This window comes from Stenella coeruleoalba (assembly GCF_951394435.1).
Source record: "Stenella coeruleoalba genome assembly, chromosome: 20".
In the NCBI taxonomy this organism is placed as follows: domain Eukaryota; kingdom Metazoa; phylum Chordata; class Mammalia; order Artiodactyla; family Delphinidae; genus Stenella; species Stenella coeruleoalba.
In genome coordinates, this window is record NC_137166.1 from 57,363,635 (window position 1) to 57,498,176 (window position 134,542).

General features: G+C 43.8%; 5 protein-coding genes, 1 long non-coding RNA gene and 2 pseudogenes across 12 annotated transcripts in view; 4 read left to right on the plus strand and 4 right to left on the minus strand.

The window, feature by feature from the left end:
* Positions 1–7,900: 7,900 nt before the first annotated feature.
* Positions 7,901–16,191, minus strand: LOC307178306 (zinc finger protein 772-like). The gene is made up of 3 exons (XM_079906368.1): positions 15,934–16,191; positions 13,439–13,565; positions 7,901–12,185 (listed from the first exon to the last, which is right to left on the minus strand). The coding sequence occupies exons 1-3, from the start codon at positions 15,964–15,966 to the stop codon at positions 11,038–11,040; spliced, it is 1,308 nt and encodes a 435-aa protein (XP_079762494.1). The 5' UTR covers positions 15,967–16,191; the 3' UTR covers positions 7,901–11,037.
* A 2,325-nt stretch (positions 16,192–18,516) lies between these two features.
* On the plus strand, positions 18,517–20,808 carry LOC307178502 (ferritin light chain-like; annotated as a pseudogene). The gene is made up of 2 exons: positions 18,517–18,537; positions 20,208–20,808. The product of its transcript is annotated as a ferritin light chain-like (transcript).
* Positions 20,809–25,825: 5,017 nt separating this feature from the next.
* On the plus strand, positions 25,826–37,604 carry LOC307178304 (uncharacterized protein). 3 transcript variants are annotated; one of them, XM_079906361.1, is made up of 6 exons: positions 25,826–26,063; positions 27,817–27,855; positions 28,308–28,368; positions 30,367–30,493; positions 30,990–31,088; positions 35,343–37,604. In XM_079906361.1, exons 2-6 carry the CDS (start codon positions 27,848–27,850, stop codon positions 36,440–36,442), a joined length of 1,395 nt encoding a protein of 464 aa, XP_079762487.1. In that variant the 5' UTR covers positions 25,826–26,063; positions 27,817–27,847; the 3' UTR covers positions 36,443–37,604. The 3 variants fall into 3 exon arrangements, with proteins under 3 accessions (XP_079762487.1, XP_079762486.1, XP_079762488.1); XM_079906360.1 differs by lacking the exon at positions 28,308–28,368; XM_079906362.1 differs by lacking the exons at positions 28,308–28,368; positions 30,990–31,088.
* A 15,349-nt stretch (positions 37,605–52,953) lies between these two features.
* LOC307178503 (uncharacterized protein) lies at positions 52,954–67,244 on the minus strand (the record flags this gene model as incomplete). Its single annotated transcript, XM_079906694.1, has 5 exons — positions 52,954–56,037; positions 57,314–57,440; positions 58,680–58,718; positions 61,578–62,003; positions 67,182–67,244. 5 exons carry the CDS (start codon positions 67,242–67,244, stop codon positions 54,707–54,709), a joined length of 1,986 nt encoding a protein of 661 aa, XP_079762820.1. The 3' UTR covers positions 52,954–54,706.
* Positions 67,245–71,312: 4,068 nt separating this feature from the next.
* On the minus strand, positions 71,313–88,020 carry LOC307178307 (zinc finger protein 550-like). The gene is made up of 4 exons (XM_079906369.1): positions 87,801–88,020; positions 81,242–81,368; positions 80,075–80,170; positions 71,313–73,542 (listed from the first exon to the last, which is right to left on the minus strand). Exons 1-4 carry the CDS (start codon positions 87,825–87,827, stop codon positions 72,551–72,553), a joined length of 1,242 nt encoding a protein of 413 aa, XP_079762495.1. The 5' UTR covers positions 87,828–88,020; the 3' UTR covers positions 71,313–72,550.
* LOC307179097 (atlastin-2-like) lies at positions 83,578–84,356 on the plus strand (annotated as a pseudogene). Its single transcript has one exon. The product of its transcript is annotated as an atlastin-2-like (transcript).
* Positions 88,021–97,927: 9,907 nt separating the features above from the next.
* Positions 97,928–107,857, plus strand: LOC307178299 (uncharacterized protein). Of its 3 annotated transcripts, XM_079906354.1 has the most exons (5): positions 97,928–98,191; positions 98,836–98,872; positions 101,309–101,347; positions 103,262–103,388; positions 104,688–107,857. In XM_079906354.1, the coding sequence occupies exons 3-5, from the start codon at positions 101,315–101,317 to the stop codon at positions 106,202–106,204; spliced, it is 1,677 nt and encodes a 558-aa protein (XP_079762480.1). In that variant the 5' UTR covers positions 97,928–98,191; positions 98,836–98,872; positions 101,309–101,314; the 3' UTR covers positions 106,205–107,857. The 3 variants fall into 3 exon arrangements, with proteins under 3 accessions (XP_079762480.1, XP_079762479.1, XP_079762481.1); XM_079906353.1 differs by lacking the exon at positions 98,836–98,872; XM_079906355.1 differs by lacking the exons at positions 97,928–98,191; positions 98,836–98,872; positions 101,309–101,347 and having other exon boundaries at positions 103,279–103,388; positions 104,671–107,857.
* A 13,002-nt stretch (positions 107,858–120,859) lies between these two features.
* LOC307178313 overlaps positions 120,860–134,542 on the minus strand; it is a 22,622-nt gene continuing 8,939 nt past the window's right edge. Inside the window, exon 3 of the long non-coding RNA XR_013825171.1 lies at positions 120,860–121,986. This is a non-coding gene — a long non-coding RNA (uncharacterized lncRNA). The remainder of the gene's footprint in view (positions 121,987–134,542) is intronic.

Consider the following 134,542-nt stretch of genomic DNA (forward strand, 5'->3'; position numbering starts at 1 on the left):
GGGTGTGGACATCACCCAGCTTGGACAGAGGACTGGATCTGGCTTCGGTTGGCAGTTTTCAGAGGTTTCCCATGTTCAGGGTCGTTATTGATTGTCTCCTGATATTCTTGACAGATTTTTTCCAGCCTCCATTTTACTTACCCTAGGAACTCCGGGCTCACCTTGCTGGGTTTTTGTTTTGTTTGAATTTTATTTTATTTTTTTATACAGCAGGTTCTTATTAGTTATCCATTTTATACCTTGCTGGTTTTTGCAGCAAAGGTCTTATTGAGTTTTTTTTAAATTGAAGTATAGTTGATTTACAATGTTGCGTTAATTACTGCTGTACAGCAAAGTGATTCAGTTATACGTATATATACATTTTTTTAAATATTCTTTTCCATTATGGTTTATCATAGGATATATATATATATATATATATATATATATATTTTTTTTTTTTTTTTTTTTTTTTTTTTTTTTTGCGGTATGCAGGCCTCTCACTGTTGTGGCCTCTCCGGTTGCGGAGCACAGACCCCAGACGCGCAGGCTCAGCGGCCATGGATCACGGGCCTGGCTGCTCCGCAGCATGTGAGATTTCCCCGCACCAGGGCACGAACTTGTGTCCCCTGCATCAACAGGCGGACTCTCAACCACTGCGCCACCAGGGAAGCTCTATCATAGGATATTGAATATAGTTCTCTGTGCTATACAGAGGGTCTTGTTGTTTATCCATTCTGTATATAAAAGCTTTTACATCTGCTAATCCCAACCTCCTACTCCATCCCTCCCCTAAGGCTTATTGTTTAAGCTACTTTTATTCTTGGGATTCTATTTACTGTATGTTGTGAGGGAGAATAGAATTTGGTTCTACCAGAATAATAAGTACAGAGTTCTGGGGCTCTCAACTTTGTGTGCTTCAAAGGAAATAGAAGGAGGACAAACAACAGTTCTCAGGGTAGATTTTGCCTAATTGCATTGTTGCCTGAGGCCTCCTAGGAAATTCTGAAGGACCCCTGCACCACGATCTCAAGCCCAGGATGTGAGGATTATTTGTAGTTCCACAGTCACTTGGGGCAGGTGGTTTGGAAACAACTATAAGGCCAACTGGCCCGAGGCAGGGGAACACAATCAGACTCACAGGTTGAAACTGACCTGGAGACTTTCCGGACCACCCAGTTCCAGGAACTGACCTGGGGACTTTCCACCCTGCCCAGCGTTCCCGCCTTTCGAGGGGCGGGACTAACGGTCCCCCACGATACCCGAAAAGACCACCAAATAAGGAATACCCTGCACCCTCCCGGATTCACCACATCCCTTTCCCTTCTTCCCCTATAAATTCTGCCCAAACCCTCGCCCAGGCGCCACTTCTCTGGCCCCTTTCTCTCCGACCAGTGAACCTCGCCCGAGAGCGTACCCAAATAAAGCTTGTTTAAGTTCTCCTCCGTTTTTGGTGCCGTTCCTTACAACAACAGTATTTGGCAGTACCATGAAATGAGGCCCTTGAATTTAGTGGATGTCCCATGGCATAATTGACAGATATTTGTCTCCTGAGACCCACCTAGGAGCTGTGTGTCCTGAGGAGAAAAATCATGCAGGTATATGCATGTAAGACTTAACAAGGCCCAGGGTGGGTAACATATTCTGTACAAAAACAGTGATTGGATTAACTGGAACCGGGGGGGGGGGGGAGACTTCAGCAAAGTAGAGTGGATAAGCCCCTTTCAAAGGGGTATCTGTAAATGTTCCAGAAACTGGCTAAGTGGTAAGAAAGTGTACATAACTTGGGACCTACAGTACAGTCCACAGTCCATTTAACAGCTTCTGTGAGTTCTTCTATAGAATCTGAGGGTGGTCTTGGGCATGCCAGAACGTAATTGCGTTTTTAAAAGGCTTTGTTAAGTAAAATTGGCTTGAGCTTCCCTGGTGGCACAGTGGTTAAGCATCTGCCTGCCAATGCAGGGGACGCGGGTTCGACCCCTGGCCTGGGAAGATCCCACATGCTGCAGAGCAACTAAGCCCATGTGTCACAACTACTGAGCCTGTGTGCCACAACTACTGAATCACGTGTGCCTAGAGCCTGTGCTCTGCAACAAGCCACGACAATAAGTAGCCCACGCATAGCAACGAAGAGTAGCCCCCGCTTGCCGCAACTAGAGAACGTCCACACACAGCAACGAAAACCCAGCACAGCCAAAATAAATTTATTTTTTAAAAAAAGTATAATTGGCTTAAAACATTTTAAAAGCACATGGTTTGATAAAGTTTTTGCACATACTTACATTTCTGAAGCCAAAAGTTTTCTCCTGCCATTTATAACTCATCCCCCCTTTAACCTATAGAACTGATACTAGAAAACACTCTTCCTTCTTGCAATAGGTGTTTTAGGATTTGCCCTGTTTCTCAATTTCACCTATACTGGATCTCATACTATTTGACATGGTGACCAATGTTGGAGAGATAATAAAACAAAATCTGCCCAGCCAGAAAATCTCCATAAAGTAGAGAAAGAACATACTTTTACTGTTCCACGAGCACGAAACTAAATTGTGGTGCATGTCACACACAACCCACTAAAGAGATTGTAAAGACAGAAACCACACCCCTTTTTGATACACCAAGCAGACAGAGCCCATTCCATGCAAGCGCTCAAGATGAATGCTCACTTGCCTTCAAGTAAGAGGACTTGACAGCCCCATTTGTTACTGTTTATCTCAATGTGCCTGGGAATTCGGGTGATGCTCTGCAGGAGCTATTCGTCTTTATCCAAAGAAAGCCTAGAGCTTCTCATCTATGTCTGTATGACTGGAAAGGTGGGAAGCCCGACGCCTCTGTTGCACGCGGAGACCGAGAGACAGAGGCACCATATTCCATGATGTTTTCTTTCCAAAGAGGTGGCGCCAGACATTAAAAGAAACACTCCTTGGTTGTGGTGGAAAAAATGTCCACCTATTGAGAAGTGGGAAGCCCTAAAGGGCTGGAGGCGGGGGCTGAACCAATAAAACGACGGCGCCTGCTTTGGGGCCGACCCGTGGCTGACGGGGTCCTCCTGCTCCCGCAGCCCCGACCTCCCCAGCCGTCCTTCTCCCCGACCCCGGGGCCGTGGGGGAAGAGGCGGCCGGACTCTCCCTCCTGGTTCGCTCGCGGGCAAAGCCAGTCCGTCTGGCCTCCGAATCGGAACCCCGCAAAATCCCACGGAGACGCCTCCGCAGACCCGGCCCCGGGGGAGCCCGCGGCTGAACCTCTCGCGCCCTCCTCGGGCCTCCCCGCCCAACCCGGTTCCCACCCCCGGACGCGAAGACCCCCTCCAGCTGCCCTCGGCGGCCGGAGGGGCCCCGGCGGAGGCTGATCCAACTAACCGAGCGGCCCCACACCTGGGCCATGAGCGCGGCTCCAGCCTCTTCCCCATGGATCTGCAGCTACAACCTCCAGAGAAAGCACGAGGCGCGCCCGCGCGGCACGACCGGGACGATCCCGCCAGTCCCGCGGGCCCCGCGGACCTCTGCCTTGGGCACCGCGGCCGAATCCCTTCCCCCGCAGGTCTCCCGAGCTCGGCAAGGAAGGAACCATACAAGAGGGCGGCCATCTGCAAACCAAGGCCTCCGAAGAACCAGACCTGACAGCATCTTGATCTTGGACTTCTGGTCTCCAGAACTGTGAGAGGATATGTTATCTGCTGTTCAGGCCACCAAGTCTGTGGCATTTTATGATGACAATCCTAGCAAACTAATACAATTACCAATTCACTTATGCATGAACATTTGCAGAATTATTTTTTTCCCTAGCTATTGGCTTTTATCAGTAAAGCTGGTGTTGCTGTGAACATTAGAGTACAAGCATTTCTGTGGACACAATTTTATTCCTCTTGGAGATAAACCTACAAGTTAGATGGCTGTGTCACATGATAAGTTCATCTGTAGTTTTACAGATGTCAACAGTTTTCTAAAGTGGGTTTTAACATTTTGCATTCCAACAGTAATGTATGGGAGTTCTGTTTCACAACTTCACTGACTTGGCATTGTTGGTTTGACCATTCAAGTGAGTATGTACTTGTGTCTCATTGTGGTCTTGATTTGTACTTCCCTAGTGATTAATTATGTTGACCATATTTTCACATGCTTATTATTCAAGTGTCTTCTGTGGTGAAATAGGTATTCAAAACTTTTACTTTTTAAAAAATGTTTTCTTATTGTTGTAAATGTTATTTAAAAATTCTGGACACCAGTTATTAATCAGATGTACTTTGGCTTGTACTTTTTTTAAAAATTAATTTATCTATTTTTGGCTGTGTTGGGTCTTTGTTGCGGCAAGCGGGGGCTACTCTTCGTTGAGGTGTGCGGGCTCCGCATTGCGGCTGCTTCTCTTTTTGCAGAGCATGGGCTCCCGGCACACGGGGTTCAGTAGTTGTGGCTCACGGGCTCTAGAGCGCAGGCTCAGTAGTTTTGGTGCATGGGCTTAGTTGTTCCGCGGCATGTGGGATCTTCCCGGACCAGGGTTCGAACCTGTGTCCCCTGCATTGGCAGACAGATTCTTAACCACTGCATCACCAGGGAAGTCCCCTATAGTAATTCTTAAAATTACATTAAAACCTTTCAAATGTGTTGTCCTTTCCAAAATTTGTTTTGGGTATTTTAGGTCTTTTGAATTTCCATATGAATTTTAGAATCATTTTGTCAATTTCTACCAAAATCACTGGGAATTTGATAATTGTGTGAACCTACAGAACAATTATGGGAGAATAAATTAAAATATTAAGTCCTTAGATCCAGAAATGTGGTGTGTCTCAGTAATGTTTTGTAAATTTGCTTAATAGTTTTTGAATATATTTTGTTAAATATATTCCTAAATATTTCATATTTTGATGCTAGAGTAAGGGGTATAGTTTTCCAATTTCCAAACATTTATTGTATACTGACCTTGTATGCTGGCACCTTGACTGATCTATTAGATCTCTTAACTTTTTAAATATATAATTAAGGATGTTCTAAATAGATAAGCATGTCATCTGTGAATAATGACCATTTTGGTTCTTCCTTTACAATTTGTACATTGCTTATTTCCTTTAATTTTCTTATGTCACTGGCACAGATTTCAGTGCAACATTACATAGAAGTTGTGAGAGTGGACATTCCTGCTTATTCCTAATATTAGGGGGAAAGCATTCAGTCTTTCCCCATTAAGCGTAATGTTAGCTTTAGGTTTCTAATGCTGCCGTATATCAGTTTAAAGAAATTGATTCTGACGCCAGTTCTCTGACACCAACTACCCAGAGTTTGTGTCATTCTAGACATCTGTAAGGGTTCAGTCCTCCACCAGAAAGCCCTCACTTCAGACATGTGCTTCAAGTCGTTGGGTCCAACTGCACTTCTGAACAGCTGGCTATAATTTCAGGGGTTCCCATGATCCCCTCAAGTTCGGTAATTTGCTAGAATGACTCACAGAACTCACTAAAAGTGCTATACCTACGATTCCAGTTTTGTTATAAAGAATACAGCTCAGGAATAGCCCATGGAAAGAATGCAGAGAGCAAGGTATGGGAGGGTCCCAGGTGTGAGACTTCCATAACCTCTCTCTCTGGGGAGTCAAGGCATATCACTGTCCTGCACATCAATGTGTTCACCAACCAGGAAACCCCACCAAGCCTTGGTGTCCAGTGTTTCGATTGGAATCTCATTACATAGACACAACTGGTTAGATCATGGCCACATGCCTGAACATCTAGCCCCTCTTCTCTCCCCACAGGTCTTTCTGGCTCAGTTTCAAACGTCTAATCATATGATTGGTTTTTCTGGTAACCAGTCCCCATCCGGAAACGTTCGAGGGGCTTACCAAGAATCACTTCATTAGAACAAGAAAGACTCCTATCACTCCAGGAATTTCAAGATATTTCACGCTCTGTGCCAGGAACCTGGGACACCTTCTAGTTAATATAGATTAAATTAATATATTTTCAATTGTTAAACCAACCTTATATACATGATGTCTCACTAGATTATAATTATTATCAGGAATGTAAAGTTGGCTTTAACAATTGAAAATATACTACACACAGACACACAGACACACACAGACACACACACTTCTCTAAAATTTTGTGAAAGATTTTTTGCATCTATGCTCACACATTGGTCTATAATTTTAATTTCATTACCTAGTTTTGCTCTTAGGGTTAATATTGGCTTCTAAAAATTAGTTGGGAAGTGCCCCCATATGTTATTACTTATTTTTTGGAAGAGTCTGATGGAATCTTAATTATTCATTAAATATTTGGTAGGATTTGTTAGTGAAACCACCTTGGCTTTAAATTTTAAGTGAGAGGGCTTCTTACATTTAAACGTAGATTATCATTACTAGTAATTTGGAAATACTAATTAAATGTCTTTAATGAACAAAGGATTTTTAAGATTATCTATTTCTTCTTGAGGGAACGTGGTCAGTTGGTATCTTTCAATGAATTTTTGTCCCCCACATTTCCATTTATTGGGAAAGAGTCATTTAAAATAGTTACACAGGGGGCTTCCCTGGTGGCGCAGTGGTTGGGAGTCTGCCTGCCGATGCAGGGGACGTGGGTTCGTGCCCCGGTCCAGGAGGATCCCACATGCCACAGAGCGGCTGGGTCCGTGGGCCGTGGCCGCTGGGCCTGTGCGTCCAGGGCCTGTGCTCCACGGTGGGAGAGGCCACAACAGTAAAGGGTCCACGTGCCACAAAAATAATAATAAAAATAAAATAAAATAAAATAATATAAAATAAAATAATCACACAGGGACTTTCCTGGTGGTCCAAGGGTTAAGACTCCACACTTCCAATGCAGGGGGCACGGGTTCAATTCCCGGTCAGGGAACTGAGATTCTGTATGCTGCATGGCGCAGCCAAAAAATAAAATGAAATAAAATAATCACATATTACCCATTATGTTTCAAAGACATCTAGTGCTATTCCTTCTTTCCTTGCTCATATTTGTAAATGTGTGATTTCTCTTTTTTTTTCTGATGTGGTTTGGAGGCATTATCAATTCTACTAATTTATTCAAACTGTCTGCTTTAGGGGGAATTCATAGATTTTCTTGAAAAAAATTTATAACATACATGAAACTGATTCTTAATACACTGGACATCAAGCAAATAACAGTGACCTATGAAAGAGGACAAACGATGTGAGCCACGTGGCTGTCCCAGCTTACTATGAAAAGAAATTCCCAGGCCCTAATACAAAAATGCTGTGTCCAGTCAGACCCCAAAAGTCACCCTGAGTTCAGACAAAATTTAGAATCTGGGCCTGCGAAGGTGTCTGGAATCCAATAGAGCACAGTACAGGAGAGAGAAAACTTCAGAAACATAGAGAGGGTCATCCTCAAGTATGACCTCATGTACATTAGTACATCCTCATGTACTAATCTGTACATGCAGGCAGGAAATAACCAGAGCTGGGTAAAGAAATACCCAAAAGGATTCAATGAAACAATTTCCAAGGCTAATGCAGAGAATGGAATAACACCTGTTCTAACCAGTTTAAATGGGAATCCTTATGAAGCATGAGGTAGAGAATACAGAATGACTGTGTCTCAGTAGGAGGAGAGAAATTAGCCTTAAAATGAATGCTGCAGTAATTCAACCTAAAAATATTTGGAATCAAGATCCCAAAAGATCATATTGCTTCCAAGGAACTTAAACAATACCAAGAATATCTACTGAAATGCAAGTATTTTCAGTACCCAAAAAGGCAAAATTGAGTGTTCAATCAAAACTACACAACGTTAACAGTATCTGACAAGATAGATTTTACAGCAAAGAATATTCCTATAGATAAAGAGCACCCTTTCTTAATGATAAAAGAGGTCTACTCATTAAGTGGACATAACAGTAGGAAATGTTTATTCACCTAATAAAAAGACTTCAAAATATACAAAGCAAAACCTGATAGAACTAAACCTGATAGAGAAATAGGCAAATCCATTTTTATATTCAGAGATGTCAACAACCTTATTCAAATAATTGACAGAATACCACCCCCCACCCACCACCAGTAAGGATATAGAAAACTTAGACATTGTCAACTGTCTTAACCGAGTTGACATTTGTAGAACTCTCCATCAAACAAGAACACAATATACATTTATTTTAAGCTAACATGAAATACAAGATAACCCATATTCTGGGTCATAAAGAAAATATCAATAAATGTAAATAATTCAAGTCATAAAGTATATACTCTGACTGCAATGAATTAGAAATCAATTACCAAAAAGATAAGGAAAATCCCAAATAACACACTTCTAAAAAGAACAATGTGTCAAAGAAGAAATTTAAAAGGAAACCAGAAAAGATTTTAAATGTAATTAAAATGAAAATACAACATATAAAGTTTTGTGGGAGGCAACTAAAGCAGTTGTTACACAGTGACTTTTAGAATTTAGCACCTATGTTAGGAAAAAACCCAAAAGTTTCAAATGAAGGATCTCAGGATCTATGTTAAAAAGTAGGAGAAGAACAGAAATGAAATACAATAAAAGCAAAAGGCAATGGTAAAAGTCAAAATGGGGGGGAAAAAAAGGAACAGGAAAAAACAGAAAAATCAGTGAAATCAAGTGCATTCAGAAGATCAATAAAGCTGATAAACTACTGATGAAGAAAAAAAGAGAAATATAGACATTACCAGTGTCGGGAATAAGAGAGGTGGCATCACTACAGATTCTACACGTACTAAAATAATGAAAGGATAGCTTGAAAAATTTGACTACTTAAATAAACAAACTCTTGGAGAAAGATACAAATCACCAAAGCTCACTGTAGGGGGAAAAAAAAAGATAAATTCTATAAACCTATGTTCACTATGGAAATTAAATTTATAGTTAGAAACCTTCCCACAAAATAGACTCCAGGCCCAAATACTTCACCAGTGAATTTCACCAAACAATTAAGAAAGAAATAATGTCAATTCTTCACAAACTCTTCCAGAAAATTGAAGAGCAGGGGACACTTAACCAACTTATTATGTAAAGCCAGCATTACACTGACAGCAACCAAACTCATGCATTAAAAAGATTAGAGACTAACATCCCTCATGAGCATAGATGCAAAAATCTTAAAAAAAAAAAAAAGAAAACCAGCATATAAAATTCAACAATGCATAAAAGAGTAGTACATTATGACCAAATAGGGTTTACCTCAGAAATGCAAGGTTGGTTTAACTTTTGAAATCAGTCAACATGATTCCTCATTAAAAGACTAAAAAGGTAAAAGAAAGAAAAACAACTATGATTGTGGTCACCAGTATTCAAGAAATGCTCCCACAAATCCCTACCTCTTTGTATTTTCACTGTTGTGAAGTGAGTCCCCTTCCACCCTGAACCAGGATTAGTCTGTGTTACCCACAGAGTAAGTCAGAAACGATGGCACATCACTTCCAGGTGAAGGTTATGAGCCACAGATACTGTGGCTTCATTCCTGTGAGTTCTCTCCTGGGTCACTTGCTTTGGAACTGTTTCTCTAAAGTGGAATACTTTAAGCAAAAGTATGGATGAAAAAGAATGAATTACTGATACACAGAACACTGATAAATCACAACATAATTATGCATAGTTTGAAAAGCCATATATATACTAGTACCTTTTAAATTATTCTATACACACACACATTTAAAATTCTAGGAAATCCAAACAGATCTATAATGACAGAAAGCAAGATGAGTGGTTGCCTGGGAATGGGTGAGGGCGAGAGATATTATAAAAGGAATCAGGAAACTTTGTTTCAAAGGTGAAAACATGTATCGAAATGTATCAAATTATACACTATAAATATGTGCAATTAATTGCAGAAAATGTTTAGATTGCTCAGACTGTAACTGTAGCCGTAAGATTATGAGACACAAATATGAGTCCTGAGAAGTTCCATAAACCCTCATACCAAAGTCACAGTGATAGAAACATTTGTGGGTATGCCTTTAGAAGAGTTATATTCCCTATAGTTGGCTATAGTCTCCCAACTTCCTATTTATCAGATGTCCTTTTAGGGGACAGTGACATCTGCCTACCAAATAATAGATTTCAGGGATGCTGGTAGGTCCCAGGGAATCAAACTCTCCTAAAGAGGGCTGGGGAATATGAAGCATTCCCTGGGAACAAGGGACCCAATTCATGCTGCTCCCAGGCACATCAGAAGTTGTCATGACGAATGCCCATTGCTCAAGAAGACCCTGGTCACACAAATCATCTTGGCATACAGGACACACGATTAGGCCTGCAAAGATTGGTATTCTTTCCTAGGAGGCCTTGAGTAGCAATGCAAATTAGGCTGAAACTAGAATAAGAGCTGTTCTTTCTTCACCATTCTGCAAATACCACTGAGACACAACAGTTGGACCTCTCACACAAGCTGTTCATTCTTTCAGGCTGGCAGAGCCCAATTCTGTTCTCAACTCAACCCACAAAGTGAACAGAATCCCCAGGATTCAACGTAGTTAAAAACTAAGGTATTTGTTGCAAACCCAGAAGAATATGAGTCAGAAAATTCCCAAGTTAGGTGACTTGGGGGCTGGACAAATCCATCACGAGTGCCACATGAGACCAATAAAGTCTGAAAAATGGAAATCTCTGCAAGCAGCCAGCAGAACAAAGCTTACGTTCTTCTGGCCAAAATTGGGTCACATCCACGCTTAACCAGTAGGGGGGCAGGAAGGAGTGAGGATCTTCAATGGGCTCAGGCTACCAATGATTCCCTCCAAGGAAGGGAGGAAGAGCAGAGATCTTGCCCATCAAAGCACTCTGGGGTGACTTACACACAATGTGGCACCCTGCTGTTGCACAGACATATGGATTCTTTCAGAGACACTGGCAGTGATATACTTCTGGCAAGTGTGCAGAGGCCTCTCACAGTGAACAAAGGCATGTTACGAAGTGCAATATTTCTCCAGAAACCTTCCCATATAGCTGGCACACAGAAGCATCTCCTCAGGGTGGGAGTTCAAATGTATGAGACTCATCTTCCAGCTGATGGCTACTCACATAGGCTACTCTCAGAGCTTCTCTCTGGTGTCACCCACTATGGCATATTCCTTGCTATCCTAAGGCCTTTCTCCAGCATGAACTTTCCAATGTCTGATGAGGGAAGCTCTTTGCCTGAAGGCCTTCCCACACTCACTGCACTTATACGGTCTTTCTCCAGTGTGGATTCTATGGTGCTGAACAAGCACATGTTTGTGGCTAAAGGCTTTTCCACACTCACTGCACACATATGGCTTTTCGCCATTGTGAACTCTCTGGTGTGCAATAAGGTCGGAACTTTGGCTGAAGAACTTCCCACATGCAATGCACTCATAAGGCCTTGTCCCAGTATGAACACTCCAGTGCTTAATGAGTCTGTATTTGTGACCAAAGTATTTCCCACATTCGCTGCACTCATAAGGCCTTTCTCCAGTATGGATACTCTCATGCTGAACAAGTGTGGATTTGTGACTGTAGGCTTTCCCACATTCACTGCATTTGTAAGGCCTTGCTCCAGTATGGACTCTCTGGTGTACAATAAGGTTAGAGCTATGGTTAAAAACTTTCCCACATATGCCACACTCGTAAGGCATTTCTCCAGTGTGGATCCTCTGGTGCTGCGCAAGTATGGGTTTGCGGCTGAAGGTTTTCCCACACTCACTGCACTCATAAGGCCTTTCTCCAGTGTGGACTCTCTGGTGCTGAACAAGTGAGTCTTTGCGGCTGAAGGCTTTCCCACATTCATTGCACTTGTAATGCCTTTGTCCACTGTGAAAGGCCTCTGCACACTTGGTGTTACTTTGTGGCTTCCACTTACTAAGAGGAGCATGGTGCTGGAATATGCTTGAGCTAGTTGGGAAGTCCTTACAACCCTCCCCTGTGGTAAAGGGCATGTCCAATGGTTGGACAGAGCAGCTGTTCACAAGAAAGGCCCTACCCTCATCCCTTCTGCAGTGTTTCTCTCCACTGTGCTGCTTCTGGTGGTGAAGGTTTGCACTGAAACAGAGTTGTTTCCCACATGCCACACACATGTATGGTTTTTGCCCAGGGTGTGTTTCCTGGTGCTCAGCCAAGTACAAAACATCTTTCAAGATCGGGCCACATGTCTCACAGGGGTGGGCCTTCTGGGAAGACGGAATCGTCTTAGGAATCGTGACCTGTGACACTCCTTTTACAGAAACGCTCTGCTCAAAAGGTATCTCCTCCTCCTCCATTCCATGCGAACAACCTGAAAGCAGACAAATGCTGGTGAAGGACACATTGACACTGGTGGGAAGGGGCAGTCTCATTACAAATGTGTATCTATCAGAACTAACATGAAGGTCTGCTATCAGACAAGAGGCCAGAGCTCAAGTTGAGTAAAGGGCTGCTATGAAGTAGTTGGCATCTAAAGGTCACAGGATGGAAGTGGCCTTGATGGGAAGAGGACACAAATGTGGGGAACAGCCTAGGAAGAACAGGGTGTCTAATGAAGTCATCCACAAATGGATTTTAGCAAGGCCTTGGCTGCTAGGGTGATGTACAGAAGGGTGTGTTCCCTGAATAGCTACAATCAAATAGACTAGGTGGTATTTAAGAATTATTTGAGGTATGTGCACATTTCATGACACATTAAGCATATAAGCCAGTTTTGGAAAGCAGTGGAGAGGAACAGCTGAGATGTGGGCAGAGGTGGGGAACAGTCAAAGGCTAAAAGTCAGAACATAAAAGATAAGTATGTAAATGGGAAAGTAAAGATAAGAATGAAGTGTGGCCATTGGTCTTGGCACTCAAACAACTGTGGGCACAGAGAGGTTGGGGAATGATTAGAACCCAGCCCGACATCACACCTTTCCCCAGCTCTGACCCACCAGGGCCACCCCCACCCTGAGCCTCTCTGGTCATGGCTGGAGTCATGTTGGCCCACTCAGATAGCCAGGGCTCACTGTCCAGCTCCAGTGGGGCAATCCCATGGAACATGGAAGATGCATATCCTAAGGAAAAGACAGGTAAATGGCCAGCACTGGTCTGGGTGACCCACCCCTCAGAGAAGACAACTAAATACTATAAAAATAACTCTGAAGAAGTGTCTTGCAGGAATAGCCTAGCGGTCCCAACAAGTAGTGACCATACTGGTCCTTGCAATTCCTGACACAGGCAGGCTACTAGAAATGTCAGCAAGAGGAAGGGGGTAGAACCTGGGGCACAGGGATGGCATGGATCTGGACAGATGCACCCAGTAAGGGAGAGAACAAACTGGAGATGATCCACTGGGTGACAGCAGGACGCTTCATGCCTGCATCCATCCATGTAAGCCTTCAAGGCAGCAGGTACTGGGACTGCTCAGAAGTCAGAGGTGCTAGTGCACAAAGCTCACACCTGGCATCCACAGCACCTACCCTAGGGAAAGGGGGAGGGAGGTAATGCCTACGGCTCTGATAGAAGAAACAGGGAAGGGGGAGAGCCCAGTCCAGGACACTGCAGGGGATGTGAGGGCCTTACCCAGTGAGGCCATAAGGGCAAAGTTCTCCAGCATCACTTCGCGGTACAGGAGCCTCTGAGCCTCATCAAGGAGCCCCCACTCCTCCTGGGAGAAGTACACGAACACGTCCTCAAAGTTCACTTTCCCCTGCCACAATGGGGAGAGCCGAGTCTGTGAGTAGTCTCTCTCCTAAGGACCCCCATCTTGCCCCCACAGAGCTCCCTTCAGCATTCCTTCCGACCTAGGTCATCAACTCATTGGAAATACCAGGGCCAGGTGCCACATATGTCTGCTCTCTCCTTAAGGTCCCTTTGATCACGGTGTCCACCCACACCAACAACAGGCAGGTGGGCAGAAAGGTGCCATCTAAGCTCTGGGGCTGGCATGTGGGGCCGCACCGCATCCCCACCCACGTCCTTCCAGCCAGTTCTCCTGGAGTTGGTAAGACCATGCTTACCAGACAACCAAAGTTGGGCTCATCTTTCTCCCATAAGTCCCCAACACCAGGGACCAAGGGCCATCAGTTCATACTCCTTTGCCACATGCACACCAGTCTTTTGGATCACTCTCAATCTCACAACTCTTGGCTCCCCACCCAGTTGTTGGCCTCCACCATCACCTTCCTGGCTCATTAACTGCAATGCCGTTGTGATGTGTAGATTCTCCCTTGTAGACCTAGGTACACACCATCTTCTGCTTTTTGGATGTTCTCCATCCTGAGCCCCTCCACAGGACTTCAGCCCTGTGTCCAGCAGCTCACTTGACACCTCCACTCAGTGTTTTCTGGAACATCTCAGACTCTTCACATGGCCACAAATAAACTCCTGATACCCATGCAGAGTTACTTCTACCGCTAATTTGCCCATCTCAGCTGATGGAGCTTCTACCCTTCTGACTGATAAGGCCTAACATCTTGGGGCTGTCTCTTTCACACATCAGAAAATATGACCCAGTCACTTTTCCCATCTACAGAGCCAGCCCTCTGGGCCATCCTTTACCACTCACCTGGAATACTGAAGCAGTCTCCTCCCCGGTCTCCTTGTCTCTATCCTAATTCCCTCTTCCGTCACCACACACAGTCTGTTCTCCACTTGGCATCCAGAAAGAGGCTGTTAAAACCTGGATCAGATTACCTCCCTCCTCTGCTCCACACCCGCCATGGCTACACCACCCTCAGAACAGAGTTCTCGCTTGTCAGCTGTCCATTTCAGGCCTGACTCCTGCCCACCTGCTCTTGATTGCTACCAGATATGGTGGAGACCTGTAGTTTCTTGAAAACTCCCATCTCAATCTCTCCTTCAAGTATTTGCACACGCTGGTTCCTGTTCCTGGAACAAACTTCCACACCTTATTCCAGTGGTCACCAGAAAACAGGAACCCTTGCATGTAACCCCTGGTCTAGACCCAGAACCCTGGGCTTGGGGTTTCTCCAGGGTCCTCAGACACAAGAGCTGGGAGAGTACAAGTAAAGTGTTCGGGACTTCCCTGGTGGTGCAGTGGTTAAGAATCCGCCTACCAATGCAGGGGACATGGGTCTGAGCCCTGGTCCGGGAAGATCCCACATGCCGCAGAGCAACTAAGCCCACGCACCACAACTACTGAGCCTGGGCTCTAGAGCCCGTGAGCCACAACTACTGAGCCCGTGCGCCACAACTACTGAAGCCCGCATGCCTAGAGCCTGTGCTCTGCAACGAGAAGCCACTGCAGTGAGAAGCCTGCACACCACAACCAAGAGTAGCCCCAGCTCACCGCAACTAGAGAAAGCCCGCGCACAGTAACGAAGACCCAACGCAGCCAAAAATAAATAAATTTATTTTTAAAAAAGTAAAGTGTTCTATGACACCACAATCCTGAAGCCCTCATGGGTGGGGGTGGAATCGATGAGAGCCTGGACATCCTTCCCTCACCTGTATAAAGCCCATAATTACTACTGAGATCAGGGGAACCTGTGGTAAGAGGGAGACTATGAGAGACAAGCAACCATGAAAGAGGCCCAAGGGCTCAGGCCTATCTTCTACTCCTGCCCTGCCACAGACCTCGGGCCGTCTGTCCTCTGAGCCTCAGTCCAGCTGTGTTGCCTTGGACTATGTCTCAACCTTTCTGGGGCCCACTGTCCGCACCCTCACCTCAAGTCTGTACACACCTGGGCAGTCTACGGAATACTTTTGAAACCATCAGATATTGCCTCTCTGTTCAGAATCTTCCGTAGCTCCCATCACCCTGAGAATTGAGGCACAGCTGCTCGGACTCTTGATCTTTTCAGACACCAAAAGCCCTAGATTTCCCAAATGCTCCGGCTGTGTCGCACCTCCAAGCCTCTGCACATGCTGGCCCCTCGCCTGTAACATCTTTCCACATCCCATCATGTTGGCTGTCAGAAATGGGACCCGACCAAGAGAGCCCCCACTGTCTGGACACATGATCCTGAGCTGCAGGGACCTGAGGCGTCCCTCATTCGAGGCTTCAGGATTCAGAGATGGAGGTCGGGGGAACAATCCAGGGGTGCAGCACCCACCTGCGCCGGGTCCGTCAGCAGGGCGGCCGCCATCGGCACCTGAGGATCGGGGAGGGCGAGGGGGAGGGGAGTAACTGGAGAGCGACAGGTGCGAGGTCCCAGGCTCCGGCGGCCGGGTCACCTGAACCGTGCCACTGCCGATCCTCAGGTCCGTCTCTGTTTAGCGCAGACAACGCCTCTCGCGTTTTCCCTGTCCTGTCACCTCGGGTGTGACGCCGCGTTCCGGAGATTGACTCGGTGGACTAATCCGAAAGCAAAGAAAATGTCCGCCCAACAACGGAAAAGGAAGTCCCGCCCCGGCGTCCTCCGTACGAACGGAAACGCCCCTTTACTGGGCCTTCATTGGCCCAGAGTGGCCAGGACTCCTAGGTAATGTAGTTCCCACAGCACCAACGATGGAGTGGGACTTCCGCGCCACCTCCAGGTCAAAGGCGGAGCCACCTAGCTAGCGGAGCCTAGAAATTGCATCGTTTAGTTTGAGGATTAGGCGGAGCGTTGTTTCCTCTTAAAGGAGACGCACCCATATTTCCGGTGAGTGTAGTCTGTAACACATCACAAAAATGTTCAGAAACATATTATTTGGGGCTTCTTTACATAGGGAATGCTCACCAGAAAAATCAAATGCACACACCATATACTAATGTCGCTCAGACCTCCATAGCTGGAAGCTAATAAATAGTATTTGTTATCAAATATACACAGCGTAGCGCGAAGCACTTGGGTTTGTTGTGTGGGCCTCAGCATTTAGAATCAGGAACAAGAGCAGAGCCTACAGACACGGGCACCACGTTAAGTGCAATAGGGATGTGGGACACTGATGAACAGGTGGACAATGCTGGTGTCTCTGGTTACCTCAGAAAATATTTCTCCTGCCTTTATAATCAGTGATTGTGTCTAACCCAGTGAGTAATACTTTTTACAAGAAATGTCACCGAGCCCACGCTCGTTCTGCTCGCCTCACGACAGGCCAATCAATTGGGAGACGAACTTTTGGAGCAAGGGATAACTTTAATCGGAAAGCCAGCAGACCCAGAATAAGGCAGACTGGTATCTCAAAAAAATCCATCATCCCTCAGTCCGGATTCCGGCTCCTTTTATAAAAGAGGGGAAGGGGCCCACTGCGGTGCTGACCAACGGCTGAGGGAGGCTGCTATAGCTAGTGCCTACCCCGCCCCTATTACAGAAATATTTCACTCTGTATACACAGATGTATTCAATTCCTTTTAGGTATTTTACAAAGACCTGAAAAGAAAAGTGACGGAAGAAATGTTCACTTCTTAAGGTATGGGGAAGTCATTCTGGCTTATATATAATTTAACTTGAACTTCAGGCTAACCAAAACAGCCTGTTTGTGGCCAAATATGCATTGTACATCTGCTTTAATTATTAAAGAAAAAGGCACATTGACCAGAAGTAAGGAATGTCCATTTTAAAGATAAAGATTAAAGGCCTCCCTTCCAGGGATGCCAATGCTAGTACTCCTTTGATCATAAGACTTTCTTCCCAGGTGACAAGGCCATACTGAGTTGTGTATGTGCTGATCTGTTTTTGTTTCTTTGAAACGTTGAAGGAGTGTATTCCTGACTTGTTTGATGTTCCTTGTTATAACAAGATATAAAACTGTGCTCAAAACCATGCTTCTCTAGAGCAGTTCCTCAGAGTAATCTGAGAAGCTGTCTCCTGGGCTATAGTCCTCAGTTTGGATCAAAAAAACCTCTTTTCTATTCCCATTGTAGGTTGTTTATTGATTATTTTCCATGGACAAAGGTAATTTACCAAATGCCACTTGTCAATTAGAAGGACAATAAGAATTGTTTCTGTGCAGAAGAAATAACTACCATACGAAATTTCTATACACAGTAAAAATGCCTTTTAAGAAAGTGTGATGTAAGACTATTTGAGGATAAACATGATGACTGTAATGGAAAACAAACCCACAGAAAATAAAATTCTAAACATAATTTTCTGAACTGAAAATAATATTCAAGTACAAAGAAGGCTGATCCAGACGAAAAGTCTGCAAAGAGAGTTGGAATGAGGATTGAGAGAAGTGTGCATCTTTTGATTAAAATAACTGCTCGTTATCTGTGTAAAACATGAATATGTCTCCTTATAGAGTTAAAGTGATGGAATTCCATGTATAACCTCAGAACATATACATTGAGAGGAGGCTAGTTGCTTAATGTTCTGAATCCCTTATATTTCCAATCAGGAATAAATTTATTTCTAAACCTATACTCTAATGTATTAAATAAGCTTTTGCAATTTTTAGCTTAAATATAATAAATGCAACCAGAATATACTTTTCAAACTAGAAAAGGAAAAATTTGGAATATAAATGATCAATAGAATGGTAAAAACAGTAGTAAAAGAAACAGGACTAGTCCTATGAGGTGGATTTGTCACCTAGGTTAATATGAGGAAACTGAGGCAGCAAAGGGTCTATGACTTACTCTCAGTTATGGCTGTTAAGTAGCACATCTGGGAATGGAGTCCACAGAGCCACAGCTTTAACCACTGCCCAACAAAGCCTCCAATCCAATGTCATCTATCTGGCCCCTTCTGTGTTGGAGAAATGAGGTCATGGAAAATTCAACAGCCCAGGTAACTGACATGAGGACAGGGATAAGTCTTGCCTTTTTTCTTGTCCCAGAAATATTAGCCTTCAGCTTATTTATTCCCTAAACATGTTTTTCCTGGGCACTGACCAAGAAACCAGAACAGGAAAAGCCCTGCTGGCCCACAGATACAGAGTGTTTGAGGGGGATAACTCTCATTGCCTGAGCCTTGCTCTGTCATCACAACCATCCACATGTCCTGTCACATCTGCTTCTCAACACCTTCAACTCCACCCCCTTGGGCCGGTCTACCAACAGTACATTTCTGGACTACAAAACAGCCTCCACCCTGTATCAGCATCAGTTCTTGCTCTACCTCAGCTCATGCTCCACACATCAGACAGAAGGTGATTTCAAAACAAATCAGGTTATATTTGGCAAATTTGAGTGGACAAATGGGACTTCCAGTATGGAACTTCCCCGGTAGTCTAGTTGTTAAGACTCTGCACTTACAGTGCAGGGGGCGTGGGTTCCACCCTGGGCTGGGGTTATAAGATCCCACATGCTGCGCAGTGCGTCCAAAAAAATTTTTTTTTTTTTTTTTGCGGTACGTGGTCCTCTCACTGTTGTGGCCTCTCCCGTTGTGGGGCACAGGCTCCGGACGCGCAGGCTCAGCGGCCATGGCTCACGGGCCCAGCCGCTCTGCGGCATGTGGGATCCTCCCGGACCTGGGCACGAACCCGTGTCCCCTGCATCGGCAGGCGGACCCCCAACCACTGCGCCACCAAGGAAGCCCCACAAAAAATTTTTTAAAAAGCACATCGGTGGCCAAAGGGGCAAAGATCTCAGTCTTCCCTGTTACCTACCCTCCAAAATTTAGCTTTGGGGTTAGTAACACACTTCCCATCAACAGTTACCATTGATCATGCACAACCTTGCCCTGTCTGTGGTCAGCCTCATTGTAAATATATGTGGTGACAAAATCCAGGAGAGGCATAGCAGCTTCCTGAAGTCCCACACAGCCAATCTGAGGTAGACTCAGAAACATAGCCCATGCTGTCTGCTCTAGTGCTCTCCTGCAGGTGAATGGAGGCCTCTTTCTTCTTTATGGAGTAAACAAAATATCGACAGCTTTCAGGAATGGAGTTGTGGATTTCATACAGAAGGAGTAACAGCTGTGGAGTCCTACTGATTACTCCTTTAGCCCAGAGTCTGGCGACAGTATTCAAAGTATCCAATCCTAGCCTTACTCGGTGTACCTACTCAGCCTCACCCATTCCTTTTCATGACAACTCCAATAAAGGCTCTGGGACATGCTTTCCCCCTCCCCCTTCTGCCTCATGATCCACCTTGTTGCTTCCCCATGTGGCCCTGCATGGCATGCCCTGCCTTCTGTTTCTAGGGATCTGTGTGTAGTTTTCTTCCTTCAAGAAAATTATTTGTGTCTGTCTGTGTTACCATACCTGATTAAAACAAATCTGAGGTACATTTTCAGACAGTAGATAATCATTTTACCTAAACTAAATGATTAAATAGTCTGTTCTTTTCTCATTAATCAAGTTATTTCAAATTCCACACCCATTTGAAGCTGTTTTAGTCTGTTGAGATCATCAATTTATCAATTCCTGTGACAAAATAAAACTGTTGCAGCTTCACACCACACTTTGTGGAGAGAGTCCTCCTCACCGCTGACTAACCATGAGCACCCAGATCTAGCAGAATTCTTATGTCGAGGTGGAGGCCACCGTCAGCCGCCTGATCAAACCGCACCTGCAGGCCTCATCCACCTACCTCTCCCTGACCTTCTACTCTGAAGCTGACGAGGTGGCTCTGGAGGGTGTGGGCTTCTTCTTTCGGGAGTTGGCTGAGGAGAAGCACAAAGGTGCCCAGCTTCTCTTGAAGATGTGGAAGCAGTGGGGCAGCTGCACCCTGGTCCAGGACGGGCAAAAGCTGTCCCCGAACGAGCGGAGTGCCAGCGTGGACCCATGGAGGCCGCCATAACCCTGGAGAAGAGCCTGAACCAGGCCTTCTTGGATCTGCATGCCCTGGGTTCTGTAAGCCGCAGACGCCCAGCTCTGTGAGTTCCTGGAGAGCCGCTTCCTGGAAGAGGAGACGAAGCTCCTCAAGAAGATGGGCCACCATCTGACCAACCTGCGCAGGATGGCTGGCCCCCAGGCCGGGCTGGGCAAGTGTCTTCCAAAGGTTGTCCTGCAAGCATGACTAGGGGCCTCCGGAGCCCAGCGGCCTCTTCGGGACCCCTCTGCCTCTGCCCTCCTCGAGATCTCTGCCCGAGCCTCTTCCTTCAGCCAGGAAGCAAGTTTTTAACCACCCTGAAACCTTCACCTGAGCCGTGGTGCCAAATAGAAACAAAGAATGTTCTTTTGCAGAGGGGAAAAAAAGCTAGGCTGTGATTAAAAAAAAAAGTATCTGAATAGTATTAATGATTTGTAGTTTGTTTAATTCTCAAGATTGTCTAAAGAAATGGGTCCTAACTTTTGGGTACCAACTGGGTACATAGAGTATCTGATAAACTATGTTTTCTGTCAAGAAGAATAAATACACCTATTCTGAAGAGGTTGTATAGGGGATTCCCTGGTGGTCCAGTGGTTAGGAGTCTGTGCTTTCACTGCCCTGTGCCCAGGTTCAATCCCTGGTTGGAGAGCTAAGATCCCACAAGTCGCGGTGTAGCCAAAAAGAAAAAAAATGTTACACAGAATTTTAGGGTTTTCATGACTTCTCTGGAGTCATTCTGGGTACTGGATTCAACTCTGGTTTTCTAAAATTTAAGTGTGGTTTTGCTGAGCAGAGAGCTGAGTACCTTGACCGGATCATATTGTGTTCATCTCTCAACCCTCAAACTCATGACAAAATTGCTTTTCCTGATTTTCAAGTTGGTGTGATGCCATCTGCATGTATTGAAGAAAGAGCCCTGAGAAGTTCATCTCTGAGTCTCCCATTAGGTTGCTACTGAGAACACTGATTATTACATCATACACTGATCTCTTTATGAAGCCTCTTGAGAAATTTCTTTCTGGTCTTAATATTAGGAATAACAGTGCTTTGCTTGGGTAATTGGGTGTTTTTGTTTTATGGACACTGTAAATGATGTAACTAATTAAGTTTCATCTTCTAACTGCCTGCTAAAAAGCTTAGAGCCAAATTTGTGGTCCACCCAGAGTAAATGAGTAGAATCGTATAAGCATTTTGTACATGTTTTATTCCTGGTTCTTCTGTTACTAATTCCTTGGTTTATTTTGTGGATTTTAAGCCACCTTAAACAATTTCTGGAACAAGGTTGTGTATAAACAGAAAAAGTAAACTTTAAAAATACAAAAAAATAGGGACTTCCCTGGTGGTGCAGTGGTTAAGAATACGCCTGCCAATGCAGGGGACACAGTTTGAGCCCTGGTCCAGGAAGATCCCACATGCTGCAGAGCAACTAAACCCGTGTGCCACAACTACTGAGCCTGCGCTCTGGAGCCTGCGAACCACAACTACTGAGCCCATGCACCACAACTACTGAAGCCCTCGTGCCTACAGCCCGTGCTCCACAACAACAGAAGCCACTGCAATGAGAAGCCCGCGCACCACAAAGAAGAGTAGTCCCCACTTGCCGCAACTAGAGAAAGCCCACGCACAGCAATGAAGACCCAAATGCAGCCAAAAATAAATTTTAAAAAATAAGTTTTTTTAAATGCAAAAAAATAAAAATAAACTGTCTACCTAGCTTTTTTAATTTTAAAAACTGTCGTACATTCAGTGGGATGTTCATATGAGATGTATAAATTGTTTTTTTCTTTTACAAAGACCACACCTATAAAACTCACCTCGTGTAATTTTTTTTAGGCATCCCCTGTCCCTTGTTACATTTACATGTTCCTCTGGGCCCCTAGAACTCACCTGACATTTTCTTTTTTTAAATTTTTTGGCCACAACACATGGCATGTGGGATCTTAGTTCCCCAACCAGGGATCTAACCTGCGACCCCTGCAGTGGAAGTATGGAGTCTTCACCACTGGACCGCCAAGGAAGTCCCCACACCTGACATTTTGATAATCATTCTTTTGATGTCTTTATAGTTTTACTGCTTATCTATTCTATACTTCCCTAAACGATAGACTGTCTTTTATTGTCAAATTCTGAATTTTCCATAGATTGTATCATAGTGTATGCTTTTTTTTTTTTTTTTTTTTTTTTTTTTTGGCGATGCGCGGGCCTCTCACAGCTGTGGCCTCTCCCGCTGCGGAGCAGAGGCTCTGGACGCGCAGGCCCAACGGCCATGGCTCACGGGCCCAGCTGCTCCGTGGCATATGGGATCCTCCCGGACCAGGGCATGAACCCGTGTCCCCTGCATTGGCAGGCGGACTCTCAACAACTGCGCCACCAGAGAAGCCCATGTATGCATTTTTCTGACTAGATTCTGTAACATGTTTGTTAGATTTATCCACAGAGATTCATGATATGGTGGTCAGCTCATTTCCACAGCTCATCAGTAATTGATAGGGTGAATAATCCAGAATCTACTCTTCTAAGATGTGATTTCAAGAAAATGACACATATCTTCTGTGCTTGGCTTAATGGGGGAGTTTATCTGCACCTCATCTCACACTTGTCAGTGGGACTATCTCTCCTGAATCTCCTCCCTCCCATTTACATGCCACATTGTGGTCTGATCTAAATAACTAATGTAACTTGGGTTTCTATCATCCTATGTTCTTAACTCCAATATTGACTCCTTTTGTGATGTGTGTGATTTCTGATGTGATGTGTGTATAAATTATACAATTGGAAGGAGCCTTTTGAGGTATGTGTGTCAGTTCCATCAAGCATGAAATAAAGCCTTGTCTGGAGGCTGACTCCATGTCTTAGGAGCCTTCACTTTTTTTTTTTTTCCTGAGGCTTCACTTTCAGTCATTGCTGTAACTAAGCCAAGACTGATCCATGCATGCTGATAAGAAGAGGCAGACATTTTGGGGATCTCCTGCCAAGCTGACCTGAGGTGACACAGTTGGCATTAGAAACTCTCCCCCTCCCAAAATTAATATCTGGTCTTGGAGATAATGTGCTATAAATATGGGTGAGCTGGGACTGTCAGTTTGACACACCATCTCTTTGTGAGGATCCACTCGCCAAGGCATTGGCCACAGGAGGCTTTGCCTGAGTGGACAATTTTCACCTCATCATTGGCGACCCAGGGATAATCTGAATGCCTCCTTGAGGAGACTGGTCTTGAAACTGAACAGACCTATATAGAGCCCTTCCCAGTGATAGAACCCCTGAGTCCCTGCTTACTGGTGATTAAGAAAAAGATGGTGGCCCATGCACTTATGGTCAATTAATCTATGACAAAGGAGGCAAGAATATATACAATGGAATCAGCTAGTACTGAACAACCCCTTCCAGAAAGTTCCAGGAAGGAGTGAAGTCTTCATCATCTTTTGCCCTCATGAGTCATTCCAAAGCTGTGAGGAGGTTAGTCACTGATCAGTCCACAGACGAAACTTACAGGAGAAAACTCAGGGAAATGAAGATTGACACAAAAGAAGGAGTCAGTGGTAAAGTAGGTGGTAGGAGAACACATAATAAAGTGTTGGCATCTCTTTTATCAACAGCTGCCTGGTGTCAACAAAGGTCCAAAATCCTTCCCACCTGCAGGGAGTTAGCTTTGTATCTCGAAATGGAAGGGTAGTGGAACAAAAAGAGTAATAAGGGTTGAAGGGGAGAAATCTGGTGGGAGAGGAGTGTTGGCTTATGGGTTTGAGGTTTATTGTCCTGCTTGGACACCAATGCTGAGCCCTTAAGAAGGGAAAGGGCACAGATGAGTTTGGGGTGAAGAAGGAAGATGAACACTTGGGATCCTCGACTATCTCATCACCTACATCCAGAACTCAGAGTCTTCACTTTACCACCATTGTTTTTTATATTGGGCGTCCCATTGTCAAAGGAAATTGGTAATGTATAACTGGCTCATTCCAAGGAAACTGCTTTATTGGCCCTCAAGATCCTCTTTAAATCCTTAAGGGAAGGAAAGCCTGGAGCACCAGCTGCGCAGGAACATTAAAATACAGGCCAATCTACAATAAGGATAGTCTCTAGATGAGAGTCTGGCAGAGTTCTTGACCCTGATTTCCCCTCCGCCTCCATCTCTGCAGCTCTGTCTGTTACTGAACTCAAGTCCTTGTGCCTGACACAGAGTGAGGCCAAACAATATCAAAACATCGGAGTTTGGAGCAGAAAAAGGCGTATTGCAGGGCGATGAAAGGAGACGGGTGACTAATGTCTTAAAAACCCCGAACTCTCTGAAAGCTGTCAGCAAAGATCTTTTGTAGGAAAGGTGAGGGAGGGGCGCGGTTAGTTGTTGCAAACTTCTTGGTAACAGATCCTTTGTTCTTGAGGTCAGGTAACGGTGTTACTGTAAAACTCCACCAAAGAAGACTGGCCTGTATTTCTTATCCTCTGTTCTGACAAGAAAGGGCAAGGTCCCAAGGCACAAGTTTCACCCTCTGAGGTCCAGGTGCTGGCTAAAAGAAGGGGGTCCCTGCTCTGGCCAGTTACCCTGTCAGGTGAAGAGGTAGATCTTAGCTGGCGGTGCCCTCAGGGCCAAGTCCACAGACCCTGCCCAGTCGTCATCACTGGGGGAGCAAGGCACCAAGGACCCAACTGGCCCTCGATCTCCTCAGGCTGCCCAAACGGGGTGGTGAGACGTGTGTGTGCATGTCTGCAGGGTTCTGCAAACCGTGATCCATGCAGACTGCCGCCACCACTAGGTCACGGAGGTGGGGGTGAGAGGAGACGTTTGCCGTCGCCTCAAGGCCTGGGCCCCGCCAGTGAGCGGCGTTGGCAACGGCTCTGGAGCTCTGCAGGACACAGCCCCCAGCCTTCCCCGCCAGGGTCCCCCAGCTCACCCACCCGCCTAAGGCCAGAGGGCCTGGGGTGGGGGGGGAGTCCGAGATCCGTCTCTTACCACACTCTCCGCTGGAGGACCACCACCAGTCATACCGTTAGCTCAAAGAGACCTCTAACCTGGGCGCCCCGCTCAGGTCTGGCACTAACAGCGTGCCGTTACCTAGCGTTCTGGCGGTAACGGTTGCCCGGTAACGGTCGCGCTGTAACGGCGCGTGCAAACAGCTGCGTGCCCGCCCCGCCCCTATTACGTGTCCAATTCCTCAAGGTTTGGCGGTGTGTGAACTACATTACCCAGCAGGCGCTGCTGTCCCCGGTGGCTGTGCTCGGCCAAGAAAACAGACATTTCCGCGCGCGTGAGGAACACGCTGGGCGGGACTTTTGGCGTCCGCTTAGGGGCGGTCGTTTTGGGGTCTGTTGGGTCTCTCCGCCTTGTCTGAGTCTCCGGAAAGCTGCTTTGAACTGGGGTGACGAGAGCGGGAAGGCACGAGAGGAGGCAGGCGCTGCACTGCACTGAGGCGGGTCTGACGTTCGGGCAGCAGCGCCCGGAGGTGACCCGATTCTGGGTAGGGGACAGGGATGCCTGGGGCCCGACCTGGTCCGCCGCTCCCGGCCTGGCTCCGCCCACAGACTCCGATGGCTGCGGCAGCGCTTAGAGTCCCGGCTCAGGTAAACACTCGTCCTCCGGTCTCTCACCGCCCTCACCCCACCGGACACCAAAGGCCCCACTGATCGTCCCCTGCTCGAGCCCCTGGGTCCAAGTCAGTAGGGAGCTCGTTGGGGGAGGGGTCCCCCATTTCTGTCAGCCAGTATGATGGGGTGTGGGAGAGGGTTACAGGCAGAGGGACCGGCACAATCAAAGACTTGGAACAATAACCGAACTGAGAGGCTTAAATTTGAAGTTTCTCTAGAGTCTGCACGGAACAGCTTAAGGGGATGAGTCCCACGTGAAAAGGCAGCCGGAGCAGCTGGGCCTTCATTCTGCGGCGCTGGTGGCCACGGAGGGTTGTGAAGTAGAGAGACTCTATGTGTCAAAGTTTTCCAAAGGCTTCTCAGGGAAAAACAGACGGGGGTGGGGGTGATAAGAGTGGAGACTAGGAGACCTGTGAGCAAGTAAGCACAATAGACTAATAGAGAGTGCTGGTGCGGACTGGACCATTGCTGGTGGCAACAGCGGGGAGGATTGATCAGATTTCTTATGGGCTTTAAGCACTGAACAGACAGGATTTCCTGCTGCCCCAGATGTGGCTGTGAAAAAGTAGGGAAGGAAGGACGATGCTGTTTCTTGGTTTGCAGGGAGCAGGCTTCAGGGATAAGACTGGGAGTTGGATTTTGGACATCTGAGATGTCCCAGAGTGGAGGTGTCATGTGGGTAGCTTGCTTACTCACTCATGGGTTTCTGCGGAGGGATCTGGGCTGGAGATATCCAAGGGATGATGGGTGGTGGCCTGGACCAGGGCAAGCACTGTGGGTCCTATTTAGGAAGGAGAATCAAAGTTTTTATTTCAGTTAAGCCTGGAGGGTTGGGCTGCCCCCAAAGGGGTGGAGTCCTGTGCTCCAAAGTGGTTCTGGCTGGTGTGTGCAGGAATGGAGGGTTATAGGATATAAGGACCCAGGTCTGGGGTGGAGACTGAGATGTTCAGTGGTGTAGATTTGCCACTCCAGGCTCAGCAGGCCCTCATTTCCGCTCCTTGTGGAGAAAAAGAATACTCAGCGAGGCTAGTAGAGCATCTCCTTTGGTGCCTAAGTTCCCCCAGCTTTTAGGGCAGGAGGGATGAGAGCTGCTCCAGTGCAAATGCCCCTAGCAGGATTCCCTTCAGGAGAGTGTACAGCAGGCAGTTAGGTTGCCAGTAGGACTAATATCTACTCAATATTCTCAGGCCCAAGTCCCCAGTTTATTAAATCGTGAGTTTATGAAATAAATACTCATTTAACACTAACTGGTAAAAATACATATATACATGTGTACATAAATTAAAATAACATGGCTTTAACAAGTTAATGATTATAAACACTTAATAATTGGTTGAAATTTCAATATACTGCTAAGCATTCAATTAAATCAAACATCTTCAATATTGTATTTTCTTAGTTAAAAGGCATGTTAAAAAACTGCATTTTTAATACCTACCAGGAAATCTTGACAGAAGCATCACTTATGAGGACAGTAAGAGTTGATATTTAGAACTTGTTGCATATGAATGCATTTGACGCAGACAGCAGCCCCACTGAGTGGACACCATTGTTATCCCCATTTGACAGACCACAACACTGAGGCACAGGGAGGTCGAGTATTTGTCCAAGGTCGCACAGCTGGTAAGAGGCATCACTGAGGACTGAGGCCCAGATGGTGTAAGGCACCTTGATTGAGCCTTTGGGCCCAACATTATTGCCTGCTTCTCACAGCCTTGCTTTTCCATAGGTTGTTGTGGCTGCAGAATCACTTGCAGACCATGAAGAGGTAAGTGAAAGGTATACTCGGTCTTCACTCTTTTCACCTCCCACCTGCATGGGCTCCAGGATTGTAGTGTCTTGGGACTTTACCTGCTACTCTCCCTACCCTGCCATCTGAGATCCCTGGAAGGTGGTCATCCAAGGTCAGGTCCCTGAGTCCAGACCACGAATTATACAGATTGGTTTCCATTTCTGGCAACCGGTGGCATGACGCTTAGAAGAAATTCCATTCACAGTGGTCAACATTAGAAGATGCTAGAGGTGAGGTTGAGCTGGGAATGACCAGGCAACCTTAGGTCTCCATTATGTCTGGTGGAAATAGCAGGAAGCAGGCGTTAGACCTGGAATGGTGGGCTGAAGAGGTGGGCCTCTATCCGGAGGGTGGTGGGAGCCATAGAAGGTTTGGAGCAGAGGAGGGAACTGATCTGACCCAGGCTTAACAAGCATTTTCTGCTGCAGAGTAGAGAGAAGACTGTTGGGTTACAGGGAGACCAGGGAGGAGGCTACTGCAATAGTCCAGGTGAGTGTTGGTAGCTGGACCAGAGTAGTGGCAGTGGAGGTGGGAGACATGTTGGAGTCTGTGTCTGTTTTTTTTAAGTAGGTCTGAGCAGACTTTCTGATGTGGAGGGTGGGAGAGAGAAGAGGAAGAGTCGGGTGACTCTGAGATGTTTGGCCTTAGTAGCTAGAAGCAGGGTTAGTACTACCATGTCGAAGTCAGCGGCAAGAGTAATTTTCAGTGGGAATATTAGGAGCTAGGTTCTGGCTGTTGAACTGAGATGCTCCAGAAAACCCTTGAGTGGATTCATCCAGTGGATACCTGGACACACACATCTTGAGTTCAGATTGGATTCACCCACAATATGGATGGTGTGTGGACCAGGATGGAACTGTGATCAGATTTGGCAGGGGGCACCTTCAGGTCCTGTGGCAGTGTGTTAGGTGACAAGGGAGGAGTGTGTGGGGCCGAGGACTGGGTCTCTTGCTAGATGGGGTGGTGGGCTTCACAGAAACACGTAAGGGAACATAGTGGCCATGGGGAGGCGTTGTAGGAGTGAGGAGGATCTGGCTGGTGACCAGGGTTTCCATGGGGAGTGGATATGAGACAAGGCAGGGAGATGACAGCAAACCTGGTGCTATTGCTTATTCATCAAGCTATGGGCTCCCCAGACTTGTTCTTATCCCCACTGTGACCTGGAGGTTAGCACAAGATCACACAGTGTCCTCTGGGACAGCTATTAGGCCTGATGTGAGAGACAGGTGGATCTGGGCTTTTGTTCTTTTTTTTTTTTTTTTAATTTTTTGGCCACACTGCGCACATGTGGGATCTTAGTTCCCCGACAAGGGATGGAACCCGAGCCTCCTGCATTGGAAGCACAGAATCTTAACCACTGGACCACCAGGGGAGTCCCTGGACCTGGGCTTTGAATAAGTATCAGAGGAAGCTGAGACTGATGAGGGGACAGCTTTGCAACACAGAAATGGAAGAGGGCCGAGTGTACCTGAGATCTGTGCATCGTTTTGGGTGGCTGACGATGAAGCAAGGATAAGGGCCAAGTAAGGAGGCCTTCAAAGCAGGCCTGGGGGTTGCCCCTGGCAGTTAGTGCCTTTGGAACACTGGGACAGTAGGATTCTGATTGCACTTGCCAAGCACCCTCAGGATGCCACGTGCACACTGGCACGTGGTGAGGCCAGGGAGATGCAGGATGTGGTGTAGTGGGTGGTGGTGGCCGTGAGGGGTTGGGGCTGTGAAGGGAGGTGTGGTGTAAAGAACAATGTATAGGGTTTCCCTGGTGGTACAGTGGTTAAAAATCCACCTGCCAATACAGGGGACATGGGTTTGAGCCCTGGTCTGGGAAGATCCCACATGCCGTGGAGCAACTAAGCCCGTGTGCTACAATTACTGAGCCTGCGCTCTAGAGCCCTCAAGCCACAAATACTGAGCCTGTGTTCCACAACTACTGAAGCCCTCTTGCCTAGAGCCTGTGCTCCACAACAGGAGAAGCCAGTGCAATAAGAAGCCCGTGCACCGCAATGAAGAGTAGCCCCCACTCGCCACAAATAGAGAAAGCCTGCGTGCAGTAAAGAAGACCCAACGCAGCCAAAAATAAATAAATAAATTTATATTTAAAAAAAATAAAAGAACGATGTACATGTTGGGAGGGAGTGTCAACTGATGGCCCCAGGCCCTTGGACTGGGGCCTGAGGGGAGGACAGTGACTCAGTTTTGGTTGTGTTTGGGAAGCACAATCTAGAGGATCCCAGGTAAGCTGTCGGGCAGAAGAGTGAGGCTCTGCAGGCCAGCACCAGGGCTCAGATGACACATACCCCCCTGCCTGTTGTCGATGAGGGCCGAACACAGTGATTGATGGGATGGCCAGCAAAGGGTGGGCATCAATGGCACCAGGGCCTGGGATCTCCTCTGAGGTTGGTGGCTTGGGAGGAGGGTGGATATTTGGGGAGATGCTTAGAGTCCTGGGAAGGAGGCTGCACATAAACTGAACCATCCCCATCTTGGCAGGGCCGAGTGACATTTGAGGATGTGGCTGTCTACTTCTCACAGGAGGAGTGGGGACTCCTTGATAAAGCCCAGAGACTCCTGTACCGCAGTGTGATGCTGGAGAACTTCTCACTGATGGCCTCTCTGGGTAAGTTCCTTGCACCCCACAGCTTAGGCGGGGCTCTGCTCTTCCCCTTCTCCAAGGGCAGGTCTGTCCTTCCCAAAGCTGGTCCATGGGTACTGCGTCCTTCCCTGTGTGCTGTAGTAGGTGTTGTGAGTGAAAGCCTGGGCTGGGTACACTACCCCTTCTGTCCCCAAACTGCTGCTGCCCCAAAGTTGTGCAGGAAAGGGTTTGGGGATCAGGAGTGTTGTAGTCCAACCGATGGATCACACGCTACTGGCCTTTCCCTGGCCTGATGCTGTGGAGATCCATGGCAGTCCTGTGCCCCCAGTTCTGCCCTCTCCCTTTGGCTGACATGGGATCGGCCTGTGCCAGGAATCGAGGTACCAACACGGCCACTGCTTGACTGGGTTGTTCCTGCAAGATCCTTCTCCAAGCTTCTTGTTTGTAATATTCAGTCTTCATCCCTGTGGGCTGCCGTGGAGCGGGTTGTTTTGACCTGCCTGCCTTGTCCCTCCCTTAGGACTCACATTTTCCAGGACCCAGGAAATTACTCAGCTGGAGCAGTGGGGAGAGCCCTTTGTGCCTGCCTGTGAAGTCGTGATCACAGCCACGCCAAGAGGTGCTTGGAGGGAGGAAGTGGGGAAGAGGGAACTCAGGGATGGGTTCAAATCATACCAGGAGTCTCTCCATGGTGCCCTGATGTTTTGGTGTCAAACAAGGGGCCAAGGGTGATTTTCTCCTTTTCTTCCTCAGCTCTGCCCGCTGCTCAGGGCAGCTCTGGTTTCTGACCCAGGGCTGACCCCACCCATCCTCCACTGCTCCCTCTCCAGTGCTCACCAACAGTAGACTCATTTTGTGCTCTTTTATGACATGGCCAGGCAGATGCAGCCACGAGAGGAAACACAGGACAGCCTAAGGAAAAAAACAAAGTTTATTATGCTCACAGGTCCAGAGAGAGAGTCACTGCACGCCAAGAGGGGGGTCACGTGGGAGGAGCGCAAGGGAGCAGGCTAAATGGAGCAGGGGGGAAGCAGAGGGTGAGGATCTGTTGGCAAGTGTCTCTGTTGGTGGTTGGGGGGAGAATGCAAGAAAAGGCACAAGGGGATTTATTTATTTATTTATTTGGGGCTGCGTTGGGTCTTTGTTGCTGCGCGCGGGCTTTCTTTAGTTGCGGCGAGTGGGGGCTGCTCTTTGTTGCGGTGCATGGGTTTCTCATTGTGGTGACTTCTCTTGTTGTAGAGCGCGGCCTCTAGGCACACGGGCTTCAGTAGTTGTGGCATACGGGCTCCGTAGTTGTGGCTCGCAGGCTCTAGAGCGCAGGCCCAGTAGCTCTGGTGTATGGGATTAGCTGCTCCGTGGCATGTGGGATCTTCCCAGACAAGGGCTCGAACCCACGTCCCCTGAATTGGCAGACAGATTCTTAACCCCTACACCATCAGGGAAGTCCCAACACGAGGGGATTTTATTGGTGCATTTAAACGTACTAGGTCACACTCAGGGGAGGACCAGAAGGGCAACTTGTGGCAGGGACCAGCCTCCTCACACTGGTGCCACTGGGGGGAGGCTCACAGCCTCTTTGTGGGGATGCCGAGGGAGCAGGAAAACAGGGAGCTTCAAAGGTTGCAATATAGTTGGCCCTGTGGTGTCTCAACATCGTTATAAACTCTCATTGGGATGGGTGACACTTGCCACCTGGGTTGTGGCGATGTTACAGGTGACAGGAATAGTTTGTTCTTGCCACCAAAGGCAATCTTTGACAAAGGTGACAACTAAGAAGGGTCCTACCAGATATATAATGAGGGTTTGAAGCCCAGGCCGCAGCCAGCACGGCAGGTAGTAGGGGAAAGGCAAGAGAACAGATCAGTCACCTCCGGGTTTAAGGGAGTCTTTTGGAAGCTTTTGGTTCTGTTACAAAAGATTTTTACCACTTGTCCTAATCCTCATAGCTTGGCCTGTAGCTGTCCTGAGCCACCTTTCCTGGCTAGTAAGCAATCAGGAGCCAGTCTGTTATCCATGACCATTTGGGCTCAGAGACTTGTAGGTTTGTTGAATAAGGGCAAAGGTTTCCTGCACCCTTTGTACGTGATCTGAGAGGGCCGCTGAAAGGCGCTGGTTGGCAGACGTGATCTGATCTTGTTGGACAAAAGCTGCTGTACTGGTGCCAAACCTGGTGTCTCCTGCGGCTACCACAAGTCTGATTAAGATGGGAATAAATAGGGACTTCCCTGGTGGTCCAGTGTTTAAGACTCCACACTTCTGCTGCTGGGGGCATGGGCCCAATCCCTGGTTGGGGAATTAAGATCCCGCATGCCACACGACATAGCCAAAAAAATAAAAAAATAAGATGGGAATAGATAATTGCCTGTTTTGTCCAGCGTCCTTGGGTTGATGGAAAAAGGGAGGTACCTGGTGGATAAAGAACTGGAGTGAGGATGGGACCTGGTCCACGTCCTGGCAGTAATTGTGGGCTGGGCTGTTTAAATAACTCACGGGCAACTTTGTAAATGTATATTGGGTTTCTTCAAAAGTACAGGCGAACTGGGGCTGTGATTAAGGGGTCATAGGCCCAGAATAAAATATACTGGGTCAGATCCACTCTGGCCAAGTAGTCACTGGTGCCCTCTTGATGTCTTCAGTTAATTGGATTATGTTAGGTGTTGGACCCCTGACGGGGGGAACTTGAGCTTTAAGGTTTCGATAATCAACAGTTAAGTGCCACTCCTATTAAGGAGAAATAGCAGGAATCATCTCCCCTTCTTTTAATAGATCTTGAACAACGAGTCAAAGGCCAGTACCTTGTTTCAGGTGATACTATGGCATGTTTACTACCTTCACCAGCAGGGGCAACTCCACAGGTTCTCACTTTGTGAGAGGGACTTGAGCTTGTTCAGGTGTCATACACATCTGTCTCTCACAGGAAAACTCAAAGCATCAGGGGTCACCATCACGGGCAGCTGTTTGATAAAGATTGTTGACACCTGGTGCAGTGTGTTTGCCATGACTAGTTCTACCACTATCACCCTGGAGGCAGTAGGGGGTGTCAGCCACTCGGGAAAGAATGCTAGGCGTGGGAGGTGGTTATCCGCACACCAGGCGGCGGATGTGAGTCGGTGCACAGAGCTCTTGTGACACGTCTGGAGATAGTTCCATCCGTGGCCTCCCATTTGGTGTGAGATATACCAATAAGGTTAAGCAACAAAGCTCTGTATCGGGATGGGCGCCTGCAAGAACAACTCCTGGACTCTGTGACAAAGAGGGCCTCCTGGTTTAGAAACGGGCTCAGGGTTCTCCTTGTCTGAATGCCCAAAGAACTGATAGATCCATTGAACCATTCCAGTTTTTGCAGAGGAGCACATGGGCTTCCTTTACTGTTTCCCATTGGGCATCTCCAGGCCATGAAAATCCAATTCAGTTAACGGCAGGGCTTCTGAGGCCCAAGTGGTGGTAGAGGCTTCAGATTCCTCATCTGAGGCCTATATAATCTCATCAAAAGTTTTGGTCTCTGTCACACCTACCCTGCATTTGGGATGCCCTCTGTCCTCCCTGAGGTCCTTCAGCCCCAAAATATCAGGTAAGAATTGAACTTGGAGGGCCAAAATATCTTTAATTATGCATCTTAGCCTCTTTCCAAATGCTGGCAGCTGCCTCATCTCTGGGGCTGAATGTGCACCCATGTTAAATGCTCTCAGTAACCAATCAGCTCCCTTTCCCCACCTCTTTGAATGAAATCTTTAAGAATCATTGGTATTTCTAGTCTTGTGAAATTGCAAGTTTCACCTTATAATTCCTTATGATCTCCTGTGCTCTTGAGCCGCTGGGTCTGAGAAGACCTTGGATGCTTCCTTTCTGTAGCCCCTCTCGTAGGCAGCAGCTTCCCTTTCTAAGGTGACTTCAGCTGGGTTGGGATCCATTCAGGACAGCTCTGGTGGCCAGATCTTTTCCGATCGTTCTTAGACCTCAGGAGCTGAGCAGTAGTTGGCAGGTTGATAGGCAGTGGCACTAAGTAGAGCCCAGCTATTTTGCAAAGATATTTTACTTTGAAATAATTGGCTCACCTCCTCTGGTTATTGGGAGTTGCTGGAATTAAATGTTCCTGCTAAGATCCTGGCCTGTAAGATCTTGAGCCACTGATCTCCAGGAATGGTGCCCCCAATACCCATGGGATCAGGAGACAAAGAGCGACAGCAGTGAAGAAGTGGTTGCCAGCACCATCGACCTTCACAGAGTGCCACGGTGGACTTCTCTGAAGGGGATGCAGCATCACTGGTTAGGACTGAGGAGAGGAACAGGGGGAAGGTGCAAGGGGATTTCACTGGTGAGTTTAAATGGCCCTGGGTCTCAGTCAGGAAGGTAGGTAAGAGAACTTGTGGCAGGGGCCCACCTTCTCACACTGGTGCACATGGTGGCATAGTTTACAGCTTTTTTGTGGGGCTGTTGAGGCAACAGGAGAATGGGAAGTTTTCCAGGTCACAATACAAGCTTTCACTCCATGTGTCATGAGGTGTACACATATACTTAATAGTCCTTGAACACCAGCTACTCAATTGCCTTCAATTTTTCTGGGCCTGGACACACCCTTCTGCACTGTGTTCCTGTGTCACCAGCAGCTGAAACCCTGCTGAAAGCCATTTGAGGAGGAGTGTGTTGGAGACCCTGCCTTTCCTCCCTGGGATGCAACCCATCTTGTATCCTTGCTACTCATGAGTCCCCATGATCTATGAGGTTGTCAGGTCTGGCACTGCACAGTGAGCTCTCCCTCACCCTGCCAGTAATCCCAGGAACTCCATACTGGCTGTGTCAGACACATTTGTGAGGGTGCTGCCCCGTCCCGCCAAAGTCTACATACTATTCATCAGCATTTCTCTGCTTTCAGGTTGTTGGTGTGGAGCGGAGGCTGAGGACGTGGCACCTGAGCAGGGTGTTTATGTAGAGGGAGTGCTCAGAGCAAACCTTCACCAACACCAGAAGCTGAGCTCTGGAGAGAAACCCTCAAGAAGAGAAGAGGGTGAGGAGGGTGGGAAGGTCTCCCCAACTAGCTCTGGTCTTCCCAAGCATCAGGTGGCTCACAGCAGAGGGGAGCCACATAGGAGCACTGAAAGTGGGGAGGGCTTTCACCCTGGAAAAAGGCATTACAGATGCAGCGAGTGTGGGAAAGCCTTTGGTCAGAAATACTTACTTGTTCAGCACCAGAGACTACACACTGGAGAAAAACCTTATGAATGCAGCGAATGTGGCAAATTATTTAGCCATAAATCCAACCTTTTTATACACCAAATAGTTCACACTGGTGAAAGGCCTTACCAGTGTAGTGAATGCGGAAAATCTTTTAGTCGCAATGCTGACCTCATTCAACACCGGAGAGTTCACACTGGAGAAAAGCCTTTTAAATGTAGTGAATGTGGAAAAGCCTTCAGGCATAATTCCACACTTGTTCAGCATCACAGAATCCACACTGGAGTGAGGCCTTATGAGTGCAGCGAATGTGGGAAGTTCTTTAGCTTTAACTCAAGCCTCATGAAACATCAGAGAGTTCACACTGGAGAAAGGCCTTATAAGTGCAGCGAGTGTGGGAAATTCTATAGCCACAAATCAAGCCTTATTAATCACTGGCGAGTTCACACTGGAGAAAGGCCTTATGAGTGCAGCGAATGTGGGAAATTCTTTAGCCAAAGCTCTAGCCTCATGCAACACCGAAAAGTTCACACTGGAGAAAAGCCTTTTAAGTGCAATGAATGTGGAAGATTATTTAGTGAGAATTCTAGCCTCGTTAAACACCAGAGGGTTCACACTGGAGCAAGGCCTTATGAGTGCAGGGAATGTGGGAAATTGTTCCGCCACAGCTCCAGCCTTGTTAAACATCGGAGGATTCACACTGGAGAAATGCCCTATGAGTGCAGCAGTTGTGGGAAATCATTTAGCCAGCGTTTCAACCTCATTCAACACCATAAAGTTCACAGTGGAGAAAAGTCTTGAATGCAGCTAATGTAGAAAAGTCTTTAAGCAAAGGTCCACTCTGATTCAGCAACAGAAACTGCACAGCTCAAACAGGCCTTATGAATACGGGGACCTGAAGAAAGTTTGCAGCCAAAGTCTTAATCCTGTTTGGCACCAGAAAGTTCAGACTGGGGAAAGGCCTTAAGAGTGCAGGGCATGTGCTGTCTCCTGGTCAACCTAACTTAAACATAGAAGCTCTGAGAGCAGCCTTTATGAGTGAGCCAACAATTGAATATCATTCATCCAAACATGCACACTGGAGCAGGATGAGAATTGCTGACATCCTGCTCCTCTTGAGAGGCTAGTCCTCTGCCAGGCAGCTCTAATGAGAGGGAGCCCTGTGTTCTTGGCTGCCTCAGTCTGGAGTTTTCATCTCTGAGTTCGAAGCAGGGAGAGAGGGTGTGGCCTTGGTTCAGATGTGACTGGCTCTTGCTGTTCGTCCTGAGTATTAGATTTCCTTAAATGTTTCCTCATTTACTGTGTAGACTTAGGATCATTTCTAGAGGCTTTAGATGGTGTTTTTATAATTTTTCACCAGTTTCATTGGGAATCAGGGCTTGCAGAGCTCCTTACACTGCCATGCTGGAAGTTGATGCAAATATTTAACTTTTTAAGAACTTGCCACCTTGTGTTGTAAATGGTTATGCCATCTCACATTTCCTGGAGTGTATTCGTTTTCCAGTTTCTTCACATCCTTCCTGACCTTTGTATGTAAGACACTGGCCATTCATTTTAGCCATTCTAGTAGGTATGTAGTAGTATTTCACTGTGGTTTTAATTTGCATTTCCCTAATGACTCCCTGTGTATTTGCCATCCATATATCTTTAGTGAATTATCTGTTCAAAGTTTTTTGCCTACTATTAAGGAACTGTCTTGTAATTTCTTAATATATTCGGGGTGCAAGTTACTCATTTGATATATGCTTTACCAATATTTCCTCACAGTCTGTGGCTTTGCTTTTCATTTCTTAATGTTATCTTTCCTAGAGTAGAATTTCTTAATTTTCATGAAATCCAATTTACCCATTCGTTTTTTATTGATTGTACTTTTGGTATTGTACTCTTTCTCTTATCTTTGACTGTAAAAAAAAGCCTTATCTGAGTATGCTATTGGAGTCTTAAGACCCTTTTAAATATCCAGTCTTGGGACTTCCCTGGCAGCACAGTGGTTAAGAATCCACCTGCCGATGCAGGGAACACAGGTTCGAGCCCTGGTCCGGGTAGATCCCACATGCTGTGAAGCAACTAAGCCCGTGCACCACAATTATTGAGCCTGCGATCTAGAGCCCATGCTCTAGAGCCCACAAGCCACAATTACTGAAGCCTGCATGCCTAGAGCCCATGCTCTGCAACAAGAGAAGCCACCGCAATACACAATGAAGAGTAGCCCCTGCTTGCCACAACCAGAGAAAGACTGTGCACAGCAACAAAGACCAAACACAGCCAAAAATAAATAGATAAATCAATAAATTTTAAAAATAAATATCCAATTTTGTGAAATTTCTGTAAATTTAAATACACATAAAAAACAACGTATGTAGAAATGTTTATATATGAACACATTCCCTATCTCTTCTGAGACAGCCTAGAAAGAAGTGGCATTCCAGCAGCTGTGAGCATATTTATTGTCCAGTTATTGGCTTATGAATATGATATTTCAATAAAAAGAACCAGAACTCCTTAGATAAGAGGCTATTTCCAGGTTGGAGCTGGAAAAGTATAACACGAGCATAGGAAATATTCTTGCATTAGAAAGTAAAGAAGTACTTGAAGGGAATTTCCTGGTGATCCAATGGTGAGGACTCAGTGCTCTCACTGCCGTAGCCTGTGTTCAGTCTCTGGTCGGGGAACTAAGATCCCACAAGCTGCGTAGCATGGCCAAAAAAAAAAAAAGTACTTGATGAATAATGTTGATGTATTAGCTTTCTATTGCTGTCCTAAAAAATTACCACAAACTTATGGCTTAAACAACATAAATTTATATTATAGTTCTATATGTCATATGCCCACTGAGACCTGGGATTGGTTCACTGTGCTAAACTCAAGTTGTTGGCAGGGTTGTGTATTTTTTCATGGAGTGGAGGAAATTCTGTTTCCTGCTCATTTTTCTTTTTTTTGAGATACGCGGGCCTCTCACCACTGTGGCCTCTCCCATCACGGAGCTCAGGCTCAGCGGCCATGGCTCACGGGCCTAGCCGCTCCACGGCATGTGGGATCCTCCCGGACCGGGGCATGAACCTGCGTCCCCTGCATCAGCAGGTGGACTCTCAACCACTGCGCCACCAGGGAAGCCCCTGTTTCCTGTTCATTTGAGTCATTAGGCAATTTCAGTTCCTTGTGGTTGTAGGGCTGATATTCCTGTTTTCTTGGTGGCTGTCAGCTACCAGGTCATCCCTGGAACATGTAAAAACTCTTAAAGAATATTTAAAGATGAAACAGTACCAATTACACAGAAATTCTTCTAAAACAAGATTCAAACACTTCCCAACTAGTTAAGTGAATGATGCTATTAAAACACTATGGACCAATACCCACATGATCACAGATACAATAAAAACCTTAACAAAATTTTAGCACACTGAATCCAGCCATATACATATGTAAACACATAAATCATAACCTAGTGATGTTTATCAGGAAAGCAAAGATTTAACAACTGAATCTATAATCTATATTAATAGACTAAAATAAAAACAATCATCTCAAAGATGTAGTGGAAGAATTTCACAGAATTCAAAACCAGTGAATGATACAAATTCTCAGCAAATTAGGATTAGATGGGAACTTCCTCAGCCTGATATAGTGTATCTATGAAAAAAACAACAGCTAATATATTTGATGGTGAAAGCCTAATGCTTTTGCCCTGATATTGGGAATAATGCAAGTATGTCTATGCTCATCACTTAACATTATACTAGTGGTCTGTGTTAGTAACATAAAAAAAAAAAAATTCTAAAGATTGTAAAGGTAGAACCAAAACTGTCTATTCATGTAAGACATGATTATGTTGAAAATTACAACTCATTCACCAAAAAGCTATTAGGTCTAATGATTGAGTTTAGCAAGTTCCCAGGATAAAAAAGCCAATATACAAAAATTACTTGTGTTTACATATACTAGCAATGAAAGTTTGGAAATTGAAAAAAAGAAATCCGTTACAATACCATCAAAATATGAAGCATTTAGAAATAAATTGAATAAAATATGTTCAAAAACAATAAAATTATCAAACACTGCTGGCAAATTCTATAAAACATTTACAGGGTAAATAATACTACAATAACTTGTCCTTTCAGAAAATAAGAGAAGGATCAAATGCTTTCCAGCTCATTTTAAGAGAAAAACCTAATTGATATAAAAATGTAATGACTACAAAAAATTAGTATTACAGAACTATAGTCCTAATTAATACAGGTGAAAAAAATCCTTAACAAAATATAGAGCAAATTAAATCTAGAAAAAAGTAAAAATAATAAAATATGGGGCTTCCCTGGTGGTGCAGTGGTTGAGAGTCCGCCTGCCGATGTGGGGGACGTGGGTTCGTACTCCGGTCCGGGAAGATCCCACTTGCCACGGAGCGGCTGGGCCTGTGGACCATGACCACTGGGCCTGCGCGTCCGGAGCCTGTGCTCCACAGCAGGAGAAACCACAGCAGTGAGAGGCCCACATACGGAAAAAAAAAATGATAATAATAAAAAAATATGTATCATTAGATCTTGTCAGAGGAAAATACAGCTGACTGAATACTAGGGAAACAATCACCCCCACAGTGTGTTCTGTAGCCAGAGAGAGCTTGTTATGACCTGAATCAGGGCACCTCCATCAGCTCTAAACCGTCTATGGCTCCCACCACCCTCAGAAGGCCCAGCTCCTCATTTGCCATTTCACAGCTGATTCCTGCCCACCTGCTCTCTCGTCCCAAAAGACATAGTGTAGACTTGTGGTTTCTAGAACATTCCCAGGTCAGTGCCACAACGAAGCATATGCACATGCTAGTTCTTGTGCCTGGCAACCCTTACCTCATCCTATTGGGTTTCAGAAATTGGAAGTGCGTCACACAATCCCCGTTTTCGATTAAGGACCATAGGCCAAGAATAACTCACCTCTGAGTACCTCTAAAGCCCATGCACCGCAATGAAGAGTAGCCCCTGCTCGCCACAGCTAGAGAAAGCCCACGCGCAGCAACAAATACCCAGCACAGCCAAAAATAAATAATAAAGAGCTAAATAAATAAATAACAACAAAAAAAAAAAAACCAAAGAGAGACCCCGTTCCTCAGCCTGCCATTCCAGACCTGAATTCTCTCTCGCCACTCTGTCCCCAACAGGCAAAATGGAGATTCGCAATTCCACCCAGCTCAGCCTCACCTCCCTGCATTTTCACCTAGTGGTTCAAGTGCCTGGGATACCCCTGCACAGATCATCAATTAACTGAGTTGGGAACTCTTCCATATAAATCCTGGCCTGGATTCAGGGTACTAGGCTGGGACTGACTGACCGGCCTCCACGGCCCCCAGACTCAAAGGCAGAGTAAGGGGAAGTGAAGAGACCCAGGAAAATTTCGCTCTATATGGGGGCGCCGGGATGATGTGTCTGGAGGTCCAAAGGGCCTGAGGGGCCATCCACTCACCAGTGTCGGGTCCGTCTGTGCCTCTGCCGCGGCCATGAGACCCTTTCCAGGGACCTGGGCCTTGCAACACAGGAGACCAGGGAGGGTCCCAACGGTTCAGCTGACGTCCCTAACCTGCCCCGCCCACCCTCAGCCCTGCCTCCGTGCAGGGAGGGGAAGAAGCTTCTTCCCGAGACTTTCTGCTCCCGGCCCTCGAGCCCGCTTATGGCTCGGGAGCTGCGTGCGATCCCGAGGACAGACGCAGGCGCAGTCAATACGACCGTCACGAGAATTCCGCCGGAAGTCTCGCCCAACGTGGGATCCCAGTCCTGCACAGTCATTGGCCCGGAGCTACCGCCTCTTGCCGCAGAGCCTCCTGGGTAATATTGCTTCCGCAGCACCACCTGGTACCTCGAAGGGCGCCCTTCCGGGAATCTCTGCGAAGGATCACAGGTGCCCGCGTGAGGGCTTCTGGGAAACGAAGTCGTCGGGCTCTGGAGGCGGAGCGAGGCGTCTTTGCTTCTTAAATAGCCACCACCCCATTTACGGGTCGTGTCTTCTGCAGCTAAGGAAAATGATTAGACGTGTTATTTCATACATGCCCAAGAGCTAAAATCCCCAAGGGACACACCAGACCATGATATCATGCAGATAGAAAGTGACTCCATTCAAAGATTCGACCTATGGCTTCCCTGGTGGCGCAGTTGTTGAGAGTCCGCCTGCCGATGCAGGGGATACGGGTTCGTGCCCCGGTCTGGGAAGATCCCACATGCCGCGAAGCAACTAGGCCCGTGAGCTATGGCCGCTGAGCCTGCGCGTCCGGAGCCTGTGCTCTGTAACGGGAGAGGCCACAGCAGTGAAAGGCCCGCGTACCGCAAAAAAAAAAAAAAAAAAAAGAGATTCGACCTAATATTATCTTGCTGCTCTTCAATTTCAGGGAGACTGAAGCTTGGGAGTCATTCTGTGAGCTCCAATACTGGTGAGGGACGAGAGGGAAAAGACTCCATAGAAGAGAAAAATGCAGCGATATTAGGCAGCCTTGAATAACGTGGGCAAGGTGCCGTCTGCTTTTCCGTCAGAAAGCACCTCTGCCTCTATACTCACTGACTGAATTTGTATCCAACCCAGCTGTTATATCAAGATAGTATTTCTTACACCATTTTCCAAGGCATGTTCATTTCTTTTAGCAGTGTGACACCTAAGATCTATTTGAAAAGGAGAGATATCACCAAATTTCATTTCCTGCTACGACATTTCCTGCAGTGGTGGAATTGTGTAGAAAATGACCACCTAAACTCTGAGATAAACGTTCTGGTTTTCTGAATTTCGATCTGTTTGCTCTAATGGCAATAACATCTGCCAAAGGATTTGAAAGTATCTCTGAAAAACATTTGTGAAAGGCAAGTGACTCCCCACCAGTTTCAGTCTACTAGCAAGATTATACAAAATTACTTCATTCTATACATTAAACTTTATCCAATAAAAATTCACTAAGAAGATGCCACGTGTTTTCATTATATAGTATCTTTATTACTGAGGATATGCACATGATTGTGGTTACACAGCTCCAAGTCCTCAGATCAGAACATGGCTTCACCTCCTAATCAGCCTCACACTACAGTAATCAAGATGACTCAAGGTTTTTGTCCAAGCCGGAAGGATGGACTTGTCATTAACTGAGATAGAAAGGGTAGTGGTGGTGTTCATGGAGGAGGTTAGGAGGAAATATTAGAGTCTCACTTTTGAACATATTTTGTTTTAGAGTCAGTCAAACAGCCAAGTGAAACAGACTTTAGGCATTTCAATGTAGGACTCTGATTTATTTATTTATTGTAAAACAAGTGAGAAGTTTTATTCTTTGATGGACTTTTAAATTTTATTGTATTTAAAAAATAAATTTATTTATTTATTTTTGGCTGCATTGGGTCTTTGCTGCTGCGCATGGGTCTTCTCTAGTTGTGGTGAGCAGGGGCTACTTTTCATTGCAGTGCACGGGCTTCTCATTGCGGTGGCTTCTCTTGTTGTGGAGCACAGGCTCTATGCACATGGGCTTCAGTAGTTGTGGCACGTGGGCTCAGTAGTTGTGGCTTGCAGGCTCTAGAGCACAGGCTCAGTAGTTGTGGTACATGGGCTTAGTTGCTCCACGGTATGTGGGATCTTCCTGAACCAGGGATCAAACTCTTGTCGCCTGCATTGGCAGGTGGATTCTTAACCACTGCACTACCAGGGAAGCCCTTTGATGGACTTTTTTAGAATGATCATAGTTACGCAATCTAGACTCTGCAACAGAAGAAGAAATTCATGTTCAGAAATAACACCAAGTGGGACTTCCCTGGTGGCATAGTGGTTAAGCATCTGCCTCCCAATGCAGGGGACACGGGTTAGACCCCTGGTCTGGGAAGATCCCACATGTCATGGAGCAACAAAGCCTGTGTACCACAAGTACCGAGCCTGCGTTCTAGAGCCCATGAGCCACAACTACTGAAGCACACATGCCACAACTACTGAAGCACACGTGCCTAGAGCCTGTGCTCCACAACAAGTGAAGCCACCGCAATGAGATGCCTGCGCACTGCAATGAAGAGTAGCCCCCACTCGCTGCAACTAGAGAAAGCCCATGCACAGCAACGAAGACCCAACACAGCCAAAATAAATAATAAGAAAGAAAGAAAGAACACCAAATAAAATGCCTCATATATGAATTCCTGCAGTTACAGGTAAGTCCAATGTTTTAGAAAAAGTAAACAAAGAAAGCAGTCTCTCTGGGAAATATTTAAGGACTGTCTGACCTGGAGTTACAAAAAGATACTCCCTTGTCTCAAGGTGGAACAAATATGTGGTACCACTTACATTCCAGATCTCCAAAAGGGATCAGGCTGAGGGAGATTCCAGTTGAGCCCACACCCTTACTTAGCTCTTTTCCTTGCCTTGTACTCTATCATTAAACTTCTTCTGTTAATTTCCCCTAAATAAGTCATATGTCATTGAACCCTATGTCAGGTTCTGCTTTTGCAAAACCCAACTTTAGGCAGAACACATTTGGTCAAAACCTAAAATATTAATCATGTTAAGTATGTCAGTGATATTAAGTTTCTTTTCCATGAGAATATGAACAAAGGCCAGGTAACCTGCCTTAAATGTGTAACTGCAGAATCAGACTAAAACTGGCCCTATCCTGTTTGTAACAAGATACTCAGTTGTTTCGCAAAGACAACAGAATAAAACCACAAGTTACGTGGCCAAACCATGCACTAAGATTTCAACCACAAACAACACTCAGAACCATAGTTTCTCCCCCTGTCCCTGCATGTAATTCTCTTCTTTAAGAGTGACTTTGTCTGGTTTTGGTATCAGGGCAATTGTAGAATAAATTTGGGAGTGTTCCATCCTCTTCAATTTTTTGGAATAGTTTGAAAAGGACTTGTATTAGCTCTTCTTTATATGTTTGGTAGAATTCCCTTGTGAAGCCATCCAGTCCTGAAGTTTTATTTCCTGGGATTTTTTTAAATTCAAAAAAAAAAAAACAGAATATACATACTTTTCAAGTGCACATGGAACATTCTCTAGGATAGACCACATATTAGGACACATAACAAGCCTTAACAAACTTAAGAAGATAGAAATTATTTAAAGTGTCTTTTTTTTTAACCACAATGGTATAAAGTTAGAAATCAACCACACAAAGAAAAATGAGAAAAAAAATGATTACACGGAGACTAAATAACAATGCTACTAAAAAAGCAGTGGGTCAACGATGAAATCAAACAGGAAATCAGAAAATACATTGAAACAAATGACAATGAAAACACAGCCTTACAAAATCTGAGATGTAGCAAAAGCAGTCCTAAGAGGGAAGTTCATAGTGATACAGGCCTTCCTCAACAAGCAAACAAACAAAATCTCAAAAGAAAACCCCAACTTAACCTATGACCTAAAAAAATTAGAAAAAGTAGAACAAGCAAAATCCAAAGTCAGCAGAAGGAGCAAAATTATAAATGTAAGAGAGGAAATAGAGATTAAAAAAAAACAAGAGAAAAGATCCATAAGACCATGAGATGGTTTTTTGAAAGGATAAACAAAATTGAAAACCTCTAGTCAGACTAACCAAGAAGAAAAGAGAGACGACCCAAATAAACAAAAGAAGAAATCAAAGTGAAGAAATAACCACTGATACCACAGAAAAACAAAAAAAGTAAGAAAATACTATGATATGCCAACAAATTGGAAAACTTAGAATAAATGGACAAGTTTCTAGAAAGACAGAGCCTGCCAAAATTAACAAGAAGAAAGATAATTTGAACAGACCAATCACTAGAAGTGAAATACAATCTGTAGTTAAAAAAAAAAAAATTCCCTGCAAACAGAAGTACAGGACCAGATGGCTTCACTGGGGAATTCTACCAAACATACACAGAAGAACCTATACTGATTGTTCTCAAACTCTTCTGAAAGAGTGAAGAGGGAGCCCTCCCAAAGTTACAAACACCCTGATACCAAAATCAGACAGACAATATCAAAAAAGAAAATCCCCCAGGGTAAAACCAATAATAGTCTGGAGTGAAAGAGACTTGTAATCTATGGCTCTACCATGGTCCCTCCACTTACAAGCAATATGAGCTGTGTGTCACCCCATCTACCTGGGCCCCATGTTCTCATCCACAAAATGCTCATACATTTGCCCTGCCTACCTGGGAAGGTTTATTTTAAAATTAATTATTTAATTAATTATTTAATTTTGGCTGTGTTTGGTCTTTGTTGCTGCACGTGGGCTTTCTCTAGTTGCAGCGAGCAGGAGCAACTCTTTGTTGTGGTGTGCAGGCTTCTCATTGTAGTGCTTTCTCATTGCGGAGCACAGGCTCTAGGCATGCAGACTTCAGTAGTTGTGGTGCATGGGCTTCAGTAGTTGTGGCTTGCAGACTCTACACCGCAGGCTCAGGAGTTGTGGCACAGAGGCTTAGTTGCTCCATGGCACGTGGGATCTTCACGGACCAGGGATCAAACCCCTGGGAAGGTTTTTAAGTGTGATGATGTAAAAGCATTTTGCAAACTTCTAAGCATTCTACCAATTTAAATGACTTTGAAAAAGAAGAAAAAAGAATGAAAATCACAAGCCAATATATTTGATGAATATAGATACAAAAATTCTCAACAAAATGTTAGCAACAAAATCCAACAACACATAAAAAAGATCATACACCACGACCTAGTTGGATTCATCCCAGAGTCACAAGGATGGTTCAACATATACAAATCAACCAATGTGATACACCACATCAAAAAAAGAAAAGACGAAAACCACAGATCATCTCAATAGATGCAAAAAAAGCATTTGATAAAATTCAATGTCCATTCATGATAAAAAAAAAAACTCTCACCAAACTGCGTATAGATGGAACATATCTCAACATAATAAAAACCATTTATGACAAACCCACAGTCAATATAATACTCAATGGTGAAAAGCTGAAAGCCTTCCCACTAAATTCTGGAACAAGACAAGGATGCCCACACTCACCACTTCTATCAACATTGTATTGGAAATCCTAGCTACAGCAATCAGACAAGAAAAAGGTAAAGAGGTAAAATGGTCATTATATGCAGATGACATGATACTCTATATAGAAAACCCTAAAGATTCCACACAAAAACGATTAGGACTAATTAATTAATTCAGCAAAGTAGCAGGATACAAGAGTAATATACAGAAACCTGTTGCATTTCTTTAAAATAACAATGAAGTATCAGAAAGTAAAAAAACAAAATCCTATTTAAAATCACGTCAAAAATAAAATAAAATAAAATACCTAGGAATAAACCTGACCAAGGAGGTGAAAGACACTGATACTATAAAACATTAATAAAGGAAACTGAAGATGATTCAAAGAAATGGAAAGATATTCCATGCTCTTGCATTGGAAGAATTAATAGTGTTAAAATTGCCATACTAGTCAAAGCAGTCTACAGATTTAATGTGATCCCTATCAAATTACGCATGACATTTTTCACATAATTAGAACAAATAATCCTAAAATTTATATGGATCCACAAAAGACCCAGAATTGCAAAAGCAATCCTGAGTAAAAAGAACAAAGCTGGAGGCATAACCCACTGGACTTCAGACAATACTATAAAGCTACAGTAATCAACATAGTGTGGTACTGACACAAAAACAGACACATAGATCAATGCAACAGAAAAGAGAGCCCAGAAATAAACCCACACACCCACAGTCAATTAATCTTCAACAAAAGAGGTAAGAATATATAATGGGAAGCAGACAAGCTCTTCAGCAAAGGATGTTGGGAAAGGTGGACAGCTGCATGTAAATCAATGAAGTTACAACACACCCTTACACCATACACAAAAATAAACTCAAAATGGCTTAAAGGCTGGGACTTCCCTGGCAGCCCAGTGGTTAAGACTCTGTGCCTCCACTACAGAAGACACGGATTTGATCCCTGGTTGGGGAACTAAGATCCTGCATGCTTTGTGGTGCAGGAAAAAAAAAAAAAAGGCTTAAAGACTTAAGCATATGATACCATAAAACTCCTATAAGAGAACATAGGCAAAACATTCTCTGACATAAATCATGTTAATGTTTTCTTAGTTCATTCTCCCAAGGCAAAAGAAATAAAAGCAAAAATAAACAAATGGGACCTAATCAAACTTATAAGCCTTTGCACAGCAAAGGAAACCATAAACAAAAAGAAAAGACAATCTACAACTGGGAGAAAATATTTGCAAATGATGCAACTGACAAGGGGTTAATTTCCAAAATATACAAACAGCTCAAAAAACTCAATATAAAAAAACAAACAGGGGCTTCCCTGGTGGCGCAGTGGTTGAGCGTCCGCCTGCAGATGCTAGGGACACGGGTTCGTGCCCCGGTCCGGGAAGATCCCACATGCCACGGAGCAGCTGGGCCCGTGAGCCATGGCCGCTGAGCCTGCGCGTCCGGAGCCTGTGCTCCGCAACGGGAGAGGCCGCAACAGTGAGAGGCCCGCGTACCGCAAAAAACAAACAAACAAACCAACAAACAAACAAATAAACAACACAATAAAAAGTGTGCAGAAGACCAAAACAGACATTTCTCCAAGAAGACATAAAGATGACAAACAGGCACATGAAAAAATGCTCAACACTGCTAATTATTAGAGAAATGCAAATCAAAACTATAATAAGGTATCACCTCACACCAGTCAAAATGGCTATCATGAAAAAGTCTACAAATAAACACTAGAGAGGGTGTAGAGAAAAGGGAACCCTCCTTTACTGTTGGTGGGAATGTCAACTGGTGCAGCCACTATGGAAAGCAGTATGGAGGTTCCTTAAAAAAACTAAAAACAGAGTTACCATATGATCCAAAAATCCCGCTCCTGGGCATATATCAAGAAAAGATGAAAACTCTAATTCAAAAGGATACATGCACCTGAATGTTCATAGCAGCACTATTCATAATAGCCAAGACATGGAAGCAACCCAAGTGTCCATCAACAGATGAATGGATAAACAAGTTGTGGTATATATACACAATGGAATATTACTTAGCCATAAAAGAAGAATGAAATATTGCCATTTGCAGTAACATGGATGGACCTAGAGATTATCATACTGAGTGAAGTAAGTCAGACAGAGAAATAAAAATATTTAGGATATCACTTATATGTGGAATCTAAAGAAAAATATAAATGAATTTATTTACAAAACAGAAACAGACTCACAGACATAGAAAACAAACTTATGATTACCAAAGGGGGTGTGGGGAGAGGGAGAAATTAGGAGTATTGGATTAACAGATACACACTAATATAGATAAACAACAAAGATTTATTGTATAGCAGAGGGAACTATATTCAGTATCTTGTAATAAACTATAATAGAAAAGAATCTGAAAAAATTATACATATGTAACTGAATCACTTTGCTGTATACCTGAAACTAACACAATATTGTAAATCAACTATATTTCAATTAAAAAGAAAAGAGCTTCCCTGGTGGTGCAGTGGTTAAGAATCCGCCTGCCAATGCAGGGGACACGGGTTCGAGCCCTGGTCTGGGAAGATCCCATATGTCGCAGAGCAACTAAGCCCGTAGGCCACAACTGCTGAAGCCCATGCACTTAGAGCCCATTCTCTGCAACAAGAGAATCCACTGTAATGAGAAGCCTGCACACCACAGCAAAGAATAGGCCCGCTTGCCACAACTAGAGAAAGTCTGCGCGCAGCAACAAAGACCCAACGCAGCCATAAATAAATAAATAAAATAAATCAATTTAAAAAAAGAAAAAAGTCTCTCCAGATTTTCGTAACTTGAAACTTTTGAGTTTTGCTAAGTTAAGTTAAATGATGGAAGTTTATTGAATATCTAGATCATTCCCAAATAAGACACTGGGAAATTAATTACTGAACATAGGCTTCCTTCTACAGGGAAATTAAAGATATTTAGGACTGTTAATAAATGTTTGGCCAGGGACTTTCCTGGTGGTGCAATTGTTAAGAATCCTCCTGCCAATGCAGGAGACACAGGTTCGATCTCTGGTCTGGGAAGATCCCACATGCCGCGGAGCAACTAAACCTGTGCACAACAACTACTGAAGCCCATGCATCCCAGGGCCCGCGTGCCACAACTACTGAGCCCGCGTGCTGCAACTACTGAAGCTCACGCACCTTGAGCCTGTGCTCTGCAACAAGAAGCCACCGCAATGAGAAGCCCGCGTACCCCAGCGAAAAGTAGCCCCTGCTCGCCACAAGTAGAGAAAGCCCACACGCAGCAATGAAGACCCAACACAGCCAAAAATAAATTTAAAAAAATATATATGTTTGGTGCCACAGGAGACATTTTCTATAAGAAAGCACTTTTTTAAAAGAAATTATAAATAGTATTTATAAGTTTGCCAACTTACAGAATGCTAATGTAAAAGATAGTTCAAAATTGCTTGCTTCTTAGTTTTCACTTTAAATTAAGGTTTTAAAGGTGAATAATTCTAATTAATATATGTAATGAAAAACACTAAAAATTACTAAGGAAAACATCTTTGTATGCAAGAAAAAAGAAGGTACAAGGAAAGGAAATACACTTAATTAAGAGAAAGTAATTTTGACCTAAAGAGAGGTTAAAAAGAGAGAGAGATAAAGAGAAGGCATAGGAAAAAATCTGAAGGTAAAAAAGGAAGTTATAGAAGGTTTGTGGAAAAGAAACCCTGGGGGAAGGGGGGAGGGGTTTGTGTGTGGTCAGGAGTAAGAATAGAATAAATTTAATTGAGTAAATGAATTTTAAGGGTAAGATGGTGCTAAAATCTAAATTTGGTTTCGTCTCTGTTGAGGACAGTGTTTTCTTAGAATACTGTTCAGCTATTGGGACTTCCCTCACAGTCCAGTGGTTAAAACTCTGCCTTCCAAAGCAGAGGTTGAGGGTTCAATCCCTGGTTGGGGAGCTAAGATCCTACATGCCTCATGGCCAAAAAACCAAAATATAAAAAAAAGAAGCAATATTGTAACAAATTCAATAAAGACATATATATATATATCAGCTATTGATAGCAGATTGTAAAGCTTATCTTTTAAGTAATCTATTATAACTTCCTGTATTTGCCTTTGAAATCTTTTATTGTCACTTTGGTAAAGTGCATAATTAAACATGTTTGACAGTGACTTATGATACTTCTTAGTCAACTGTTTTAAAACCTTTTTGACATTTATGACAAAATTCCCAAGGATCAAATTCTAATTCAGTTTCTTCTGACCTCTAGTGGGTCCCTGAAGAATCTCAGAGTCAGAGATATTAAGCTAATTAGGATTATTTGCTATGTGAAATTACATGGGAAGCATTGCCAAATGAGTGGTGATAAACCCTCCCAGGTTATAATGTATGGGTAAATGTCTTTGATATAAATATTCTAGATATTATATGAAATTTCTAAAATTTGACTATGTTCTGTTAGTCATAATTCTTAAAGTAAAAAAAAATCCACAAGTATAATGAAAATAGGTTACAGAATTAGAAAATTAAGCAGAATAAGAAAATTGACAAGGGAAGTAACCAGGAATACTGAGAGGAACCACAAGGGGAAGTTAAATAACAAAAACATATGTCAACAGAATTTATCGTGGGAATTTGGAAGTTTGCATAAACCTGAGAGTCTGACAACCATGACATTGTTGAGGTCATGGGTCAATCTACTCGTAATGACCTCCAGTGAGTCACAGACAATAATGATTGATAACTTCCCCTTATCATAGAGGTTCTGTGAAGGCACAGGAAGGGTCTAATTTAAATGCCCTGTTCTCACTGAGTGTAGGATGATTCAATTCTTCTAAGAGGGTGTATGGTCCAATTTTTTTCTCTCTAAAAAAATTATAAATGGGGACTTCCCTGGCGGCAGAGTGGTTAAGACTTCACTTTCCAATGCAGTGGGTGAGGGTTCGATCCCTGGTCAGGGAGCTAAGATCCCACATGCCTTGTGCCAAAAAACCAAAACAAAAACAGAAGCAATATTGTAACAAATTCAATAAAGATTTTAAAAATGGTCCACATCAAACCAAGAAAATCTTTTAAAAAAATTATGTCTTTGAGATGAAATCACAATAAAGTAAAGAGGATATAGAGGTAGACGATAGATAGATGACAGAAGAATGAATCCATTTTTATAGGTGAGGAATGGAAGCCAAGGCCCTAGGAGGGTAGAGAGTGGCGATTACTGATAAAGAGGACATCTAAGTACTTGAGATGTAATGAACAGCCTTCTGCCAAGGATAAAAATTTAGAGGCACATCATTCAAGTCTCCATGACACAACATGCCCCTCATCAGCAGATACAACAGACACTAGGCATCTACTCAGAGTAGGAACTCATCTTCTTCATCTTATTACTCACAACCTACCTTATCTTGAAGCCTCTACAGTGAACCCTGTTTATGGTCAGTGTGTTTAGTGAGAAGCCAGTGAGACAAGTTTCAAAACAATGCAACTGAGGAGAAAGGGGAAGTGTCAGGCACTCCTGATGTACGTTGATGAGGGGCAACATTCCTCTGGTTTCCTCAGCAAATGCCTTTCCTGATTTTATGGCTTTGTTCTTATCTGTCTATATCTATGTATCTATATATATATAACCTTCCTAAGGTGGTTCCTTTTTTACTGTCCTGACCTCAGGAAGTGAAATTTATTTTAAGAATAGTTATTGTTGGGTTTCCTGACATAAATGTTTTCTAAGAATCAGATACCTGAAGAGATACTTACCAAATATGTATTTGCTCCCGTAACAAGGACTGCCGTGGCAGAAACTGAGAGTCTGCAATGGGGACACAAAAGCCCGAGATAAATGTTTAGAACCCAACGATGTCATCTGCTCTTGGAGGTGATTACCACATCACCTGTAAGTGCACTGACAGTGTCTGCAGACAGAGAGGAGACAAACTCTGAAAAACATTTGGGACTGTGTAACTACCAAGAGCTATTAAAAGTGCTTAATGAGATAGATATCAGGATTTCCCTGGTGATCCAGGGGTGAAAACTCCACGTTTCCACTGCAAGGAGAGTGGGTTCAATCCCTGGTTGGGGAAATAATATCCTGCATGTCGCACAGCCAAAAAAAAAAAAAAAAAAAAAAAGGATAGATATGCATCAGGAGTGGCAGAAATTGATGGCGGAAAACGTGTTTTTGAAATAAACAATCAAACTCCCAATGGAATGTGAGAAAAAAAACCCTCTGAGATCTAATAAGAGAAGGAAGCCAATAAAATAACTATTGGGACTTTTTAGTTGATTTAAAGGCTTTTTGCAAAATATGATTTGTCCCATAACTCAGAGCATTTTGAGGGTAGCGAAACTGAAGGAAAAGGCAGGGTGAGGAGAAAGGCAGGGTAAGGAGAGTTAGAAAGTATACCCACAGTTGTGCAATTGAACGTTAAATGAGCGTTGTCATTTTGTTATGTATTTCAAGACATCAATATGTACCATAGGTGTTTCAGACATGTTTCTAGGAATATGAAATATATCAGTGTACAACATGTAAATACATATTCCCCTACTGGAACTTAGTCTGTATTTGATAGAAATATACAATAAGCAGTTCATCTATGATATTAAGTTGCATAGTGTAATAGAAGGTAATGGGTTCTAAGGAAGTAAGAAGGGCAGCAAATAGGTGACGAAAAAATTAGGAGTTTATGATGGGTCCAGACACTAAACTGAGTGTCCATATTTGGACTCATAGTGAAGATGAAAACTGTGGACATATTTTAGGTGGTTTATTTCTTCCTTTCCAATTGCTAAATATTCATTATTTTGCCGTATATTTTTGTTGTTGTATTGAATGAAATTGGAACTCCAGGATGATACTGAATAAGAGAACAAAGAGCAGCTGTCCTCCTTTTATTCTAATGGGAATACTTTAATAATGGTTCAAAGGGATAGTATTTCTAATAGCTCTTTGTAGATGTTATTTATAAGATTAAGAAGGATCACTACTAGGGAGTTCCGTGGTGGCCTAGTGGTTAGGATTCCGGTCTTTTGCTGCCATGGCCCAGGTTCAATTCCTGGCCAGGGAACTGAGGTCCCACACGTTGCCCCCCCCCCCAAAAAAAAAGAAAGATCACTTCTGTCCTTAGTTTTATATCTCTCTAAGTGTAATAGGTATGAACAATTCATAAATTGAAGATTTTTTTAAATTCCCTTTCACAATAAGATGTAGAAAATACCTGGAGATGTGTAAGACCTACAAACAGAAAACTAAAAAAGACTGCTAATAAAAATTAAGCAAGATCTAAATAAAAGGAGATCTATCAAGTTTATAGATTGGGACACTCAGTATTTCTTTCTAAATTGAAGATTAAATGCAATCCCAGTCAAAATTCTAGTAGGATTTTTTTGTGATGCACAAATTGAAAAGTGGATTCTGAGCTTCATATTGAGGAATTCCCTGGAGATCCAGTGATTAGGACTCTGTGCTTCCCTGGCAGGGGGCACAGGTTCAATCCCTGGTTGGGGAAGTAAGATCCTGCATGCCACAGCGTGTCCAAAACCACCCCCCCCAAAAAAATAAAGTCTTTCTCTGGAAAAGTGACTAAAATGAGAAGAACAAGTCTGGAAGAATATTGGTAAATATTTCCATTAGAGGACCTTAATCAATAATCCATGAAGAAACATCAAAACTCAGTAATTAAGATGACAAAATTATATGAACAGAAATTTCAAAAAAGAAATATGGCTGTCTGATTCACTTTGCTGTACACCTGAAACACAGCATTGTAAATTAACTATACTCCAATAAAAACTAAAAAGAAAAAAAGAAATATGGTTGGAAATTAACACATGGAAAACCACTCACATTGTGTCAATAGGGAAATGTTAGTTAAAATCACTAGATACACCTAGGACATCACTGAAATTAGAAAGCCTGAACATACCAAGTGTTGGTAAAAATGTAAAAAACAGGAACTCATGTTCTGCTGCTTCTTGTGAGACTATAAAAAGATACTACCATTTTAGAAAAGTTTGACTGGCCACATATAAGGTATACATTCACCTACTCTACTACATAGGAGTTGTGCTGCTAGATATTAACTCAAGTGAAGGAAAGCATAAGTCCAGAAGGCATTGCCCCAGTGTGAACTTTGTTTTTTGTGAGCTTGGAGCTGCTTACAAAGAACTACATTCATAAGGCTTTTCTCTAGTGTGGATTCTCTGATGGACAACAAGACTTCTTCTGTAGACAAAGACTTCCCCACATTCACTGCACATATAAGGCCTTTCTCCAGTGTGGATTCTCTGGTGGACAACAAGACTTGTTTTGTAAGTGAAGGGCTTCCCACATTCACTGCATTTAAAAGGCTTTACTCCAGTGTGGACTTTTTGGTGCTGAACAAGTGTATACTTGCGCATGAAGGCTTTCTCACATTCATTACACTTATAGGGTCTTTCTCCAGTATGGATTCTCTGGTGCTCAGCAAGTTTAACTTTGCCGTTGAGAGCTTTCCCACATTCGCTGCACTCATAACACCTTTGTGCAGTGTGAACATTCTCATGTCTATTGAGGGCAAAACTGCTTGTAAAGAATTTCCCACATTTGTTACACCCATAAGCCTTCTCTAAAGTGTGAATTCTCTTATGCACAATAAGACTTCCTTTGTAGACATAGGCTTTCCCACATTCACTGCACATGTAAGGCCTTTCTCCAGTGTGGATTCGCTGGTGATAAAGAAGCCTTTTTTTGAAGACAAAGGACTTTCCACATTTGCTACACCCATAAGGCCTTTCTCCACTGTGGATCCTCTGGTGCACAAGAAGGTTATTTTTGTACAGGAAGCACTTTCCACATTCACCGCACTTATGAGGATTTTCTCCAGTGTGGATTTTTTGGTGCTGAACAAGTGAATCCTTGCGAAGGAAGGCTTTCCCACATTCATCACACTCATATGGTCTTTTTCCAGTGTGGATTCTCTGGTGCTCAAAAAGTTTATATTTGTGGGCAAAGACTTTCCCACAATTACAGCATTCATAAGGCCTTTCTCCTGTGTGAACTTTCCGATGATGAATAAGACTGGAGCTGTGTCTAAAGAACTTCCCGCAGTCACTGCACTCATAAGGTTTTTCTCCAGTGTGAACTCTCAGGTGCTCCGTGAATTTAAACTTTTTACTGAAGGCTTTACCACATTCGCTGCACTTGTGATGCCCTTGCCCAGGGTGAGAGACCTCCCTGCTCTGCCTGCTTCTACGTGGATGCTCTCCATCATGGGAGGGCTGGTGCTGGGGAAAGCCCAAGCTGCCTAGGAAAGCCTTCTCAACGTCTCCGCACGTGAACATATTGTCAGCCAAGTACAAAACATCTTTCTCCGCCAGGACACTCGTAACAGAAGTAAGAGGCTTCAGGATAGATGGCTCCAGCTTTGGATTCCTGTTTTCCGTCACTTGTTCTACAGAAACACATTGTTCAGAAACGGCCTCCTCAGCTTCTACTCCATGCCAACAACCTGAAAGGAAAACAAAAAAAAACCTGATAAAGTGCATGGAGACTTTTGTGGGACAGGAGCCCATTATAGCTTTTGTATGACACATCAGAGAAGAAGTCCATTGTGCAGGATTCAAACAAGGGAGGCAGACAGGTAGAAGAAGGGGCTACTGTGAGTACTAGACCTCTGATGGTCACAGAATAGGGAGAGATCTTATAAACAGCAAGAACACAGGACACCAGGATATGGCACTGTACTAGGAGTAGAGGCCTGGAACAACCCACTCCTCGGCCAACGGTGTTCAGCAGAATTTTTTGGTGGTGACAAGTGTATTGGGTAGAATGTGTGTCCCACTCCAGGAAAAGGCATTCACACCTGACTACCAAGAGTTCAAGGACTATATAAGTACTTTCACCTCCCAAGATACATTAAGAAGAGACTATTAGACAACATTGCAGAGTGAGAGGAAAAGGAGAAATGTGGATGACACTGAGATAGAAAGAGCCAGGAGAAAGAACCCACAGTAGATACATAAAAGGGGCAAAGTGTCAAAATGGGGAAGAACGATAGAATGAGGTACAGCCATGATGAGTTTAAGACTAAAACAGTCGTGGAGAAAGGACATTTCCCTGTAGGATTAGAACTCATCAATGTATCACGCCTTCCTACAGCTCCTACTCACCAGGCCCAGGATGCAATTAACACTCCTCCTATGACTAGAGAGGGCCCTACCTTGCCAGGCACCCAGGGTTGCCTCCATCCCTCAGCTCAGGCTGGGTGACTATGAACACTACCAGATCAAAGTCCTCAGAGGAAAATAGGGCCACTAGGAGAAAGACACTGGCCCAGAGTGAACCAACCAATGACAGGCTTCAGGAAAAAGAGGTATCACTAGAAGAACCTTAAGGAGTCTTGCAAACATAATCTAGGGTTGACCACAAGTGGTGACCATGTAAGTGTCTGTAATTTCTGACACAGGCAGTGCACAAAAAAAAGGTTAGAACATGTGACACGGATCTTGCACACATCTGAACAGTCAACACAACAACTGGTGGCAAAGCTAAGTGGTATCAGTCGGGCAGGCTTCAAGCCTCTGAGACCAAAGCCTTCTGTGAAAGGCTTCAACATCTATGGTATAGGGCTGAACAACACACAGGGTGGGGGAACACAGCTCAAGTGACAGGAAATCAGGGAAGTAAGCAGTGTCCAAGGTCCAGGCTCGGAAGGATGGAGTGAGCCATGCAAAAAGAAGGGCAGAGTCCCATACGGGGCAACGGTGTGGAACAGGGGTCCTTACCCAGGGAGGCTATAAGTGACAGGTTCTCCAGCATCACATCACAGTACAGGAGTCTCTGAGCATTGTTAAGGAGACCCCACTCCTCCTGGGAGAAGGACACAGCCACATCCTCAAAGATCACATGGCCCTGTCATGAGGGGGACAAGTGAGTTCACAGCAGCCTCTGCAACCAGGACCCCCAGGTCATGGTTGTCCACCCCAGTGACCCAGCTCAGAGGACACACCAGGTCCTGATGCCACAGGAAATTGCTAGCATTACATCATTCAGTTAAAACAGAGAGGGAGACAGGCAGTCTCACAGACGCTCTGTGGTTGCCACACAGACCCCCAGCCACTCTCCTCAGAGTCAACTCTCCTGAGATCACACAGATCACATCACATACAATGACACTTGTGCTCAGACACCTGGAGTAAAGCCTGGGGACAAGGGCTCTAAGTCCATGCTCACACTCCCTCCCTCTCCACTGCCCAGCCCTGCAGGGTCACAGCTCCCTCACGTGCCTGACCGTGACCCCAACCCCACCCCATGCCACCACCTCAGCCCCAGGACTTCAGCACCTCACCGTGTTCCCCACATGCCACCCAGCACGCGGTGCTTCCCCAGGCCTCTGTGGGACCTCCCACAAGACACCCCAGCAATATCTCAGACTCAGCATGGGAACATGGAACTCTGGACAGTCCTTCTGTCCATTACTCCTACTTCTGACTTCCCGTCTCAGACATGGCATCCCCACCGTCACCTAGAGGCAAACATCCTGGGGTCATGTCAGACTACTCTCTCTCAACCTGTACAGCAGAAAATCAGCTCTACCACAAACGAGATTCAGAGACTCACCTCCTCTCCTGCTGCAGAGCCATTGCCAGGATCCAGTCACAATCGACATTCACCAGGACTGTGCCCTCCACTTGGCCCCCAGCTCCACCCTCACCCCCAGTCTTCCTCTCGGCAGGCAGAACAGCCTCTTCAGACCCAGTGTCAGATCACTTCCCTCCTCTGTGGCCAACGTGTCATGGACCCGCCCCCTCAGGAGAGGCCCAGCTCCTCAGGCTGCTATCCCAGGAATGACTCATGCCCCCAGTCTTTATCAGCCCACGTCATGGGTTTGGCAGTTCCCTGAAGACTCCCCTCTCAGTCTCATCTCCAGTCTGTGCCCAAGGACATGTTACCACTTGACCTTCTCCATTGGACACATGGGAACACCTCCATACAACTGCTGGCTTTGATTAATGATCCTGTGCCTGAGATGGTGCCAGGGCCCAGACCTAAGGGCCCACAATCCCAGGACAACACTGTCTCCTATATCTGTGTGTCAGGACCAGGGGTAGGGATGACGTGTGGGTAGGTACTGGGGTTTCTTCCACTTACCTGTCCAGGGGCCATAAATGCTGCTGCTACCATGGGAACCTGTGAAAAGAGGGAGGATCTGAGATAAAGGTGATCATGGTGTGGATGTAAAGGCTGAACTGTTTCCTCCCTTCCTTTTCCTGGAGATGAGTCATCTGAGGTTGACCTCTGACCTCGGATCCTCAGTCTTCAGAGCTATAACTTGACAACTCTATGGCCCTGAACAAAAAGACTCAACGTCCCTGAGACTCAGTGTCTTTATGTGTATAATAGCAATATTTATGGTGCCTATCTCATGATGTTAGTGTAGACATCAAATGCATTAGTGCATATCTAATGCTAAGACTGAGCTATTACTGAACACAGGATTAACATTTCTGTAAATGTTTTTGAAAACTGGGTATTTCCTACATGTCTTTCAAGTCATTATATAAATGTGATTTTTAATCAATACCTTGAGGTTTCTGTGATTCCCTATCTGACACCAAATATATGATGTCTCTTCCACCACCAATGATCTGATTCTATGATACCAACTGGGTGACTGACATTTAATCATATTCTGACACTACCTGAGGTTAGGGACAGAATTTAAAGGTTTAAGGACGCAGTCCCATAAGACTGCCCTCTTTAAAGAGGCCAGTTCCAATGTCTGGTTCCCAGGCTAACGGTACTTCTGTTCTACTTGGCTACAAATTCAAGATTTCCCATGAACATTTCCTAAGTTATGATAATTTGCTAAAAGGACCCACAAAAGTTAGGAAAACAGTTTTCTTATTTCTCTGGTTTATTATAATGGATACAACTTAGGAACAGCCCAATGGAAGAGATATCTAGGTCTGGGGGGGTGGGGCGCTAGAGGGCACCATGGTGTTTCCAGGCCCTTTCAGTACATGCCACCCTCCCAGCACTTCCGCAATTTCAATGTGTTCACCAATCTGAAGGAACCTTGAATTTCATTCTTCAGCAGTTTTTATACCTAGTCTCTAGTTTCCTTCTGATCCTTGGGATGCCCCAGTGTTGGGGGGTTGTGGGGGAGTATAAACTTCTAATTGCTTAGTTTTTCTGGTGACCAGTCCCCTCCTGAGTCTACCTAGGGGCCCTGCCCTAAGTTACCTCATCATAATAAACTCCTGTGTGACAAAATGGGGTCGTTGTGAAAAAAAGTCCTAACCCCCAGGAAATTCCAAGGGGTTCAGAAGTCTATGTGAAGAGCCCAAGGCAAAAACTAAATTATATATATATATATGTATTTATTATTATTTTATACACAGATATATTAAGCAGTTATTATTTGCTTACACAAGATTAACTTATTAAATCTATACCTTTTTAACTTCGTAGTTTCCTGGGAGAGCTGAGGCACCTCTGCCCTTGACTGGGCCTGGGCTTCAATGACTGGTCAACATTGCCCATTTTTTGCTGGCTCAAAAACGAATGCACAGTCGGCTAAGTGTTCAGAGGAGTGAATCTACACAATCTAACACATCCTTCTCCATCTCCACTACAGGCAAGACTCCTTACTCCTTATACCCTTGCTTCCCCAGAAAGCTCTGGAACCACAGAACCCTCCCATCTTCAGGTAGCCTCAGAAAGTCTCACCTGTTCTGCACTGCCCGCCAGCCCCAGGTCTCTCTTCTTTCATCTCAGGTCCCCTTTCCCAGAAAAGTGACCAAACTTTCCCTCTTAAATTTGAGATTCAGAATTGGCCGGAGTCCAGGACTTAGTCTGTAACCACATGGACATCAGTGAGCCACAGACCTCCTCCTTCAATTCCAGACTACAGATTCCACCGGCCCCTATGTTACCTCAACTTTGGAATTTCAGAAGCAGCATGTCCCGAATCCAACTTTTAATCTCTCCCTGAAACTGCCTTCTCACATCAGTTGCTGGTCTCAAGTCTTCCAGATGCTCAGCCAAAAGAAAATGCTTATTGTCCTTTACTCTGTCCTTAGGTCAGAGCCACATTCACTGCACCAGGAAATCCTGCTAATTATCTTTAAGAATTATTAAGAATCTTATTACTTATATTCCTTCGTAAAAAAAATAGTAAACAGAAACCTCAATTAGAGTTGGCACACCAGAAGAGGTCAGTCCTCACTGACCTGAAACAATAACGGAATCCAAAAGGATGAAGACTCCTTCTTTCCTGGAAAGGACTCAGCCAATGAAAAGCAAAGCCATGGACTCTTTAAAAAACAAAAAACCCATGGACTATTTGGTGGCTACAGCCCTTCTAACATCCTTTTTTAATCTCCATAAAAGTGATAGCCCACCATAGCTGCACACCCCAATTGCAATTCCCTAATGATGGTTGGGGGGGGGGAGGATGGGAAGGAGGAGAGGGGCGGAGTGTGGGAACCATATTTGCAATAGAAATAGCGGGCAGTCTATTTGTTTCAGCTCAACAACTTCCATAGGCACCACTCTGGTCCAGAAGCCACCTTACTCTCTGGAGTGGAATGCACTGGGCTCTCCCAGGTCTCCCTGCCTCCACCCTCAGAACCCAGTCTGTTCCAGTCTGTTCTCCCCTGAGCAGCCTTTGGAATACTTTAAAACTCTAACTCAGACCGTGTTCCTGATTTATTCACAACCCTCCGCAGCACCCAGAATGCTGACAGTTGGCCCAGACTGTTGACTCCTCCCTAAATTCTCTGTTCCCTGCGTAAATGACTGGAACCCCAGGTTTCCCGAATGCTCCCGGCTCTTGAGCACCTCCAAGTCTTTGCACGGGCCAAACCCACAGCCTTTAACACGCTCCACACTGCGTCACACAGCCTGTCAGAAATGGGACCACCACACACGCACACCTAAAGTTCTGGAAGCAGGGGACTGAACCCCAATGCCCTGAGCAGGAGACCCTCCCTGGGGGCTTGAGATTTGGGTCAGGATTGGGTGGGGGGGGGGCGGGACAGTCACCTGGGCCGGGTCCTGCACCGCGTTGGTTGACATAGGACCCTGTGGGCGCGGTGGTGCCAGGAGACGTGCAGGATAATGGCGGAGACCTAGGCCGAAAATCCCGGAAGTGGGTTCCGCAACCCGCTCACTCCTGGGCAGTGCGGACGGCGCCCCTCGGGTTCTTTCCAGTTTCTCTAAGCTCGGCTCCACCGAGTGATCCTGAGCCTCGGGTCCTGCAGACGGCAGCAAAAGCAGCCAAACGACCTCCTTCAGGAAGGAGCCGGAAGTCCCGCCCACTCCTAGTTCACAATCCCGGAAGAGCCCCTGTTCTGGTCCATCACTGGTGTGGAGAACAAGGCCGGTCCGCACACAATCTCCTGGGTAATGTAGTTCCCATCGGTCCACCGAGTCGGGGGCGGAGGAGACCCTCCCCCAAACTCCGGGGCACTAATGGGCCAAGTCCGTGCGGGAAGAACAACACATCAAAGCAGACCCATCAAACCCTGTATGTTTAATCTTTTTAAAATTCTGATTTAACTCATTTCTCAACATAAAAGTTGATACAAGATTAGAAAAAAAGCATTCCAGTTGTGTAAAGACTGAGAGTAGCCAGAGTCCTTATTTGTTGTTTTTGTTTTTTATGAAAACCTTGGAAGTATTTTCAAATAAGAAAAACCAAGTTAATAAGATTTTGGAATAAAAAAGGGAATTATGTGCAATAAAGTATGTTGATCATTGGCTAAAATAAAATACATGAAATTAGAAAACATAACTGTATAGTGGATACTGTCAACCTAAATTAACCTGAGAGACAATAATCAAGCACAACGCGTTACCTTGGGACCAAAGAATTGCAATTCGGGGCACACATTTAAGTAGCAACAAAAAAGATGTCGGGCTAGGCCATCGGTCCCCAACCCTTTTGGCACAGGGTCCGGTTTCGTGGAAGACAATTTTTCACGGGGGTTGGGGGTTTGGGGATGGGTGGGGGTGGGGCGGGGGTGTGGGCTAGGGAATAAACGTAAGGAGCTTTTAAAGACAAAGAGAGGTTTGCATTACAAAGGATTTTAATTGGAGCTGGAGGCAGAAGCTAGTCTCTGCTGAACAGGACTGAGTGCTAAGGCTATCACTACAGGGAAGTAATAGTCCATTAGTGTGACAAGTTGCAGGTGTTTTTGCAGAATCCTTGGAATATTTGCAGGTTGGCCCAGATCAAAAGTTCATGGTTTCACAAGATGGGGAAGTGCAGGAGGTCCACTAATTAATGACCTCCCAGCTCCATGTTAAAAAAATCCCTTGACAGGGGACTTCCCTGGTGGTGCAGTGGTTAAGAATCCGCCTGCCAATGCGGGGGACGCGGGTTCGAGCCCTGGTCCGAGAAGATCCCACATGCCGCTGAGTAACTAAGCCCATGCGCCACAACTACTGAGCCTGCGCTCTAGAGCCCGCGAGCTACAACTACTGAAGCCCGCGAGCTACAACTACTGAAGCCCACGTGCCACAACTACTGAAGCCTGCGCACTTAGAGCCTGTGCTCCACAACAAGAGAAGCCACCACAATGAGAAGCCCGCGCACCACAACGAAGAGTAGCCCCCGCTCGCCGCAACTAGAGAAAGCCCGCGCGCAGCAAAGAAGACTCAATGCAGCCATAAATAAATAAATAAATATATATATATATATATAATTTTTTAAAAATTCCTTGACAGAAGTGACTCCTTTTTATTTCACATTTCACAACACTATTAATTTGGCATGCCTTACAGGACTTCTCAAAGCAAATATAAAAATTATCACAGCATATACACAAACTATATGATAATAGCAGACTTCTTTAAAAAAACGTAAAAATTGAAATGACAAGAAAACACTTAGGAAGATATTAAGACATATATAAATTATTAAAGATTTAATATATATATAATAAATAAATTCGATAATTACTACAAATGAAAGATTTAAAACCTGAGAAGGCAAAATTCTTCTATGTCACTTCAGATTAGAATTATGAAAGCAAACAACATTTTTAAAAAAGTAGTCTTAAAAAAAAACAAAAGTAGTCTTATTTTCCATTAGGAAAATGAAAATGAAACGAATCAGATTGATGAGCCTAAGGAAGTCTGACATTACCAAATGTTGGTAAAACTAAAGAAATTAGTAAATATCACAAACTGCCATTGGGTATCTATTAAAATTACTTTGCAGAAGTGTTTAGCGTTATGCAGTTACTTTAAACCTCTGCCCCTTTGTGCAAAAAATACTTTCTATTGATACCTGCACTACGTAAACCAGTGTATCAATAAGAAAACATGTCAGATATCTCTAAGTAGCACTGCTATACCTACCAAAAGCATGAAAAAAAAAAAGAAGCAAAGAAAGATTTCAAGATTTGAATGTAAAATTGAATTAAAAAAATTCAATGCCACGGAGCAACTAAGCCCATGCGCCACAACTACTGAGCCTGCGCTCTAGAGCCTGGGAGCCACAACTACTGAGCCCGTGTGCCACAACTACTGAAGCCCCCGTGCCTAGAGCCCGTGCTCCACAACAAGAGAAGCCACCACAATGAGAAGCCTGAGCACCATAACGAAGAGTAGCTCCTGCTCGCCGCAACTAGAGAAAAGCCCACTTGCAGCAATGAAGACACAAAGCAGCCAAAAATAAATGTTTTAAAAATTCAGACCATGTAAACCTATACAATTATGAAAAAAAAAAACTTAATACATCTTAAGAGAAAATTTCACAGACTTTAATTTTGGGATATAGTTTGCTTTTACGTAGTGACTCATGAACTGGAAAGCATCCAGTCTAGAAAATAGCGAGGAGCTCTGAAGAGCTATTCAGAATGCACAGTTTACATAGACAAAAATACTTGAGAACAAGGAATTCATACTAGGCAATAGCTGATTCGTCATAGAAAGGTTAATTTTCTTTATGTGGGGCACAGGGAAGTTTTGGAACAAGGTTGTGAAAAACTAAAGCTTATCAGGCATATTCTGATTGGCTGGCCTTAGATATCCGCTCCTGAAAGAGCCAGATATCTGCAAAAAATAGAAATTGAAGTAAGTTTCAGCATTCAGATTTGGGTCTTAGCATGAGCCACTCTGTCTTGGGACTAGTTTAGATATTTTAACACATGACGGGGGAAAAAAAAGTAAAATCACAAACGTTACATTGTTTTTTGGATTTTACGAATAAAGCTGCTGTTACTGTGAATATTTCCACCGAAGTATTCCTGAGTCATAAGATTTAATTTTTCTTAAGGATATACCTACAATTGAGATTACCGTGTCGTATGATATGTGTATGTATAGCATTACAAGAGAGTACAACAGTATTTTCTAAAGTTATTTATCAATTTGTATTCCCTCAAGAAATATATGAGTTGTAGCTGTTTCATCTCTTCATTAACTTGAAATTGTCAGTGCTTGAATTTTAGTCATTCCAATGAGTGTGTAGTAGTCCCTCACTGTGGCTTTAAAATGTGTTTACAATGCTGAGTAATAAGGAGAAGTATATTTTCATTTTCTTATTTACCATTTATACTTCTTTGGTGACACATGCCTTCAGAAGTTTTGCGAATATTTTGAATTGTGTTATTTTTCGTTATTGTTATAAGGACCATTTACATATTGAGAATCACAGTCATTTTTCAGAGATAGTTCTTACAAATACCTTTCTCTAGGTTGTGACTTGAGTTCTTACTTTCTTAACTATCTCTTGAAAAGGAAAGTTTTAATTCTGATTAAGCTTCAATTTATTTTCTTTGGTTAATGACCTTTGTGTTTTTATTTATTTATTTTTGTTTATTTTTATAAATTAATTTATTTTTGGTCGCATTGGGTCTTTGTTGCTGTGCGCAGGCTATTTCTAGCTGTGGAGTGCAGAGGCTACTCTTCCTTGAGGTGCGCGGGCTTCTCATTGCAGTGGCTTCTTTTGTTGCAGAGCACGGGCTCGAGGTGCGAGGGCTGAGTAGTTGTGGCTCCCGGGCCTTAGAGTGCAGGCTCAGTAGTTGTGGCACACAGGCTTAGTTGCTACACGGCATGTAGGATCTTCCCGGGGATCGAACCTGTGTCCCCTGCATTGGCAGGTGGATTCTTAACCACTGTGCCACCAGGGAAGTCCCACCTTTTGGTTTTTAAATAATCCTTACCCTTAACCAAAAACAAGTCCTAAGTCATCTTTTCTACTACATTTTTTCCCTCTGACATAAAGAACTGTGTGTGGGGACTTAAATAAATATATAAATATGAAAATAAATAAATATGAAAAAATAAAATAAAATGTTGATTGCTCAGACTGATGTACATGGATTACCTTTAACAAGATCTTTCTTTTGCAGACTTCCAAGAACAAATGTAGGATATTTGTAAAAGCTATTTTAACATCGTCTACTTATCCTTGTATGTTACTATTCAATTAGATTTTGTTTGTATGTTTGTTGTGGCCGCACCATGTAGCTTGGGGATCTTATCTCCCTGACCAGGGATCGAACCGGGCCCCCGGCAGTGGAGGCACGGTCAATTGGATTTTTTTTTCTTCCTGCTAACATGTATTATATTTCTGATTGTTTGCCTGGATTATAATTACCCTCTTCACATGCCATGATGGACACACTGAGAAGACGAACGTTTTCCCTTTTTTCTGCCTTAAAGTTTTCAAAAGGAAGTCTCCATTCGTGCTTTGTTATTGATACTTTTCTGACTGTGAATAATTTCCCTTTTTTATGAGAGAACAATTTTATACTCACAGGCTTCAGAAGGCAGCATGAGCTCCCTGGGACTTGATTTCATTATTTCAATTTCATTGTTGTGTTTTGAGGGCAAGTCTCCATTTGTAGCCGATCAAACTGGTTTTCCAATTTACCAGAGCAATGCATGTTTCCCTCCTGGAATAAATCTACTTAAGTTAAATAAAAAGTACATCCATTTAAATTGAAAGCACTGGTATCAATGGCTATCACTAATGTCCACTGACACTGACCACATGTCAGGCCTGTTCCAGGCACTGTCGATTACCACACGTTTAATTCTGACACCACTTGCTCTCAAAGTCATGAAAATACAGCTAATGCATTAAGTCTCTCATTAAGCTCAACTTACATTAGAAGATGCCCCTCCATTGTGAGATGCTATCCTCTGCCTTCTTTCCAGGTAAAAGTCCTTTATTTTTTGAAATGTGGGTGTGAAATGTCCTTTTTTACCAAATCTGTGTGAGCTTTCTAGTCAAAAAAATTTTTTTAGTGACTCATGAAATGCTAACATCTGGGAATCACCAAATCACTGTCCCCCATAGGCTCCCTCTGTTATCCCATTAAATTCTCCCTATCCCACTGACCCCTCACCTCCACTTTCCCCTTCCTGCTGCATGTCCTTTCCTCCTTTGTGTAGCACCCAAGAGTCCAGTTCTGGAGGCCGACTGATGCATCAAATTCCAGCTTCACTGCTTATGCCCTGTGTGACCCTGTGCTAGTCAATGAGCTGTTTGTGTGTCAGTTTCCCCCTTGGTAAAATAGGATAATGTTGTAGCTGCTGCTCAGGGCTGTAGGAGGGTCTATTGGTTAATGTATGAAAAGTGCATAGGGCAGCACCTTGTGCTCCCTAATGAATGGGTCTGTTGATGGTTACAATCCCAGCTGCCATCATCAGCATCATTGTCATCACCATCCCCATCATCATCATGGTCACCATCGTGCCAGACCTTGGCCCATTCTGGAGCCATGTGGCATAGTTTTGTGGTTACACAGCACAAACCCCATGTACAGCCAAACTGTGTCTCTAGCTTGGTTCAGCTGCTCATCAGTTCCCTGCCTTTCAGCAAGTACATTTATCTCCCTGAGCCTCGATTTCCTTTTATGGAAAATGATGCCTTTCAGGCACCTGCTTCATGGGGAGGCTGTGAGGAAAACCCAAAATAGAATCCTTTAGTGCAAGGCCCACAGGAAGAGATGCCTAACGCTGTAAGATGAAGGTGCAAACCATGTTCCTGAATAAGGAGACCAAATTATGTGTACACAAGGACAGACATGAACTGACTAGATGGTATGTATAATTTTGTTATGCCTGGGCAATTAATTAAAAAGCCCAGGAAAAGTATCAATAAAAACCTTAATTAAAACTTATAAATATATTTAACATTTCAAATAAAATACTTCTATTTCATAAAACTAGTACAGGCTAAATTATTTTTTCCACTCTGCAGAACTTGTGGGATCTTATTTCCCCGACCAGGGATTGAACCCAGGCCCTTGGCAGTGAGAGCACCCAGTCCTAACCACTGGACTGTCAGGGAATTCCCCAGTATGGGCTAAATTTAGATACCAATGAAAGAATAGGCAAAACAACTACGTTGAAAAAAATCAGAAAGTGAATGACTCTCAGAGACTCACGGAATCAGGCAAGTGGGCATTTTTCGGCATCACAGAATTGTTCTATACCTAGACTGGGAAGTTTTTTCATGTATAAATGCATTTATCAGTCATCAAATTGTACAGTTGATGTTCGTGTATTCCCCTGAAATAAACTTTACATTGAAAAAGTTTAAAACACTTCCTGAACTTTAGTTAATGGCTTGTATCTTGCCATGGCATGGGTAGTGTTTGTGAACCTAAATGCAGTGTAGTCAAAGAAGGCCCGGAAGCAACGGTTCACCTATGTCCTTGAGCACATCCAAGACACAGTTCTTGATTTCTCAATACCTTTCTCTACCAAAAAGAAAATCTCCTTAGAGAAAAGACTGATTCCTGGCAGAGAAAGGAAATTTGCAGGATGAAACTGTAATATCTTTTGTATCAGAGCTAAGTGCACAAAATGTGATGGTGACATGAAAATGGGACAAACCAGCATAAAGGAACTCCCATGGACTCAAATCTGGGAAATTTTGAGATTCAAAACAAATGACGGGCTTCCCTGGTGGTGCAGTGGTTAAGAATCCGCCTGCCAGTGCAGGGGACACAGGTTTGAGCCCTGGTCTGGGAAGATCCCACACGCCACGGAGCAGCTAAGCCTGTGTGCTACAACTACTGAGCCTGTGCTCTAGAGCCCACGAGCCACAACTACTGAGCCCATGTGCCACAATTAGAGAAAACCCACATGCAGCAACGAAGACCCAACGCAGCCAAAAAAAAGGCTCTGAAGGGACTTTCCTGGTGGTCCAGTGGCTAAGAATCTGCCTTCCAATACAGGTTTGATCCCTGGTGGGGGAACTAAGAGCCCACATGCAGCGGGACAACTAAGTCCACACGCCACAACTAGAGAAGCCCGTGCACCACAATGAACACCCAGCGCAGCCAAAAAAAAAAAAAAAAAAAAGGGCTCTGAAGAAAGCCCCGAGTGAGAAAAATGATCATTTTATATTTTTCTGTACGGCACATTTTTTTTTTAAATTTCTTTTTGGCTGCATTGGGTCTTCGTTGCTGCGTGTGGGCTTTCTCTAGTTGTGGCAAGCGGGGGCTACTCTTTGTTGCGGTGTGCAGGATTCTCATTGCGGTGGTTTCTCTTGTTGTGGAGCACAGATTCTAGGCACATGGGCTCAGTAGTTGTGGCTCTCGGGCTCTACACCGCAGGCTCAGTAGCTGTGGCACATGGGCTTAGTCACTCTGCAGCGTGTGGGATCCTCCTGGACCAGGGCTTAAACCCGTGTCCCCTGCATTGGCAGGCAGATTCTTAACCACTGAACCACCAGGGAAGCCCCTGTATGGCACATTTTTTCACATTATTTCAGTTAATACTGATTATCTTGTGTAGCTTGAAAACTAGCCTCAAAGGAAAAAAAATCTCAGGACAAATTTCAAGTACTCATATCCAATGCCAGCACAAGGGAGTAAGTCCATGGTGGCAACTGTGAAACCCATACAAACACGAGACCTGCATGTATACATCTAGACTCACCTGTTAAAATCCCTGGCACTTTACTCTGTAAAAACATAAAAAACAGCTTCACACAAACATTTATAAGATCGGACAAGGAGGATCCTTCTCCTTTACCATGAATTTAACTTGGATGTGTGTTTTATTTTACTGGTTTTACCTATAATTCAACCGCTAGAAAGCTGCAGAGGGGGACTTGGAAATGTCCAGTCCTTTCCACAGGGTTAGAGAGGCTAAAACAGTGGAAAGAGGAAAGAAATAGCACTCACCTCAGAAGGCCACAGCCACACAGGATGAGCACCTTGCTGTCAGAGACAATAAAGAAAACAAACCCTCCAACAAACCACTTTCAATACATCAGCCGGTGTGACCCTTTAAAGACATGGCAGATCAAGCCATTCCTCTGCTTCAAATCCTCCAATGTCTCCCCATTTCATTCAGAGTCAAAGCCAAGACCCTAACAGTGTTATGCAGCGTTTGACTGCAGTTGGACTCCCAATTTCCTTTCTGAATTAATCTCCTACTATTCCCTCTCTTCATCACTGATTCAGCTCCATCACCTCCTTGATGTGCCTCGAATATTCCAGGTTATGTCCCAGCTGTAAAGCCCTTGAACTGGATGTTCCCTCTACATGGGGAGAACTTTCTCCAAATAGCCACATAGTTAGCACCTTCTTCTCTTCCCAAGTCTTTGCATAAACGTCAGCTTTGAGAAGAGGCCCCACTTTAACCATTCTATTTAAAATTATGACGTGTTCTTATCCCCTCACAGATTGGTGTGTATCATTGAACTTACACTGCTCCATTTTTTCCCTTCAGTAACACTTATGACCTTCTAGTATTTTATACAATTTATTGTTTATTATGCTGCTTATGTAAACTCTGCAGGGCAAGATTGTTTCTTTTTTCAACCTGTTTTGTTCAGTGATGCCTTTCAAGTGCCCAGAACAGTGATTCTGGCATCCAATAAATATCGAAGTGAATGAATGAATGATTAAAAAAAAGAAAAAGAAAAAAACCCACATAGAATGGAATCAAGAGTGAGAATTGGGGGGGGAGGGATAAATTGGGAGATTGGGATTGACATATACACACTACTATATATAAAACAGATAACCAACAACTGCCTACGGTATAGAACAGGGAACTATACTCAATATTTTGTAATAACATATAAGGGAAAATAATCTGAAAAAGAATGAGTATATGTATAACTCATATACATGAGTATATGTATATATGTATAACTGAATCACTTTGCTGTACACCTTTGCTGTACAACATTATAAATCAACTATACTCCAATAATATTTTTAAAAATAGATAAATAAAGCCTCTAAGTGACATGGATCAAGTTATCTTCCACCTTGCTAAACATCTTTTCAAAGAACCTATTGAGGGTTTCCCTGGTGGTGCAGTGGTTAAGAATCCACCTGCCAACTCAGGGGACATGGGTTTGAGCCCTAGTCCAGGAAGATCCCACATGCTGTGGAGCAACTAAGCCCGTGCGCCACAACTACTGAGCCCGCGTGCCTAGAGTCTGTGCTCCACAACAAGAAAAGCCACCACAATCAGGAGCCTGCGCACCACAACGAAGAGTAGCCCCTGCTCACCGCAACCAGAGAAAAGCCCACACACAGCAATGAAGACCCAATGTGGTCAAAGATAAAATAAAAAAAAAATTAAAAGAAAAAAAAAAGAACCTATTGAAGACTGAAAATGCAGCCAGTTAATAGACTCAAGTAATTACCTGTCTGCCATTAAACAAATACAACATGTTTTCACTGAGGTTTGTTGAATTTGACTGAATTTCCCTAAATACTCTAAATGTTTCTATTCTGCAAACTGTGTGCATATACTAATAAACGTACTTCTTTTTAAACTAAAAAAAAGAAGAAGAAGAAGAAGAAGAAAGAGTGAGAGATAGTATCAGGCATTTAAAACCAGATGAACAGGAGTTTACCTATTAAAAAAAAATTCAACGTCTTTAGGGGTGCACATTTTAATGTCGCGATCCCTATGTGGACCATTCTCTCCTTAGATATAAAATACAAGTATTGTGTGATGCTATTTTCGGTATTCTAATTTCTTACAAGTTCAAGTAGCTCATGACTCAAGCCCTCATATTTCTCACAAAGAATTATGCCAATGGCTAGAGATGTTCGGAACCAAGCCTTCCAACAAATGTTGGTGGAGCTGCCCTCAACGTCCAAGTTTCATGATACAAGACAGCAGTGAACACATAAAAACAAAGGGCTGGGGTCCTTTGCTCCCTCAAACATTGCCCCACCAAAAAACAGAACTGATGAAAAACTGCAACAGGCTTGGCAGGAAAGTCTGAAAGAGCTTACAAAAGCATTTGGTTTTTTCCGTTTATAGTCTTTGTCTCTATCCCCTCCACCTCTTTGTTATTTTTCTTTTTTCTTTATTGGTCACACCGTGGGGCTTGCGGGATCTTAGTTCCCTGACAGGGATCAAAGCCAGGTCCTCCGACAGTGAAAGCGCGGAGTCCTAGCCACTGGGACTCTGCAGGGAATTCCCTTGTTAGTTTTCTTTTTAACATAATGCTGAAATGGCTTAAGTGCAAACCAAGGGGGAGCCCTGTGGCTGAATGTTGTTATAAGTGCATAACGAACCCTGAGTCTGTCTCCTCTGCGCTTCCTCACAGGGAAAGCCCAAGCTCCGTCAAGTTCCAATATGACTCTACGTGACTAGTGGTGACATGTCACAGGAGGCTTTCTCATGGCAATAATTAAGTGGTTCCTCTTCATTACACATTCTCAGGTGGCGAGGTCTTCTTTTGGCTGAGGAGCGTCCTTCTGGTTACATTCAGAACGTCTTTCCCCAGTATGTTCTCTGATGTTGACAGAGGTGGACGGACCCACGGGTGGCATAGCTTCATGTGCTGAGTTTCTCCACAGAATGAATCCTCTGAACGATGAGCAGGGGCCGAAGGCTTTTGACATTTCCACCGCATTCGCAAGGCGTCTTCTCCCACATGACCACTTATGCATTTGAAAAGCAGACAAAAAAACCCTCCCAGAATTCTTTACACTCAAAGGGTTCTTCCCTCCAGCATGGATCCCCTCATGAAAGACAAAAAAGGAGCAGCGGTGAAGGCCTTTTTCTCAAGTATGAACCCGCTGGTGCTGCAGGAGATGTGACCTGCGTTTGAAGGCCTTCCCACACTCGGCGCACTTGTATGGCGTCTCCCCGGTGTGGATGACAGAGTGCTGGATGAGGTACGTGCTCCGGTGAAAGGCCTTCCCACACTGGGCACACTCGTAGGGCTTCTCCCCCGTGTGAATCCGCTGGTGCTGTAGGAGTTCTGAGCTGCACCTGAAGGCCTTCCCACACTCTGTGCAATCGTAGGGCTTCTCTCCAGTGTGGATGATGTAGTGCTGGATGAGGTGTGCTCTGTTGCTAAATGATTTCTCACATTCTTTGCATTCAAAGGGTTTTTCTCCAGTGTGGGTCCTATTGTGGCGAATAAAAGTAGAGCGGTGGGTGAAGGCCTTTCGACACTGGCCGCACTCATAGGGCTTCTCCCCAGTGTGGATCGGCTGGTGCTGCAGGAGGTATGACCTGCGTTTGAAGGCCTTCCCACACTCGGCACATTTGTATGGCGTCTCCCCGGTGTGGATGACGTAGTGCCGGGTCAGGGTTGAGCTCTGGCTGAAAGCTTTCCCACACGCATTGCATTCATAGGGCTTCATTCCAGTGTGAATCCGCTGATGTCGAACAAGGTACCACTTCCTGTTAAAACTCTTCCCGCACTGCTTGCACTTGTAGAGGTTATGAATCAGGGGGCCTTTTCCTGGTCCCTGTGGGTCACGCTCACAGAGAACATCTCCCTGAGAGACTCTCTCCTGGAACGCCCTGGAGTGCACACCATCATCTGCCTCCAAACCATCATCTTCAAGGCTCGTTTTCCCAGGATGGGTTTCCTTGTGGGCGTCTGTCTCTGGCCTCAGCTGACCTTTCTGCACTTCCAAAAGCCCTTCTGGATCCATGGCTTGCCTCGACCTGCAGTCCCTTGAAGATCCCAGAGTCAGGCTTCCCTGGAGCAAGACTCCTTCAGACAAAACCAGCTCTCTGGTCTGACGTTTTGCTCTGTCATCTGGAAAGAATCCAATACACAAAGGGGGACTTTCGGTGATGCAACACAGAAGAAACAGAAGCAACACTTCAGTGAACAAATGAGGATGAAATCAGCACCTCTGATATCTGCTATGTTTTAACGTCAGTGTATCCTAGATTTCCAGTTACTTTCTATGACCCTTGTACCCTAACACCATTAAAGGGAAAATCTGGCAGGAGGCCGGACCGGGAGACAGAGGATCTGGAGTAGGGGAGGGAGGACAGTTTCAATAATACTGTCTGGAGAGCATCTGCCTCAAGGATTGATGTCTTGGTTCTGTGAGAGCGTAGGGAAGTGGCACCTAGCAAGACTGGGAAGAAAAGGTCATCTTCCCTGGGAGGTGTCCCATGAGCTGGGTCCTAATGCAGACATCAGAGTTGCCAGAAAGAAAGAAGGATGGGGTACTGGGTAGAAACGGAAGGAATAAGCGTGGGTAGATCCACCTTTGGAGAGTGCTTAAGAGTTATAAGAAGAAAAGGTACTATCAATCAGCCATAAACAAGAAGGAAATCATGCCATTTGCAGCAACCTGGATGGACCTGGAGATTATCATACTAAGTGAAGTGAGTCAGAGAAAGACAAATATCATAGGATATCACTTATATGTGGAATCTAAAAACAATGATACAAATGAACTTATTTACAAAACAGAAACAGGCTCACAGACATAGAAAACAAACTCATGGTTACTAAAGGGGAAAGGTTGGGGGGAGGGAAAGATAAATTAGGAGTTTGGGTTTAGCAGATACACACTACTATATATAAACAACAAGCACCTACTGTATAGCACAAGGAACTATACTCAATACCTTGTAATAACTTATAAGGCAAAGGATCTGAAAATGAATGGATATATGTATATGTATAACTGAATCACTTTACTATACACCTGAAACACAACATTGTAAATCAACTATATTTCAATTAAAAAAGAAAAAATTGCCTAGAAAATGGCCTGGGATGTAATAAGTGCTATATAAGTGGCTGATAAATAAAACACTGAAAATACTGTTTGAATTAAAAAAAAAACAAAGAGGTACTTCACTGGTGGTCCAGTGGTTAGGACTCCATGCTTCCACTACAGGGGTCCTGGGTTTGATCCCTGGTCAGGGAACTAAGATCCCACAAGCCACACAGCGCAGCAAAAAAAGAGAGTTACAAGAAGAAAGTGGCACAAGAATCCTGGGGAAGGCAAGCCTGAAGGGGCGGTTACAGGAAGAAGAGAATAAAAATCTCAGAAGAAAAGGGGTAGTGGGACACACAAGCTCAAACGGTATGAAAGACGAGTTTCTGCTCTGTTGAGAAACATTAGAGTGGTGTTAGCAGGGAGAGCTCTGGAGTCACAATGCCTCAGTTTGAGGAGCGGCTTGTGGGATCTTAGTTCCCTGATGAGGGATCAAACGTGTGCCCCCTGAAGTGGAGGGGCACAGCCCTAACCACTAGACAGTCAGGGAAGTCCCTCCTTTCTTCTTTTATTTTCCTTTAAATTTATGTATTTTATTTATTTATTTTTGCTTGCATTGGGTCTTCGTTGCTGTACGTGGTCTTTCTCTAGTTGTGGCAAGCGGGGGTTATTCTTCGTTGTGTTGCGCGGGCTTCTCATTGCGGTGGCTTCTCTTGTTGCGGAGCATGGGCTCTAGGCGTGTGGGCTTCAGTAGTTGTGGCATGCAGGCTCTAGAGCACAGGCTCAGTAGTTTCTCTGCAGCATGTGAGATCTTCCCGGACCAGGGCTCAAACCCGTGTCCCCTGCATTGGCAGACAGATTCTTAACCACTGAGCCACCAGGGAAACCCCCTCCTTTCTTCTTTATGTCATAATTTTCTCACCTAAGAGACTAGAGGACTCTCAGTTTCTCCAGGTGTCATGAGGGTTAAATGAGAAAATGCCTGTAAAGCTCTCAGCACATTTCTTGACGCAGTGCGAGTATGTATGGTGGTTAATTTTATATGTCAACTTGGCTTGGCTACTGTGCTGAGCTCTTTGGTCAAACACCATTCTGGAGGTTGCTGTGAGGTACTTTTTAGGTATGACTGACACTGGAATCATCAAACTTTGAGAAAGGCAAGTTACCCTTCTTAATGTGGGTGGGCCTCATCCGATCAATCAATGTCCTTGGGGCTTCCCTGGTGGCGCAGGGGTTAAGAATCCACCTGCCAATTCAAGGAATACAGGTCCGAGCCCTGGTCTGGGAGGATACCACAAGCTGCGGTGCAACTAAGCCTGTGCACCACAACTACTGAGCCTGGGTTCTAGAGCCCGTGAGCCACAACTACTGAGCCCACGTGATGCAACTACTGAAGCCCGTGCACCTAGAGCCCGTGCTGCACAACAAGAGAAGCCACCAAAATGAGAATCCCATGCACTGCAATGAAGAGTAGCCCCTGCTCACCACAACTAGAGAAAGCCCACATGGAGCAACGAAGACCCAACGCAGCCAGAAAAATAAATAAATAAATAAACTTAAAAAAAAAAATCAATGTCCTTAAGGGAAAAGGCTGAGATGCCCTGGGAGGGAAAGGATTCTGCCTCCAGACCCAGGACTGCAAGCATCTACTCTTCCAGCTTACTGGACTGCCCCGAAGATTTTGAAATCACTTAACCCTCACAATCACATGAAGCCTAATCAATAGAATAAAACTCTGATTTATCTCCTTTTGGGTCTGATTCTCTGAAGAAGTCTAATGTTATTATTCTCATTGTTGTACTGGGCAGTTAGGATGACAGCAATGCCATTAGCAAGAACAAGCCATCTTATTCTACAGGCCAAAGAGAGTGGCCTCAGTAGAAACCAAACCTACGGACACCCAGCATCTAGAACTAAGACAATAAATTTCTGTTGTTTGAGGCACGCCCCCTCACCCAAAAGGAAAAGAAAAAGAAAACCTATCCACAGTAATAGAGTGTAAACACTGGGTAACACTGTAGGACAAGCTATTGACAAGGATGAAGCACGAGGAACCTGCAACAGAACTGGAAATAGTCTAAATTTTGGGTGAGGTGGAGGATACCTCAGTTTATACATATGTGAAAAGTAAAGATGATTTCCCACTCTTGGGCATATATCCAGACAAAACTCTAATTCAAAAAGCTATATGCACCCCTATGTTCACAGCAGCACTATTTACAATAGCCAAGACATGGAAATACCCTAAATGTCCATTGACAGAGGAATGGATAAAGAAGATGTGGTACATACATACAATGGAATGTTACTCAGCCATGAAAAAGAATGAAATAATGCCATTTGCAGCAACGTGGATGGATCTAGAGATTGTCATGCTAAGCAAAGTAACTCAGAGAAAGACAAATACCATATAATATCACTTATATGTGGAATCTAAAAAAAAAATGACACAATGACACAAATGAACTTACCTACAAAAGAGAAACAGACTCACAGGTATAGAGAGCAGTCTTGTGGTTGCCAAGGGGGTTGGTGGAGAGAGATGGACTGGGAGTTTGGGATTAGCAGATGCAAACAATTACATATAGGATGGATAAACAAGGTCCCATTTTATAGCACAGGGAACTATATTCAATATCCTGTGATACACCATAATGGAAAAGAATGTATACATATGTATAACTGAATTACTTTGCTGTACAGCAGAAATTAACACAACATTCTAAATCAACTATACTGCAATAAAAATTTTTTAAAAATTGAAAAAAGAAAAAGTGAAGCTGAACCTGAAGGATTGATATGTATCACTGTATAATTCCGATATAAAAAAATTAAGTAGATTTTAAAAACAAAAGGTATGGAAGTCAAATATATAGAGTCAATCCTTGAATAACATGGGTCTAAAACCCATAGGTCCACTTATACACGATTTCAGCCCTTTGTATCTGTGAGTTCTGCATCCATGAAATCAACCGACCATGGATCAAAATACTACATAATCTGCAGTTGACTGAATCTGAAGATATGGAACTGTGCATATGGAGGGGGACGGCCCACCATAAGGGACCTTAGCATCCACGGATGTTGGTATCTGCGGGAGCACTGGAACCCATCCCCCACATACACCACAGGACAACTGTCCATCATTTCCAAAATGAGACAACTCTTTCAAGAGTTGTGGGCTTCCCTGGTGGCGCAGTGGTTAAGAATCCGCCTGCCAATGCAGGGGACACGGGTTCGATCCGTGGTCTGGGAAGATCCCACATGCCGCGGAGCAACTAACCCCATGCGCCACAACTACTGAGCCTGTGCTGTAGAGCCCGTGAGCCGCAACTACTGAGCCTGCGTGCCTCAACTACTGAATCCCATGAGCCTAGAACCTGTGCTCCGCGAGAGAAGCCACCGCAATGAGAAGCCCACGCACTGCAACGAAGAGTAGCCCCCGCTTGCCACAACTAGAAAAAGCTCACGTGCAGCAATGAAGACCCAACAGATCCAAAAATAAATAAATAAATAAAATAAATAAATTTATTAAAAAAAAAAAAGATGACGAGAGGGACTTCCCTGGTGGTGCAGTGGTTAAGAATCCGCCTGCCAAAGCAGGGGAAATGGGTTCGATCCCTGGTCATGGAAAATCCCACATGCCGCAGAGCAAGTAAGCCCGTGTGCCACAACTACTGAGTCTGCACTCTAGAGCCCACGAGCGCATGTGCTGCAACTACTGAAGATCGTGCACCTAGAGCCCGTGCTCCGCCACAGCAAATGAGAAGCCCACACACCGCAACAAAGAGTAGCCCCCGCTCGCTGCAACTAGAGAAAGCCTGCGTGCAGCAGTGAAGACCCAGTACAGCCAAAAATAAATAAAATAAAATAAATAAATTTATATATATATAAAAAGATGACGAGAGCTTGAATTAGGGTGCTGGTGATGGACTCAGGACACACGGATAATCTCAAATGGGCAGGCCTGGGGATGGACGGATGTTGGTTTGATGGAGAGAGAGGCTGGCTGAGGTGTTGCTAACCTTCTAATCAGCTTAGATGGCAGGACGTTCTCAGAACAAGGCACGGGATAGGAGTGGGCAGGATCCCAGGGGTCTTCTAAGGCATGACAAGCTTGAGAGGTCTCTGAGACACGAAAGTGGAGATCTGGGAATAAGGAAATGGGGGCGGGGTGGCGTGTGGAACAGAGCATCGGTAGTGGAGTTGGCCAAAGACACTTACAGGTGGGCTGAGAAGACTGAAGGACCGATAGAGAGTAGAGACCGTGACTCACTGTGGATTATTCAAGCTACAGTCAGCAGCAGAGATGTGGGGCTGAAAACCCCAAACATCCGCTTGGTGTTCTTAAGGGCAAGAGGGGCAGGAAGGTACAGTGCAAGGGGCTGCTTCTGAGTGTCTTGTGGACAAACAGGAGGATGGATAAATGGATGGAGAAGGTGGGAAAGAGTTCCATAGAGAGTATAGCATAGATCATAACTTCAAGGGGAAGAAAGGCCCCTTTTCCTCTGAGTCTAGAAGTCCAGGAAAAATGCGTGATACCACCATTCACTTTGATTAATACAATTACATGGATACGGTAAGAACTGACCTTAGTCGACCCTCTCTATAGACCAGGCACTGTACTAAGCAGTTTTCTGCATTATCTCATTATACCTTCAAACAACCCACTCACATACACACTAGCCTCGCTCTGACTTCCTGAGAGCAGGGTGAGTAGAGTAGACAGAGGTCATACAAACCAAACCCACTGGCTCTTCTCCTTCGGCCCAGAGCAAAACCACACTCTCCAGTCCTGAGCATCCAGCTGTGGCCAAATGCCTAGTCCTTGCCTGTGAGATACAGGGGAGTAAAGTATGTGTGCATCTGGGTGTGACCTGGCCCCTATCCCTTGCTGTTTCCCCTCCACCAGCTGGATTATGCTGGACCAACCTTAGAGCTATACGTTGACGTCAGAAGGTGCCTGGATCTCTAGATGCAACTAGAGATTATCATACTAAGTGAAGTAAGTCAGAAAGAGAAAGACAAATACCATATGATGTCACTTATATGTGGAATCTAAAATATGACACAAATGAACCTACTTATGAAAGAGAAACAGACTCACAGACATAGAGAACAGACTTGCGTTTGTCAAGGAGGAGGGTGGGTGGGGAGGGAAGGAGTGGGAGTTTTGGATTAGCAAATGCAAACTATTATATATAGGATGAATAAACAACAAGGTCCTACTGTATAGTGCAGGGAACTATATTCAATATCCTGTTATAAACCATAATGGAGAAGGATATAAAAAAGGAATTATATATGTGTATAACTGAGTCATTTTGCTGTATGGCAGAAATTAGCACGACAGTGTAAGTCAACTGTACTTCAATAAAAACAAAACAAGAGAGAAAATAAAAATTAAAAAAAAAAAAAAAGAAGGTGCCTGGGTCTCTAAATAATGGTGTGGTCCCAAGCTGGCCAGCTGATGCACACTATACTTTGATGTGAGAGAAACCACCAGACCCCACAAAGGGGGTTTCACATAGCAGCTCAGAGGCACTGGTCCCCATGCATTCTCAAGGTTGCTGTGAACCCACTTGCCCAACAGCTATTGGCTCCTACCTGGGCACATGCTATGTGGGAGGCCTCTCCTTCCCATCCACAGCTCCTGCCCATGTTCCAGCAAGTGGATCAACTCTGGTTTGGGAACTGGATGCCCTGTGGATGGAGAAAAAAACAGGACGCAGGTGTTTTGATGAGAAGAATGAAACCCTTCCAGCCTATCTGAGACTTCATGGCAGGAACAAGACCATGAATGTAGCGGCTCCCAAAGTAAAGAAAATGTTGATCTGTGACTGGGAATCCAATGGCACAAACATCACTCCTGGGCTGCAACTGCTATAGAGGGTGGTGCTGTCTGTCTACACAACACCACTTCCCTTAAACTTCATCAGTGGAAGCCAGCCCCATGCAGGGTCATGCCACTTTCACACACAGCCACGGGACCCTGGGAATACTCCAATAAAAAACAAAAAATCCCACAACGCTGAAGTCAAAATAATGGCATTAAGGTCCTAGCAAGTTCACGTAGAAGGCTCAGGGCTGTGAGCTAGAGGCTGGTCCCTCTGTTGAAGAGAAAAATTAACCACAAAGGGGACCATGGAATACTCACTCACACTGATCTGAGACTTTCTCTTGACAACAATCAGCGTGCCAGACAGAGAAGGTAAAAGGACTGGCTTTTGCAGGGTGTCCACCTGTGGCATTCCATGACATTCCTGTGCACCTTCTAAAATGATCTCCTGCCCAGGGGAGGATCACGGCCCAGGCCTCAGAAAGCATGTGATGATGATGTAGACATGAGGGGCCTTTGAACCAAGATTGTGCTGTTTAGGAAGATCCCTGGGTGGCACAGATGACAAATGCCATGTAGGGGTCTCCCTCACTCACCCACTCGTCTGAGAACAGCCCTGCTAACTGGCTGTGGTGATACCTGACATCACCAGGCTGGGTCAGTCAGCTTCCCTCCTGTGGAATCTGCAACAAGGACCTCAAACTGAGGCCCGAGGGTGCTGGGCACTGGGATGGGGCTGGTTTCTATCCCACTGATCCCATTGTTTCTATCCCACTGATCACTGCTACAGACACAGGGAGACCAGGCAGGAGGAGAAGCGACCAGAAAAATGCAGGGCCTGTGGGGAGGAGGAAAGGTGACTCCTGTGACTTTGATCAGCCTGGAAACAAGGCGGGGGGGGGGGTTCCCCACATGTGTGAGAGCTAAGCACTTACCCAGTGAGACCAGGAGCCCACAGATCTCCAGCATCACCTCTTGGTACAGGGTCCTCTGATCCAGGTCAAGTTGTCCCCACTCCTCCCGGGTAAAGGTCACGGCCACATCCTTGAAGGTCACCAACACCTGGACAGTCAAATAGGTAGTGGTGTTGGGTTTTTGCACTTGGATAGGATCAACCCTGTCACTCTGTTGCCGGTGAAGATGCAGAGAGACGCAGGCCTGAACCACTGAGGCCTGCTGGTCGCCGAGTTCTGTGTTGGGCTCAAGGGGGAGGTGGAAGCAGTCTCTGGATATAACGCAACTGTGGCTGAGAGAAAAGCCTCCTGTGAAGGAAGCCACTAGAGATGACAAAGACAATGGTTTTCCATGAGGACTGGGGGCAGATGGTACGTGCTCTGGGAAAATGTTCATGATGATAATTCCAACAATGGTAACAGCAAAGTGACAGGTGCTGAGCCTCCCTGGTCCTCACGGTGCACCTGCCCCAGGCTGCGGTCTTCACACGCTGCGGTAAAGTGACTAGAGATCCCTCGCTCTGGAGCCAGATTTCTGGGGTTTGAATGAAGACTCTTAAATCTGACACTCGGGACTTCCCTGGTGGTGCACTGGTTAAGAATCTGCCTGTCAATGCAGGAGACACGGGTTTGAGCCCTGGTCAGGTAACATCCCACATGCCACGGAGCAACTAAGCCCGAGTGCCACAACTACTGAGCCTGTGCTCTAGAGCCCGTGAGCCACAATTACTGAGCCCGCATGCCACAACTACTGAAGCCCATGTGCTCTAGGGTCCGTGCTCCGCAACAAAGAGAAGGCACCGCAATGAGAAGCCCACGCACCGCAATGAAGAGTAGCTCCTGCTTGCCACAACTAGAGAAAGCCCGCGCGCAACAACAAAGACCCAACACAGCCACAAATAAATAAATAAATTTATATATATATAAAAAATCTGACACTTGCTGGCAGTGTGATCATGGGGAGGACGACATCCCATCATTTCTCCAAGCATCAATTTCCACAACAATACAACAATCACTCCCACTATGCCAATTCTTAGAACTAAAGAGAAAATGTTCCCACACCAGATGCTGTGGAGTGCCTGGCCCAGTTAAGTGTTCAGTGTATTTTGTGACTTTTACTAATCCACAGCCCACAAGGTAAATGCCATCGTCACCACCATGTCACAGCCAGAGGCCTGAGGCTCAGGCAGCTCTAGAAAATCAACCACAACCTCAAATTTAAGGAAAAGTGGGGGAGTTCCCTGGTGGTTCAGTGGTTAGGACTCCACGCTTTCACTGCTGAGGCCCTAAGCTCAATAGTTGGTCAGGGAACTAAAATCCTACAAGCGACGTTGCGTGGCAAAAAAAAAAAAAAAAGGGTGGGGGCGGTGGCGAAGCAGTGCGGAGGTAGCAGCTGCACGAGGGGCTGCGGCGTCAGAGGCGAACCAGCAACCCAAACACCTGGGTTAACCACGTCTCGTCCACAACCCTCCTAGGTGAGAATTATGAAGATGACGACCTAGTAAACTCTGATGAGGTTATGAAGAAACCATTTCCAGTACAGATTGTTCTTGCACATGAAGATGACCATAATTTTGAGCTTGATGAAGAAGTTTTGGAGCAGATATTGCTACAGGAGCACATAAGAGATCTTCACATAGTAGTGGTATCCGTGACAGGAGCTTTTCGTAAAGGGAAATCATTTTTACTGGACTTCATGCTTAGATGTATGTATAACAAGGATTCTCAAAGTTGGATTGGTGGAAACAATGAAGCACTGACTGGCTTTACATGGCGAGTTTGTTGCAAAAGAGAAGAAACAGGCGTATGTCTGGAATGAACAAAAGTGGCTGTGCTGCTAATGGATACCCAAGGTGCCTTTGATAGCCAGTCAACTATCAGAGATTGTGCAACAGTGTTTGCTCTGAGCACTATGACTGGCTCTCTCCAGGTATATAATTTGTCTCAAAATATTCAAGAAGATGATCTTCAACACTTGCAATTATTTACAGAATATGGCAGACTTGCAATGAAAGAAATCTACCAGAAATCATTTCAGACATTAATGTTTTTGATTCGAAACTGGAGTTATCCTTATGAACATTCATATGGTTTGGAAAGTGGAAAACAATTCCTTGAAAAGAGATTGCAGGTAAAACAAAATCAACCTGAAGAGCTACAGAATGTAAGGAAGCACATTCACAATTGTTTCTCAAATCTTGGTTGCTTCCTTTTGCCACATCCTAGTCTTAAAGTTGCAACTAATCCTAGTTTTTTTGTGGCCTCTCCCGTTGAGCAGCACGGGTTCCGGACGCGCAGGCTCAGCGGCCATGGTTCACGGGCCTAGCCACTCCGCGGCATGTGGGATCTTCCTGGACAGGGACACGAACCCATGTCCCCTGCATCGGCAGGCGGACTCTCAACCACTGCACCACCAGGGAAGCCCATCCTAGTTTTGATGGGAGATTGAAAGATATTGATGAAGAGTTTAAACGAGAGCTTTGAAATCTGGTTCCAGTGCTACTTGCCCCAGAAAATTTGGTAGCAAAAGAGATAAGAGATGAAAGTCATTTGTAGAGATCTTGTAGAATACTTTAAGGCTTATATTAAAATTTATGTAAAAAGTCCATGCTTCAGGCAACAGCTGAAGCTAATAATTTTGCTGCAGTAGCAGGAGCAAGAGAGAAAGTATGGAGCAGGTAGGCGGTGGGGACAAGCCTTACATTGCACCTTCAGATCTGGAAGCGAAAACACCTGGATCTCAAGGAAGTGGCGATTAAACAGTTTCGTTCAGTAAAAAAAATGGGTGGAGATGAACTCTACCGTCATTATCAGGACCAGCTTGAGGCTGAAATAGAAGAAACCTATGCAAATTTTATAAAGAAACCTATGCAAATTTTATAAAGCACAATGATGGCAAAAATATCTTCTATGCTGCTCATACGCCTGCCACACTGTTTGCAGTCATGTTTGCTATGTATATAATCTCAGGACTGACTGGTTTCGTTGGCCTAAACTCTATAGCCGTCTGTGTAACCTTGTCATGGGGTTAGCACTGAGGCCTCTTTGTACTTGGGCATATGTTACATACTCTGGGGAGTTCACAGAAATTTGAACAATGATTGATCAGATTGCTGAAACACTATGGGAACAGGTATTGAAGCCCCTGGGTGATAATTCGACAGAGGAAAACATAAGGCAGTCTGTAACAAACTCTATCAAAGCAAGCCTGACTGTCCAGCTGTCTCATCATGCCAGATTAAAGACTGACAGTTCATCTCCTCATGGACTCCACTCTTTCTTCTTTTCATGCTAGCTGTACAATGAGAACTCAAATAAAAATAAACCAAAGTTTACAATCAACTGTAGCAGTAGTTTAGTATAACTGGCTTCACAGATGGCTGCCACAGAGTTGAAGTTGTTGGTTTTAAGCATTCTATTTATGGCTCCTAAGACATGAAGACTAACTGTGCATTAGTTTTCATGCACACTTGTGCCATGTTTAATTCTTTTTTTTCCCTTTTTACTTAATCTAATGTTAGTGAAATCTGTCTTATGTAAAGGATATTTCAGGGAAATATTTTAAGAAATCTATTTAGAGTCTCTTTAACACAGTGTCCCATTGAAATTTTAATTTTTAGAGGTTATGAATCACTGTATCAAGAATCAGATTGCAATGACAATGAAGCCTTTATTGAGCCACGACATTAAAAGTACATATTGCTTTACTGCCTTCAATACCAGTATTACATAAATGCATATATCAGGAACTTCACAGAAATTACATGATAACTCTTGTAGCTAAGAAAATGACTCTGAGGTGTACATTTGTCTTGCCTTTGAAAATTTATAAACCTGTCCAAAAAGGAGATGCATATCTGAGAAACTGAACTGTCTTTATGCAGTTTAGCCTTCGTGTACATAAAATATGCCATTAATTTTATTGGGGGAGAAATTCCAACCAAAAATGTTGCCTACAGCTCTGAGTTAAGAGTATCTATACAGTGTGCAGCTTTTATTTTCTAAAATCACAGATAGGGCATGTATATGAATTATAAATATATAAACACGATTTTGTATTAAAAGTTTTGTAGATTATGACAAAATCTAGTTCTGTGGTAGGCTAATGAGTACAGTCACTGTGAAGGAATGTTTGTGGCTCATGTCAGTGTGTGAATGCAGACACAATTTGAAGTTTTTGATATATTTGTGATATTTATCTTCTTGAGCACTGCAATCTCACCCCCCCACCCCCCAAGGGAATTCAATGGGAATGTTTATCGTGACTTTGTCCTATGTAGCATTTTAAAGTTCTTTCCTGTAATTTATTTTCAGTACATAGTTAAATTTTGTTTTATATATATATATATATATATATATATATATATATATATATATATATATATATATATATATATATATATATAAAGGAACAGAAGTGGGAATTGAACATCCAGCCAGAAAAAGATGGCACAGAGTTGCCAGAAGATGGGCAGGTAGGAGCAAGTTGTACCTTAGCTAGAATTAAAACAGCTAGGAAAAGACTGTCCTAAGAGCTGACAGTGATGCACAGGAAGTGTGGGGAGAGATAGCCCTGCAGAGATCTGGGAACAGGGCCCCAGATGAAGGAAAATGCAAGGGGAAAAGCTGCAAATTGGGCAGGAATTTTGCAAACTGAGGACCTCCTGGCTGACTGCGGTGAGTAAGAGAAGAAGGGGAGAGGAAGAAGCATGGAGGAAGTCATGGGGCAGATCCAGTACAGGCCTGTGGGCCACAGTGCAGGAGGTTGTACTTATTATAAGTGTGATGGGAACACCTGAGTGGCAGACCCATTCATTCATTTAACCATTTATTGAGTGCCCTTTACAAGCCCAGGCTGTTCTAGGTCTTGGCAGAGAGCAGCAACAGGCGCTCATGGTCCAGGGCTGGAAAGAGATGCTAAACAAGTAACGATATAAATGAGCAAGACAATGTCAGAGGGACGCAAAGATTCCAAAGTCAAGAAAATAGAGTTTCCCTGGTGGTTCAGTGGTTAAGAATCCGCCTGCCAATGCAGGGGACAGGGGTTTGAGCCCTGGTCCGGGAAGATCCCAAGTGCCGCGCGGAGCAACTAAGCCCATGCACCACAACTACTGAGCCTGCATTCTAGAGGTCGTGTGCCGCAACTACTGAGTCTGTGAGCCACAACTACTGAAGCCCACACACCTACAGCCTGTGCTCCACAACAAGAGAAGCCACCGTAATGAGAAGCCAGCACAACCCAAGGAAGAGTAGCCTCCGCTGGCCACAACTAGAGAGCCTGCATGCAGCAACAAAGACCCAACACAGTTAAAAATAAAACAAATAAATTTTAAAAAGAAAGAAAGAAAGTAGAGTGAGAAGACAAGAGGTCACGGTCTGCTTTCGACAGGGCACCAGGGAAAGCCTGTTGCAGGACAGCACACTGGAGTGAGTCTGAAATAAAGTGAGGAAGGAGCCAAGTGAATGGGAAGTTAACAAATAAGACAAGTCCTGACAGCGATCAGGACTATGATGAGGGTACTCAGGGTCACGGCTATGGAATTACCCAGGGCCTCTTGTGTTTTCATGTCCAAACGGACACCACACTCCTGCACACTATCACCACTTACCATATGTAACTGAGCCTCAAATAGGAAAACAGATTCAGTGGGAAGCCAGTTCCATTGGCTGTAAACTTAAAGACAAATTCCTTGGCCTTCTGGGCGCCCTGCCTGTCCTGACACCCTTTCTGTCCTAGCAGGGCTGCAATCTCCAAGCTGCTGCAGGCTACTTCTGCCTCTTCCTCACCCCAGCCCTTATCTTTGTAGAGGTTACACAGCTGGGAACCCAAGGGTCAGATTCCCCCAGGGATGAGCCTCTAAGATCAACAAAGGCTAAAGAGACACCTCCGTGGAAAGAGATCCAGAGTGATGCTCCCTGCACCGTGCTGTACTCGGGGGGATACACGTCACCTATGTGGTTTTTCTAGTTCCCTCAACCTAGTTGGAGGAACTTTAGCATAAAAGCCAAGGACAGGGACGTCCCTGGCGGTCCAGTGGTTAAGACTCCGCGCTCCCAATGCAGGGAGCACGGGTTCCATCCCTGGTCGGGGAACTAGGATCCCGCATGCCTCACCACGCAGCCAAGAAAAACAAAACAAAACATAACCAAGAACAGCAGGGAAAGCTGCTCAAAGTCCTAGACTCGGGAAGAGGCGGGGCCGCAACACACAGAAAGGTCTCCGGACTGCGCGGCCTGCGCTCCTCCCTGCGGGTCCTTCCACGCCACCGGTATGGGGTCAGGGGGATTCGAGAAGCCACATCTCTCCCTACCACACAGCGTCCCAGTCACTGACTGACAGAAATGGGACCCTCCGTGTGAAGCCCCTAACCTGGATTCCTACCCGAAGCACAAGCGACCCCATCCCGAGGCTCCGACAAACAATGCCCTGGGGAGGACAAGGTGACGACTCACAGGACACCACCATCCTGCACAGCAGCGCGCCTCGACCACGTGGGTGGGGTCCGAGCGGGCGTGGCCTGGCGCGCCGTCCACTCACCTGCGCCGGGGTCACCAGCGCCGCCATCGCACCGCGGGGAGCGTAGGACCACGTGAGGGCGCCGGAGACCGGCGGGTCCAGCGGACTTAGCTGACCCTCCCCCAGGTCGTACAAAGGCGCAGGTGGGCCCTCCAGGCTGTCCTCCCCGCTCCGTCCCGACGACCCGGGTAGAAGTCACCTAAGATAGAGACACAACTGCCCCATCACGAACAAACGGCCTCCCTGGCGACACAGGAAGTCCCGCCCCTGACAACACGAGCCACTAACGCCCGTTTTCTGTGACGTCATCAGAGCGGCGCTCACAGCCATTCCGCGGAGCATAGTCTTCAGGGTAATGTAGTTCTTGTCCAGCATCCGCTCGGGAATGGGAGTCTGCTCCTTGGAGCCAGCGTCCCAGAGGCGGGAGACTGGAGCTGGCAAAGGGCCTACAGAGGCTCCAACGAAGGAGGCGAGGCATTGGATGTTTCTAAAGGGGACACACCCAGTTTCCCTGTTGTGTTTCCTTTATCTTGTCATTTAAGATGCACCTAACTGAGCAAGTGGACATACTATATGGTAAACTTTTTAAACTTCGTATTCTGCTGCCTCCCATCGTCACAGTCTGTGAGCACCCCGCCCAGATGACTGAGTACACCAGAGTGATGAGGCTGTGGCACCTGACACAAGCTCCCCTTGTCCTCCCTTGTGACCTAGTGACATTACAAGGCACCAATGAAATTCCCTCATGACATCTGCCTGTGTACTCCCCGCCCCCCGCTGCCCGACCTTGTCTTGGGGGCCTCTCTCTGTCTGGGCTCTCCTCCTGATTGGTTGAGCCTGCTCCGAGGATATCATGATATCACGCAGATACAAAGTACCTACAGTCATAGATGTGAACTAATAAACTTTATCTTGCTACTGTTCAAATACATGCAGACTGAAGTTTCACAGTTCTGTGCGTTTCAGCGTGTTTGCTCAGGGTCTAGAGAGAACCGACTTCACACATGGCCATTACTAGGATGTTGCAGAAGAAGAGGTTGGGTGTCCCTTAAACAGGTGGACAATAGAAAAACTTTGCTTTCTATAAATGTTTAAATAAATTCATGAAGATCTTCAAAAGTATGTTTGGGGAGGCTTCCCTGGTGGCGCAGTGGTTGAGAGTCCGCCTGCCGATGCAGGGGACACGGGTTCATGCCCCGGTCGGGGAAGATCCCACATGCCGCAGAGCGGCTAGGCCCGTAAGCTATGGCCGTTGAGCCTGCGCGTCCGGAGCCCATGCTCCGCAACGGGAGAGGCCACAACAGTGAGAGGCCCACGTACAGCAAAAAAAAAAAAAAAAAAAAGTATGTTTGGAACATATACAGAAGATTTATTTTACAAAAAGTGAAAGTGCTTTAACATAAATTATAAATTTAAGTGTATGTTATTATCCAAATATCTTCATATTTATTCTGTCCCTTCTATTTTTTGAAAACATAATCCCTTTAAGGGGAGACATTATATTGTAGACTCCATTCAGCAAGCAGGAGCCCAAAGAAAAACCTTGGTGCACACACTGCAGTGTCACTAAGTCACAATATGCCTGCTTTCAATAGTTGGCAACCAAGATATATTATCTTATCACTCTCCAACTTCCTATAGATCAGAACTTTAGAGATAATTTTGTAGGCGTCAGTGTATGCATTCCAGGTGAGACAGGCTGGGACCTGGGACCTGGGATGCTTTGCTGTAGTGCTTGCACCTGGATGAACATCTCCTCAAGCAACAGATACAAAGAAACTACAAGGGACTAAATATAACTGTGTACATGTGCTTTAGGGCAAATTATGAACAGCAAAATACAAAAGACCAAAAACCCAACTGCCACTTCTGAGGTGTCGGAAGCAAAAGCAGGGTACTGTGCATGAGCCCTGCACAAAGCACCACCAAGGGCGTGGGCAGACCACCTAAGCCATACCTCCGTTCCAACCCTCAACCCTCCTCTTACCCTCATCCCATTTAAGGGACCAGCTCACCCCCATATCAGGGACCAAGCAAGGGAAACTTACTTGCTTTTTTGCTCCCTAGTGCTGCAGCATGAGACCCAGCAAAGTCTTGTCTGAATTTCTTGTCTGGCCTCTGATCAATTTTGATTAAGGAGGCCAAGAACCCTGGTCAGTAACAATGGGATAAGAAAGAAAAGATTTCAGCAAGGATCATGACAGGGGAAATGGATGACAGCTGTAAGGAGGCCCATAAGGAAGTAGATGATGAGGCATTCTGCCTGCTTCCCACACAAAATAATTCATTCCTGCATGGGTACACCTCAGTGTTTGTGTTGAACCCCAGCAAGCCCGGCTAATATATATATATATATATATATATATATATATATATATAAAATACATTTATTTATTTTATTTATTTATTTTTGGCTGTATCGGGTCTTCGTTGCTGCACGCGGGCTTTCTCTAGTTGCGGTGATCAGGGGCTACTCAGTTGCAGTGCGCGGGCTTCTCATTGCAGTGGCTTCTCTTGTTGCGGAGCATGGGCTCTAGGCGCACGGGCTTCAGTAGTTGAAGCACGCGGGCTCAGTAGTTGTGACGCACAGTCTTAGCTGCTCTGCGGCATGTGGGATCTTCCCAGACCAGGGCTCGAACTCGTGTCCCCTGCATTGGCAGGCGGATTCTTAACCACTGCACCACCAGGGAAGCACACAGCTATATTAAAAAATATATATATTTTTTGGATGTGGACCATTTTTTAAAGTCTTTTATTGAATTCGTTACAATGTTTCTTAGTTTCTGTTTTTGTTTTTTTGGCCACACCACAGGGCATGTGGGATCTTTGTTCCCTGAGCAGAGATCAAACCCATGCCCCCTGTAGTGGAAGCTCTGTTGCTTAACCATTGGACAGCCAGGGAAGTCCCTCAATTTGTTACAATGCTGCTTCTGTTTTATGTTTTGCATTTTATAGTCCAGAGGCATGTGGGATCTTAGTTCCCTGTCCAAGGATAGAACCCGCACCCCCTGCATTGGAAGACAAAGTCTTAACCACTGGACAGCCATGGAAGTCCCTAGCCCTGCTATTTTCCCATTTATTTATTATTTTTAAATTTTATTTATTTATTTTTGGTGGCGTTGGGGCTTTGTTGCTGAGCACGGGCTTTCTCCAGTTGTGGCGAGCAGGGGTTTCTCTTGTTGCGGAGCTCGGGCTCTAGGCGCACAGGCTTCAGTAGTTGTGGCTCACGGGCTCTAGAGCATGGGCTCAGTAGTCGTGGCGCACTGGGTTAGTTGCTCCGAGGCATGTGGGATCTTCCCGGACCAGGGATCGAACCCGAGTCCCCTGCATTGGCAGGTGGATTCTTAACCACGCGCCATCAAGGAAGTCCCTATTTTTTCCATAAAATATTTCTAACTCAATTTCCTGAAATAGATACTGCTATGATCTCAACGTTTGTGTCTCCCTCAATTCATGTGTTCAAAACCTAATACCTAACGTGATGGTATTAGGAAATGAGGCACTTTGGGAAGTGGTTAGCTCATGAAGCCTCTACTCTTATGAATGGAATTAGCGTCCTTATAAGAGAGGCCCCAGATATTTCCCATCGCCTCCTGTCATGGAAGGATATAGCAAGAAGGAAGGCTGTCTATGGACTAGGAAATGGGCTTTCACCAGATCTGCCAGCACCTTGAGTTTGGATTTCCAGCTTCTAGAACTGTGGGAAATAAATGTCTGCTCTTTATAAGCCACCCAGTCTATGGTGGTTTCTTATAGCAGTTTCAAATGGACTGAGACAAATACAATTAATTTTAAAATATGAGACTTATCGGAAAGGAAGAGCAACTTAACTAAATGCTATTTCTTACTAGGACACTGGCTGCCACAATCACAGTCTGAAAATGTGTGCAAAAGGGGCATCTTACCCCCGAGAGATAAACATTTGTTATTGTTTGAGGAGGATGACAATGCTCCAAATAATTATCCTGAAAATTGCTGGAGTGAACAGATCTAGCTCTTTCCTCCCTTTTCTGTACAAAATGTATTTTGAGGTAGCCAAATAGAAAATTATGGAAAAGTTTTCTTTATACAGGATTTCTAGCTAAGAAATGCAGAAATAGCAATAGAAGTAGGTACAAATGTTTCAATAGCTTATAAAATAATCAACTACCCAGAATCATCAGCGCATGAAGACAATGGATAAAAGATGCATGGCAAAATGATGCCTGTAGAGAAACACTCATAATATTGGAACCCCGTTGCAAAAGAGAGACACCCAGACATCTGAACAGGCTTATGTGATGCAGTCACAATTTCTCAGCACTGTGTGTGGAGTATTATGACCAAAGGCTGAATCTGGATTTCAAACTTGTTTGGATGACAGGACTGTTCACTGAAATTGGGGGGAAAATTTTGTTATTCATGATGAGCTCAAGGTGGTTTGAGATAGTCAAGGGAACCTGGAAAAGGAGATGGGAGAGCATTATAACAGACTCATCTGGGACTTCCCTTGTGGTCCAGTGGTTAAGAATCCGCCTTCCAATACAGGGGACATGGGTTCGATCCCTGGTTGGGGAACTAAAATCCCACATGCCGCGGGGCAACTAAGCCTGCGTGCCACAACTGGAGAGCCACGTGCCACAACTGGAGAGCCGCGTGCTGCAACGAAAGATCCCGTGTGCCACAACTAAGACCCGATGCAACAAAAAGTTTTTTAAAAAAGAAAAGAAAAAAGAAAGAACAGACTCAGGATATGAGTTAGGGCTGGACAGGGACACTTACTGGCTGGCTGAACAGCATGAAGAAGGACTAAGAGGGGAGAGGCCACAACATGGTAGGGAAGCCAATCCACTCATTTTATGGATCCAGCTTCCTTCCTTTATAGTCAGATGTGAGAGAGACAATGCCAAATATCATATTGGTATTTCTAGGGCACAAAGGCAAGGGAGACACAGTGCAAGGAAAAGCCTCTGATAGTCTGATGGACAAAGGGCGGGGGAATGAATAAAATGAATGAAGAATGTGGGAAAGGATGGGATGCGGAGTATAGTAGAGAGAGTAATTTCAAGGGGAAGAAATATTCCTTTTCTCCTGAGTTGGGAAGACAATCTACAAGAAAACGTACATCACTATTATTCATTATGATTCATATTATTACACGGATAATACAAATAATTTATTTTTGTTGATCCCCTTCCTATGAGGAAGGCACTGTTCTATGCACTTCTGTGCATTATGTCATTACATCCTCAAGCAACACAAAGCCACAGAAATGATTATCATTCTATTTGTCAAGAGCAAAGTGAGAATTTTTAAAAAGTAGCTATAGCACAGGGAACTATATTCAATATCCTGTAATCACCTATAATGGGAAAGAATCCAAAGATATATGTATATATGAATCAGTTTGCTGTACATCTGAAACTAATACAACATTGTAAATTAACTACACTTCGATTTAAAAAAAGAGTAGTAGACTGATGAACAGAATATTTCAGATCCATTTAATTAGGTTAATTAGAAAATGACTCCAGCAAGGTGAGCTTCACGTTCTCAGCATCCCATGGGATTGTAAACCAAGCTCATTTTCTTATCTCCTCAGGAACACAGCAAACCACACGTCCCAGTCCTGGCACCCAGGTGTGGCCTCCTGTCAATGGCATGAGAGTGGAAGGGATGTCTGTGTGCAAGTGGTTATGACTTCTGCCCTCCTCTCTCATTTCTCCTATGCAAACAGGATGATGCCAGAGCAAACTTAAAGCCAGATGGTGACAGGAGAAGGAACCTGGGTCCCTGAACAATTGTGCTCCCCAGAGCTCCATTCTGACCCACACTGGACCTTGATGTAAGCAAGAAACAACCAGGCCCCCAACGAGGCCACACTGAGGAGCTTCCCACAGACATCCAGAGGCAGGAATTCCCTGCCTCTGGATGTCTGTGGGAAGCTCCTCCGTGTGGCACACATCCAGTCAGCTCGTGGTTGTCCTTGTGTACGCATACTTTGGTCTCCTTTTCAGGAACATGGTTTGAATCTTCATCTGCAAGCTTTAGGCATCTCTTCCTGTGGGCCTGGCCCTAAATGCTTCTATTTTGGCTTTTCCTCACAGCCTCCCCATGAAGCAGGTGCCTCACAGGCATCATTTTCCATAGGATGAAATCAACTCTCAGGGAGATAAATGTACTTGCTGAAAGGCAGGGATCTGATGAGCAGCTGAACAAAGTTGTACACCAGGTTGGCTGCATCTGGTGTCTGTAATGTATAACCACAAAGCTATGCAGCACTGCTCCAGAATGGGCCAAGTCCTGGCACGATGGTGATCACTATTTAAAAAGACAGAAATATCATCAACCAAAGAAAATAAATTGATTATTTGAAGCTTAATCAAAAATAAAACTTTGCTGTTCAAGAGACAGTTAAGAAAGTGAAAACTCAAGTCACAACCTGGGGAAATATATTTGCAAGAAATATATGTGATAAATGACTGATTCTCAATTTATAAATAGTCCTTATACCAATAATAAAAAAATAACACAATTTAAAGTATTTGCAAAAGTTTTGAAGGTATACATCACCAAAGAAATATAAATGCTAAAGAAGAAAATGAAAATATGCTCCTTGTCATTAATCACCATTGTAAACACAATTTAAAGCCATAGTGAGGTACTACTACACACTCATTTGAATGACTAGAATTCAAGAACAGATAATACCAAATTGATAAAGATGTGAAACATTTACTACTCTCATATATTTCTTGAGTGAATAGAAATTGGGTGACTTCCCTGGCGGCCCAGTGGTTAAGACTCCACGCTTCCAGTGCAGGGGGTGAGGGTTCAATCCCTGGTCCAGGAACCTAGATCCCACATGCCGTGCGGCCAATAATAGTAATAATAATAGGGCTGCCCTGGTGGCGCAGTAGTTAATAATCTGCCTGACAATACAGGGGACACAGGTTCGAGCCCTGGTCCGGGAAGATCCCACATGCCATGGAGCAACTAAGCCCATGTGCCACAACTACTGAACCTGCGCTCTAGAGCCTGTGAGCCACAACTGCTGAGCCCGTGTGCCACAACTACTGAAGCTGCGTGCCTAGAGCTCATGCTCCGGAACAAGAGAAGCCACCGCAATGAGAAGCCCAGCCACTGCAACAAAGAGTAGCCCCCTCTCGCCGCAACTAGAGAAAGCCCGTGCACAGCAACGAAGACCGAATGCAGTCCCCCAAAAAATAAATAAATAAATAAATAAATAATAATAATAAATAGAAATCGGTAATTAACTTTAGAAAATACAACTGTACTCTTTTGAGATGGTATATATATACATATCATATGATATACACAGTAACTTCACTTGCAGATATATCCTTAAGAAAAATTAAATCATATAACTCAGAAACACTTCTGTGGAAATAGTCACAAAAATAGCAGCTTTATTCATAAAAGCCAAAACACAATATAATATTTGTGATTTTACTTTTATTTTTCCCCCATCATGTGCTAAAATATCTAAACTAATCCCAAGATAGAGTGGCTCATGCTACATCTCAAGTCCCCATGCTGGAACCTACCTCAATTTCTATTTTTTGTAAGTATTTGACTCTGTCAGAAGTGGAAACCTAAGGCCACCCAATCAGAATACGCCTGCTCAGCTTTAGTTTTTCACACCCTAGCTCCAAAACTTCCCTGTACCCCATATAAGAAAAGTTAACCCAGGTATGACCAATCAGCAATTGCCTAGTATGATTTCCTTGTCCTCAAGGACAGGAATTTTGTGTAAGTAATCTGTGCATTCTGAATGGCTCTTTGGAGCTCCTTCCTGTTTGCTACACTGGATGATTCCCAGTTTGTGAATAAGTACATAAAAGCCAACTGGATTCCAAGATTAATGACTCTGAAATTTTCCCTTAACACATATGTGAAGACTTTTTTCCTTTTTTAAAAAAGATAGATTTCTATGGTCCAAATATGTGGGGATTTTTTTTTTTTTTTTTTTTTTTTTTTTTTTTTTTTTTTTTTTTGCGGTACGCAGGCCTCTCACTGTTGTGGCCTCTCCCGTTGCGGAGCACAGGCTCTGGACGCGCAGGCCCAGCGGCCATGACTCACGGGCCCAGCCGCTCTGCGGCATGTGGGATCTTCCTGGACCGGGGCACGAACCCGTATCCCCTGCATCGGCAGGCGGACTCTCAACCACTGCGCCACCAGGGAAGCCCCAAATATTTTTAATTCAATTTTATATTCTACTCTTGAATTTTTAATTTCTTTGCTTCCTTTCTTCTTGTTTTTGGCAGGTATAGCAATGCTACTTAGAGCTATCTGACATGTTCCCTGATTGATATACTGGTTTATGTAGTGCATATATCAATAGAAAGTAGTTTTTGCATGAAGGGACACAGGTTTTAAAGTAAATGTATAATACTAAACACTACTGCAAAATAATTTTAATAGATACCCAATGCTAGTTTATGATATTTACTAATATCTTCAGTGTTACCAACATTTACTTACTAACGTCAGACTTACTGAGTCTCATCAATCTGATTGGGTTCATTTGTATTTGCATTTTTTCCTGTTGGAAAATACGGTTCTTTTATTTTTAGAAAATTTAGTTTCTTTCTGGTAATTCTAATCTCAAGTGGCATACAAGAATTTTGCCTTCACGGGTTTTAAATATTTCTCTCATTAATTTGTAGTATTTATTGAATTTACTTATTATTTACATATTAATGCTTAAAAAGTATAGGTGGCTCAATATCTTATGTGTTTTCTTCTTATTTCAATTTTTATGATTTTTTTAAAATAAAAGAAACCTGCTATTATGATATAGTTTGTGTATATGCTGTGATCATTTTTACATATGGGTTGAGAAGTCCTGCAAGGCATGCCAAATTAATAGTGCTGTGAAATGTGAAATAAAAAGGAGTCACTTATGTCAAGGGATTTTAACATGGAGCTGGGAGGCTATTAATTAGTGAACCTCCTGCACTTTCCCATCATGTGAAACCATGAAGTTTTTTTTTTCTAACATCTTTATTGAAGTATAATTGCTTTACATTGTTGTGTTAGTTGCTGCTGTGTAACAAAGTGAATCAGCTATACATATACATATATCCCCCTGTCCCCTCCCTCTTGCGTCTCCCTCCCACCCTCCCTATTCCACCCCTCTAGGTGGTCACAAAGCACCAAGCTGATCTCCCTGTGCTATGTGACTGCTTCCCACTAGCTATCTATTTTACCTTTGTTAGCGTATATATGTCCATGCCACTCTCTCACTTCGTCCCAGCTTACTCTACCCCCTCCCCGTGTCCTCAAGTCCATTCTCTACGTCTGTGTCCTTATTCCTGTCCTGCCCCTAGGTTCTTCAGAACCATTTTTTTTCTTAGATCCCATACATATGTGTTAGCATACGGTATTTGTTTTTCTCTTTCTGACTTACTTCACCCTGTATGACAGACTCTAGGTCCATCCACCTCACTACAAATAACTCAGTTTCGTTTCTTTTCAGAAAGCATAAACTTTTGATCTGGGCCAACGTGCACCCCACTTTGCCTTTAAAATCTCTTGACTTTTATTCCCCAGCTGGACACCTTTTGGGTTGTCACTTGAATGTGTGTCCACAATTGCAAATCTTTGATCCCAAACAAATGTGTCATGCTTGATTAATGCCGCTCAGATTTACTTAGGTCCACAGTATCAACGACAGACTTCATTATCTAATTTTATATACTTATTCTCTTAGCCAATGATGACGAACTCAGGGATATTTAGTTGCATATAATTCCCTTTTTAATTTTTTATTCCAAAATATTATTGACTTGATTTTTCTTACTTGAAAATTCTTCCAAGATTTTTATAAAAACAACAACAACAAGTAGTACTGTGGCTACTTTCAGCCTTTTCACAACTGGAATGCTTTTTTGCTAATCCTGTATCAACTTTTATGTTGAAAGGTTATACATAAAGGCTTTGCTGGGTCTACTTTGATGTGTTTTTAATTTGTACTTCCCTCAAGGACAGGGTGCATTAATGCCCTGGGGCTTTTCACATCACAAACCGGCAGCGAGGGGAACTACATTACCCAGAAGACTGTGTGGACCGGCCTTGTTCTCCTCTCCAATGAAGGCACCAAATTAAGGCTCTTCCGGATTTTGAACTAACCATGGGCGGGACTTCCGGCGTCTTTCTGATGGCGGTCGTTTGGCGGCTTTTGCTGCCGTCTGCAGGACCCGAGGCTCTAGGTCACTCGGTGGAGCGGAGCTTAGAGAAACTGGAAGGAGCCCGAGGGGGCGCCGTCCACACTGCCCAGGAGTGAGCGGGTTGCGGAACCCACTTCCGGGATTTTCGGCCTAGGTCTCCGCCATTATCCTGCGCGTCTCCTGGCACCACCGCGCCCACAGGGTCCTATGTCAACCAACACGGTGCAGGACCCGGCCCAGGTGACTGTTCCGCCCCCTCCCGCGCGCCCTCCCTGATCCTGACCCAAATCCTCAAGCCCCCAGGGAGGGTCTCCTGCTCAGGGCACTGGGGTTCAGTCCCCTGCTTCCAGAAATTTAGGTGTGCGTGTGTGGTGGTCCCATTTCTGATAGGATGTGTGACACAGTGTGGAGCGTGTTAAACGCTGTGAGCTTGGCCCGTGCAAAGCATTGGAGGTGCTCAAGAGCCGGGAGCATTCGGGAGTCCAGGACTTAGGCTGTCACCATATGGACATCAGTCCGCCAGTGACCTCCTCCCCCAGGGCAGGAGGTTCTTTCTGCAGGGACAGGGCATTTAAGGAGGAGTCAACAGACTGCGTCAACTGAGCCAACAGTCATCATTCTGGGAACCATGGAGGGTTGTGAATAAATCAGGACGACCCTCTGAGTTTTAAAGTATTTCAAAGGCTGCTCAGGGGAGAACAGACTGGGGAGGGGGAACTGACGGTGAAGGCAGGGAGACCTGGGAGAGCCTAGTGCATTCCACTCCAAAGAGTAAGGTGGCTTCTGGACCAGAGTGGTGCCTATGGAAGTTGCTGACCTGAAACAAACAGCCTGCACGCTATTTCACTTGCAAAGATGGGGCTTTTTGTTTGTTTTTATTCCAGAATCATCAGGGAATTGCAATTGGGGTGTGCAACCAAGGTGAGCTAAGACTTTTATAGAGATTAAAGAAGGAAGTTAGAAGGGCTGTAGTCACCAAAGAGTCCATGGCTTTTCATTGTCCAAGTCCTTCCCAGGAAAGAAGAGAGTCTTTCTTCTGCCTTTTGGATACTGTTATTGTCTCAGGTCAGTGAGGGCTCCACCTTCCTGTATGCCAACTTTAATTGAGGTTTCTGTTTATTAATTTTTTTACAAAGGAATTTAAGTAATAAGATTCCCAGTAAACCTTAAAGATAATTGGTAAGATTTCCTGGTGCTGTGAATGTGGCTCTGAGCTAAAGGACAGATTACAGTACAATAAAGGTTTTCTTTTGGAAGAGCATCTGGGAAGACTTGAGACCAGACTGATGTGAGAAGTCAGTTTTAGGGAGAGATTAAAAGCTGGATTCGGGACATGCTGTTTCTGAGCTCCCAAAGTTGAGGTAACAATAGGAGCTGCTGGAATCTGTAATCTGGAATTGAGGGAGGAGGACACTGGCGGACTGATATCCATGTGGTAACAGCCTAAGTCCTGGACTCCAGCCAAGACAGGATCTCAAATTTAGGAGGGAAAAGTTGTCACTTTTCTGTGCAAGGGGACCTCAGATGAAAGTAGAGAGACCTGGGGCTGGAGGGCAGGGCAGAGGGGGTGGGACTTTCTGAGGCTGCCTGAAGATGGGAGGGTCCTATGGTTCCAGGGCTTTCTGGGGAAGCAAGGGTATAAGGAGTAAGGAGCCTTACCTGGGATGGAGATGGAGAAGAAGGTGTGACGTGTAGCTTCACTGCTCTGAACACGCAGCTGACTGTCTATTCCTTGTGGAGCCAGAAAACGGTCAGCCAGGGTGGTGGAGCAGCTCAGGCCCAGTCAAGGGCACACGTGCCTCAGCTCTCCCAGGAAACTACAAGGTTAAAAATGTAGAGATTTGGGCTTCCCTGGTGGCACAGTGGTTGAGAGTCCGCCTGCCGATGCAGGGTACACGGGTTCGTGCCCCGGTCCGGGAAGATCCCACATGCCGCGGAGCAGCTGGGCCCGTGAGCCATGGCAACGGGAGAGGCCACCACAACAGAGAGAGGCCCGCTTACCACAAAAAAAAAAAAAAAAAAAAAAAAAAACAGAAAAAGAAAAAGTATAGATTTAGCAAGTTAATCTTGTGTAAACAAGTAATAACTGCTTAAAATGAGAATATATATCTGTGCTATAATAATATACATATGTTTAGGTTTTATTTTGGGCTCTTCACCTAGAGCTCTGAACCCCTTGGAATTTCCTGGATTTAAGATTGTTTTTTGTTATTCACAACTAGCCTCTTTAATCACAAAGGAGTTTGACTTAGGGTGGGTCCCCTAGATAACCTCAGGATTGGACTGATCACCAGGAAAATAAGGTGAATAGAACGTTAAACTTTCATCCCCACATGGGACCTCCCAAGGATCAGGGGGGAGCTGGAGATTAAGTGTAAAAACTGCTGAACAATGAAATTCAAGGTTCCTTCAGATTGGTGAACACATTGAAATGGTGGAAGTGCTGGGAGGGTGGCATGTACTGAAAAGGCCTAGAAACCCCCTGCTGCCCTCCATCCCCCACAACCCTGACCTAGACGTCGCTTCCATTTGACTGTTCCAAAGTTGTATACATTACAGTAAACCAGAAAAAGTAAGAAAAGTGTTTTCCTAACTTCATGGGTCATTTCAGCAAATTATCAAAACAGAGAAGGGGTTCATGGGAAACCCTGAATTTGTAGCCAAGTGGGACAGAAGTCCTGGTAGCCTGGGAACCAGGGCTCGGAACTGGCTTCTCAAAAGAGGGCAGTTTATGGGTTTGATGCCTTAAACCTGTGGATTCTGTCACTAAGTTCAGGTAGTGTAATAATAGGAATGAATTTTAGGGCACCATGGTGGTGTCATAAAATTAGATAATTGGTGGCTGAAAAAAGATACTTTGTCTCAGAAAGCCTTGAAAGACATGTAAGAAAAACGTAATTTTCAAAAACATTTATAGAAATCTTAATCCTGTGTTCTGTAATAGCTGAATCTTACCATGGGAGAGGTAATAATGCATTTGGTATGTACACATTATGAGTTAGACATCCTAAGTGTTGCCATTTACATGAAGACACTGAGACTCAAAGAGGGTGAGTGTTTTTTTCTTGCCACACCACACGGCATGTGGGATCTTAGTTCCCCAACCAGGGATGGCACCCGGGCTCCCTGCAGTGGAAGCTTGAAGTCTTAACCACTGGACCACCAGGGAAGTCCCAAGGATGTTGAGTCTTTGTCTAAGCCTATCCAGTTGTCAAGCTATAGCTCTGAAGAGTGAGGATCTGAGGTCAGAGGTCAGCCTCAGATGACTCATGTCCAGGAAAAGGAAGGGAAGAAACAGCTCAGCCTTTACATCCTCACCATAATCACCTTTACCTCAGATACTCCCTCTTTTCACAGGTTCCCATGGTAGCAGCAGCATTTATGGTCCCTGGACAGGTAAGTGGAAGAAGCCCCAGTACCTACCCAGACATCATCGCTACCCCTAGTCCTGACACACAGATATAGGAGACAGTGTTGTCCTGGGATTATGGGCCCTTAGGTCTGGGCCCTGGCATCATCTCAGGCACAAGACCATTAATCAAAGCCAGAAGTTGTACAAAGGTGTTCCCATGTGTCCAGTGGAGAAGGTCAAGTGGTGACATGTCCTTGGGCACAGCCTGGAGATGAGACTGAGAGGGGAGTCTTCAGGGAACTGCCGAACCCATGACATGGACTGATAAATACTGAGGTCATGAGTCATTTCTGTGATGGCAGCCTGAGGAGCTGGGCCTCTCCTGAGGGGGCGGGTCCATGACACGTGGCCTCAGAAGAGGGAAGTGATCTGACGCTGGGTCTGAAGAGGCTGTTCTGCCTGCCGAGAGGAAGAAGACTGGGGGTGAGGGTGGAGCCGGGGGCCCAGAGGAGGGTACAGTCTTGGTGAATGTCGATTGTGACTGGATCCTGGCAATGGCTCTGTAGCAGGAGAGGAGGTGAGTCTCTGAATCTCGTTTGTGGTAGAGCTGATTTTCTGCTGTACAGGATGACAGAGAGTAGTCTGACATGACCCCAGGATGTTTGCCTCTAGGTGACGGTGGGGATGCCATGTCTGAGACGGGAAGTCAGAAGTAGGAGTAATGGACAGAAGCACTGTCCAGAGTTCCTTGTCCCCAGGCTGAGTCTGAGATATTACCGGGGTGTCTCGGGGAGGTGTCAAGTGGGCCACTAGAAACACACACATGGAGTTCAGGAAGGATGGGGTTCAGGATTGAAGATACCCCTGAGAGGTGGATGGCATGTGGACCAGGTCAGATTACAGGCCCTCAGGTCATGTGTGGGTGCCATGAAAGTTGTAGAGTGGGGAGGGACATGCCCTCCCTGGGCACGGGGACAGGGGTGGCTGTCATCACTAAGATGGATGAGGCAGTGCAATGACCATGAGTGTGGGGGGTGGGAGTGGCCTCAGGGGAGGTCCTGGTCATGGCACAGAATTCGAAGGGGTGGATAAGGTATGGATGCAGAAGCTAAGCAGGAATGGAGGTCAGATGACAGGGAGGTAAGGCCTGGGGCATTGTTTCCCCTCCATAGGCTCAGAGTCTTGTGATGACTGCGGTTGGAGCCTGAAGTGAGTGAGACTGGACGACAGACCAGCTGAGGGCAGATGAGCGCAGCTGGGACAGGGTCTTGGGCTGGGCTGGGGGGGGTCTGGGGGGCTGGGCTTGGAATGAGAGGAGTAGAGAGAGGAAGGGGTGAGTGGTGCAGGGTCAGCACGTGGGACACTGGAGGACAAGGACTCGGGCATCTGAGCCCGCAAGATGTCTGGGTGCTGACGTGGGAACAGGGATCAGGGCCATGTGGGGAGACAAAAAGTAGTACTGGGACCGCCTGTAGCAGTAGGTCCCGCAGAGGCCTGGGGAAGCACTGAGTGCTGGGTGGCACGAGGGGAACATGATGAGGTGCCGAAGGCCTGGGGCCGAGGTGGTGGCATGGGGTGTGGGTCACGGTCGGGCACGTGAGGGAGTTGTGACCCTGCAGGGCTGGGCAATGGAGAGGAAGGGAATGTGAGCATGGACTCAGGGCCCTTGTCCCCAGGCTTTACTCCAGGGGGCTGAGTACAAGTGTCATTGTGTGTGGTGTGATCTTAGGAGAGTCGACTCTGAGGAGAGTGGCTGGGGGTTTGTGTGGCAGCCTCAGAGCGTCTTGTGAGACTGCTTGTCTCCCTCTCTGTTTTAACTGAATGACGTAACACTAGCAGGTTCCTGTGGAATCAGGGTCTGGTGTGTCCTCTGAGCTGGGTCACTGGGGTGGACGACCATGAACTGGGGGTTCTGGTTGCAGAGGCTGCTGTGAACTCACTTGTCCCCCTCATGACAGGGCCATGTGATCTTTGAGGATGTGGCTGTGTCCTTCTCCCAGGAGGAGTGGGGTCTCCTTAACGATGCTCAGAGACTCCTGTACTGTGACGTGATGCTGGAGAACCTGTCACTTATAGCCTCCCTGGGTAAGGACCCCTGTTCCACACCATTGCCCCGTATGGGACTCTGCCCTTCTTTTTGCATGGCTCACTCCATCCTTCCCAGCCTGGACCTTGGACATTGCTTACTTCCCCGATTTCCTGGCACTTGAGCTGCATTCCCCCACCCTGTGTGTGTTCAGCCCTGTACCATAGGCTCTGAAGCCTTTTACAGAAGACTTTGGTCTCAGACGCTTGAAGCCTGTCCAGCTGATGCCACTTAGCTTTGCCACTGCTAGGTGTGTTAACTGTTCAGATGTGTGCAAGATCCGTGTCACACATTCTAACCCTTTTTTTGCACTGCCTGTGTCAGGAATTACAGACACTTACATGGTCAGCATTTGTGGTCAACCCTAGATTATTTTTGCACGACTCCTTAAGGTTCTTCTACTGATACATTTTTTTCCCTGAAATCTGTCATTGGTTGGTTCACTCTGGGCCAGTGTCTTTCTCCTAATGGCCCTATTTTCCTCTGAGGAGTTTGATCTGGTAGGGCTCATAGTCACCCAGCCTGAGCTGAAAGCTGGAGGCAACCCTGGGTGCCTGACGAGGTAGGCCCCTGTCTAGTCATAGGACGAGGGTTAATTGCATCCTGAGCCTGGTGAGCAGGAGCTGTAGGAAGGCATGATATCATTGATGAGTTCTAATCCTACAGGGAAATGTCCTTTTCTCTCTCCTCTTTCAGCGTCAAGACTCATCATGCTCATACTTAATTTCTTTCTTCCACTTCTCCCCATTTTGACACTTTGCCCACTTTTCATTTCTACTGTGATTTCTGACTCCTGTTTTCCACCTTAGTGTCCTCCAAAACTCTCCTTTCCCCCTGTCTGCACTGTTCTCCAATTTTATGTATTTTTTATATTGTATATGCATATCCTTAATGTATCATGAGAGGTACATGTTTACTTACATTGTCTTTGAACACTGATAGTCAGGTGTAATTGCATTTTCCTGGATTGAGACACGCATTCTACAGAGCTGACCCTTGTCACCACCAGAAAGTCCTGCTGAAAGCCATCTGCCTAGGAGTGGATTGTTCTAGCCTCTCCTCCCGGCATGACACCACTACCTGGTATCCTGTGTTCTTGCTGGTTTGAGACATTTCCTGTTCTGCGACCATCAGAGACCTAGCATTGTAGAGTATCCCCTTCTACCACTTGACCCTTCCTCCCTTGTTTTAATAACAAACCCATGGGCTTATTCCTACATGTGTCATGCACAGATTTGTAGTGGACTCCTGTACCACCAACGTCTCCATACAGTTTATCAGCATTTTTGTGCTTTCAGGGTGTTGGAGTGCATTAGGTACTGAGGAGGCCACTTCTGAACAATGTGTTTCTGTAAAACAAGTGACACAAGACAGGAATCCAAATCCAGACCTATCTATCCTGAAGACTCTTACTTCAGATATGGGTGCCCTGGTAGAGAAATATGTTTTGTACCTGGCTGAGCACCAAGGAGTGCATCCTGGGCTGAAACCGTCCTCTTCTGGGGCTTGTGGGAAAATGTTCACTTCTCACCTACAACAGCACCAGAAGCAGCCCAGTGGAGAGAAACACCTCAGAAGGGAAGAGAATGGGGCCTTGCTTGTGACGAGCTGCAAAGTCTTTTTACCCGACAATATGTTCACATGCGGAGAGATTGAGAAGGCTTTCTTAGGCAGCTTGGGCTTTCCCCAGCACCAGCCCTCCCACGATGGACAGCATCCAGGAAGAAGCAGGGAGAGCAGGGAGGTCTCTCACCCTGGACAAGGGCATTACGAGTGCAGCGAATGTGGCAAAGCCTTCAGTAAAAAGTATAAATTCACGGAGCACCTGAGAGTTCACACTGGAGAAAAACCTTATGGGTGCAGCGAGTGCGGCAAATTCTTCAGACTCAGGGGAGGTCTTTCTCATCATCGTAGAGTTCACACAGGAGAAAAGCCTTTTGATTGTGGTAAATGTGGGAAAGTCTTCATCTACAAATGTAAACTTGTTCAGCACCAAAGAGTCCACACTGGAGAAAGACCCTATGAGTGTAATGAATGTGGGAAAGCCTATGCCCGCAAGGATTCACTTGTCCAGCACCAAAAGGTCCACACTGGAGAGAAACCTCATAAATGCAGTGAATGTGGGAAGCTCTTCCTTTACAGAAATAAACTTCTTGTGCACCAGAGGATCCATACTGGAGAAAAGCCTTTTAAGTGTACCGAATGTGGGAAGTCCTTCAGTTATAAAACCAGTCTTATTATCCACCAGAGAACCCACACTGGAGAAAGGCCTCATATGTGCAGTGAGTGTGGGAAAGCCTATGTCAACAAAAAAAGTCTTATTGTACACCAGAGAATTCACAATGGAGAAAAAGTTTATGGGTGTAAGAAATGTGGGAATTTCTTTATAAGCAGCTTTGCCCTTAATAAACACCAGAATGTTCACACTGCACAAAGGCGTTATGAGTGCAGTGAATGTGGGAAAGCTTTCAAGAGGAAAATCAGACTAGCTGAGCACCAGAGAATCCACACTGGAGAAAGACCCTATGAGTGTAATGAATGTGGGAAAGCCTTCAAGCTGAAGAATACACTTGTTAGCCACCGAAATGTCCACACTAGAGCAAAGCCTTTTCAGTGCAGTGAATGTGGGAAGCCCTACAGTAACAAAACAAGTCTTGTTGTCCACCAGAGAATCCACACGGGAGTAAAGCCTTTTCAGTGCAATGAATGTGGGAAGCCTTACAGTTACAGAACAAGTCTTATTGTCCACCAGAGAATCCACACTGGAGAAAGGCCTTATGAGTGTAATTCTTTGTATGTAGCTCCAAGCTCATAAAAAAGAGGAAAGTTCACACTGGAGAAATGTCTTCTGGACTTATGTGTTCCTTCACTTGAGTTAATATCTAGCACCACAACTCCTGTGTTGTAGAGTAGGTGAACGTTTAACTTATGTGGGGTCAAACTTTTTTTTGTGTGTGTGGTACACGGCCCTCTCACTGTTGTGGCCTCTCCCGTTGCGGAGCACAGGCTCCGGATTCTCAGGCTCAGTGGCCATGGCTCACGGGCCCAGCCACTAAGCGGCATGTGGGATCCTCCTGCATCGGCAGGAGGACACTGCGCCTGCATCGATCCCCTGCATCGGCAGGCGGACTCCCAACACTGCGCCACCAGGGAAGCCCCAGTCAAACTTTTTAAAGTGGTAGTATCCTTTTACAGTCTTGCCAGAAACACCAGAACCCAAGTTCCCATTCTTTCCATTCTTACCAACACTTGGTATGTGCAGGGTTTCTAATTTTTGTGACATCGTAGGTGTATAGTGGTATCAAGTGATTTTAATTTGCATTTCCCTAATGACATGATGCTGAGTGGTCTTCCATGTGTTAATTTCCAGCCATATATTGTTATTGAAATTTCTATTCATTTGATTTGTTGTTCTAATTACTGAGTTTTGACATTTCTTCATGAATTATCGAATACGGTCCTCTAATGGAAATACTTAGCAATACTTTCTTCCAGAATTGGTCTTGTCTTTTCAATTACTTTTCCAGAGAAAAAGTTCTTAATTTTAGTGTAGTCTAATTTGTCCATTCTTATACTTTTTCCCGTTTCCTCCTGTAACTTTTATGGTTTAGGGTTTTTATTGATGCAAAGGAATCATTTTCAATTAATTGTGGGAGTTATTTTTTAAAATATAGACACCCAATTGCTGCAGTGATACTGATTTAAAAGATTATACCTTTTCCCCTGAATTGCTTTAGTATCTTCATCGACGGTCAATCATTTATGTATATGTTTATTTCTGGAATTTCTATTCTGTTGCATTTATCTACTTTATTTATGCCAGTATTTTCATGTATTAACTAATTTGTTTTTATAGTATGTCTTGAAATCAAGGTTGTATACTCCTTTGACTTTCTTTTTTTCAGTCATTATAGCCTTTCTTGGTTCTTTGCTTTTCCATATGAAGTTTAGAATTCACTTTTCAGCTTATACAGCACAAAAAATCCTACTAGGAGTTTCACTGGGCTTACATTTAGTCTTCAATTTATTTTTATTTTTTGGCTGTTCCGTGCAGCTTATGGGATCTTAGTTGCCTGATCAGCAATTGAACCCAGGCCAGGGCAGTGAAAGCGCTGAGTCCTAACCACTGGACCTCCAGGGAATTCTCCTAATCTTTAATTTAGAAAGAAATACTGAGTGTCCCAATCCATAAACATGATACATCTCCTTTTATGTAGATCTTATTTAATTTTGGATGGAAATGTTTTTAGATTTCTTTTTATAGGTCTTGCATATGTATTTTCTAAATCTGATAATATTGTGAATGAGAATTAAAAAATTTTTCTTTGTGAAATGTTCAGTGCTAGTACGCTAAGAGAGATATCAAACTACGGATAGAAGTGAGCCTTCTTAATCCTACAACATCTACAAAGAGTAATTAGAAATACTATACCTTTGAACCATTATTAAACTATTGCCATTAGAATAAAAGGAGGGCAGCTGCTCATTGTTCTCTTATTCAGTATCATCCTGGAGTTCCAATTTCATTCAATACGAAAAAAAAAACCGGCAAAATAATGAATATGTAGCAATTGGAAAGGAAGAAAACACCTAAAATATATCCTCAGTTTTCATCTTCACTATGAATCCAAATATGGACACTCATTTTAGTGCCTCAACCCATCATAAACTCATAATTGTTTCATCACCCATTTGCTGACCTTCTTACTTCCTTAGGACCCATCACCTTCTATTACGCTATGCAACTTAATATCATAGAAGAACTGCTTATTTTATTTTTCTATCAAATACAGAGTAAGTTCCAGTAGGAAAATATGTATTTACATGTTGTGCACTGATACATTCTGTATTCCTAGAAACATGTCTGAAACACATATGGTACTTTTTTATTTTTGGCCTTACTGCGTGGCATGTGGGGGCTTAGTTCCTGGACCAGGGATCAAATCCTTGCCCCCTGAAATGGAAGTGCAGAGTCTTAACCACTAGAACGCCGGGCAAGTCCCCCATGTGGTACCTACTGACATCTTAAAATATGGAACAAAACGATAATGCACATTTAACATTCATTTGCACAACTGTGGGTGTACTTTCTAACTCTCCTCACCCTGCTTTTTCCTTCAGTTTTACTACCATGAATGCTCTGAGTTATAGGAAGAAATTATGTTTTGTGAAAAGCCTTTAAATCTACTAAAAAATCCCCAGTAGACATTTTAGTGGTTTCCTTCTCTCACTTATTAGATGTCAGGTGTGTGTGTGTTTTTTTTTTCCCTCACATTCCAGTGGGATTTTGATTATTTCAAAAACAAGTTTTCCACCATCAATTTCTGCCAGTCCTCATGGATATCTATCTCATTAAGCACTTTTATTATTTTATTTTTTTTTAGTTTATTTATTTCTTTTTGGCTGCTTTGGGTCTTTGTTGCTGTGCGTGAGCTTTCTCTAGTTGTAGCTAGTGAGAGCTACTCTTCGTTGCAGTGTGCAGGCTTCTCTTTGGGATGGCTTCTCTTGTTGTGGAGCCAGGGCTCTAGGTGCGTGGGCTTCAGTAGTTGCAGCGCATGGGCTTAGTTGCTCTGCGACATGTGGGATCTTCCTGGACCAGGGCTCAAACCCATGTCCCCTGCATTGGCAGGCCGATTCTTAACCACTGCGCCACCAGGGAAACCCTAAGTACTTTTAATAGCTCTGGATAGTTACACAGTCTGAAATGTTTTTCTGAGTTTGTCTCCTCTCCATATGCAGACACTGTCAGTGCACTTACAGGTGGCATAATCACTTCCAAGGAGCAGATGACATCGTGGGGTTCTAAAACTTTATCTCAGGCTTACGTGTCCCCATTGCACACTCAGATGCTGCCATGGCATCCTTGTTATGGGAGCAAATACACATTTGGTAAGTATCTCTTCAGGTATCTGATTCTTAGAAAACATTTTTGTCAGAAAACTGGAAATTAACTCTTTCTAAAATAAATTTCACTTCCTGAGGTCAGGACAATAAAAAAGGAACAATCTTATATAGGTTATAGATATAGACAGACATAAGAACAAAGCCATAAAAACAGGAAAGGCATTGCTGAGGAAACCAGAGGCATGTTGCCCCCTCATCAACGTGCATCAGGAGTGCCTGACAGTTCCCCTCTCTCCTCAGTTGCATTGTTTTGAAACTTGTTTCACTGGCTTCTCACTAAACACACTGATCATAAACAGGGTTCACTGTAGAGGCTTCATGATAAGGTAGGTTGTGAGTAATAAGATGAAGAAGATAAGCTCCTACTCTGAGTAGATGCCTAGTGTCTGTTGTATCTGCTGATGAGGGGCATGTTGTGTCATGGAGACTTGAATGATGTGTCTCTAAATTTTTATCCTTGGTGAAATGCTGTTCATTGCATCTCAAGTACTTGGATGTTCTCTTTATCATAGTAATCAACACTCTCTACCCTCCCAGGGCCTTGGCTTCCATTCCTCACCTATAAAAATGGATCCATTCTTCTGTCATCTGTATGTCTATCATCCACCTATATGTCTACCATCTATATATCTATCTCTATCATCTTTGCCTTATTGTGATTTCATCTCAATGACATGTCCCATTTATAAGATAATTTTCTTAAACAGAAAATAAAAATTTGGACCAGACATCCTCTTAGAAGAATGGAGTCACCCTGTGCTCAATGAGAACAGGGCATTTAATTTAGACCCTTCCTGTGTCTCTGCAGAACCTCTATGATCAGGGGAAGTTGTCAATCATTACTACCTGTGACTCACTGGAGGTCATTAAGAGTGGACTGATCCACAACCTAAGCAATGTCATGGTTGTTAGACTCAGATTTATGCACACTCCCAAATTCCCACGGGAAATTCTACTGGCATAAGTTTTTGTTATTTAACTTCATCTTGTGATTCTTATCAAGATTTCTGGTTCTTTCTTTTGTCCCTTATTTTGCTTCATTTTCTAGTTTTGTAACCTATTTTCATCACACTGGTGATATTTTTTACTTCAACCTTAAATAGTATTATAAAACTAATGTTTACTATGAATATTTTGAATGAACCCACTGGTGTATAAAGTTAAACTGAATAGGGCTTCCCTGGTGGCGCAGTGGTTGAGAGTCCGCCTGCCGATGCAGGGGATGCGGGTTCGTGCCCCGGTCCGGGAAGATCCCACATGCCGTGGAGTGGCTGGGCCCGTGAACCATGGCCGCTGAGCCTGCGCATCCGGAGCCTGTGCTCTGCAAGGGAGAGGCCAAAACAGTGAGAGGCCCGCGTACTGAAAAAAAAAAAAAAAAGTTAAACTGAATAATGATATTGATACACTACACTCCTCCTCCCTTACAAAGTCCGCATCCCAGGGAAGCAACACTTCACAATTGGTGAGGCTCTCTCCAGACAGAAGTGACAACTTCATAGAAATATTTGATAAGATCTCAGAGAACACCCCATAACCACTGGACCACCAGGGAATTCCCTCCCTTGGATTTTTTAATTGAAGTATTTATTGTGAAAATCAGTGATTCACATGCAAGGGTAAGAATGCAGAGAGGGAGTTCCCTGGTGGTCTAGTGGTTAGGATTTGGTGCTTTCACTGCCGTGACCCAGGTTCAATCCCGGGTTGGGGAACTGAGATCTTGCACACCTTGTGGCACAGAAAGGAGAGGACAAAGGAAGGGAAAAGGAAGGTAAGGAATCAGAGAGATCCTGTGTGTACTTTACCCAGTTTCCCCAATAGTAAGACTATATTATATCACAACAATTATATTGACGTTGATACTATCACCTGATCTTATTCAGATTCCTCTAGTTGTACTCAGGTTGTGGTTTTATCCCTCTTTTTTTTTTTTTAAGTTTTATTTTATATTGGGCTATAGTTGATATCCCTCTGGGTTAAGCCACTTTCTTTATCCTGGATATACCATCAAGGCAACACAAAATCTCTCTCAATTTTTCTTCCATTTTACTTTTGATGTTATGGATTTTAAAATTCCATTTTCATTGAGCATTGTTTGTTTAAACTTTATGGGAAATACTTAAATTTGTACAAACTCAAAACTACAACACAAGGAAATTTCATCACTTTTGTTCCTGTCCTTCTAATCTGTTAAATCTCTGTCCCTATATTTATACTCTTCTACTTGACTCAAAAAACATGGTGTATATTCACTGTTATACACTGTTCTGGACCATAGTTTTTCACTTAAGAATACATCCTGGTAAGGGAACTCTTGACACTGTTGGAGAGAATGTAAATTGTTGCAGCCACTGTGGGAAATAGTATGATGGTTTCTCAAAAAAACTAAACATAGAACTACCATATGATCCAGCAATTCTACTCCTGGGTATATATCTGAAAAAAACCAAAAACACTAATTCAGAAAGATACATGCACCCCAATATTCATAGCAGCATTATTTACAATTACCAAGATATGGAAGCCATCTAAGTGTCCATCAAGAGATGAATGGGTAAAGATGTGGGGTGTGTGTGTGTGTGTGTGTGTGTGTACACACACACACACACACAATGGAATACTACTCAGCCATAAAAATGAATGAACATTTACCATTTGCATCAAGACGCATGGACTTGGAGAACATTATGCTAAGTGAAATAAGACAGAGAAAGACAAATACTGTATGATATCACTCATATATAGAATATAAAAAATAAACTAGTGAATAAGACAAAAAACAGTCTTACAGATAAAGAGAACAAACTAATTGTTACTGGAAGGAAGAGGGTGGGGCAAAATAGGGTTGGGGGATTAAGAGGTACAAACTACTATGTATAAAATAAATAAGCTACAAGGATATATTGTACAAGAGAGAATATAGCCAATATTTTATAATAACTATAAATGGAGTATAACCTTTAAAAATTGTGAATCACTATGTTGTACACCTGAAACATATAATATTGTACATTTTCTCTCTCTCTCTCTGTCTCTCTCTCTCTCTATATATATATGTATGTGTGTGTGTGTGTGTGTATATATATATATATATATATATATATGTATGTATGTATGTATATATCCTGGAGAAAACTTCACAGAGTCAGTTCTACAGCAATGCATTGTATGTGTTCCTGAAAACCACCAAGTTATGCAAAATCCAACAGAAAATCACAAGGCCTATTGAGATCCTTGAAGTACCTTCAGTAAAACAAAAAATAAAATGGAAGCCTAATATATGTGGTACTACAGTTTGACACGTTAAAAGTTTGAGAAACAAACAAACAAAAATACCGTAACAAATATGGTCCTTGACCTTCATTCTGTCGTTGGCACATGTGTAATTACAAACACTGGGCCCTGTAATAATTTATTTAAATAGTCCCCATCATTTCTGTTTAGTCAGTCTCTGTCTTCCCTGTAACATTTTATGGGGCATATTCTATCCTAAGCATAAATATGTCACTTCAAACTTTGAAATTAACTACCCTCAAGTATCTCCATATTCTGGTGTACATGGCCACAGCAAGAATTTCTGTGCTGTCTTGGTTTTCAGACTTACAGCTGTTGTCCAGGGGTTCCATCCTCAGCCAGACTTACAGCTGCTGTCCAGGGGTTCCATCCTCAGCAGAGGAGTCAGGTAATGCCCTTCAGTCAGCCCTGCACCTCCTGTTCCCTGTACTGCAAAAAGTGAAATCTTTTTTGGCAAGGCTGAAAGGACCTTAAATATTGCATGGGAGACACTTTCTATGTTCCAGAAATGGTTTAGGAAATCTGGAAGGAACTCAAATTAAGAAACTAGACACTTTCAGGTCTGTACAATTAATGGGCACCAATCTAACTGCTATATACAAGTTTGCCTCCAGCAGGTTAATATTTCCCACAAATAGTTGTGGGAAAAAAGTTGCAGTTCCCCTGCAACTCGTCCTGGAGACTGGGTCCTACTGAAACACTGGAAAACTAAGCATCCAGAAGACCGGTCCATATTTGCTGGGCCAGACCTCATAAGGAACGACACAGGGAACAGAAACCACGCTGTTGAAGAAAACCATGACCAATATCATCCAAATCCTGGCTGGTTCCAGATCCCCGATACTGACTTCTCTGAATGGGCAATGAACCCCTACAGATCTTAAGTTGCTTTCAGAAGGAAGTGACGAGAAAGAAATTAAGGTGAGGGACTTCCCTGGTGGTCCGGTGGTTAAGAATCTGCCTTCCAATGCAAGGGACGTGGGTTCGATCCCTGGTCTGGGAACTAAGATCCCACATGCCATGGGCCAACTAAGCCCGCGCACTCTAAAGCCCGTTCGCCACAACTAGAGAGCCCGTGTGCTGCAACTGCTGAGCCCACACACCACAATGAAAGATTCCATGTGCTGCAACTAAGACCAAACACAGCCAAGTAAATAAAATAAATAAATAAAATTTTTTTTAAAAGAAATTAAGGTGAATGGTACCAAAGCTCTTGTTCAGTCAATAGGATTGTCTGCTGGCTTTATATACTGTTAACCTAACTGCATGCCTGACATTTATGACTGAGGAACTCTAAATCTTTGTGGGGATATCTATGCTCCTAGTGGGATGGCTACAGTGGTGACTTTGGCAAAGTAAAATTCTTCAGAAGGTAATGCCCCAAGGCAAAGCAACAAATAATTAGCTCACTAGATCACCAGAATGAGTGTTCTTTTCTTTTGCTATATTTCCTCTGTGATTTTATCCTTCCAGGTTTGGAAGAATAATTAAGATTTCTCAAACATTGGGAAAAACAGGCAATCTTTCTAGATGTTGGCTAAGTCATCTAAAACCTTTTTCTGTATGTAATCATGCTGACCCCTTGGTTGTGCCTGTCATGAGTGTTTTGGCCATCCTGAACTTCACTATGATTATGAATTAAAAAAAAAACCTTCAGATGTACTCTGGGAAAAAGCTGACTCATTAGCCAAAGTAGTCCTAGATAATTGTATAGCTCCAGATTATATACTAGCTGAACAGGGTGAAGTTTGTGCTATTGCTAATACCTCTTGTCATGTATACATTAATGCCTAAGCTGAAGTGGAAACTCATATAGACAAAATCAGGCAACAGACTACTGGCTACAGCAAATATCCCAGAAGTACTGGGTCCAAACTGGTTTCCAGGACTATTTTCCTGGATCCAGTCTCTTAGGAAATATATGCTCATGGATCCCATCAGGAATAAGGTCTGTATTATAGGGATTAGTTAACTAGGTGGTGTTGTTTTATGCTTGCTAGGATTTATATTCCTTCTTGTCAGAAATCTACTTGCTCTTTGTCTCATATGTTTAAGCCCCAAACCCCAACCCATATGAACATAAAGGACCAGAACAAAAACCTTGGCCTCATCTAAGGAATCATGAGTATTTGCAATCAAATAAGAAACAGTTTCATTCCTCAAGCCCATATCAGGCCTATGCCTCTTCTGCAGGAAGTAGCCAGAGTAGTCATTGCCCCTCTTCCCTTAAGACTGAGTAGTGATCAAAAGGCAGGGGGTGGGGTAGTGTGATGAACTGGGCGATTGAGATTGACATGTATACACTGATGTGTATAAAATTGATGACTAATAAGAACCTGCTGTATAAACAAATAAATAAAATTTTTTAAAAAAAGATGGGGTATTGAAACTATTCCTTATAGGGTTAAAAAACCCATCCTGAAACCGTGCCCCATAGGGTTAACAGAAATTGGTGACTAACAGAAATTCTTGAACTTGTCTGACAGAACAGGAGATAATGGAGCAGCTAGTTGAAAACACCTTGGCTTGTAACACAACAAAAGTGGCTGAAAATAGATGAAACCAATGTGGCCAAACCAAGCATGCACAGAATAGACTTGGTTGTCTGATAAATGACCTTCAACTTTACAGCCCCAAATTCCCCCAAACGTTTCATACCAACTCCTCCTGAATTTGCACGTGTCCCTGAAAGCATGTAGCTCCATTGTGCCTGCACAGAACGATGATTATTTCACCTTTTCCTGCCTCCAATCACCTTCCCTATACCACTGACCACACTACACTCTTCACCCATAAATGGCCCAAGTTCCCCATCTCCTGAAATGTGTATTTGGTATTTGTTCTCCAATCTCCTCACTTGGCTGCCTTGTACAAATAAAAATAAACCCTTTCTCTGCTGCAAACCTCTACATCTCAGTATTTGGCTTGCTGCACATTGGGCAAACGGACCTGGTTTGGTAACATGTTTTTCTTCACATAAAATTTGTTTCTATAAATGCAAAATAAAAGAGACTTTATTTTCTCTGAATGAGAATGAATGTTAACTTTTACAACTGAGAGAAATTTAGAAACATACTAGACTTTGGCTAACAACACATGCCCCTCCCCCCCCTTTGCAAAACAAAGGAACACCACCAAAAGCACTTATGCATAGCAGCAGCTATCATTCTCAAACTCAGCATCTGGGAACCCATCTTCCCTGTCTTACTGCTCATCACATGCTTGTAGGAAGAAATCTTTAGAGTGAAACCTGTGAGGTTCAGTGTGCTTACTAGGGATAAGTGAGAGATGTTTTCATAAAGGGTTGGTAACAGGAGGAGAAACGAAAATCTCCAGCAGCCCTGAAGCAGGTGGACAAGTGTGGTGATAGCCTCTGGTTCCCTTAACAAATGTCTTTCCTTTCCTGTTTTTGTCTGTTTGTCTGCTATCTGTCTCTCTAAATTTTTTAATATTTCAACCTCAGAAAGCCTAATTATTTTTTAAAATGCTTATTTATTTATTTTTGTCTGTGTCAGGTCTTTGTTGCTGTGCATAGGCTTTCTCTAGTTGGCGAGCAGGGGCTACTCTTTGTTGCGGTGCACAGGCTTCTCATTGTGGTGGCTTCTCTTGTTGCCAAGCACGGGCTCTAGGCACGCAGGCTTCAGTAGTTGTGGCTCATAGGCTCTAGAGCACAGGCTCAATAGTCGTGGCGCATGGGCTTAGTTGCTCCATGGTATGTGGGATCTACTCATTGTGGTGGCTTCTCTTGTTGCAGAGCATGGGCTCTAGGCACGCGGGCTCAGTAGTTGTGGCTTGAGGGCTCTAGAGTGCAGGCTCAGTAGTTGTGGCACAGAGGCTTAGTTGCTCCACGGCACGTGGGATCTTCCCAGACCAGGAATTAAACCCATGTCCCCTGCATTGACAGGCGGATTCTCGACCACTGTGCCATCAAGGGAAGTCCCGCCTAATTATTTCTTAATCTATGAATCTATAATCTTCATAGATTTCCTGAAATACATTCCTTAAGAGAATGTGAAACCTATCTGGAGGAAAAAAAAAAGAAATCTACTAACCCAATTGTTTGCTGTGAGAACAGTGGCTGCAGGTGTGGAAAGGGGGGGATTCTGAACCCTGGGTAAATGTTTTGAAATGTCATGATCTCATCTTTTTGCTGGAAGGTGATTAATCACTTCATCTGTAATTGCAGTAATAGTGTCTGCAAAGGGATTTGAGGTCATTTCTGGAAAACATTTGTGAGCTATGCAACCACTGAAAGCTACTAAAAGTGATTAATAAAGATATCTTAACAGGAGAGCAGAACAGATAGGGAAGAAATTATTTTTGAAATAAAAATCCTAATGGAAAAGGAGCAGAAGACACTGAAATCTAAAAGTTGAGAGAAGAAAGAAAAAAACTGAGCATATCCTATCCATCTTTCTTAGTCAATTCAGCGTTTGAATCCAAAATATGACTTCTTTCCATTCCTGAGAACCCTTGAAGGTATTGAAACTGATTGGGTGAGACAGGAATAAGCAGTGTTGGAAAAAATAGCAAACAATGTTACAAATGAACAGGAACTTCCAGTTTTCATGTTTGTTCAGTGCTTCAACATATATTCATTGCGTGCCTTGTCAGGCACATTCCTAGATATATATGAGTGCACAGAACATAATAAGTAAAAAAAATGCATCCTCATGGAAATTGCATTCTGGTTAAGGGAAACACACAACAAGCAATGTGCTAAGTTGTTAAATTACATAGTATCTTAGATGGTAATAATAGGTCTTAGGGAAAGAGAAAAGAAGAGCCACATAGAGGTGAAGAAAAGTATAGGGAGTAGGGAAGCATTGCAATTGTAAATTGGGTCTCCATAGTAGGAGTCAGGTGTAGATGAAATTTGAAGAAATAATTAAGGTGGTTAGTGATAAAGTCTTTATTCCTTCCCAAACGTTATATATTTATTTTCTTGACTTATTTCACTAGAGAGAAACACCAATGTAACAATGAATAAAAGTGCATAGAGCAGTTCACAATGTGCGGGGAAGTATTTTATAAGGGACAAAGAGGCATGACATTTGCAATAGCACTTTTGTAGAAGCATTATATAAGATAAAAGAAGATCCCTTCTGTATTAGTTTGATTTCCCTCTCCTCTCCATCTCTCTCTCCTCACACACACAGCAATTAAAAAAACAAAACCAAAATAAAACAAAAAACACACTGGAAAAAGTATTTTGAGCTGAATAGAAAAAAACACTCAACAGAAGAAAATTTGTGAGAGGTTTCTTTTTTGTTGCATTCATTCATTATTTTTTTACGTTTATATTAGGTTCAGGTGTATAACATTGATTCATTATTTTTGTGCATTATGAAATGATCACCTCAGTAAGACCAGTTACTATGTTTGAGCACTGGTTACAATATTATTGACTATATTTCCTATGTGCAAATTACATCCTCATGACATTCATTTTATATCTGGAATTTTCTACCTTGTAAACTGCTTCATCTATTTTGTCCAACCATTCATCCCCCTTCCCTCTGGTAACCATGAGTTTGTTCTCTGTATCTATGAGTCTGTTTCTGTTTTGTTTGTTCATTTTTTTTTTTTTTGTTTTTTAGATCCAACATAGAGGTAAAATCATATAGTATTTCTTTCTCTGACTTATTTCATTTAACATAACACCCTCCAGGTCCATCCATGTTGTTGCAAATGGCACGATTTCTTATTTTTTATGGCTGAGTGATATTGCATTTTGTGTGTTATACATAGCTACACACACACATACATACCACATCTTTATCCATTCATCTATTGATAAACTTAGGTCCTGTCAATATCTTGGCTATTGTAAACAATGCTGCAATGAACATAGGGGTGCATATGTCTTTTCAAATTAGTGTTTTTGTTTTCTTCAAATAAGCTGAAGTGTAATTGTTCAACCATTGATAGTTCTATTTTCAGTTTTTTGAGGAACCTCCATACTGTTTTCCACAGTGGCTGGGCCAATTTACATCCCCATCAACAGTGTTTGAGGGTTCCCTTTTCTCCACATTCTGGTCAACACTTGTTTCTTTTTAAAAAATTTATTTTACTTATTTATTTTTGGCTGCGTTGGGTCTTTATTGCTGCATGCAGGCTTTCTCTAGTTGTGGTGAGTGGGGACTACTCTTTGTTGCCGTGTGTGGGCTTCTCATTGCAGTGGCTTCTCTTGTTGTGGAGCGTGGGTTCTAGGCACATGGGCTTCAGTAGTTGTGGCTCACAGGCTCTAGAGCACAGGCTCAGTAGTTGAGGCGCATGGGCTTAGTTGCTCCATGGCATGTGGGATCTTCCCAGACCAGGGCTTGAACCCATGTCCCCTGCATTGGCAGGCAGATTCTTAACCACTGCACCACTAGGAAGTCCTGTTGTTTCTTTTTTTTTTTTCTGGTACACGGGCCTCTCACTGCTGTGGCCTATCCCGTTGCGGAGCACAGGGTCCGGAGCGCAGGCCCAGTGGCCATGGCTCACGGGCCCAGCCACTCCGCGGCATGTGGGATCCTCCCGGACCAGGGCACAAACCCGTGTCCCCTGCATCGGCAGGCGGACTCCCAACCACTGCGCCACCAGGGAAGCCCTGTTGTTTCTTTTTGATAAGCCATTCTGACATGCGTGAGGTGGTATCTCATTGTGGTTTTGATTTGCATTTCTGTCATGATTAATGAAGTTGAGCATATTTTCATGTACCTGTTGGCCATCTGTATGTCTTCTTCGGAAAAATGTCTATTCTGCTTCTTAGCCCGTTTAAAAAATTTTTTTATTTTAAATATAGTGTTGTATGAGTTCTATATATATTTTGGATTATCAACCCCTTATTGGATATATCATTTGAAAATATCTTCCCCCATTCAGTAGGCTGCCTTTTCATTTTGTTGGTGGTTTCCTTTGCTGTGCAAAAGCTATTTAGTTTAATGTGATCCCACTTATTTATTTTTGCTTCTGTTGCCATTGCCTGAGGAGACACATCCAAAAAAATATTACTAAGACTGATGTCAAAGAGGTTACTGCCTATGTTTTCTTCTAAAGAGTTTTATGGTTTGGGGGTCTTAAATTTAAGTCTTTGGGGCTTCCCTGGTGGTGCAGTGGTTGAGAGTCTGCCTGTCGATGCAGGGGACACGGGTTCGTGCCCTGGTCTGGGAGGATCCCGCATGCCGCGGAGCGGCTGGGCCCGTGAGCCATGGTCACTGAGCCTGCACATACGGAGCCTGTGCTCCACAACGGGAGAGGTCACAACAGTGAGAGGCCTGCATACCGCAAAAAAAAAAAGAAAAAAAAAATTTAAGTCCTTAATCCATTTTGAGTTTATTTTTATATGTGGTGTAAGTGGTCTAGTTTTATTCTTTTTTTTTAATAAATTTATTTATTTATTTATTTATTTATTTATGGCTGTGTTGGGTCTTCATTTCTGCATGTGGGCTTTCTTTAGTTCCGTCAAGTGGGGGCTACTCTTCGTTGCAGTGCACAGGCTTTTCACTGTGGTGACTTCTCTTGTTGCAGAGCACAGGCTCTAGGCACACAGGCTTCAGTAGTTATGGCATGTGGGCTCAGTAGTTGTGGCTCACAGGCTCTAGAGCGCAGACTCTGTAGTTGTGGTGCACGGGCTTAGTTGCTCCGTGGCATGTGGGATCTTCCTGGACCAGGGCTCAGACCTGTGTCCCCTGCATTGGCAGGCAGATTCTTAACAACTGTACCATCAGGGAAGCCCCCTAGTTTTATTCTTTCACGTGTAGCTACCTAGTTTTACCACCACCATTTATTGAGGCAACTGTCCTTTCCCAATTGTACACTCTTGCCTCCTTTGTCATAGATAAATTGACCATATGACTGTGGGTTTACTTCTGGACTTTTTACTCTGTTCCATTGATCTATGTGTCTGATTTTGTGACAAGACCATACTGTTTTGGTTATGATAGCTTTGTAGTATGGTTTCAAGTCTGGGTGCATGATACCTCCAGCTTTGCTCTTCTGTCTCAAGACTGCTTTGGGTATTTGGGGTCTTTTGTAGTTCCATACAAATTTTAGAAATATTTGTTCTAGTTCTGGTGAAAAATGTCATTGGTATTTTGATAAGGATTGCACTGAGTCTGTAGATTGCTTTGAGTAGTATGTATATTTCCATGATATTGATTATTCCAATCCATGAGCATGGTATATCTTCCCATTTGTTTGTGTCATCTTCAATTTATTTCCTCAGTGTCTTATAGTTTTTAAACTAGAAGTCTTTCACTTCCTTGGTTAAATTTATTACTAGATATTTTATTCTTTTTGATGCAACTGTAAATGCGATTATTTTCTTCATTTCTATGACAGTTCATTATTAGTGTACAGAAATACAACAGATTTCTGTGTACTAATTTTGTATTCTGCAATTTTAGTCAATTCACTTAGCTCTAACAGTTCTTTGGTGGAGTTTTTGGGGTTTCTATATATACAGTGTCATGCCGTCTGCAAATAGTGAGTTTTACTTCTTCCTTCTGTAAACTGAAATTTCAGAAACAGACTTGATTGAAATAAAAAGGCATTTATTTGGGATTTGTTAAGAATGTAGTCCAGGAGGGAATTCCTTGGCAGTCCAATGTTTAGGACTCTGCCCTTTCACTGCCAAGGGTGCGGGTTCAATCCCTGGTGAGGGAACCAAGATCCTGCAAGCCACCCCCCACCCCCCAAAATGTATTTAGTCCAGAACACACAGAGTCAAGGAGCATGTGAATTGTATTCTACTATACTACAAAATGGAGAAAGGTTAAAATGGAAGGCAAAAACTGCAAGCCATAGTGAGTTACATAGTTGTCTGTCAGGAATTATAATTGGAGCAAGCAAGAAATAAGGCAGCTTGTTAACAAGGATTGGTTGGGGTTCAAAATGGTTGCAGTTACAAGGGGAAATTTTAGACCAGAAGGGTGAAGCTTCTGAGTGTTCTAAATATGGCTGATGGTGTCCTTGGGTTTAGTACAGTTCAAAGAAAGTTCAAATTCTCAGTGATGCCGGGATGTGTCTGAGATCTGATCCTTAATGGCTGCTCAACTCCATTTTGTATGCCTGAGTATGATTACACCATTACAATTTCAATTTGTCATTCCTCAAGGTAAAGATTTTATGACAGATGAATAATTCCAATATTAGGATTATCAGGATTAAAGAAAACATGAGGAAGGGGTAAAAAGGCTTACTGACCCTCAATGTGACAAAATCAAGTATATAGGTACCTCAGTTAAAAAAAAGAAAAACAGTCTGAAACTATCAACAAAGTTGGGGTTACAGGCCTGGTCTCGACTCTTGCGATGAGCTGTCTACTCAGATGTCATATGCTTCTGACCCAGGGAAGTTTTTCTTGTTCTGACGAAGGTCATCAATGGGTTGGGAAGTCCACTCAAGATTGGTAGCCTTTTAAAAATGAGAAACGTGACTCCATGATTGAACACCAGAGGTTTTTCTGCACATGGCTTAGTGAACAACCTGTTAATACCTGATTAACAACCTCTTTCCATTGAGGTTTCAAAGCATCTCCAGGGAGGTGTCTTTTCCAATAAATATAATCACCTGGTTGTAAATTATTTTCTTTAATGTCTTTGTCTCCTGGGAACTCTTTTTTTTTTTTTTAAAGGTTTCTCACTTATAAAAGATTCTAGTACTAGTAAGCATGAAGCTTTAATGTTTTTAGTTAATTCTTGGCAATATGTTAAGAGGTCTCCTTTAACCACATTGGGCTTATGTAGTGCATTTTATATATATATATATATATATATATATATATATATATATATATATATATATATATATTTTTTTTTTTTTTTTGTGTGTGTGTGTGCGGTACGCGGGCCTCCCACTGCTGTGGCCTCTCCCCTTGCGGAGCACAGGCTCCGGACGTGCAGGCTCAGCGGCCATGGCTCACGGGCCCAGCCGCTCTGCGGCATGTGGGATCCTCCCAGACCGGGGCACAAACCCGTGTCCCGTGCATCGGCAGGCAGACTCTCAACCACTGCACCACCAGGGAAGCCCCTGCATTATATATTTTCATTGTTCTTCCCATAATTATTTCAAAGGAAGAAAGTCGGTGCTTACCAAAGGGGGTAGACCTTAGGCTGAGCAATACCAGGGGCAGGACTTCCGGCCATGGTAGATTAAAAGATTCAACTAGTTTAGCCAATTAAGTCTTTTTAAAATTATTATTATTGAAATATACTTGATTTACAATGTTGTATTAATTTCTGCTGAACAGCAAAGTGATTCAGTTATATATATATATTCTTTTTCACATTGTTTTCCATTATGGTTTATCACAGTATGTAGTTCCCTGTGCTACACAGTAGGACCTTGTTGTTTATCCATTCTATTCAATATATATTGTATAATAGTTTGCATCTGCTAATCCCAAACCCCCAATCCATCCCTCCCTAACCCCTTCACCCCCCTGGCAACCACAAGTCTGTTCTCTATGTCTGTGAGTCTGTTTCTGTTTTTATACATAAGTTCATTTATGTCATATTTTAGATTCCACATAAAAGTGATATCATATGGTATTTGTCTTTCTCTTTCTGACTTACTTAGTATGATAATCTCTAGTTCCATCCATGTTGCTGCAAATGGCATTATTTCATTCTTTTTTATGGCTGACTAGTATTCCACTGTATATATGTACACCTTTTTTATCCATTCTTCTGTCGATGGACATTTAGGTTGTTTCCATGTCTTGTTAGCCAATTGAGCCTTAATGGCTCTATATGTAAGTTCCACTAGCCCGGAGGACTGTGAATGATAGAGGCAGTGGAAATACTGGGGGGGGGAGGGGAATAAAAGGCCAAGTTTTACAGATTGACTGAATAATTTGCCCTGTAAAATGAGTTCCTTGATTACTATGAAGCTCAGGTGAAATACTCCAGGTAGAAATTATTTTTTCCAAAAGAATTTTGCCTACCAAAAGTGCTATAGCCCTGCAACATGGAAATGTTTCAATCCAGTGAGAAAACATGCATACTAGTACAACTACATATTTATATCCCTGAGTTGGTGGCAGTTGGATAAATTCCATTAACCATACATCAAAGGGTCCTGAAGGCAAAGGAAAACAATCTTTAGGGAAGTGGATGGGTTTACCTGGATTACGTTTTGGACAAATGTTACACTTCAAATATACTTCAGTGGCTATTTTGTGGGATGGTTTTCAGTAGCATTGTTTTGCACGTATCATTTTATCTGGGCCCCCATGTATGTTCAATAATATGTTCCTGGAGGCTATGAGTCAAAACTGGAGTATTGTTAGACCCATACCATAAATTATGATCTTCCCAAAATTTACATCCCTGGTATAAGATTTGTCTTGTTCCTCTGGAGAAACATTGTTTTAGGTTTCTGCCAGTAAATCCCGTAAGCTAACATAAGGTTAGGTAATAATTAAAGCTTTTTTGAAGTGGGTCAGAGCGCAGCAGTCATTGCTACAGTATCGGCTAAATTATTTCCTTTCCTTTGAACCAAGCCTTGACTAACCTGAGATATTTATAATGGCCAGAAGTTTTAGTATTTTAATAGCTTCCAGAAGGTCCAATACATATTGGCTATTCTTAATAGTTTGTCCTGTGCGAGCCCTTGTCCAGGAAGGTCCCACATGCCGTGGAGCAACTAAGCCCGTGAGCCACAACTACTGAGCCCCTGTGCCACAACTACTGAAGCCTGTGCGCCTAGAGCCCATGCTCCACAAGAAGAGAAGCCACTGCAATGAGAAGCCCGCGCACCAAAACAAAGAGTAGCCCCCACTTGCCACAACTAGAGAAAAAGCCCCTGCGCAGCAACGAAGACCCAACACAGACATAAATAAATAAATAAAATTTTTAAAAAAAAGGGGACATGGTGGCTGATGTCTCTTGTTTTTTTTTTTTTAAAAAAGCATACTGGTTATCAGTATAAATATTAACAATTTGATCTTTTGCTATAATGCAGGCTCAAGTAGTTAGAGGCTGTCTTTTTGAGAAGCCTGCATGCCTGAAGAGCAAAGAAGTTAGTTATCCACATATTGGAGTAAAGTGAAGTCATTTGGGAAAGTAACATCTGCAAGGTATGATTTTAAGGTCTGAGAAAAGTAAATAGGACTCTCCGTATATCCCTGGGGCAATACTGTCCAAGTGTACTGTTGATCATTCCAAGTAAAGGCAAACAAGGATTGGCTGTCTGGATCCACTGGCATAACAAAGAAAGTACCACATAAATCAGCCATGTGAAAACCTTGCTGTCTGTGGGAACTGCAAATAAAGGGATATGGGAATTAAGGACTACTGAATGGCGGGATATGACTATATTATTGATGGCTATTTAATACTGAACAAAATGCCTCTTCCATTAGGTTTTCTAACTGGGAGGAAGGGGGTATTGCAAGGACTGGTGCAAGGAATCACTAGACCTTGTTTAATATAGTCTTTTATGATATGTTGAATTCCTTTTATAGGTTCCTGTTTGACGAGATATTACTTGATGTTGGGGAGGGGTTAAGATGAGTATACATCTATTTTGATTGGGGTTGCTGAATGAATTTTCCCTCTATCCACAGAGATTTGAGACCGTAGCGTTTGTACAAGTTCATTCTTTCTTGGGGTTATGACTGATGTGAGAAAAATGATGGCACTTCACATGCAGGGCCTAAATATTTGTCATTAGGGCCTTGTTGATTGGAATGTTCTTCCAGATGTAAAACATTTCCCCCTTTTGTGAGAAGGAAACGTGCATTATGGACCTCTAAGAGGTCTCTTCTGAGGATGTGTACAGGAGTGGAAGGAAGAAGGAGAAAGGAATGTGTCTCTGTGACAGGGCCAAGTTGGAATGGAGTGGGTTAAGATTTAAAAACAGTCATAGGGTGCTTAGAAACTCCCACCATTGAAATTGTTTTAGTACTCCACAGAAGAGAATGTTTCAAAGTGCTGGGATTGAGAACAGAAAGAGTGGTACCCCGTATGAATTAAAGCTCTGTCTGCTCTCAAACAATGGTGGATTCAATTTCTCCAGAATGTTAGTGAGAAGAAAGGGAGAAACCCCAGGTATTTCCTTGGAGCAGCCCTAGGTGAGACAGAAAGGAAGTTGCATAGGACCTTTGTTTGGAGAAGGGCTGGCAGGATTTTGTTTTCTCTCTGAGTGATTTTCTGAATTTATAGCAAGCTCTTTTAAAATTCCCAGGCTTTTTCTGCAATAATAGCAAAGGTACCTTTGAAGGTCTTCTGTGTTGGAGCGTCTTTCTTTGTAAGACTGGAGGCGTGTTGGCCTTTTTTGGCCAGTCAATTGCTGAAGCTGTAAACTCATTATTTGAGTAGCCTTCTTCTTGGCTATTTTTGTATGGTCTTGGACAGCTGCTGTGCCAAACTGCATAAATCACGGGCATCCATGGCTGTCCAATTTCACTGATGCCTTCTAACTAAAGTGTCAAGTTCTTAATCTAAACCATTCATGAGTTGGTATTAACATTTTCCATCCCTGAATACTGTTTGAAAGTTTTTTGAAATCTTTCAAAGAATTCAAGTACAGGCTCCTTAGGTTTTGAGTACACAGTTGGATATGTTTCAATCAGTAATATTTGGGGAAACTTCTGGAATAACCAGTAAAGAGTTTTGGCTAAGCCTTTGGCCCTATCTTGATCTTCAGTTGTTTTCTTTTGGAAGTCTTCTATAGGTTTTTTCCAATCCATCTTATTAAGCCATTCTTTTGCTCTGCCTTCCCCTACCAGCATGTGTATAAGTTGATAAGGATCAGAATAGCTTGGTTCATAGGTTTGTATAACAAGATTAAATTGTTTGGCAAAGGAAATGAGGTCCAAAAAGAATCACAGAATTCTTTAGCTATAGCCCTAAGTTCACGTTTACTCCATGGGACAAAGACAATAAAAGGTTCAGGTGGACTTCGTTTTAATAGGGGCTGCCAGGACAGGGGGGTTGAGTGGGGTTTAGGCTCAGGAGTGTTAACTGATGGAGGAGGAGGAGGAGGGCGTCTGGTGGAGAAAGAGAAGAGAGGGGGTAAGTTAAATAAAAAGGGAGTTTGGAAAGAGGTGGGTAAAGGAATGGAGGAGAAGGTGCAGAATTGGGAGGGGAATGGGAGTGGGGTAAAGAATTTCATGATTTCTTAAGTTTAGAAACAGCCTGAGTCAATTTTTAATTACAGCTTGGAGGGAAGCAATTTCCTCAGTATTATGTTTAGAGGCCTCTAAATATCAATTAAAACATTCTTTCTGAGACCTCCCTTGTGGCACAGTGGTTAAGAATCTGCCTGCCAATGCAGGGGACATGGGTTTGATCCCTGGTCCGGGAAGACCCCACGTGCTACGGAGCAAGTAAGCCCATGTGCCACAGCTACTGAGCCAGCGTGCTGCAACTACTGAAGCCCACGCTCTGCAACAAGAGAAGCCACCGCAATGAGAAGCCTGTGCACCGCAACAAAGAGTAGCCCCCGCTCATCGCAACTAGAGAAAGCCTGTGTGCAGCAATTTATTCTTTGTTATTTTTAATAATAAATTTAAAAAAATGTTTTCCATTAATTTTTCTCTGTTTCTGGTATTTCTTTCTAGGCATGCATGAAGATTGACAAATTTGGGAATTTCAAAAGCTTCCCATTTTGGCCAGGGCAGTTTAAAATCATACCAGGTTAAATGGACCCATTTAGATAGGTCGTTACAGGATGAGGGCCCACAGGTTAAACACAAAGCTGACAGGGTTTTGTTTTGTTTTGAATGAGAACTTGGCATTATTCTGAGTACTCATCAAAATCAAAAGAAACCTGAAACCCGAATCTCCTACCAAGTGGCACAGATTAAAACAAAACAAAATAAAACCAACATAAAAACTCCACTCCCAAAAGGGAGGACTAAAGTCAACACTGAGAGACACCCAATTTTATTTATGATCTAAACCTTGACCAAATGAGAGTTTTGGGTTCAGGAGGGCTCTCTGCAGTCTTTATGTGAGTGAAAAGATTGCTAAACGCAATGGGTCTATGTAGGTACTGAATGCCAACACCAAGTCTGAAGAAGTGCTGGAGGTCACACTGGGTAATACCAACTACACCAAGCAATGTTAACCTAAATTTCAGAAATGGAGACCTTATTGAAATAAAGAGGCATTTATTTGTGGTTTATTAGACTACAGCCTGGGAGACACAGGTTCAAGAAGCACCTGAACTGTGTTCCTCTGGATTACAAAATGCAGGAAGCTTACACAGGCAAAAAACTGCAAGGGCAGTTAGTTACATATGTTGTTTGTAAGGAATTATTTAGAGATGGCAAGAAGAGTGCTTGCTAAACAAGGATTGGTTGGGGTCTGAAATTCTTGAACTGACAAAGGGGAACCTTGAGACCATAAAGTTACACCCAGCAGGTGTTGTTCTAAATATAGCTGTAGGTGTCCTGGGGTTTGGTACTTCACAAAAAGTTCAAGTTCTCAGTGGTACAGGGATGTGTCTGAGACTAGAACCTCAATAGTCTTCCCAATCCGTTTTGTACACCTGAACTATAATTACTCCATTATGATTCCAATGTTTCCTCACTTCGCAATTTGGATGCCTTTTATTTTTCTTGCCTAGCTGCTGTGGCTAGGACTTCTATGAATGGTGGTGGGGGCACATCCTTCAAGGACTGAGGTTTAAGCCACTGGGGCCATGTACCTATTTCTCCTATCCTGAGCCTCAGAACTGTTCCCTAGTTTCCACACACTGGTAGAAAGTTTCCCCCACCCTGTCCCATACTCTCACATCTCAATGTGTTCATGGTATCCATTACAGGAGTGCAAAATCACATTGTTTTAAATGGAGTTCACATGATGTAGCCTTGAAATAAGGGGAACTCGGAACATGTGAAGATATCTTTGCCATTTGCAAAGGGCAGGGTGACTTTGAGACAGATGTGTGCCTCTGTGAGCCTGGCGCCGCCTTCCAGCAGGGCAGGGATTTCAACTCTCACACAGTTTGTGATTATCTATGTGCTAAGATTCTCCTATTTGGGGATCCAAAAGGAGGGTAGAATCCCACACCTGATTTAAACCAAATTGAAAACAAATTCATTTTTCCTTAGCAGTGTTCCTTCTCAGATGCAGATTTTCCCCATTTTGCACTCTCTCTGTGGCTTTTGGATTAAGAGACCTGACACACGTCAAGCATTTGTTCAATCGCTATGGAAGGCAGTGCCCATTGATTAATATTGTGTTATTGCTACATTAAGTGAAAAGCTACTGTCTGTGCTGCCTACATAAATACTGCCCATTGTCATGCACAACCCATTGGCAACATGCAGAAGTAGTCTTTTTTTTGTGGAAGTGGGTCTAGTGGTGAAGGGTTGTGCTCAGAGCAGAGGACAGAAGTCAGGAAGACATGTATAGCAAAGTCAAATCCTTCAAGGACTTTGGGGAAAACCCTTCTTACACTTGTTTAAGATCTATACACTTTTGGTCTCTTTTTCATGTATCAATATTCACTGAGCACCTAGCACAACGCCTGGCCCATATTAGGTGTTCAATAAATATCTACTGAATGAATGAATGCCCTCATCCAAGCAAGGTGAATATATATTATTATATTGTATGGGTACTTAGAAATTATATAATGTTCTTTAAATCTTTGTAAAGGCTAACAGACTAAGTCTTTTATTTGTGGGTATGAAGTGGCAAATTTGGGAAAGAGAAAATAACAACATGTTTAGGCTGTTTTCAGTGGGTGCAGCCTCTGTGTATAATGAACAGCCCCCCCACCCCAGTGATTCATGATGATCAAACTTACCCTTGTAATTTAGCCCTGTGAGAAAGACAGCCATTGCCCAGACATCAATGCACATGACTGTACCGCCACTGCCTTCTAACTTATTCATTCTAAATATCTGGACACAACAAGGGGAGAAGGATTCAGAAACAGTGATCAGCACAATGAGAAATTTGGTCTCGGGTAGATTACACCCCAGATCTTCTCTTTCCCACAAACCTAATACTACAAGCAACTTCTTACAAAATATTTGGATATAAAGGTAAAAGTCCAACAAATTTTTTTTGTTCAAAAGCGTTGGGAATGAAGCTATAATAAAAATTTTGTGGCCACAATACTAAAACGGACAGGAACACACGTTGTGCTCTATTTGTAACCATGGAGATCAGCTCCAGCCCAGATGGGGCTGATGTAGGCACTGCATCCCCGCCTCAGGTGATCTTGTGGTATGGGGTACGCCCCCTCTTCAGTTCTGTGCAATCCAATTAACAAATACTGACCTGGCTTCGGCCAATCATGGTTGGATTGCCCACAAAACCAGGTAAGCATTTGCTGGGATGGAAGCAGGGACAGGGGAATGGGGCATTCAAGAAAGAATCAGGAAGGGAATTCCCTGGTGGTCCAGTGGTTAAGACTCCCCACTTCCACTGCAGGGGGCACGGGCTTGATCCCTATTTGGGGAACTAAGATCCCACAAGCCATGTGGCGTGGCTAAAAAAAAAAATCAGGAAATCTGTACCCATCATTTTATTTATGGAGTGCTTGCTATTGCCAGACACTGCCCCTATCACTGGATAAATAGCAATCTTTCTCTCCCTCATGGAAATTACATTTTTTGCATTAATTAAAAATTTATTTTCCAACGGAATATTGTTTCTATTTTGAATTATTTGGGAGGGTACCATAATCATTTTAGTATTGTTGCCATAAAATTTTTATTGTAGCTTCATTCCCAGCATGAGATAACGACTTTTACCTTTTTGTTTGTTGAATATTTATTTATTTATTTATATTTTACTTGGCCGTGTCAGGTCTTAGTTGCGGCACACGGGATCTTCGTTACAGCGTGCAGGATCTTTAGCTGCTGCGTGTGGGATCTTTAGCTGTGGCATGCTAACTCTTAGTTGCTGCATGTGGGATCTATTTCCCTGACCAGGGATCGAACCCGGGCCTCCTGCATTGGGAACACCGAGTCTTAGTCACTGGACTACCAGGGAAGTCCCTAAAGACTTTTACCTTTATGTCCAAATATTTTCTAAGAAGTTGCTTGTAGTATTAGGTTGAATTTTTTAGTAGGAATGATCACTGCTGTAAGGGTGAGAGAAGTCTCACATAAATCCAGGAAGTTTGGCTTTAGGCGAAAGATGCAAAGTCAATAGCAGGAGTAATTACCAGCAGTACTATCAGGAGTTAGGTGTCACCATGCTGAGTCTGAGGTATTGCAGGCATCTCTAAGTGGAGGTGTTAGTGGGCATGTGAAATATACACCTGGAGTTCAGGGAAGGAGGGGGTTCATGTAAAGATACCCATAAGCAGGAGATTGGCACGTGGACTATGTCAGACTTAAGAGGAACACCCCACAGGTTATGTGGCAATGCCATTAAGGCTGAAGGGAGGGTATTCTGCATGGACTGGCTCACTTGCCTGGACCCCTGGACAGGGGTGGTGGCTGTCATCATCACTAAGACAGGTTAGGAAGTACAGCGACCATGAGACAGAGTGTGTGTGTTTGCATGAGTGTGTGTAGAGGGTGCGGGAGGAGGCTGTCATCATCACTAAGACAGGTTAGGAAGTACAGTGACCATGAGAGAGAGAGAGAGAGAGAGAGAGAAAGAGGGAGAGGTGTGTGTGTGTGTGCGTGTGTGTGTGTGTGCGTGCGTGTGCATGTGGTGCGGGAGCTGGCCTCAGATGAAGATCCAGGAGTGACATGAAATTCCAAGGAGATGAATAAGAGATTTATTGAGAGGCAAAGCAGTAAATGGAATCAGATGACACGGAGATAAGACCTGGTGCTGTTTTCCTCTCTACAGGCTCAGAGTTTTGTGATAACTCCTGGTGAAACCTAAAGAGTGTCAGACTGGATGATAGATTAGCTAAAGAGTAAATAAGGTCAATTTCTACCAAACATACAAAGAAGAACTTACACCAATCCATCTCAAAGTCTTCCAAAAGACTGAAGAGGACAGAACACTCCCAAAGTCATTCTATGAAGCTACCACCACCCTGATACAAAAACCTGACAAAAACACCACCAAAAAAGAAAATTACAGGCCAATATCGTTGACGAATATAGATGCAAAAATTCTCCACAAAATATTAGCAAACCAAATCCAACAACACATAAAAACGATCATACAGCAGGATCAAGCTGGATTCGTCCCAGGATCAAAGGATGGCTCAACATATGTAAATCAATCAATGTAATACACTACATCAAGAAAAGAAAAGACAAAAACCATGTGACCATCTCAATAGATGCAGAAAAAGCATTTGATAAAATTCAACATCCATTCATGATAAAAACTCTCACCAAAGTGGGTATAAAGGGAACATATCTCAACATAATAAAAGCTATTTATGAGACTTCCCTGGTGGCACAGTGTTTAAGAATCTGCCTGCCAATGCAGGGACATGGGTTTGAACCCTGGTCCAGGAAGATCCCACATGCCGTGGAGCAAGTAAGCCTGTACACCATAACTACTGAACCTGTGCTCTAGAGCCCGCGAGCCACAACTACTGAGCCCGTGTGCCACAACTACTGAAGTCCATGTGCCTAGAGCCCATGCTCTGTAACGAGAAGCCACCACAATGAGAAGCCCATGCACTACAACAAAGAGTAACCCCCACTCACTGAAACTAGAGAAAGCCCGCGCGCAACAACAAAGACCCAATGCAGCCAAAAAGAAAAGCTACTTATGACAAACCCACAGCCAACATAATACTCAATGGTGAAAAGCTGAAAGCCTTCCTGCTAAAATCTGGAACAAGACAAGGACGCCCACCCTCACCACTTCTATTCAACATAGTATTGGAAGTCCTAGCCAGAGCAATCAAACAAGAAAAAGAAATAAAATGTATCCAAATTGAAAGGAAAGATGTAAAATTCTCATTATATGCAGATGACATGATACTATATATTGAAAATCCTAAAGACTCCACACAAAAACTACTAGAACTGATAACTGAATTCAGCAAGGTAGCAGGATACAAGATTAACACACAGAAATCAGCTGCACCTCTTTACACTAACAATGAAATATCAGAAAGGGAAAGTAAGAAAACAATCCCTTTTAAAATTTCATTAAAAAAATTAAAATACTTTGGGCTTCCCTGGTAGCACAGTGGTTGAGAATCTGCCTGCTAATGCAGGGGACACGGGTTCGAGCCCTGGTCTGGGAAGATCCCACATGCCACGGAGCAACTAGGCCCGTGAGCCACAGCTACTGAGCCTGCACATCTGGAGCCTGCTCCACCACAAGAGAGGCTGCAATAGTGAGAGGCCAGTGCACCGTGATGATGAGTGGCCCCCGCTTGCCACAACTAGAGAAAGCCCTCACACAGAAACGAAGACCCAACACAGCCAACAATAAATAAATAAACAAATGTGGGGTTAAAAAAAAATTAAAATACTTAGAAATAAACCTGATCAAGGAGGTAAAAGACTTATATGCTGAGAGCTATAAAACACCGATAAAAGAAACTGAAGATGATTCAAAGAAATGGAAAGCTATCCCATGATCTTGGGTTAGAAGAATTAATAGTGTTAAAATGGCCATACTACCCAAAGCGATCTACAGATTCAATGAAATCTCCATCAAATTACCCACGACATTTTTCACAGAACTAGAACAAGAAAATTCTAAAATTTATATGGACCCATAAAAGACCCATATTGCCAAAGCAATCCTGAGGAAAAAGAAAAAAGCTGGAAGCATAACCCTCCCACACCACAGACAATACTATAAAGTTATAGTCATCAAAACAGCATGGTACTGGCATAAAAACAGACACATGGATCAATGGAACAGAAGAGAGAGCCCAGAAATAAACCCACACACCTATGGTCAATTAATTTTCAACAAAGGAGGCAAGAATATACAATGGAAAAAAGACAATCTCTTCAGGAAGTGGTGGTGGGAAAGCTGGACAGCCACATGTAAATCAATGAAGTTAGAACACTCCCTCATACCATACACAAAAATAAACTCAAAATGGCTTAAAGACTTAAACATGAGACATGATACCATAAAACTTTTAGAAGAGAACATATGCAAAACATTCTCTGACATAAACCATAACAATGTTTTGTTAGGTCAGGGCAAAAGAAATAAAAGCAAAAATAAACAAATGGGACCTAATCAAACTTATAAGCTCTTGCACAACAAAGGAAACCACAAACAAAACGAAAAGACAACCTACGGACTGGGAGAAAATATTTGCAAACAATGTGATTGACAAGGGCTTAATTTCCAAAATATATAAACAGCTCATACAACTCAATAACAAAAAACAAATAACCCAACAAAAAAATGGACAGAGACCTAAATAGACTTTTCTTCAAAGAACATACAGATGGCCAATAGGCACATAAAAAGATGCTCAACATCACTAGTTGGTAGAGAAATGCAAATCAGAACTATAATGTGATGTCACCGCACACTGGTCAGAATGACCACCATGAAAAAGTCAAATAAATGCTGGAGAGGGTGTAGTGAAAAGAAAACCCTCCTATGCTGTTGGTGAGTTTGTAAGCTGGTAAAGCCACTATGGAGAACAGTATGGAGGTTCCTTAAAAAACTGAAAATAGAGTTACCTTATGATCCAGCAATCCCCCTCCTGGTCATACATCTGGAGAAAACACTAATTCAAAAAGATACATGCACCCCTATGTTCACAGAAGCACTATTTACAATAGTCAAGACATGGAAACTACATAAATGTCCAACAGATGGAAGGATAAAGATGTGGTGTGTGTACACACACACACACACACACACACACACACACACACAATGGAATACTACTCAGCCATAAAAAAGAATGAAATAATGCTATTTGCAGCTACATGGATGGACCTAGAGTTTATCATACTAGGCAAAGTAAGCCAGAAAGAGAAAGACAAATACCATATGATATCCCTTATACGTGGAATCTAAAATATGATACAAGTGGACTTATTACAAAACAGAAACAGGGGCTTCCTGGTAGCACCATGGTTAAGAAGCCG

What these genes read in the sequence shown, in the direction of transcription:
- LOC307178306 (XM_079906368.1), bottom strand. Translation starts at nt 15,966, where the DNA reads ATGGCGGCCGCCCTGCTGACGGACCCGGCGCAG. An exon ending in TGCTGACGGACCCGGCGCAG is followed by an intron (nt 13,566 to 15,933) that starts GTGGGTGCTGCA and finishes CCATTGTGGCAG; the next exon opens with GGGAAAGTGAACTTTGAGGA. An exon ending in TGCCCTTATGGCCTCACTGG is followed by an intron (nt 12,186 to 13,438) that starts GTAAGGCCCTCA and finishes GTCTGCTTTCAG; the next exon opens with GTTGTTCGCATGGAATGGAG.
- LOC307178304 (XM_079906360.1), top strand. Translation starts at nt 25,974, where the DNA reads ATGCCTGGGGCCCGACCTGGTCCGCCGCTCCCGGCCTGGCTCCGCCCA. An exon ending in CACTTGCAGACCATGAAGAG is followed by an intron (nt 27,856 to 30,366) that starts GTAAGTGAAAGG and finishes CCATCTTGGCAG; the next exon opens with GGCCGAGTGACATTTGAGGA. An exon ending in CTCACTGATGGCCTCTCTGG is followed by an intron (nt 30,494 to 30,989) that starts GTAAGTTCCTTG and finishes TCCCTCCCTTAG; the next exon opens with GACTCACATTTTCCAGGACC.
- LOC307178299 (XM_079906353.1), top strand. Translation starts at nt 98,159, where the DNA reads ATGTCAACCAACACGGTGCAGGACCCGGCCCAG. An exon ending in CGGTGCAGGACCCGGCCCAG is followed by an intron (nt 98,192 to 101,308) that starts GTGACTGTTCCG and finishes CTCTTTTCACAG; the next exon opens with GTTCCCATGGTAGCAGCAGC. An exon ending in CATTTATGGTCCCTGGACAG is followed by an intron (nt 101,348 to 103,261) that starts GTAAGTGGAAGA and finishes CCCTCATGACAG; the next exon opens with GGCCATGTGATCTTTGAGGA.
- LOC307178307 (XM_079906369.1), bottom strand. Translation starts at nt 87,827, where the DNA reads ATGGCGGCGCTGGTGACCCCGGCGCAG. An exon ending in TGGGCTCCTGGTCTCACTGG is followed by an intron (nt 80,171 to 81,241) that starts GTAAGTGCTTAG and finishes CTCCATCCACAG; the next exon opens with GGCATCCAGTTCCCAAACCA. An exon ending in CCCACATAGCATGTGCCCAG is followed by an intron (nt 73,543 to 80,074) that starts GTAGGAGCCAAT and finishes GATTCTTTCCAG; the next exon opens with ATGACAGAGCAAAACGTCAG.